General features: G+C 41.5%; 4 protein-coding genes across 6 annotated transcripts; all 4 read right to left on the bottom strand.

Moving 5' to 3' along the window:
- Nucleotides 1-10,570: 10,570 nt before the first annotated feature.
- LOC128853977 (uncharacterized) lies at nucleotides 10,571-35,959 on the bottom strand. Its single transcript, XM_054083354.1, has 4 exons — nucleotides 35,660-35,959; nucleotides 31,955-32,352; nucleotides 13,854-14,123; nucleotides 10,571-12,864 (listed from the first exon to the last, which is right to left on the bottom strand). The coding sequence occupies exons 2-4, from the start codon at nucleotides 32,057-32,059 to the stop codon at nucleotides 12,586-12,588; spliced, it is 654 nt and encodes a 217-aa protein (XP_053939329.1). The 5' UTR covers nucleotides 32,060-32,352; nucleotides 35,660-35,959; the 3' UTR covers nucleotides 10,571-12,585.
- A 706-nt stretch (nucleotides 35,960-36,665) lies between these two features.
- CHAMP1 (chromosome alignment maintaining phosphoprotein 1) lies at nucleotides 36,666-49,877 on the bottom strand. Of its 2 annotated transcripts, none has more exons than XM_054083339.1 (2): nucleotides 49,859-49,877; nucleotides 36,666-40,734 (listed from the first exon to the last, which is right to left on the bottom strand). In XM_054083339.1, the coding sequence occupies exon 2, from the start codon at nucleotides 40,671-40,673 to the stop codon at nucleotides 37,869-37,871; it is 2,805 nt and encodes a 934-aa protein (XP_053939314.1). In that variant the 5' UTR covers nucleotides 40,674-40,734; nucleotides 49,859-49,877; the 3' UTR covers nucleotides 36,666-37,868. The 2 variants fall into 2 exon arrangements, with proteins under 2 accessions (XP_053939314.1, XP_053939303.1); XM_054083328.1 differs by lacking the exon at nucleotides 49,859-49,877 and adding an exon at nucleotides 49,520-49,635 and having other exon boundaries at nucleotides 36,667-40,734.
- Nucleotides 49,878-56,546: 6,669 nt separating this feature from the next.
- UPF3A (UPF3A regulator of nonsense mediated mRNA decay) lies at nucleotides 56,547-85,855 on the bottom strand. Its single transcript, XM_054059307.1, has 11 exons — nucleotides 85,842-85,855; nucleotides 83,111-83,372; nucleotides 79,844-79,950; nucleotides 72,399-72,505; nucleotides 70,279-70,377; nucleotides 70,078-70,188; nucleotides 66,821-66,876; nucleotides 66,571-66,729; nucleotides 64,663-64,823; nucleotides 60,601-60,895; nucleotides 56,547-57,645 (listed from the first exon to the last, which is right to left on the bottom strand). The coding sequence occupies exons 1-11, from the start codon at nucleotides 85,853-85,855 to the stop codon at nucleotides 57,472-57,474; spliced, it is 1,545 nt and encodes a 514-aa protein (XP_053915282.1). The 3' UTR covers nucleotides 56,547-57,471.
- Nucleotides 85,856-86,431: 576 nt separating this feature from the next.
- CDC16 (cell division cycle 16) lies at nucleotides 86,432-120,141 on the bottom strand. Of its 2 annotated transcripts, none has more exons than XM_009557889.2 (18): nucleotides 120,047-120,141; nucleotides 116,145-116,199; nucleotides 107,492-107,589; nucleotides 106,944-106,982; nucleotides 105,996-106,133; nucleotides 103,942-104,101; nucleotides 103,222-103,316; nucleotides 102,427-102,560; nucleotides 100,704-100,783; nucleotides 99,128-99,177; nucleotides 98,340-98,413; nucleotides 95,805-95,930; nucleotides 94,900-95,052; nucleotides 94,237-94,300; nucleotides 92,542-92,603; nucleotides 90,316-90,451; nucleotides 89,377-89,467; nucleotides 86,432-88,299 (listed from the first exon to the last, which is right to left on the bottom strand). In XM_009557889.2, the coding sequence occupies exons 1-18, from the start codon at nucleotides 120,092-120,094 to the stop codon at nucleotides 88,034-88,036; spliced, it is 1,869 nt and encodes a 622-aa protein (XP_009556184.2). In that variant the 5' UTR covers nucleotides 120,095-120,141; the 3' UTR covers nucleotides 86,432-88,033. The 2 variants fall into 2 exon arrangements, with proteins under 2 accessions (XP_009556184.2, XP_053940852.1); XM_054084877.1 differs by having other exon boundaries at nucleotides 116,145-116,196; nucleotides 120,047-120,113.
- Nucleotides 120,142-123,768: the final 3,627 nt, after the last annotated feature.

Below are 123,768 nucleotides of genomic sequence, written 5' to 3'. Positions count from 1 at the left end.
TGTTTTATGCCAAAATACTTATTTCTTTTTTAATAAGAAATCCACAGATTATATAGCATATTTGGAAAGCAAGCAAACACCACATTGCAGTAATACGCCCTTCCAAATAATGACATACTGCCAAAATACTCTGATTGGAAAGTCTCCACTGAATTATGTATGAAGACAAGGCTTTATCCTTACTGGTTTGCTAACACCACACACACCTTATGGTCACACCTTCCCTCACATTAGTACAAAGGTGCCTCTGGAGATGGATTCTTCTTTCCAAAAATAAGTATTTCAACATCAAGATGGATAACCCATTATGAGGCAGTGTAGTTCATGTGCAGATAAGGTTTTAGAGCTCAGATAGACTATCCTTAAGAGTAAGACTCTCATATATTCTTGGCAGAAACGTTTTTTCCCTCCTCTGAATTCCGCTGTTTGATAATGGTTTTTCAAAGGCAGCAGATAAAACTTTCAGGAAGATTAAAAAGGATGGAGCACCTTCCCTACGAGGACAGGCTGAGACAGTTAGGCTTGTTCAGCCTGGAGAAGAGAAGGCTCAGAGGAGATCTCATAGCGACCTTCTAGTACCTGAAGGGGCTACAGGAAAGCTGGAGAGGGGCTATTCATAAAGCCTTGTGGGGATAGGACCAGGGGGAATGGGTATAAACTGGAGAGGGGCAGATTTAGACTGGGCATTAGGAAGAATTTCTTCACCGTGAGAGTGGTGAAACACTGGCAGAGGTTGCCCAGGGAAGTTGTGGATGCCCCATCCCTGGAGGTGTTCAAGACCAGGTTGGATGGGGCCTTGGGCAGCCTGAGCTAGTGGGAGGTGTCCCTGCCCATGGCAGAGGGGTTGGAACTAGATGATCTTTAAGGTCCCTTCCAATCCTAACTATACTATGATACTATGATGCTCTGATGCTATGATAAGCAAGCTGAAGCATGGATTAAAGATCAAACACAATGTGGTCTGAAAATTCGGGGTGAAATTGAACAGTGAGCATCAGAGATGCACCTGGGCCACAATAAAAAGGCAGTAATCATGCTTTCCTGCCAGAATCGCCCAGAGCATGGACTTGAGACCCTCAGTCCCTCTACTCTTAGTGGACAGGCTCTGGTTCTCCAAGGACTGATCCAAAGAGATAGGGGTTCCCGCTTCCCACCTTCTGGATTTTGCCCTGAATCAGGGCTGCTTCTCAGGTGCCACTCACAAACAGGGAGGTAGGATCACAAAAAAACAGTGCTCTAGTGAGTATTCTTTAAATCCATAGATAGAGGAAATCTAAATGGGTTACACTGATGTTAAGAATTTCTGCTTACTTTAATATCCATATGGAGGTCTCTGCTTCAACAGATTGAAGTTGCTTCAGAACAAGAGGTTTTGATTTTCTCCTGTTGGCTCAAGACACCTTTATCTGTGCACAGAACCCTCACCGAGGAGATGGACAGCAGGGCCTGCAATTATTGTCTCCTTACAGCTATTTGCATCCCCCTTCTGCTCTTTCTTCTTCCAATCTGGAAAGAAAAATGTGGAAATAATTTCTCAAAGAAGCTTCAGCAATGCTGCAGCATTAATTGTCTAGTTGGAAAAAAGTAAAATTCTTTTGGAAGAGAATCACTTGTTTCACTCCTGCTTTTTTACAGAATCAAATAAATTTCTTTTCAGCTTTCTGGTTTGGTATTTCCTTGAAATGTACGTTCTAGTAAGTTAAATACAAATGATGACGCTTAAAGCAGGAAGAATAAAGCATTTTAGGTCAAACCAAATATTTCATTTAACCTGAAGTTTCTCTTGAACTCTTTGATTTCACCAGCCATCTCTGAGAGGTTTTTGTTTCAATGCAATTAAATTTTTTTGCTTTTTTTTTTTTCCCCTGAACTATTTATGCTTTGAAATATCTATTATCTTCACTATCCTACTTCCAGGTAATTTGGATAGCCAGAATCTGCTTTCAGAGAAGGATTTTTTCATTACCAGTAATTTTATGCAGAGATTCTGAACTTTCTGATAAAAGAAACTGAAATATTTGAGATCCTTCAACTCAATAATGAGCTGAATGCCAGCAGGCAGAATATACTTGAGATGAGTTGTATAAAAACAATGGTTCCAGCATGTTGTCTAAAGCTGAGCCAGAAAGCAGGACATGAGAAGAGATGAAGCATCTTTAGAAATGCATTCATTTCAGAGCTGTCTTCAAAGCATTTTCACTATCAGTTAATGAGTACTGAGAGTTTTTGTCCAGAAATCCTCAGGAGACAAATTTTAGACAAACTTATGGCATTCCATGTGGATTTAGTGGTTTACTTATTTAAATTTTTCCATGAACTCAGTGCTTTTCACTGTACAAGTCTGACACTCCAGGGCAGACCCCTTTAGCTATTTAAAAACAAATCTGGTAATAGCGGATAGCATCGATATCTTCATCACATGGTTCCCTCTCTCAAAAAGTTCCTCCTTACAGACCCCACCTCAAGCACACTTCCCCAGGAGCCGGCTGTGTTCTCTGCTACTTTAAGTGGCTGTTATTTTGCGCAGAGGACCATGTGGAACATAAACTTTGGATGCCAGTGTGTATGCTGTAGGCATTGAGGCTCCTCACTTGAGAAATCTGGCACAGCATTCTTATTCTGGAATACAGAACATTTTAAAGAAAAAAAGTCATAAGAAATGCAATGGTTAAAAAAAATCATTTTGACAATACCCATTACACCTAAGTATCTAATGGGAAAGAAGGAAAAAAGAGCTTGTTATCTGAAAAAGTTTTACATCTGGAAGTGATTTTGAAAGCCCACACATATGCCACAGACTTAAGAAGAAGCTAAAAAAGAGTAGACAGATGGTCAGTCACCAAATTAGATGCAATCAGAATATGGAAAGATAATTTATCATATTCCTTCTTCCCAGCTTTTCATGTAAATACTGGACTTGACAAGCTGTTAGTCTGCTCTGATGAATGCTAAGAATAGAGGTAGGAGCTCTGAACACTGTCAGAACCAGCAGAACTTGTAGTTTTCTGCAGGGTTAGTTCTATCAGCCACTGTTCCTGAGGTGCTGAGTGCTTTGGCCTCAAGTGGTTGTTTGCATTCCCCTTCCTGCACTCATGATTTCGTTAGGACACCTAGGTCAAAACTGCTGCAGCCACACAATATAAAGTGCTGACTTAGGCTGAACTTTTGCTGCTGAGCCAAGTTTTCACAGCTAATTTGTTGTATTGGCAGGGCTGAGGGTTTTATATAGGAGGTCTGGTATCATCTGTTTGTGCCACTCGAGCTTTATGCTGACTCACCTGTAATCTCCTACAGCCAACCTAGAGGCAGCAGAAATCCTGTGCCACACTTTTCCTCACCTTAAGGGGCTGCAACTGTGTGCCCTTGCCTAAGCCACATCATCTTTGGCCTGGGGTGTTCAATGCCAGATCACATTTTCCCCTGCATCCTCAGGACTGAGTGCCTTTCAATAATAAATGTGCTGATTTGGATTTTCATTTCACTTCCCGGGAAGGTTTTGGAACAAACCATTTCATCCCAATGTCACTGAGGAGGGAATGCAGCCAGGGAAAACCCTTCCTCTCTGTTTCCCCTTGGCCTTATTTTCACATCTCTGCCATCCTCAATTGCCTCATAACTTCACCCAAGTCAGAAGCCCGGTGAAACCCCCTTGCAGTGGCTCCCACAGCCTGTCCTGTCTCAAGTGCCCTGCCTTGCTGAAGGATGGAGCTGGGGCCGACGTGTGCCGCACTGACAGAGTTTGGCAGTTGCACACAAGCCATGAGCAATATGGGTGCAGCTGGACAAGACAGTCTACCTGCTCCGACAGCTCTTTGTTTCCAAGGGAGAGAGACCTGCCTCTCTGTTTCCCATTAGCTGCCCTTCCCCACCGTACAATCCCTTCCCTGTTGGCTATCTGACCCTTCAGTGTACAGAGCCAGTCCCCAGCAGCAATTCATTTTTATTTTGTAAAGTTAGTTTTCTGCTGTTTTAATGAAGTACTTCTGCTCAGAGAAGGGTCAGAGAAGCACCAGTGTCCAGCCAAACAAGACAGTAGTAGTAGCAAATACTTGAATGACTGTGAAAGAAGGGAGCAGTGGGACTGGCACAGCAGCACCTTCCTCAACAGATTAAGCCTATGCTGTCTAACCACACTACCACCATATTCCACCAGCAATACTAACTCCTAAAATCACTCTCAGAAATACCAGGGACTCTCATGCTATGAGGTAAAGATTGAACCAAGAAACCTATGCCAGGATGTAACCCTGGCTCTGTGAAAGGTGAGAGAAACACATGTTTGAGATAATTTGTCTGTGCTTGTCTCTGTCCTGGGACCTGCGCCACTGGCAACTGAACCATGTTAATATATAACTAGTATGACTTTCCCAAGGGGCAGGAAAGAATTTTTCAATCCACTGTAACCACTCAAGAGGAGCCCATTATTGTCCCTGTCACTCTGTCTGACTCTGCTCCAAAGCTGTCCGTCTCACTGGAAGTCCAGGAAGGACAGATTTCTTCCTGCCATGTTGTGACACCTCACTACTTCGTTTCCTTTTCAGTGAGATTTAAGCTGTCAGAGATTTCTTAACTTCCATGGCAATGCAAGAGCCCATGCTGTAGATCTACAGCCACATGCTGGGAGACAGCTTTTTTGTCAGATTATTTCTGGCTCTTCAGTTTCCGCAAATGAGCTGGAGAATCTGGCAGCCACTTTGATACCCCAGCAAAAAAAGTGAAAATAACACAACTGCCTTCAAAATGACAGTAAGCACTTAGGGCATTGCCAAATTTTCCAAAGGTGCTTTAACAGAGTTTTATCCCTCTTTAAAAGCCTTCTCAGCTTGGTCTAAACACAGCGGCCAGTGCTGGAGAGGGGGCAGGCAAGTCCTCCAGGGTTGGATTGCCATGGGGCCCATGGGCTCCTTTGCCCACACCACCATCACCAAGGGCTGGATGCTGCAGGCTGACCCCTGCCGATCTGCAGGACTTGTTTTGAAGGAAAGTGGATCCTCTTTCCCCTTTCCCTTTCCTCTCTACAAGGAAGTTGGCTTGAGGTGGGGAGGTTGCCCTCCTTCCCAATCTTCACTCGAAATTGCACTTCAGGAAGTATCTATCCAAACTTTCCTCTGAGGGTTAGTCAATATTTTCCTCCCATTTCAGCAAAGTTTTGGCAGATCCCTGTCTTCTTTCCTGCAAAACTGCCCAGAATCATAGAATCACCAGGTTGGAAAGGACCCACTGGATCATCGAGTCCAACCATTCCTAACACTCCCTTAAACCATGTCCCTAAGCACTTCATCCACCCATTCCTTAAACACCTCCAGGGAAGGCGACTCAGCCACCTCCCTGGGTAGCCTGTTCCAGAGAGACCCAGGCGTTTCCAGTTACAGGTGTGACAATGTCCTACAGTGTCTTGTGCCCAGTGAATGTACACCTCACAGCCCTGAAATGACAAAACCAATTAGTGCTGATGTTAAAAAAAGACCAAAGCCCTCCTCATTGAACTTATTTCAGAATGTGCCTGCCCCAGTGCAGAGTTTTGCAGGAAGCATTCACTGAAGCATTCAGCCAGATAGGCCTTGGGGCTCCCTGTAGCTCCTTCCTTCTACAAGGACGATAGGATGGAGCCCCAGCCCAAAGGAATGGCACACCCCATTCCCCGTGCCAGCTACATACCGTTCTAGACAAATTCAGAAAACCTTGCTAATAGTTCGAGAGCCCAATGTCACATCCAGTTTTTCATTTTTACTGCAACATGAGTCTCAAAAGGCAACCATTCACCAAGCACATGGTGCTGCAAGACACACCCAGCAGGGTCTACCTGCTTCATCCAAGCTTCCTGCTGATGGGCCAGGGACCTTCACTAGCACACCTTCTCCTAGGTCCTGTAACAAGGAAGCTCCTAGATTGGCAAATTACTTTTGAAGCTGTCAAAAGAGAACAAGGAAAGCTTATTAAAACTGCTTCCTGCTTGTAATAAGGCACACAGTTCGATTTACTCAGGCATTATCCTCCCCAAGATACTGCACAATCTGTGAAACCTCCTCCAGATAAAAGTAGATTGAAAAGATAGGAAATGCTTGAAGTGGTCCTAGGCATCAGGATGAAAGCCAGGAGCAACAGATTATCCTCTGTCAACTATTAATGTAATTAAGGAGAAGTTTGACTCGGACCAGCTGGGGTTCCAGTTCCCCCCACCTGGCAAACTTTATAGCTAGTTCTCCTTTTCTCCAGGAAACTCATTGCAGAGCAGCTGAGACACTTTAGTTCTGTGCCAAGAATACAGATACTGCCATCAGCACTTCTGACGGGCCTAGCAAACACAAGTTTATGGATCTTAACACCGCTGCCTAATTAATTTGAGTAGCGGAGGCCTAAGATTTAGAGACAGGTTTGATACTTCTGCCACTTTTTCTTGTCCTGCTAGCAAGCTTTAGTGCCATGTGCTGGCCTCATCTCTAGTTTTTACCCCCTCCTATAATGAGATTGCAAAATTAAATTATAGAAGTCTGACCCTTTGTTGCTTTACGCAAGGACTTGACATCACCCTACTAGCCCAACCAGTCTCATTTTTTGTTAAAGCATGAGAACCAAAAGAAAGGAAAAAATAACAGCTGGAAACAGGTATCGAGCATCTCTGCTAAATACCCCCAGATTTGTACAAGATGATTATTGTATCCTGAGCAGCACAGAAAAGAGAGCTGCATGGGCATATACCAGTTCCTACAGGCCTGCTTTCCACTCTTTTACTCATCTGCTCCCAGCACTTTATATGGGCAAATTAGTGCACATGAAAGCAACTATCTTGGCCAATTCTGTGTTTGCAAAACATGTTGGCATCGTCACAAGAAGGGCACTTGGGAAGGGCTACGAACAGCTTTGCCAGCTTCCTGTCAACACAGGAGAGCCACAGAAAAGGCGGTGTTGCTTTTACTAGAAATCTTGCACAGACGTGTTCACACAGCAAACATGGTAAGAAAGACGGATCACTCCTTGAAAAAAATCCTCACAGCTGAAACATTGCAGCCGGTTAACAGAGCAGCATTAAGAGATTCTGCTAACCGAGCTTCATATTCACAGATGTTTTAACTTCTTTAAGTTAAGATGTCCTTTATGCAGAGCTAGGCTGAGATGGGGAAAACATTGCAGAAAGCCATGGATTTTTTAAATCAAAAAGCTTCAAGTCCTTTTCACAGGGGCATTTTTTTAAACACAGCCAACCAAGATGTAGCCAGAAAAAAATCTACCTCCTGTCAGTGCTTGTCCCGCAGAGGTGAGGCCTCCTGTTTTGATCCAACTTCAGCTGCCATCTGCCACTTTTCTTCCTCAACCCTCTTCTCCATCTGGAGCCATCTGAGCAGACAGCCCGTGGGCCAGCACAGCTGGGCAGGGGGGAGGATGTGCAAGGAGCCAAGTTCAGTAATCTAGACTTTGCTGCTGAAAGCTTTTCCACCCTCCCAATGGTGCTCTGAGCCACCATCTGCTCTAGGCTGAACAAAAAGGGAATTACAACTGAAAGAGCTACTTGAAGGAAATACCTAAATGTGACTGTGGTGCCTTTCGCCTACTTGGCTGCCTGGCTCCTTGCGACGGGTCTGTGGCACAAACCCAGACCTGACTCAGAGCTGCTCCAAGAAACACTGGGAGTTTGTTAGTCTGTGAAAAGGGAAGAGCAGTTTGACCTTAGGAGTTTTGCAAATGGATATCTGGCCTCTGAAACAGAGATGGGAACCACTCAACTTGCAGTTGAACAGGGCTGAGGAAAAGTGATTGCCTTTATCCCTCCCCACGCAGCAAACTGAAAAGTCATCTGACCACCTGCAGAAGTTTTTGTAAGACGATGTATGGTAAAAGTTTAAAAGCTTGCTGCTTTCTAATGAGAAGGCGTTCTCCTAGGGCTGCAATTGCCTGGCTCCAAGAAAAAGGTGTGTGGTTGGTATTGACACTGATTGTTTTGCTGTTTACTGCAGAGAAGAGGTGGTTGCCATCCCACAAATGGAAAGCTGAAATCTTAATGCTGTCAATAAGAAATTAGAGAAAGGAATTATTTTACCACACATGATGAGTGGTAAAATGAGAAGAAAGTTGCCACCTTCAGCTCTGAAGCTGAATCCTGGGTTTACTGTGAACACTAAGCAGACAGGCATGCAGGCGTTTCTGGCCAATGACTGAGTCACTTCAGAAGTCACAGATTTGCTGGTACATGCCCACAGCAAACATCCACAATCTGATAATGCCTACTGACCTGTGAATCAAACAGTAGGCGAAGACCTACTTTATCAAATTATGTCATCCTAAGGTTGCTAGCTAATTATAAATGGAAGCTTAACCCCATCTCTGCAGTGATAATGTCAGAAGAGGATATTGTTGGCATTAGATTGCTTCACTCTCAGCATCCCATCCTTTCCAGATGGGAATTATTTTTACTTGGAAATGTGCAAAGTCTTTAATTAGTGTGCTCACGAATACATAGATGAAAATATCTACACAAGGCAGAAATAGTAACAATTATTCCTATGGTGATCTTTCCCATTACTGTTTAAAAATATGTACAAGACACTACTTGTAGCTGTTTATTACTTCCCTTGTTTAACTCTTTATTATATTCATTCTTTGCAATTTTTTTCCACTTCTTTTTCTTTAGCTCCTTGATATCCTCATCATGAACTACACCCTGTTGGACTAAGCAATACACAGAGAAGCAAGAGATAGTCAGCGCCCCAGATCGTTACAGTTTGATTGCAGTAAAAGAGATGAGATACGGTGTTCAAGCACTGAGATAAAGCTTGTCAGTGCAATTTGCAACAGCATCATTGGCCCACTGCGCTTGCTGGTGGGTATCTTTGAGGCTGGGTGGTATGGCAAAGGACCTTAAGAAGGCGTTGTAAGGAGGTTCAAGAAGTCACTTTGATAATGCCTGCTGGGAATGACTTTCTAACTGAAAGGGGAAAAGTCTCAGTGCATCTCTTTAAGGTGCTTCATGAGCAGGGCTACAGCCACCCTGGCTTGTTTATCACATTCATTGCTGCTGCTGCAGAAGGTCACATTTGCGAGGCAGAAGAAACACAGTTGCCTTGTGAAACACCCTTTAGTTACCCTTCTAAAGAAAAAAATCATAGAAACTGAGAGGTGTTTTTTCCAATGTTCCTCAACATTTTCAGGCAAAGGGTCGCAGAATATTGTACAGCAGTGACACAGATATTTGTATTTATAACCATAAAAAGGGACAAAGTCTGCATGTTTGCCCCTTACTGCTACTTCTTTTTGCTGTTGTTCACTCCTATAGTTGAGTAGCTGAATGGATGATTGTTACAAATATTATTCTGCAGCCTTTTCCTGGATTACTTTCTCATATTTCATGGAGCCAGTCATAGGCTGGGGAATGTTGATTCTACCCATCCTTATTCCTGGAAGTGAGGTCAAATGAATTCTAAATACTGGCTTAGAGGCCACTCAGGTGTGAGCCTGAGCAGCTAACAGCCAGCCTGGGCTACTGCTGCCAGCGACAGAACAAGGAGATGGTGAAGAGTGGGAAAATGATGAGTTCTGACTACCTCTGCCAGATCAAACTACAGCCGATGGCTCAGCATCTCCACAGTAAATGTCACAGCAACAGGCTGAAACAGGAGTCTGCAGAAGAGACAGGCTTTTCACACAGAAAGGTATTCATGCAGTGATTGTTTGAACTGATTCCCACTCATGGTAGTTTACTGTTCCATGTACTTGTGCAGCAGGGAATTGCACCTCAGGTTGTTTATTACTTTGTATTAAAAACAATAGGATTATTACAGAAGTTAGGAGGTACTGCTTCAAAACAAGTCACTACCAGTGCAAATAGGAAATATAATGGAACATGCTAAAGATTTCATATGTTTTCTTAAAATATCAACACATTTTTGACCACATTTTCTATGTGAAGAAAATGGTGACATCACCACTTTTTTTGCTAGTTTTTACATTGCGTATGTCCTAAACTGAAAACTCTAATTCCTTCTGAGGAACATTATATTCTTTCCATAGTACCTCTTGTGAGTCAGATATAGAAAATCTGTTGCTAAGACCTGTTTCGTATGATACCCGCCAGCATATTGGAAATGAGTAACCCTCAGAAGTGAACAAATGTCCTTAAAGAGGAAAAAGGCCCCTCCTTTCCTAAGTATGGAAAGTTCAATAACAAACAAACATTATTTGGCAGACTTAGCTTATTCATAAAAAACCCAAAAAAAAACACAACCCAAAAAAATCCAACATCCCAAGAGAGATACAATTAATACCAAGGACATTGGCTTTGTGAAAGTCAGGCTGGCATGCCAGACTGCTTTGGCACTAGATAAATGCCTCGCTTGTGAAGCTGATGTAAGGTAAGGAACTCCCACAACATTTCAAAACTACACTACTCATATATTAATATCACTAACCAGAGAGAAAATATTTGTCTCCCTTTTTAAGATGTTTGTATTTTTCAGAGATTCCAGCCCTGACAAAGGAAAAAAATCCACCCCTTTCAGTCAAGGTGAAAACCTTTGGTGAGAAATAATAGATTGCTTCTCCTTTGCTGAAGAGCACAGCTGACAGTTGTCTTCCTAAGTGCGCATCTTCCTTGTAGGCACACACAGCTATGATGGCATTATCAAAGGTGTTTTAATCTGTAGCTTTTAATTGCTTTTAAATAATTCTGTTTGTGTTAGTCGAACACCATCCTCCCAATCAGCTGTTAGGCCAAGTGCCTGTTTTTTCTGCCTGTCTCCCCCTGAGTAGTCAACTCTGTGCCTTAAAGTCTCTCTTCCATGTCTCTTGTCAGCTTAGCGCCTCTTAGTTTCTCATCCTTGTCTGTGTCCCCAGCACAGACTAAATGAATGAAGTAAGTGCTGCAGGAAAATCATTACTGGTAGAATGCTCAGAATTCTTTCATTGTGACAAGAATTACAACCAAACTCACTTCCCCTACATTGTACACATGGTTAATATCAAAGGACTTAGAATTACATGTTCAAGTTTTTATTTGCTTATGTATAACACGTATCAGTCATCTTCAGGCGTCTTTGTGGAGCAGACGAGGCTGCAATGCTAATGCATGAGAGAAGACACCCTTTGGAGGGATAGGGAGCCTTTCAGCAAAGTGAATTAAGACAGACAAAGCAGCACTGAGAATTCAAACGCACAGCCGACCAGCCTGCTCAGTGGTAGTTAAGGAGGCTGAGGAGTAAGGAGCTTGGCAGGACCCTGAGCTAGCCAGTACAAAAGATGAAAGTGCAATATTTCCCTTGATGCAGGTCAGCATAACGCCTCGCCATCTGGCCTTGAACTACCGACAAAGAACAGCTGAGCCATGTTTTATTATGGACTTAACTGGCATGCTGCTACTAGGGCTAAACCATAAATTTATATTTCTTGCTGCAGTGAATGCTAAGCCTCACTGTCTGAGCAAACCAAACTGTTTTTCTTCCTGCGGGAAACTCACAACACTTTTCCACACACTGAGTCTAATCCTTAAGACTGGCATACCTCTTGGGAAAGAAGTTGTCAAGTACATGACACATTTGAATAGCTCTTTGCCTCTTCAGGCAATGTACTTGCAGAGAAACAGAAGTCCAGTGAAGGCAGTTTGAAGAGGCTATTCAAGTAAATAATGTATTGCAGTCGTAAGAAATGGTGTTGCAGATCTGTAATACAAAATAGGATGCATCCTACAAAAAGAAAAACGAGTCCCTGAAATAACTCTGAGCACTAAGCTGTACTGCCAGTAATTCATTCACCCATCACATTTGTTAACAGGCAGATGACAGATCCTGAAACTACACGCATGCACACAGTCTTTCATCAATCGTAATGCTATAAGCATGGACAGGTTACATGTGAGTGGCAGGGAGTGATACTGGGGCGATGGAATCGAATGAAAACGCAGAAATAGTTCATGATATAAACCTTCTTTCACGCCTTTAGAAAAACACAAGATTTATTTCTGAATATAGAGGGGTGGATGCAACTTGCTTAAGTACAGCTTTCTGAGAGCTTGATGATCTGATCCAAAAATGGTTGCTTAGGCTTTCTGTACGGAGGTGGGTGTCTGAAGCAAGACAGATGAAACGTCTTCTGGAGATGCCTACATGCAGCTGCTGTTCCCTGACCGCAGAAGGAGTCCAAGTCTTGGGCTGGCAGGATGCAGGTAGCATTCAGATGGCCATAGTCAGATGGAGGATCTCACAAAGAACAATTAACCACTGTGGCATGAACAGTGTTCAGAGCAGGGCACCGCACCCCAGCTTCTTTTCTTTTAGGCAAATACCCCTATGACTGCAAGAAATTCATCAAGAGCTCTCCTGCCTCCAGGAGCAGGATTCACTGGGAACTGGGTATTACTGCTCCAGAGAGGGATTGGCGTCCAGCTAGTCCCCCTGTGATGTGTCAGCTCCCAGATGCCTCCAAGTTCAAGAAACATACATTTCCACACAGTTTGAGAGGCTGACCCAACCACAAACATCTGCTCTGGGATGAGAATGGAGGGCAGGCTTCTTGGGGCAGCAGAGGGTAAACTTTCATCTGCGCAAACACAATGAGAGAGACACCACGTGAAAAAGGTTCATATGGTAAAGACGATCTCCTTCAGGTCCCTGCTGTCAGCCAGGGCTTCTCTGCTATCCCAGTGCCAGCGGAAGTGGAATGAATCACTACAGCAGCTTGATGAAGCAGCAAGCCATGAACACATTTCCTTGTGTTATCTAATGGTGATACACTGAGGATGTGGGTAATTAGGGAATCATCCTCACCCTGGCAGACTTTCTCGAATGGAAATGGAGTTTGAGGTTTGCTGACTGCTAGGGTGAAGCTGCTGAGTTGATAGCCACAGAAGCATTTAAATGTAAGTACTCCACTGCAGGTCACCTGTTACACAGCCATAGCCGCAAATATGTAAAAAATGTAAAAAATGCAGAAGATTAAAAACTCCAAGCCTTTTTTTTTTTTTTTTCTTTCCCTTTTTGAGGATTTGGATGTTCTGTGCTGTTAACTCCTCCGAGACTATAATGAAGCCACAGATACTCATGTCAAAGGGCTATGGATGGAAGGTGAAAGTAATTTGCTGGCAAAGGTGGCAAGAAACCCACGTGCCATCTGAGTGTAAGCCATATTTGTAAGCTTATGCAGCTGTAGCTTCTCTTCACTGTGAGTGGTACCCTTGTTTCTGGCTCTGGAAAAGTATTTTGTCCCTCTTCACCCTTGCAGGAAGGGGATTTTTGTGTTTGTTTGTTTTGCCTTTTCCAATGTATTTGGAACTCTAGATCACAGATGTATTAGTATGGGGAAAAACAGGAACATGGTTTAAAAGAAACATAACTAAACCTAATTATTTTAGATATGGTTGATAGCTCTGGCCAGAAAAATATCTTGGTTTCAATTCTTTATAACTTTGAACAGATGGTCTGAAATTTTCCATTCTCTAACTTCAGTTTGATTTAATCTGAGGCTTTGGGCAGGGGGGGAGGGTGTTTCCTCTCATGTCAGCTGTGGGAAATCAGGCACTACAGAATAAAACCAAAGGACAAAGTGTTGTTTTCCACACTAAAAATGTATGTAAAGGTTGCAATGTCACCATCCTTGGGAGGGAAGAATTGCAGTTTGGCATGAAATGTGCTTTTTGCTATTTCCAGGTTACAAAGGTCTGAAAATATATATGTTGCACATGCACAGCAAAGATGGGCTAGCAACTTTCACCTTTATTTTCTGGAAACATGGTCCATCTTAGAGCTAAGTAGGCCCTTATGCAGTTCATTCACTCTCTTGACCATCCCGGATACAGGCAGAGGAACTGAGACTAGGAAGGGTTTCTCTTCTGTGTTTTCAGTCCCAGAAAGAACCCTTCCCACCACGCTTACCTTGCGTTGCTGGCTTTGATTTGAGAAAGTGCCAAATAATACCAAATGCTGGATTTGTAACATCTCAAGTAGGACATCCAAAATAATTAATACACACAACACAGACAATTCTGACAAGGGTCTTGGTTCTTGCAGACATGATGCCACCCTCATGGCTTGCATAATCCATGATGTGATTGTTGATAAAAGCAACGTAGAAAGTCTTCTAAGAAAATACTTTTCTCCTCTGAACAAGACTTGAGGGATGCTCAACAAACAGGTCTTAAGATCCTGTAAAAGAAAAACCACAACAATTTATTGCATAGCTGGCAGTGAGTGTTTCCTATGCAGGGATCGACTGCTATCCACTTCCACTGAAAGGAAGTCAAGCAGAAAAAACTGTTATGTGTAAGACACATTTGTCATCCAGCTTTGATTGCATTTTCCTCCTTCACCAAACTACCATGGTCACAGACAGACAAGCTTGATCCCTGGCTTGCTACTCTGCACAGCCAGACTGGTATGTTTGCCACTCAGAAAGAAAAAAGGGAACTCAGACTTTGGCTTAATATCCAAAATATTTGGCTGGGAAGTCGAGATAAAAATTTTCAAAAGGCTGCAGTACTATTGGCTTTGGTAGTTTCAGGTTATGGCTTTAAAGAGTGTCAACTTCATTTACAAAACTGCTCTGGTGTGCGTCCTTATCTATTTCTGCCTTCTCTGCAGCAGGAGCTGGTGTGACTGTCCTAGCGGTGTCACCCATGGCAGAGAACTAGGCACCTTTCCTACATGGAACTCACTCTCTGACACACCCCTGTCTAACTACTGTGGTGAATTCCGTCTGATTCAAGTGCTTACCACTGCTGCAGGGAAGGAACCTAAATTTATGAGTGAAGAAATACAAGCACGTGTCCCAACAACAACAAATTTAAAGCAATGACACTTGCTATTTAGTAATAACTGTGCTGCCATGGCTGGAATGCATCATCAAGATCTATCTAAAATCATAGAATCATAGAATAATAGAATAGTTTGTGTTGAAAAGGACCTTAAAGATCATCTAGTTCCAATCTCCTACCAGGGAGTTACATTGTAAAAGAGAGTTGTCAACAGCCATGTGGTTGAAGTAAGAGTAAATACGTTGCCTCTTTTACCTCCATAATAAATGTCGCCCCACTGTATTCTGATGGCATATAATATGTTTTTGTGAAGTCATAGTTGTGCCTCTTTTTTTTAATATCCAGTCAATGAGAAATGTTCTATTAATGAATTTTAATTCCAGTCAGTTTGTTGTATGAGTAAACACACAAAGGGTACAAGATCCACAAAAATGTCTATCATTCACATGGCCAGAGGAGTACATGCCTCTCCCCTGGGTAAACTGGTATTTCATTCTACATGAATTTTCTTCCTCTGTGACCATTAGCTCACATAAGTGAGTGCCTGTCTGCTTGATGGGGAAACCATGGAGCCCTCTCAGGAATATGGGCTTGATCTGAAGCTCAGGAAAGAAACAAATCACTACTTTACCACCGTTTTCAACAGTGCCTGTGCAAAAGTATCAGAAAAAGTTCTCGTTCACTTCCCAGAACTGCAACTTAACTCCTCAAAAGCAGCAGCAATAGGTCGTTTGCCTCTCTTTGGCATACAGTTGCAAAGACCAAAGCATCTTCAACATGTCTTTGTTTTTTTGAAACTGCCCGTGGCGCTTCTGGCAATGGACTGGAACGACTGCAGAGATGTGCAGAGAAACCAGTTCCCTGGCCGAAAGCCAGCCAGCTTGTGTCCTCTCCAGTTACTGGATTGCGAGTGTCAGGGAAATGATGTAGTTCCTAAGAACTGCTGAGGTCAACAGCTGAAATGTGTTGTTTGATGGGTTTTTAAATATTTCCCTGCACACCACAGACAAACAATGTGTGCTTGCAATCCAGAAGGCCAACTGTATCCTGGGCTGCATCAAAAGAAGCGTGGCCAGCAGGTTGAGGGAGGTGATTCTGCCCATCTATTCTTCTCTTGAGAGACCCCACCTGGAGTATTGTGTCCAGTTCTGGAACCCTCAATGTAAGAAGGATATGGAGCTATTGGGACGGGTCCAGAGGAGGGCTACAAAGATGATCAGAGGGCTGGAGCACCTTCCATACAAGGACAGGCTGAGAGCGTTGGGCTTGTTCAGTCTGGAGAAGAGAAATCTCAGAGGAGATCTTATAGCGACCTTCCAGTACCTGAAAGGGGCTACAGGAAAGTTGGAGAGGGACTGTTCCTAAAGGCTTGTGGTGATAGGATGAGGGGGAACAGGTACAAACTGGAGATAGGCAGATTTAGGCTTGATATAAGGAAGAACTTCTTCACTATGAGAGTGGTGAGGCACTGGCACAGGTTGCCCAGGAAAGCTGTGGATGCCCCATCCCTGGAGGTCTTCAAGGCCAGGTTGGATGGGGCCTTGGGCAGCCTGATCTAATGGGAGGTGTCCCTGCCCTTGGCAGGGGGGTGGAACTGGATGATCTTTAAGGTCTCTTCCAACCAAACTATTCTATGATTCTATGATTCTATGAAAAGTTGCCAAGACAGATTGAAGGGCATTTTAAGAGAACAGCACATTGGGTATTAAAAGCCTAGCTCCACAGGTGAAAGTGGCAGCAAGAGGGAAGAGAAGGAAGGGAAGGAAACAGGTAGACTAGGTGCAGTCACTCCTGTCAGAGCACTAGGGGCAGGAGCAAAGGCTCTGTTACTGACGAAGCAGTCAACCCGCATCAAAGCCGAAGAAATAAGGGAGTGTTTTCCCATTTTTTTTTCTAAGCACAGCCAAAATCTCTCAGGAACTCCTTCAAGATCTCATCGCCCAGCCTATGAAATATGATCACTTATGATTTCATGAGATTTCCAGCAATGACAGGGAAAATTACACCAAAAAGTTTTTTGGGAAGTCTGTTATTAAATCAGGACTTAAACTCAAGGCAGAAAAATAATTCAAATGCAAACACTGTCTCCTTGGCTAATACTACTCAGCAACCTTTTCTTAGTATGAGATAAAAATGCATGTTAAATCCTCTTCTTTTTAGAGCAAAGCTGGTTTAGAAGTTGCTGTTGTATAGACTACATCCAAACAGCACTTAAAACATGGCAGAAGCCCCATTATGTATCCATTAGCTTAATTTAACATCAAAGTGAAAAGACACCAGAGAGCCATAGGGCAGCCAGTGTTGTTTCTAGTCACAGGAGGAAGATTTCACATCTGCAGAACCTGAAGTTCTCTCTTCTCTTACCTTAAGTGGGCAAACCAGGACCTGAAGAGTCACTGTTAAAAGCAGATGACAGTTTGGTTTCTATCCACACTGTGAGCCACATCAAACTTTGATGCCTGTCTTTTCTTGCCAAGAGCACTTCAGAGTAGTAGGATTAACTCATGTAGATTCATCAATCATCAGTCATGGAAAAAATTCTGTTATCCAAATTCCTACAAAACAAAAGCCTTAGGGGTTCCCTAAAAGAGTCTTGATTTGATTCAAGTTACTGCTTCAAACAAGCATTCATGCAGGGAGTCTTTTGGTTTAATGCTGTGTATGTTTGGAAAGAGGTGGGATTTTTAAACCATAACAGCTTGCTATGAGACAAAAAAAAACAGGTTGAAGGAAGACTTGCTTTTAAATATGTCAGTGGCAATTAAAGCATTCACATTTGTTCCAGTAAATTTAGCATCCAAAATGAAACTTTAATGCTACCTCTATTTTTTTCATGCTGAACTCACATGGTCTCTATTTTAAATGGAAAAAAAAAAAAGGAAAAGAAAACACTTTGAGCAACCAACTTTCAATGTTAATACGCCTCTCTCTTCTCCTATCCTTTCCTCTTCTCACCTCTCCTCTGCCTGGTATGTTTTACTCGTCAGAGTGGAATGTGAATGTCTTCTAACCATGCATTAAATGATGCCTCTAGGAGCTGTCATACCTGGTTTGCTGTTTTCCCTTATCATCTCCCCAGGGTAAGATGGGTATCTGCATTGTTTCAGTAGAGAGTTTTTTTAGATATACATGCTGCTCTGTGTTTTTATTAGATTAGACAGACTGAGGAAGTACATTTGATACTCATAGTGGATGACAATACATTTGTGTAATTCCAAATGTCATCTTAGTTGTTTGCTTTATTTCAACAATTGTTTTTCACATTTTTTGTAGCTTTAACCCTTCTTGCCCCTAATATAGACTGCTTCGTACTTCTTTTCCGGAGTCCTGTATGAACTACTATTGTAATGCTCTATTAAAGAATTGCTTTCCCTTGGCAGTGCATTCCTGTCCCAATCACAAGTTCCTGTCTTCCTTGCAATTGCAGGTGGGTTTTTGTTGTTAGGTTACTTTTTAACATCGTTTGTTCTCTGACCTGGCTTACGCTACCCGCATGCAAACAGTTGCATCAGCACAACCTAAAGGGACAGAGTGAGCAGCTGGGCTGGGGGAAGAAGTGGGAAATTCTTCAGCTGCTTCCATTGCCAAAGCAAACACATTCTGTACCTACACCATCAGCACATGGTGACCAGGCTTTTTAAAAAAAGAGAAAAAGGGAACAAACAAACCCCCCGCAACACAGGAGATGCGTCATATGCCGTAGTGCTTGTGGTAGAGGGCAACTACCCTACTAAGGTCCTATGATGAGGTTTCTGCATGATGAGCCCCTTGCACAAGCGTCCGTGTCAGAATACTGATACTGGTGTATGAGTCAAAGAACGTGTTTCCTGTACCTAATCGTCTGGTCTGAGATGACAGGAAAGGAGGATGTTCCCCGCGTTGTGGCTCAGAGTCCAAGCCTGTAATTCCTAGATCTGAAAGGAGGCAGAGGGAAAAATCCCACATTCTTAATGAACAGTATGATGTCCAATTTCTTATCCCACAAGGTCTTTCTAAAATCTCACACATGCATTGTCAGAAAAATTGCCCTCGGAACACTGTCACAGTGGTGGATTTTGTGAAACTCTTTCAGCCAGACCAGGACATTCATTCTGTGCACTCCAGTGCAGCTATTCTAGCGTTGGCTGCTTCTTACATCGGATTTATTTAGATGAGCTGTGCTGATAAGCACTTTAACAAGAGTGCTTTTTCACCCATGCTTGGGGGCTATGCTGCTTTGACTTCAACTTGTCTAATTGCACTAATGCAAAAACCATGTACAGGCAAGTCTTAAGATCCTCAAATCCCAGCGACTTGATTTTGACTCATGGCCATGCTGAGAAAAGGCAATACTGTACTTGTTTAGTCAGCAGATGAAAGTTGCCATATTAGAAACACCATCATGGCAAAATTAGCAGTGTGTGGAACTTGTAATAATTAGTTACTGTACCAGCACATAAATAAAAAGACAAATTGCTGACAAAAAACTTTTACATTACTTGTTGTAAATAAAAGTAAAGGTGATGGGTGTTTTCAAAACAAGGAGGAAGGATGACAGTTTTTGTTTGACCTATGACACATCCCTGGGGATGAACATTTTTTTTCTTGGGAGGATTATGACAAAATTCCCATGGTGGGTCACTCTGGCTGTTTTATTAGAATCTAGCCAAACATCTGCAGGATATCAAACTTCTATGTATACAGATTAAATCAGTTCTGGAAAAGAAATCAGTGCTCTCCTGCAAAGCGTTAAAAAGGAGGTGTTCTTTATGAGCTTGGCAAAAAAGAAAGAAGCATCGAACAGATTCTTGTAACTTAGGGAAGGGGCCTGGATGTTGATTTTGTCTAAAAATTGAAACAAAAATGAGTCTGAAGAACAACAAATGCTCTTGGTAATCAGTAGAAGTCCTAGCTCCTGCTCAGGGCCGCTATTCAGCAGCCGGTGGGGTTGGAGGGTACTTTGTTAAGCTCACGATGGTTTTGCCGCAGTGCTTTGAGTTTGACCTGCTCTGGGCTGGACAATCCTCTCCTTTGTGGCTTGCCCCAGAGCACAGCTCTGTGCACCAGTGCTGGCCAGCAGAGCATCTGCTCGTCTCTCCCACTGACAAACTTCATTTTAGCTTCCAGCCAAAGGACAGCAGAGGCTGCATTTTCACCTTTGTTGTTCCTACATAAATATTTCCTAAACTAGTATCTTGAAAAGTATTTCAGTCTCAACTGGTTGAATCTGCAGACATTCTGAGAGCTGTAGATACCTGAGGATGCAGTACAGGGGCAGGAGGTGGAATCAAAACACAGCTGGTAAGCAGTGTATACTCCCCCCCCCCCGCAATGAAAAAAGTATGGCACATAACAATGCTCCTACCAGGACAAGAAAATTGGATGGCAGATGGGAATCTCAGTATCATGATCACACACATATTACTCTTTCAGCTTACTACACTGCTTGTGAAAAGTGTCAGATGGGACAAGTTTGTGTCCAGTTTTGGAATCCTCAACGTAAGAAGGATATGGAACGGGTCCAAAGGAAGGCTACAACAGATGATCAGGGGGCTGGAGCACCTCCCATATGAGGACAGGCTGAGAGAGTTAGGCTTGTTCAGCCTGGAGAAGAGAAGGCTCAGAGGAGACCTTATAGTGATCTTCCAGTACCTGAAGGGGCTACAGGAAAGCTGAGGAGGGACTGTTCACAAAAGCTTGTAGTGATTGGATGAGGGGGAGTGGGTATACATTGGAGAGGGGCAGATTTAGGCTTGATATAAGGAAGAATTTCTTCACCATGAGAGTGGTGAGGCACTGGCATAGGTTGCCCAGAGAACTTGTGGATGCCTCATCCCTGGGGTGTTCAAGGCCAGGTTGGATGGGGCTTTGAGCAGCCTGAGCTAGTGGAATGTCCCTGCCCATGGCAGGGGGGCTGGAACTGGATGATCTTTTAAGGTTCCTTCCATCCCTAACTATTGCTATGATTTTATGATTCTATGATTGTGACCTGTGCCTGTGCCCAACACATTGACTGTGTGTGCAACGAGCCTGCTTTGCACAGGTAATCTGCAATAGCCTGACGATTGCAACCAGTGAGACGGGCTTTCTGCAAACTTGCATAAGAGTTTCCAAATGATACAGCCTAGAAAGGCTATCTGTCATTTCTCCACAAGATTTACAGATATTTTATACACAGCTATAGCCTTCAGAGGTAGAATTCCTGTATTCCCAAAGGCACATGGGGCTGTGCACAATCACGAGGACAAATTGTATGTTCATTTTTTTCCAGTTACTTTAAAAGGAAGTAGACTCCAGAATTCTCTTCAATGAAACTGTATGTTTGAAGAGTTTGAGCACCATGCAGCAAATGTGGCTGGTATGAATATTATGTCATAAAGATGCTGTAATTTTTATGACTTTGCCACTATCCAATCTAGCTGTAAGGAGTTAAATTAGAGGTGGGGTTTTGGAGGGAAAAAATGGGAAAGGCAGTGAGGGCAAGGCCAGGTGGAGTTACCACCACAAGCCCATTGCAAAACAGCAGGGTGTCTGAGCTGGGGAATGCCCTGGTGAATGCCTGGCATGTGAGAACCCACATCTGGAGATAGGACAAAGGAGAGAGAAGGCTGAAGCCTGAAAGATGCTCTGTGTCTGTGAGGGGAATTGTCAACACCACCTGGTGTTGACTGCCTGGAAGAATCACTCATAATAAAGCACGACTCTTTGAACTCAAGAATGAGAACAATCCAACCAAAAGTATCTTCTCAGAGCTCAATAGGAGAGGCTAAAGTTAGTGGGGAAATGTAAGTGTGAGCTTCACTCCATTTATCCCTTCTTCTGCACTCCTCATCCCTTTGGATGAATAGACAGTGCTTTATGACAATGAATCTATGTTTGGATCACTTGGGCTGGCAATCATCTCCCCTCCTTCCTTATACATTTGGGTCCGATCTTGGCTGGTTGCCTGCGTTCCCTTTGCAGCCAGGGAAGGGAAGGCAGAGATTCAGGGAGGAATCCAAGGGTGTCCAAGGCATCTCCTGGTGGTACCCACCACTCTCCACTGACTGTTAGAGGAACCTGGACAGCAGGCTCAGGCCAGACAGCCGAAGCTAAATGAGATGTCATCTGCTTTCAGCATCAGCCAGACTCCCTGAAGGCAGAGGCTACTGGGTCCCAAGAAGAGCTGGGCTTGTTTAACAGCCCTGGGAAAGTGTGTTAGCAGTAGAGGCAGGAAAATTTCCCCGAAGAGCAGTGGTATTCCCGCGTGCATCTTCTTCCTGGGCACTGGCTGCTTTTAGGAGAAAGAAGAGACCATTTGGAAATACACATTAAACCACTGGCCAGTAAACATGGGGGTTTTGTTCTACCAGAAGGTTTTTCCATGGTTTTGCAAACACAAATAAATGCTACCTGAACCCTGTTTAAGTTTGGTGTTGCCTGCAGCGAAGCGATTAAATTCATGCTCATCATCATTTTTAAATGTCAATGCCACCATAATCAAATACGTAAAATGAGTCAGGCTAACTTAGATTGGTGGATTAAGAAAGCACCATAGTTTCCAAGCACTGATTAGACAGGTAGATACATTTAAAATAAAAATATATTGTAACGTGAAGTAGAATAAATGTACAGTAGAATAATTAAACCCCTCAAAAATATAAAGTAATATAAAATAATATAAAGTAATGCAAGATTTATGATTTTTTAAAGATTCTCAAGATTCTTCCTTGACAAAATCAACATAATCAAATTGCTCACTGGTAATGTTTCCTTTTCTTGGGCGCAGCTCAGCTGCACCCAGAACAGGAACTGGATATGTGCGTACTGCATCATGACTGAACAGAAAAGATGTTTTGAACTTCTCCTCCACTGGAGATCTACATTCCTGAGAACCGGTTTGTCATGAGGACCCACCAATGTGCCAGTCTGACCTCTCCAGCCCACATCTCTCTCACAGACTCCATTCACGCCTCCGTATGCCATCAGTGACTCAGGGCAGGTGTCAGAGAGACAATACTGTCAACCTCAACTGCTAAAATCAGAAATCAAGTGCCACCAAAAATAACCTGAAAATACAAGAACATTACAAGTCCAGCTTGCTTGCAGGTTTTCAAACTCCTTATGCATCACATATGATGGCAAAAAGAATGAGTCTAACTGAATCGCTGAAGTACATCCACAGTGACATTTAACAACGACCAAACACATTAACAATTGCATTTGGAGACCAGTGATTTCCCTCTGTGCTCCACCCAAGAAACTGGAACAGTACTATTTGCAGTCATGATTATTCTTAGCCAGGTTGCCATGGAACAAAGCCTGGTTAATCCTAATGGACTGATTCAGGAACAATCTCTCTTTCTAATCTTACTGCCTAATTCTTTATCACTCCCATTAGGTTAGTATTTATCCAAGATGTAAGAGCAGCAAGATTTTCAAGGAGTCGTTATTCCAGTATGTTGGGCGGTAGCAGTACAGTCCTTTTACTAAGAACAATAAAGGATGCTTTTTGTTTCTCTCTGAAGTAGGCAGAAGGAAGAAATTTTCCGTCCAGAAACAGATTAAACCTCCACTGAATTTTCATTGAATTCATAGGATTCAGTAGACATGAATTCACATGTTCCGTTGAGCCCTGGAAATGATAAGCATTCAGTAAGTGATACCTTCTCATTTGCCAGCCAAACAAATGTTTCAGAGAATATGCATATAATAAGACAGATGGGTTGTTAAAATAAGTTTGTGTTCTTGTTGCCAGCTTCACAGCCACCTTGTTTCTATCACCAAGCACTAGTCTGACCTTTTCTATTGACCAATAGCAATACATAATGTTATCTTCAAATACAATCCTCCTGGAAACTAGGCAGGATTTGGTATCCCTCAGCATCCCTCAGTGAATGCAGGCAGTAGAGCACAAGCCTGTGATAGATGGCCCCGTGCTGCAAACGGTTTCATGGGGTAAAAGCTCATGCTACAGCCAGTCACTCAGTTCCTCCAGGCTGTTTTTTTTGAAGTGTAGCGCAAGACTCTCAAGACAGCTAACGCGTATATCGTGACATAGCTTTTAAGAGCAAGGTGTGTTTACGTACGTGTGTGTGTGTGTGTAATTACCATGGGAGAGGTGAGTTCTTCATGGGGCTTTTGAGAATTAATATTGCAGGAATTAAATCATGGTCAGGTAGTGGAAAGGAGATACTAGGGAAAAGAAGGCCATTCATGTTTGCAGTTTGCCTCATACAAAAGCGCATACACAAAGACCTCCTTGAATAAATCGCTGGAAAAAATCATGCAAGCTTCCTGTGCACAAAGCGAAGCTTGCGGTGATTAAAGCCACAGCAATATTTCCTTCAAAAGCAATAGCATCATAAGATCACTGCAGACACCACAATTCTGTTGTCCGCTCGAGATCACGGGGAACTACAGAATTTAATTTTAATGTACCTCCTCACTGGAATAAATTTGAGGAAGATATTAAAACCAGCCCTGACAATAGAGGTATTCAAAGCGAATGAGCATTTTGATGAAACAGATGGTAACGGTAATTAACTTTGGCATTTTCTCCCATAAAGCACATATTTTTAACTCGATTAACTGGCCTCTTTCTTTTTTAATTAAACAAACCCACTTGCATCTAATCAGTCACCACTTTACAACCAAACAATAAAATAGCCACTTTTAGGAAATCTGAACAGGATACGGCCCAGGCCAGCAGCCATCAAAGGCTCCAGCGCCCGCTTTCTCTTTGCTGGGCAGTTCCAGCGCAGGCAGCCCTGGCAGCAGCCTGGGAGAGGGGCGGGTGTGCAGCACCCAGCTGCCTTCGCATCCTGGGAGCCCTCCTTTATGCTGGGATCATATCTGTTTGTTTATATTAAGTGTAAAGAATGCATCCTGCAGCTGCTGCAAAAGCACGTAAACTACTCTGTGCAAGCCAGCAATAGTGGCTTAATTTTCTGTCTGTGTTATTTATCAGCAGAACTGGAATCTTCAGCTATTTGGACATAAACGTGCCGACATAAACAAGAGTAGATGATTCCAGTTCTGCTGTAAATGCATAGGCATTTGAACCCTTTCTTGCTGCTTCAAAAACACAACGAAGACTATGCCAGCGGTCCCGCCTAAGATCATTTATCACACTTACTTAGTCGGTTTGTCTTGCAAGAGGAGATCATTACTCAAAAGCAGCATCTGCTTCCAAGTGCGGTGACTGCATTTGGTGACCATTTTCAATGTCATTACATCTTTACCTGGGCTTCTAGTGGGAATTTAAATTTCAAAGGCTTTCCCACTGACAGGTTCAGAAACTCAAATTATGAAAGTCTTTTGACTTCTTTCTCCTGATGTTTTATGCAGCACCTTAGTATGGATGTGTACCAGAGAAGTCTGAAAGTGAGAGAATTAAAGATTTCTGATAGTTTTTTTACTGTAAGCAAAGCAGGAAAGTTTCAGATTCCCATGGTTAAGGCAGTATGCTTGTATTTCCCTCTAATTTCAACCATATTATAACCATGTCAAGGTCAAGCCAGTCATTTGGCTTATCCAGTTTCATCATAGCCTTGAGTAATAAGTGCAGCAAGAAAAAAAGCTGGAGCTGGCCCAGACCACAGCAAGTCAATATAAAATAAAGAAGGACAGAAGTTTCAGGGCTTGTTTGTATTTCATGTCTGTAAACAGCTTTTGCCTTGGTAAGTCAAGTAGTGCATGGCCTCATTTAGGCTAAATTCCTGGGGATTTCAAGGGCAAATTTGACTGAAAATGAGCAGCTTGCATCTAAAGGCCACACCTTGGAGTACAGTCATTGTCTTGCTGCCCATCAATAGCAAAGAAAGCACTGTCAATGCTGAAAACAACCTAAACCAGGCGATACCACTGTCTTGCACACAGATTTCCCACAGCAGTGGCAGTCACACCTGGATTCTGTTTTCAGGTTTCCTGCTCTGCTCAGACTTGGGGAAGCTTAACCTGGGTTGAAATTTGGTGTCTTATGTATCTTTTCACCTCACTGGTTCTCTCCTGTGCATTTCTGTGTGACCGTGTATCACTCACCACCCTCCCCTGTGTGCACTTTGGCCAAGAAGCTGCCCTGGGGTGTTTGGCAAGAGCAGCCAGGGCCAGCAGCAAATGCCATACGAGCAGGACCTGTGGCCCTGCTTTTCTCTCTCAGCTTCTGGCAGTCAACAGGTTTGAGATTCTAAGCCCTTTCGTCAGCCAGCGGCCGCACCTCTTTTGTGTCCAAAAGCCTCTGTGGACTGTGGTACAATCCTCTTTGCACTTAGAGCTGATCCTCAGCGCGGTTCCCCTGCACAGCAGGCTGGCATTAGGGGGTTTCAGCTACAGCCCAGCTCTCCAATGCCATGATGGGAAAGGCAGGCTTCCTCTGTAAATTACTCAATGTTTTTTCTTATCAAGATAAGAGAAGTAATGACCAAGAGAAGAAAAGAGTGATTATTTTTTGGAGATTACATAAATATTTTAAGCATCCTTGTAAATAGTGCACATGCCATGGGAATGGGATAACTGCACAGCAGGGAGGAGCGTCAAAGAAAAACGAGTGTTTTATAACAGAAGACTCTGGGTACTGTTAGGACTTCAGTCCTAGCAGGGCTAAAAGCAATTCATCATAATACGGAGAAAAGCCCAGAGCTATTTCTGAACCCATCGTTGATGTAATTTTACTTTATAATAGTGTATTTAACATGTTAAAAAGCTATGCCTTAAAGCCGATCCGCTGATAAATTGCTCTGGAGCTCCCTCTGATGGATAATTTTAGCAAAACTGGGTCAGGGCAGCAGCGAACAATAAAGAAATAAAATTGCCCTTGGTGTAACAGGAAATCGAGATCTTTGTGGCGGAATAGTTGTCATGTGTGCAAGACCACAACACTGTTATCGTTCCCCATCCATCTGATATTTTATTTTTGTCTCGGTAGACATTACAGCTCTTCCTAAAAGAGCTTAAATGAACAGCAGATTAAGTCAAGAGGCAAAGGGACCAACAGCCCCACTGGGGTTGAAGAAGCACAGGAAGCAAGTAGGATGTAGGCAGCGACATGGCAGCAGGTGCTCTGTGTCCTGCATCCAGCATCCCACATCCTTCATCTTGAGGGAGGACGTATTGCCCAGGCATGGGCTGCACACAGACGCACAGCCCCGTGTGGCGCACGCCGTCATTTACAGAGCCTAACCATGCTTTATAACCCTTATGTTAGGATAAGAGCAAAACATTAACTCCAGTAAGGTTTGCAGCCCAAGAGGTGGCTGGCACCTTCCCCACACGCTGCCAGTATTCCCTGCACAAAGTAACACAGCAGTGTTTCTGTGAGTGGGCTGATCAACTCAACTCCCAGACAAATTTCTTTGCAGTAATGACAGAGGTACTGTCTACCCAAGAAATGTGTTGCTGAAACTAGAGCAACTTAAAAGTATCTTATAACAAGGGGATTAAAAAATGAATAAGGTCTCCAGGGAGGTCTTATAACAGCCTTCCAGTACCTAAAGGGGACCTACAAGAAAGATGGGAAGGGGATCTTTATCAGGGAGTGCAGGGATAGGATGGGGGATAACGGATTTAAGCTGAAAAAGGGAACATTCAGATTAGATATTAGGAAGAAATCTTTCACTGTGAGGGTAGTGAGGCACTGGCACAGGTTGCCCAGAGAAGTCGCAGATGCCCCATCCCTGGAGGTGTTCAAGGCCAGGCTGGATGGGGCCTTGAGCAATGTGATCTGGTGGAAGGTGTCCCGGCCCATTGTTGAGGAGTTGGAACTGAATGATCTTTAAGGCCCCTTCCAGCCCAAACCATTCTATGACAAATGGTACAGTATAGTAATGCACAAAAAGCAATGTCAGAGTATGGGTCATTTTAAATGCAATTGCATCCACAGTGAGTTAAACAATTCATTATAAGAATCTGTATACCACAATTCAAAGAGGAGTCAGAATTCTTCATTGTACAGATTAAAATGTATACCAAAGCCTGCAGCACAAGAGTGTGGCCTTTCATGCTAATCTTTTCTAGCGCTTTGCGCTCCTACAGTTGCAGCTGACACCACGGAGACTAGCACAATCTAAATTGGGTAAAGTCTGTTCAGTTTCCAGTTCTGAAAATTGTTTTAGCTCTGAGATCCTCGGGAAGTCAGACATGAGAGAAAGCTGTAACAAAAAAATCTCTTACATCTGAGCAAGCAGTACTAATAAAAGCCACATTTAATTTGCACACGCCTAACGATTTCTCTCCAATGCATACTTATCTCACATGCACACCAGGAACATTTCATTTGTTTATGGGTTTATTTGTGTCAATCCAAACCTGCAGTTAGCTACATCATCTTTTCTTTTAGGAGAAGGTAATATTCCATATTGTCAATTATTTCTGATGTTCACTTTGAAACCAAAATGCTGGTTTAGAAGCTGAGGAGGAGTAATAATGAACAGTAGGTTGGGTACAGAGCAGAAGAGCATCTGAAAACAAAGAGGAAAACAGTATTTCACAGTTCTAATGTTGGGTTTAATTCCCATAGAAAGACTGAATTTATGCAGGAAAACATCTGAACCGTAAGGAATACCATTTAACGTTCTAATGCACATTGGCAGAGTCTTTGAAGGAACCCAAAGTGACATGTGGTGAAGGACTCATTCAGACAGGAATATTTTGGTCCACATAGGCTACACATGGAGGGGGGGTTGCATCCTGTTTCACTAAGAAAAATGTGATTACCACCTTCCATCCAACCATACCTGTCTTTTTTTTCTGTGCCTTCTGTTTGTTAGTACCCAGTCTACACCACGATGCTTTGTTTAACAATAGAACCAAACACTTGGACATTACTCTAGTTCATACAAAAACTAGTAAAGACTGTTTCACAGACTAGTTTCTGCTTTAGAAATCACACAGGTGAATAGTTCAACAAAAAGATGAAGGGAGATGGTTAGCTGAGAGCAATAACCCTTTAAGCCAAAGCAGAAAGGCCATTACATTATCTCTTTAGTGCACACAGTACCCATATGTGTGTTATGGACACGCTGAGACATTTCAGCTGCAGAGCTGATTTTTTCCAATCTCTTCGTTTGGTCATTATTGGCCTCCTCGTTCTGCAGAACAAAACAGCACAGGATGTTGCTGGGCCAACTCAGGTCTGTAGCAACTGCATCACTGAGCCTTGATAATGTCTCACATATTTGGAAACTCTCCTGAAAGAGGGAGAACTGAAGGAGCTCTAAGGCTCCTTCTTTGTACATCCCCCTGCATTTCTTTAATTTTCCAAAATAATCTGTCCTCAAAGTCAATATTAAGTTTATAGAACGTCAGTGACAACTGAAGTGTCCATCTTCAATATCTGTTTTTATCATTTTTATCAGAACTATAAAGATTAAGTCTTTGCTAGGACTAGGGAAAATCTGGGCTATCCTTCTAAACTTTCTATTTGATGAAAGTGACGGGGACTGTAGTGACTGAGGACTTCCCTCAATCTCCAAAATCTTTTAAGCATTATACAGAACAGTCTTGCAAGGACAACAGCCAGTTCTCACAACACGCTGGGACGCTGCTCATAGGATCTCATGGACTTGTTGAGTTCTTTCAAGTAACTCTTGGCTCAGCGCTCTCTGATGGTAGTTATTCTACTCCTTCAACCCTTTCACTAATCACAGAGGTCTGGGAGACCTTGTTGGTGAAGAACAAGACAAAGTTGGCACTGAGTACCCCAGTTTTCTGTGTGTCTTCCGTCACTAATCCATCCATCCCACTCAATAACAGTCCCCACATTATCCTTGTTCAGATTTTTTCTGCTAATGTGGCAGTAGCAACTCTCATCGTCTTGATGTCACTTGCAATGTTCCTAAATTCCTGCTTTGCAGCCTTCCCCTCCTCCCATCTCTCTTGTACTGCTTTTTTGCACTGGAGCTGTCATGGGTGCCATGTTTAGCCAAGCCAGTTTCCTGATAAATCTTCTTGGGCTAGTCCATTCTTGGCAAGTAATCCTTAACAACTTGCTAGCTTTCCTGAACTCCTTTACCCTTCAGAACTGTCTCTCATGTGATCCTACCTACCTGAATAATTCAGAGTCTGGTCTCTTGAAGTGTAAGGGCTGTACTCTCTCTGCTGCTTCCCCCCATTAGGATGTTCAACCCCACTATTTCATGGTCACTACAGCCAAGTCTGACACTGGTATCAAATCTCTGGCCAGTTCTTCCTTGTCTGTGAACAGCAGATCCAGCAGTGCACCACCTCAATTGCCCATCCAGTACTTTGTATCAGGAAGCTGTCCCTGATTCCCACCAGAAACATCCTAAGTTAACTGGATCCTGCCAGGCTCCCTTTCCATCAGATGTCAGGAGGTTCAAGTCCCTTATAAGAACTAGCATCCATGATACAGACTTTCTCAAAGTTGTTTAAAGAGAGCTTTACTGGCTTTTCCACTCTGGTCAGGACCTGTGCAACAAATTTTTATCACGATGTCACCCTGACATAGCTGATCCTGACCCACACGCTCTCATACCAGACTGTTATACATCCTACAGAAGTACCATGCATCCAAGCTGCTCCTTCACCTGTAGACCAACAGCATCTCCCCTTCGTCTTCCCCCCTTGTCTTTTCTGTAGAGCCTGGAGTTGTCCATCACAGCAATTTAGCCATGTGAGCTGTCCCACTGCATCTCAGTTTTTCCAACAGTGTTACTCTGTGACCACACACAGCTCTAGTTCCTCTGGGTTGTTGGCGAAGCTGGAAGCATTTGTCCATATACATACACTTGAGGTATAGGCCTTCTGTCGCTATTTTATTCTTCCTGAGGTGTCTCCTGATCCCATGATCCCCACATCCTTCATTTTCCACTCCTTTCCTGTGTTTCCTTCAGTTAATTGCAGGTTGCTGTCTCTCTCACACATCATTCTTTGTTTAAAACTCTCCTCATTGGGTTTACCAGCCCATCAGCAAAGATGCTGCTCTTTGCCTATGTTGTCAGGCAGATTGCATTCCTCCCCAACAGCCCTCAATTCTCACACAGGGTCCCCGAGTCATAAAAGCCAAATTCCTCCTCCATCACTCTCTGAAAGTCCTTGAGCCTCAAACAGGGTCCTACTGTCATAAAAGCCAAATCCTTGTCTACAACACCAGCTTCACAATTTGGTGTTGATCTACATGATCTGTATGTGCTTCTGCAAGTCATTGCCCTTCACTGGCAGGAAGAAGACCATGACCTGGGCCCCCCATTTCCATTATCCATTACATTTTGAAAACTACATGTTTTTTTTTCACTCTAGTTCCTAATCTTTATTGTTTAAACATCTGAAAAGGTACGTAGGGACTATGCTTAAGGAGTTATCCACACAGTGTCTGTGAACATTTGACCATTCCCAACTAGAATTATATAGCATGGATGCTGTAACTGATGAACTCTTAGGCTGCTACAAAATCAGGATAGCAGGTACCTATGAAAGGTATCTTTATTCTTAATACAAGTATTTTATATTTCTCCATTAGGTTTAAAGAATTTCTTTTTCTTTTTTCTTTCAAAAGGCAGGAGGCTTCACTTAGGTCTGAAAATTACTTAGGAGTTGCTTTTCCTCAGTATGCTTAGAATTCTACAGCTGTGCATGGAGGGAAAATAAGGAATTAAATTAAGTACTGAGTGTACAAAGAGAAAAGAATATTTTTTTTAAATTTTCTCTTGTGACAGTGGAGGAAGCCAGTGGGAATCTATGCCTGCTTCTCCACTGAGGTTTACTTAAACTCTGGTTTGAGGTTTTGGGTTTCAGAAGGTTGTGTGCTTTGAAGAGTAAATATTAGCGTAAGTATCTAAGACAGAGGATATAAAACCAAAAATATCTCTTTCTGATACCTATACAAACCTCCTTTGCAGTCAAGGATTGTCTAGGTACAATCATAGAATCATAGAACCATTAGGGTTGGAAAAGTCCCCCAAGATCAAGTCCAACCATCAACACAACACCAACACACCCACTAAAATGAGAGCTACCCTGCAGCTTCAACAGAATAGCAAATGTCAGCCACTATGCCAAGTTTCCAACCTCAGCTAAAGAATCACTACATGCACAGATGTAATTTATCCATTTGGTTGGGGGTTATCACCTGTGACTTTGGCACTCTTTCATGAGGCATAAGAAGAATCCTGCCTGGATTCAGTAAGACATAGACTAAAAGGGTAGAAGGCAGTGAAAGACCAATCCAGCAGATAACTGACAGACAAGAAGTAGACATGAGAAAATAATACAACTGAGTTGTCAGGATATCCCTGCTCAGCAACTTACCAGCGGGTCTGTGATCCAGAGCGCAGTTCCATAGTAACCATAAGCACATCTGAGCTCACTGTCCTTTCCTGGCCTTGGCCCTCTACCCTCAGAAGAAACGTCCATCTCAGACTCGTTTCCATTGCATCAGCACTTGCAGCTGCAAGGCAAGTCAGATCGACAGACAAACTCCACAGCACAAGAAAAAGACAGGAAGTTTCCAGTAGAATCCATAAGCTGATCTGCATCACCACAAGGCTGTATGACAGCAAAGTCTACGGAGGACAAATGGTGAGAATGCAGTGTGAAGGCAAGGGAGAGGCCAGGAGTATCCACAGAAAGGCTGCAGTTATATTGCCCTGATATGATCATGAAATGATGTGGTCAGTTCTTTGTGAAGTGGAGATGGCAGCGCTTCTCTGGTGGGGAAGAAAAAAAAAAGAAAAAATAGACTTATTATTTTTGATTGTACAGCTCAGAAGAAATAGCTGGTCAAGTATGTCAGACAATAATAAGCAAAAAAATACTTTGATTTGGCTTCTGCTAAATAAGCTAAAAACTAACCGTTCTTCTAAAGGCTCTTTCTAAGAATACAGGATTGTGAAGTACACATAATTCTTATTTTAAAACATTACTGTTGAATCCTAAATGGTCTTCAGGTTTTAATAAACACCATCCTTTTCCAAAATTAATTTGGTCATTAATATAAGAACAATCAATACCATTAACATTATATAAATATTCGGATTCTAGTTGTTGCATTTCACATGATTTTTTTGATCCAAATCTTTAGCAACATACCGATACACCTAGACAGATAATTAGGTAAGCTTACTTAGGTAAGCTGAAAGAAGATCAAATACTTATTACTGAAAGAAGTAATTCTTGCAAGAATCTCTCCTCAAATATATATATATATAAAAAAAGCCTTTGCTGAAAAACACCTCAGTTCTCTGCAGAAAACTACTTTTAATTTAATTGAATGCTAGTGAAAATGCACTTTTAAAACACGACTGGACATTCCATATAATTATTAACCCTCTTTTTTTGCAGTTAAAAGATGGAGATGTGTCTGTATAGCACACATGGCCACAGGTAATTTAGCTGAAAAACAACATCCTCTCTATTCTCACTTCCTTTGTTCTCACTTTCCACGTGCTTTCCATCAAGCATTCTCTATGAAAAGGACCCAAACCTGTGTCCTTCCAAGCATACACTGGATAGGTTCCTCTCCAAGGATGGGGACTGTACAAAAGGAACTGCTGTTTTCACTGATATCTTGCCTAAAAGTTCATATAAAAGCATTTTCCTAGTCATACATGTAATCTATTAAAGTAACATTATTTAAAAATTCAGAGCATCTTGAAGTTGATTAATTTTGTGAGTTATAGCCAAGTACATATCAAGGATACACTACAAAGTTATGGAATCATAGAATGGCTTGGATTGGAAGAGACCTTAAAGATCATCTTAATTCCAACTCTCCTGCCATGGGCAGGGACACCTCCTACGATCAGGCTGCCTAAGGCCCCATCCAACCTGGCCTTGAACACCTCCAGGGATGAGGCATCCACAGCTTCTCTGGGCAACCTGTGCCAGTGCCTCACCACTCTCATGGTGAAGAACTTCTTCCTAATGTCTAATCTAAATCCCTTCCAATTTAAAGCCATTCCCTCAGTCCTATCACTCCATGCCCTTGTAAACAGCCCCTCTCTGGCTTTCCTGTAGCCCTTTCAGGTACTGGAAGGTCGCTATAAGGTCTCCCTGGAGCCTTCTCTTCTCCAGGCTGAACAACCCCAACTCAGCCTGTCAGGAAATTATTTCACTATCCTGTCTTTCATTAATACGCATTACTTATCATTGCAAGAAAGGATGTTTTCTAATACATGTGAAGCAGAGAAAGCTAAACTTCACAGACTTCTGTGCTGCCATCAGTAAATAACTTCTATTGCCTTGTACTTCACTCTTTCTACACTGAACTGCAGCCACATGACACACAAAGTAATAAGGCAGAGAACGCATTCAAGTTACTCATATACACATGGCAGGCAGTTAATTCCCTCTCAAGTCTCTGAATCAGTTTTACAAGCTAACTGATCAACATCCATGTGGCAAACCTGGCTGAGTATGCTATAAGTTAAAAGCAACATTCACACTTCTCTTTTTGTCCAAGAAATTCCTTAGATTTCATTTGTGGGTTTGTTTTTGTTTGTTTTTTTATACCTGTTAAACTAAGTCATGCAAACATACCGGAAAGAAAATGCAAAGTATTATATATATACTGTGAAAGGTTCATATATATTCCATATTTTAAAAGTATATAATCATGCTTTTGAAGTCTATTACAAAGCATATACAGAAAGGTTAGAATTCAAGAAGAACCCTACAGCTTCATCTCTTTGCTTTTCAGCTTCATATTCACTTTCCTAAATTTTGCATTCTCAAAGTTTTTAAATTGTTTCATCTAGCTCGGGTACTTTCTTGAGCAACCTTTCTCATTCCACGTGGCAAGTAAACAAAAAAAATATTCTTATATGCTTATACTTCAGAAATGCAATTATTTGAGCAAAACTTAAGTTTCTTCAGAACAGATCATAACAGTGTTATGGTAGGAAACCGTACGACTCTCTTCTCCTTTTAAAAATACAGAAGTATGAGCATAGCAATGGTTGTGGTGGCCTCAGTGCACTCATGTAAGATATGACTGAGCTCTTGTACATCACTAAACAGTCACGACAAAAAATAACCTCCAAAATACAAAACTATTAATCCATGCACAAACCTTCAATATTTGTATTTTTTATAATATTTCCTGCTTCTAGAATTTCATAAGACTAAGCAAATATGTTACTACATAAAGAGAAGAAATTTTGAGCACATAAAATGTGCTGTATCCACTCCCGAAATTACTCTTAAAACATGATGGAAAAAAATAAGGATATTTATAAAAATAACAAGATAACTGTACTCATCTGTGTTATTTAAATTAGATTCCTTTCCTGCTCCACTCTAATCAGAACTGTACACTTCCTCTATACCTTAATATATTTGTTCCAAATTGACTTCTTTCTCTAAGACCAAGGTAATTACTTCCTAGCTGCATGTATCAGCTGTGAACCACTGTATAGAACCCTGTATAGAATGTAATACTGTATTCAGAACCTTTTTCCTACCACATTTCTCAGCATCCACAGCCTTTTTTGGGGCAGGAAATAAGATTTAGAGTTGTCTTCTTTACACTTAAGGCATGCAACTACATTTTCCTCAGGCAGGAGCAGCCCACAAGGTTCAGGGAGGGAAGTAACTGCAGTTATTTGAAATACCTGTATTGTAAGTAATCTTTTTTTGTTTGGCGCAGTCACTGTCTCCTGACCTGATCATGTCATTTCCAAAGCAAACCACCTCCAAAGAAAACCTGAAGGTAGACCCATACCGTATTAATACCAAACAGTCCCTGTGCTAAATAACAGGAATGAGAGACTGTAGCACACAACACTGAGGGCTTCGATAAAACACCACAGTGATTTCATATACAGTAGAGTTCCTGGAAAATGCAGACCTCTGTATTTGCTTCATATTGTAACACACGAAATAAAACGACTAACAACTTCAACCCAAGTTATTTCAGAGTATCCAAGGACTACATTATAACACTAGGCACATTTGAAGCAAGCGAACTCTTTCGCTGCTAAATCTTGAACTGCTTCATCTGCATTTCTTTCTTACATCAAAAAACAATGTTCACTGTCTGCACTCAAGAGTATTCATCCTTCTCCTCAGCATCACCAACAGGGTCATCTGAAAGGGAAACAAATCCACAATCTGTTGGCTACTGGTGTCCTACGAGAAATAAAGTTAAATCAGTTCAGATTGCAGCAGATCCTCCTACAGAACTTAAAGATCTCAAACTAGCGCTTTGTTCAGGAACAGTGGCAAAAAATATTTAGTTTGGACAAAAAAAATACACACCAGAAATAGCCTTCAACTTTCATAAGGGTTTAACAAAATTCTGTACTAAGAGAAACTAGAAAGTGCCCATCATACCTAGATTTATGGAGAATTAATGCCTTGACATCAAGAGGACTTGCAAAGTTCTTCCCCAAGAGTTATAAAGTACACTTCAACAGCTGTAAATCAAGATTAAGGAACCAAGAAGTCAGTTAGCAAATAAAAAATATATGGAGAAACAGCATCAAGCCTTGATGATGGCTTCGCAGGTGGTACAGAGCAGTAAGACAGTAGCGCAACATCAAACTGTAAAGGCGACTCCACTTTGAAATTCAAACAAGTCCTTCCTTGATTTCTTCCTTTTATTCAAATAGTGCAAGGCATCTTTCTAACCAAATGACTGTGCCAAAAGTGGTGAAATGATAGCAAAAGAGAAAAAGAGCTTTTTTTACAACATTAAGTACGCTAGCAGAGTCTTAATAGTCAAATGCTCTCTTTTAGATTTATCTATAGTCACTCCTGAAAAAAAAAAAGCAATTCTATAATTCTAGTCTGGACCCCATGAAAGGAAAAAAAGGGCACGGGACTTAACGGTATAGAGTGGCTTAGGTCCTGTGTGAGAGAATCCTGCAAGAAAGTCTGCTCTTAATAGGCAGCATTACCCAAGTGAAGAGCTTCAAATGCTTCTTCTCATCCTTCTAGAAGTCCTCTTGAAACACAAGAGATGAGGCACAGGCTTCAATCAAATCAATCTGAAGCTCTTTGACAGAAGCTTACACCCAGAGATTTTTTAATTATTATTCAACACTATCACCTTCATATTCTAAGCCAATATTTAGAACTCCTGCTGAGTTATAAAGTACTTACATTTTTTGAACAGTTGATATGCAAATAGTACAAAAAAAAAGTATGCTAAGTAACAGGGCACAAATTCCTGTTTTCCATGTTTACCTCATTCATACATGATGTGTTTTTCTGAAGCAGACAGGAAATTCAGACTAACTTCGCTTTCATAGCCCGATGACTAGAAAGCTTAAGTATTGAGTGCAGAACTCCAGGATAATTTTGCAACTCCTGTTGTCAAAGATACTTAAAAGACAAAATGTTGAACAGGAGAGGTTTTGCTCTTGATTTGGAAAAAAAAGAAAAATGGTCAATGCCAGGTTGGGTTTCTTTTTATTGTTAAAACATTAAAGCATAACACTTCATCAAATACAAGAAATTTAGGGGGCTTCTGACGTTACAAACATCTGAATCATCAAGAGAAAGAGTTGAGCTATACATAATCTGACGTTAATCCATCAATTTAATGTACATTAGTACATGCTTAAAACATGGCCAAAATACAGAATCACAAAATAAGTACCTTGATGCTTCTAAATCTGAGACAAGTCAGTCAGAGAACTGAGTGCAATAAGTTTCTGACAAACTACACACTCAATTACAACTTCAGGGCAGAATTAACTCCAGAAAAAAAAAAAAATCGGGAGTTTCTCATGCCTGGCTCATTCATATTCGCTATTTGGTGAGATTTCCATAATTGATCTCTCAAATTTTATAAATTTGAGAATTCTCAAAGAATTCCATAAAAACATTTTGAAAAATACGACATTTAACAAATGTGGAAAAAAGTTCAGTCTTCGCGGGAATATATGGATCGCTTGCCACTCCAGTCCTTAATTGCCTGCTGTGTTTTACAAATCTTTACAAAACTAATTTGTGTACATTTTGGTTTCAAAAACATAGTACATCTGAAAAATAAAATATGACTCTACTGACGGGTAGAATACAAAGACATGAACACGCATTTAAAATGACTTTAGAAAGTAAATCATTTCAGTAATACAGCTATAAGACAAGTTAAACATAGTACAATAAACCATGCATCTTCTGACTTGTCAGATCAGCTAAACTACTCGGTTAACATAAGCAACACTTTTCAACACTTCTGTAAATTCAGCTTTTCTAGGACAAGGGAAAAACCAGATTAAATTTGTTCTTCAAGTGGTTCAAGGTTGTCCAAATGTTTTTTAGGTGTATCATCACTATGACGGTTTTGGCAATGGGTTAAATGTTTCTTAAAGCCTCGGGGGAAATTAGATTCAAAATTACAACGTGGACACTTCAACAAACTTTGACCATGAGCAGCAACATGATTTTTAAGAAGAGACTCCAAAAGAAATGCTTTGCCACATATTTTACATTTGTATGGGCTTTGAACATTATGCTTGTTAACTAAATGGTGCAAGACAGCACCTTTTTTCATTGCACGACAGCAACAAATTTTGCAATAATACTTTCCCTTGCCACGCTTCATGTATTTTGCTATTTCTTCCTCAGAGATGAAAGCCTCTTTCTCTTCGGTAAACTGCAGCACACACTGTGGCTGCATGGGAGTAGCTGCATCTATTTTGCTCTCTTTGCCATAATCAGCTGATTCCATATCATACTGTTCTTGGTCACTATTAGATTCTTGTTCCTTTATCTCCATCGAGTCCATCTCTGTTTTTCCACACTCAGTGATATTTAGTTCAGAATCTGAGTTCTCCTGGTTTTCCTTCTTGGGCTTCTTTTTTGGGCATGAATATAACATGTCTTCTGGTGATTCTTTGGCTAATATTGATTGTTCATCCTGTGAGAATAAATCATCCAGTGGTTTCTGATCATCTAAACTGTGAGAAAGAAAGTCACTCTCACCAGACTCACTAGGTGTCTGGGGCTCAGAGGAAAAACCTGGAGCAGACTTGTGAGGCTCGGAAAATAGGATGTTCTTCTGCATTTCAGAAGGTACAGTAGTTTCAGCATGTCTCTGGACATCAGAGGATAAAGCAGCAGCAGGCTTCTGCATCTCAGAAAATAAAGCATGCTTTTGAATGTCAGGGGAAACAGCAGATTTCTGGGAGTCAGTAAAAACAGCCTGTTTGGGGGTCTCGGGAGACACAGAAGGAGTAGGTTTCTGGGACTCAGTAAAAAGGCCATGTTTCTGAACTTCAGGAGAAGTAGACTTCTGAGACTCTGGAAAGGAAGAAGGCTCCTGAACTTCGGAGGAAATGGGAGCAAGTTTCTGGGCTTCAGAAAATAGGCCATGCTTCTGCACTTCGGAAGAAACAAGAGCCGATTTCTGGGCTTCAGAACACAGGGTATGTTTTTGGCCTTCAGTAGAAAGAGCAGAAGTAGATATCTGACTCTGGGGCTCAGAGAAGACAGCACGTTTCTGGACATCAGTAGAAATAGTAGGATTAGACTTACGAGACTCTGGGAACAGAGCTCTTTTCCGAGGTTCAGGGAAATGAGCCCGTTTCTGAACCTCAGACGAAGCAGCACAGGTGGATTTCTGAGTTTCAGAAAAATACATAGATTTCCGGGACTCAGAGAGTTTCCAAGATTCGGGAGATACCGAAGCACCAGGCTTACGGACCTCAGTAAAGAAAGAGGGCTTCCAAGTGTCAGAGGAAACCGTGTGACTGGATTTTCGAAGCTCAGGAGAAACAGGGGGAGAATGCTTCCACGTGTCAGGGGACAGAACAGGTTTCCAGCCTTCAGGGTAAACAGATGAGATGGGTTTCCATGGCTCAGAAGAAACAAGAGTAGACTTCTGGGATTCAGAAAAGGACGTAGATTTCCATGAGTCAGAAACAAATCTCCTAGGTTCTGGCGACACAACGGGGCCAGGCCTTCGGGGCTCAGGGGCAGACCTCCGGGATTCTACAGACACCGACATGGCAGGCTTCGGAGCCCAAGGAGAAACTGTGGAAGACTTCTGCACTTCATGCGGTGTCGATCGCCAGGGCTCGGGAGAAACAGTAGGACCAGGTCTCCATGACTCTGGTGAAACTGCTGGAGCAGGCCTCTGGTTTTCAGGAGAAGAAGCAGAAGCGGGCCGACGCATTTGAGGATGCCTCCGGGGCTCAGGAGACCCAGCTGGGGCATACCTTCGCGGTTCAGGGGATACTGCTGGAGTAGGTTTCTTTGGCTCCGGTGACACAGCTGGGGAGTATCTGCGGGGCTCTGGAGACACAGCAGGAGAATGGCGACGCGGCTCTGGTGATACAGCAGGGGAATGCCGACGGGGCTCTGGAGACATCGCTGGGGAATGGCGACGGGGCTCTGGAGACACAGCCGGGGCTGGCTTCTGTGGGTCAGGGGACACAGCAGGAGATGGCTTCTGTGGGTCTGGGGATACAGCAGGGGACGGTTTCTGTGGGTCAGGGGACACAGAAGCAGACGTCTTTTCAGAGTCTGGGGACACCGCTGAGGCTAGCTTCTCTGGGTCTGGAGAAGCTGCTTGGGCCGACTTTCCTGGATCTGGGGACATGGCCTTGCCTGACTTCTCTGACTCTGAGGAAGTCGCCTGAGACTTCTGGGGCTCCGGGGATGCTGATGATTTCTGAAGCTTGGGAGAAGCAACAGGTTCAGATCTGGAGAGTTCAGGAGAAAGTGTAGGTTTCTGTGGTTCAGATGTGACACTTTTTTTGGAGGAATCTGAATCTCCTTCTACCTGTTCTTTCCGCTCCTCATTCCACTTCTCAGGCACTGCATGTTGTGCTGTGATGTGATAATACACATTGCAGTACATCTTGCTAGTAAAGAAACATTTGTGGCAGTGAAACAGTTTTGCACTTTTTTGATAAAATATAAGTTTACCCAAACCGGCAGCATCCATTTCATCACAATACTCTGGGTGTATGGTACCCATGTGAATTTGTATGTTTTCATAGTCCGTTCCTCTGAAGTTGCAGTGATCGCACTCTAAGCGCTCTGTGGTTTTACGTAGTATCTGCATCATGTCCATTTTTCTATGGTCAGTAACAGTTTTCACAGCACTGCACCTCTTAAAGAGCAAGCTTCAGTTCCTGCAATAAAGGAAAAAAAATCTGAATAGTTAACTGTCCATGTTAATCTCAATTCTTTACCATTTCTAAATAGCCACACCTGCTTCTTACTCCAATTTTAAAAAGCATTTCTTCTGCTTAGATACTAACTACTTCATAAAGAAATCCAAATATATGTTTCTCCAACTTCTACAAATTATATCAGTAGAACTTGAAAAACAAAGCATATATTTAATCACAGGCCTTCAAAAACCTGCAAGAAAACGATTTAAAAAAAGGAATCCAGGTGACGAAGAGCTAAGTTTCCGTTTCATTCAATAAATGTGACTTAGTTTCTCAGTTGCCTTTTATTCCCAGACTAGAAGTGTTTTTATTTACACTACGTATGTAAACCCAAACCAAAAAGTACTCTGAAGCACTGCCTCTGAAATAAAGCCATTTAAAAACTGCATCTTCATCATACAGTTTCAAAATGAATGAGCTGGTTTTGACAAAGACAAAAAACATTTCCAGAATAAAACAGCAGCCTAAAGCCTAGGTTGTTTTAGTCTGTTAAAACACTGTTTTTCTTTCCCTAATTATATGAAAAACAAAAGCTGCTGCTCATAAAGACATTATTCATTATAAAAAGATTTCTTCTGTTCCATTATTCCATGGAACAAAAATATTATTTAAATAAAAGCAGGGCTCTTTTTTCCAGTTGGTGTACTTGACAGCCCTCTGTACTCAAAGCATTGCTTAATGCAAAAAGACAGACGTACATTTCTCAAAATTACTGGTTTTGCAAGATCTTAACAAAAAAAATCAAAACAAAACCATAAACGCAGCATCTGAAATGCAAATAATTTTTAATGATTTGGCTAGATTCAACTATTTCCAACAGAATTTACCAGGATCAGCTACTACAGCAAGCAGAAAACAAAGCCTAACCATATCCTGTAAGTCATTTTCATGTCAATGTGGGAGGTATCTCTATGGTGAGAAGGAATATTTGCACACTAATGTGAAATGCATACTTTTTTTTTCTTGTAGGTTCAAATTAAACAGACATTAAACGATTACCATGCTAAGCTATCAACGTGAATTTGGTGGTCTTGTAAGACACTGTTGCAAAACACACAAAGGTTTTGTGTCATTTTAACATTAATTTTCCTGTCTAAACATATATTAGACTAATCTAAAAAATATGCATTCAAAACAAGTTTTCTTAATGTATTCCTAAAGCATTTTTACCGTGGTTTCTTATGGAAATGAGGCCTACACAAGCCCATTGCGCTACAGCCAATGCCAATCAAACTGGACAAAGCAATCCAGTCTTGTTTTAAATTTCTACAAGTTTAATGAAAACCAGGATCTGAGTAGAGAACAAAAGAAATGCCTGCACTGAGGCTAAGGCTGAATATCTCACTTAACAGTTACTGGCTCTGTTTAGCCTGTAATCAGTACAAGAGCGGTCAGTATGCAAATAGTCTTAAAACTTGCAGAACAAGCACTGTCTGAATCAGCTTGTAATGAGGTAAAAAGAGGAGTTAAAAATACGACAGTGAGCTGCCTTGGGTTTGAGGCAGGGATAGAATGAAAGTAAATTAGCAGTGCTGCTAAAGGGTGACATGGGTACATAAAAAAAACAACAACAACAAAAAAAAAACCAAGAAAGGGAGATTGGCAGACGAACACAGGGCACAAATGCCTAAGAAATAAAGGTTCACTAGCTCAGCTGCTCAAGGAACAACTTCTTTGCACGTACAATGCATAAGCATTTCATATTAAGTCACAGGAATAGATAGATTTCCAATCAGGAGGCATGGCAGGACCACAGATGCAATCTTTAGGAGGGATCCTGTTTTACATTTATGAGACAAATGAACAGCATCCAGATGCAGGGTAGCTACTCATGAGAAGAAATTGCATTGCTCTACAGATACAGAATGGAAGGAGCCTATGCTGTTGTTTCCCAGAAGATATCCCAAAACACAGTCCACACCACATTCAGTGTTAGCCACAAAACACTTACCAACATCTTATAACAAACCTTATATTCCTATAAAATATCAAAACAAAACAAAAATATAATTCTAGTGGTCTATATCTCTGTAACTCAGAGATAACAAACAACCTGACCATTGATAAACACCTAAGCCAGCCATGTTTTAAGACTCAAAGACCCAAAAGACTTTCTGAATTACGGTTTGGGTTTTTTTTTTACTAGGGGATTTGGGGCAATGGTAGGAAAGGAAGATTTCAATTTGAAAGCAAAAAATTCTGAATTGATCATACAAGCTAAAGAAAAATAATTTTTCTTTTTACCAAATCACAGCAGAACATAATTAAGACAGTAAGGACATAATGCACTCATCACATTTTCACAACTGAAAAAGAATCTGTCACTTTCAAAATTGGTGGCAATCCTGATGGACTATTTTTTTTCCTCTGGAAAAACAAAAAAGCTTTTCCAAACTGAATTTATCACAGCTTACAACAAAGTTTACCAGAGAATCTCTTAAACACTCCCTCCTTTAATTTCCCTCCTCTTTACACAACACCTAACTGTTGCCCTTTTTGGATTTTTCCGCTATCCACTTCTCTCAACTACACTTCACCCCACCTTCCAGCCCCTCCTTTTATTCAGTCCTATCTTACTTTAAACCGGAAATTTCCATTTTCTTTCCCAATGCAACAGTAAGAAAAGGTCTCTGGCTCCCTTCCACAAATCATCCAAGTTGCTGCTAGGCTTTTTTGACCAGGAGGTTATTCTGGAACTGTAAAGTTACAAACACTTCCTGATTTTCATCTCCAGACATTCAAAGGTTGACATCCAAGCCTTTGGCATAAGAAAAAACGTTAAAAAGTTCGGGGTACTCTCTCTCACACTGCCATCACTCATCATTTTTAAGTCTATAACTTGACTACAGTGTAGCTGGCAATGTACTGAAACTGCCACTTCCCTTGAAATCTCCACTGAGTTGATGCATACTCCTGAGCAAGACAACTCTGGTTTTGCAGCACCTTAGGCCATGACTCCATGAAATAAAAAAATCTAGTTTTAGAATAGTTACTGTAAGACCAGTAACAAACTTGAGGGGTGCTGAGCCACTCATGCTATCAATTTAAATTTGTCGAAACACTTCTGAAGGACTAAACTCCAAAATGTTGCTGGTTCATTTAGTACATATCCAAATAGGTAATCTCTAAGATTTTCCTTTCAATCCCTCCTGATCCTTTGAGCTCAAATGCCACTGTCTCTACACAGTTCTGATTGCTGCCCCCCTCTCTATTCTCAGTTTGTCACACAGATAACTGCCTGCTTCATATTTCTCATTGCCATCAACTCCAGAATCAGAACTTGTTGTGTGCTGTATCCTGCCTTGTCTAGTTGAGTGAAAGTTTGAGAAGCAGCACTGTTTCCTAAACCACCCCACACCAGCTAGAAACCATGTGCTCAATAAACAGGACATAGAATCATAGAACCCCTAGGTTAGAAAAGACATTTGAGATCATCAAGTCTAACTGTACCTGCCCAGTACTAAATCACATCCCTAAGCACTTCATCTACCTATCTTTTAAATACCCTTATGGATTTTGACTCAATCACCCCTCTAAGCAGCCTCTGCCAGTGCTTGATAACCCTTTCAGTGAAGAAATTTTTCCTAATGTCCAATACGAACCTCCCCTGGTGCAGCTTGAGGCCATTCCCTCTTGTCCTATCACCTATCACTTAGGTGAAGAGACCAACACCCACCTCTCCACAATTTCCTTTCAGGTAGTTGTAGACAGTGATAAGGTCTCCCCTCAGCCTCTTCTTCTCCAAGCTAAACAACCCCAGTTCCCTCAGCCGCTCCTCAATGCTTGTTCTCCAATCCCTTCACCAGCTTCGTTGCTCTTCTCTGGACACACTAGAGCACCTCAATGTCTTTCTTGTAGTGAGGGGCCCAAAACTGAATACAGGATTCGAAATGCAGCATCACCAGTTCCAAGTACAGGGGCACAATCGCTTCCCTAGTCCTGCTGGGCACACTGTTTCTGATACAGGCCAAGATGTTGTTGGCCTTCTTGGCCACTTGGGCACACTGCTGGCTCATGTTCAACTGGCTCTCAACCTACAATGCCAAGTCCTTCTCCACCAGGCAGATTTTCAGCCACTCTTCCCCCCTAGTCTGTATAGCTGCATGGGGTTGTAGTGTCCCAAGTGCAGGACATCCATGGCTTTGGACCTGTGCTCAGCAGCATCTTTTTGGCAACACTTAAAGTTGGACTACACTCCCTCTGTGTAAATGTCTTATTACAGACACCAAAGGGACCTTGATCTGCAATACTCCAACACAGACCCATAAAAAGGGTGCGCAAAATAACTGATGCTGTCAAAACTGGCAGGGTGCTCTGCACGCGTTGAAAGAACTTGAGAAAATACTAAATCCAAACATCATTCTAGTCGTCTGAAGCCCTTTGAGAGAAAGTACAAATTTCAGGATGAAAATCAAGTTGTCACAAGTGACAGGACTCCCAAGAAACACAGCAGAAGGGAGATGGCCACTAGAATATCTCTCAAGCTTGCTTCAAGACTCCTAGGAGAAATGAAGGGGCTGCCATATGGTCGAGTACAGACAGCTGCTGTGCAGGCCCCAGGCCGCTTTGTTTTGTTGAACACTAAGGCAGATCCTATCTCTTTTGTAAAAAGGACAGTCCACCATTGTCCCTACTCAAACTCACAGTTAAGGGATGTGCCATGCCACTGCGGCTACAGCCGAGTCTGTGCTGCATGCCACTTCAGGGCTACAAAGCACATTATGTTCTTTAATGGCTATTTCTGCGTCTCCTCCTATTGTTCTCATTTTTCATGACTGCAACACTGGGAAAACAAATACAGATACAGTCAAAAAGAAACAATCATCTATTCTGAGAACACATTACAATTGAAGCAGAAGCTTGAAGCACAGCATTTATGCTTGCTTGTGTACGTATCCGGTCTCCACTTCAAGACAAAGTACTAAGATTCAACTACAGTCCTGGAGTTTGCAATACTAAACTTTAGCTCAAGGAAGCCAAAACTCATTCAGACTCTTAGACAGACAAAGACTTCCACTGAAGTCCAACTGAACAGGTAAGTGCTTCTGTCTACAAGCTTACTATATCCACAGATATCCAGCACAGTAATGGTATAAGCACCAACTCGGCCCTTAGCTTGACTAAAGGTTTTTGCTGACCTGAAGTGACATACATCAATGTCCCTCACTCAGGTTAAAAGCTGCTTGAAGGGACCCAGAGATCTCAGCAGTGGGAACCAGACCCCACAGCTGCTCCATCATCCACCTTTCCTCCATCCCTGCTTTCTTTCACGACTATCTAGAACACACATACAAAGGTTCCAACCTCCATCCCTGCTTTCTTTCACGACTATCTAGAACACACATACAAAGGTTCCAAACACCAGTTATTTCTTCTCTCCACAGAGATGCTGAAGATCCTTACACCAATTCCTGTCCTCTACACTGCAGTTCTGGCCATAATCTCCTCTACCACAGGAAGAACAAAAAAAAAGGCAAGGTAGAAGGATCAGTACGAGGACTCCTAAGTACCTGAGAAAAAGAACAACCATCACTACTTTCCTTGCCTAGTTCTCTGCATCTGAGCAGCCAGTCATGACTTGGCAGAAAGAAAAAGTGCAGTGAGATAGCTGCAAATTCTGAAAGTGGCTACGTATATTGCAGGGCAACCACAGAATGTGGTCAAATAGCATCAGGAATCTCTGTTCAGCTCACTTTAGACTCAACAGCAGGAGTGGTCTAAGTTAATGCACAGCACAGGTAGACCCTCCTGGTATCTTTCCAGTCAGTACATAGGGCTACTTCAGAGCCAGTTCCTGGATTTGGCATCCCATCCTCCATGAGGACCCCACTAAAAATTAAGTTATACTTCCTACTTTCAACAGTGGTAGAAAAGAAACGTGCAGAAAATACTGTGTATAAGTAAGAATCTCTCATTTCCGGTTACTTTTAATAAACACATTTTACATTAACTGTTGCAACATTTAATACATCCCTGCACTGTCCCTCAACAGCGGATAAGCTGTGACTGTCATGAGGTAGTGCCAGAGGGAAGCAGTGAAGGGCTTGACTGCCTGTGAGCACAGAAAATTACAGGTTACTTTTAATATGACACACAGAATTTCAGAACACAGCAATAAATAGTCTGTCATATTCTTCAGGCTGTTCTGGTTCTCACTGGCAGAAAGATCTATATATCTTTTCCTCATGATAAAGAACCAAGCCTTATCTTCTGCTTGTGAAACACAAGCAGAGAATGAAGACATGCAACACACATCAATGATGCCAGCACAGCTAGTAAAGCCCTCAAGAAGAAAGTCTTCAGTTTTCTGTGTTCCCCTACATCCACACTGGATTCTCTACATCTGCTGTGAGCTAAGACCTAAAATGAGCGCTGCCTTCCACACAACCTTCAAGTCACAGGCAACACCTCAGCAGGAAACAGGTGACCAACAACCTCTTAACTTCAAGACACCATTCTGTCTATTGTTATGTCCATCAAGCAAACTCAGTCGGCCTGTACACCTGTGAATGCTCACCTTACTATGATAATCCTCCAACCTTTATGGAGCACCACGCATCACAACTCTACTCTGATCAGCACAGTCACTGCACAGGAAGGACAGCTGTTCATTCTCATCAGTTTTGGAAGGTTCTTGCAGGCAAACAGCTCAGCTATTTCCTTCATCAGTGAAGAGGGCTGATGGTAAAGTTTGACCCCGGCACCAGAAAGCCACATACAGCTGCATCACTGCCGCTACTAGCAGGAGCAGATCCAGACTATTGCTGTGTTTAAGCAAAAGGAAAAATGACATGTTCTTGCAGTGCCCAAAAGTAAGTGGCAGGCTGGTAGCAACATGACACTTCAACTGAAGCTATATCCTTGTGTTGTGACTGACAAAGGAAACAGAAGTTTAGCTTCCAGCAAAAGATGCACAAAAACATCCCCACAGCACAGCAGACCAGGCACTTCACAACACTAACGGCAGGTAAGAGGGTCAGATCCAAGATACCATGAACAGGACGGGCAGCACTATGCTCCTGATAATCTAGCAGCATCCACAGGAAGCAGATGCCATCCACACAACCAAACTCCCAGCTATGAGCCCATCTATTTGGTCCAAGTTCCATCAGCAATTATTGCTAAACCACATCTTTAAAATTATACCCCTAAAAAAGGCACAAACACCCTGACCCGACCAGCCACTGAAATGGTGAGATATGCTCTAAGGACACATGTGACACCAGATCCCGGCAGCAAACAGCTGTATTATGTGGCCCCATGCTTCCAGGCAGCCTTCAGTCAGTGGACAGTTACAAAGTGACAATACTTGATGCACACGCAGATTACTTAAAAAACATGAAAGGGACTGAACTGCAGCTGTCTTGCAAAATTTCCACCTTTGCTAAGAGAATGACATTTAAATGTCCACACAACATTAGTTCTTAGTGCAAGATCTAACAAGAGTATAAACTGCAAAGTAATATCTAGATACCCATGACAGATTCAGGGTAGGAAAAACTAAGGCCATGCACTTCTGAGAGGGCTTCCTAACTCAAATTGCATAGCTAGGTTCCAAGAACAGCTCCAGAAACCTTATTCCTGCAGTGCTAAACCTGAGCTAATGAAGTGGCACCAGACCCACTAGAGCCCACAACCTGCAGTCAGGAACTGTGAATTAAGACTGTGAAGCTCGGTGACACCAGGCTAAGAATCCCATTTACATTATCCTGACAGAAAACGAGGTTCAAGGGGAGCTTACAGCAGAGCTAAATGAAACACAAGATCTCTGTATTCCTCACTTATAAAACAACTCAGTACAAGTCAAGCTCCCAATTACCTTTCGAAGCATCTCATAGAGTTTCCCTACCAGAACCCCCGAACTCGCGGTGTGTTCCACCTGCTCCTCCCTCTGCCGGCCTTTGCTTTAACTTTCCTTTGGGGAGGGGGTGCCCAGTGGACGCGGCTTTCCCAGGGCAGCCGCTCCTCCCGGGGCAAGCGGGGGCACGCTCATCCCGGGAGAACGGGGGTCATTTTTCCTAGGGCACAGAGGCCGCTCATCCCGGGGCAGAGAAGGGCTGATATACCGGGAGAAGGGGCACTTATCCCGGGGAAAGGGGTTCGCTCCTCCCGGCGGAAACGGGAGCTGGAAAGCTGCTCATCCCGGGAAAACTGGTTCGTTTCTCCGGGGCAAAGGTGGGGTCGCCCACTCAGAGGGAAACGGGGGGTTCTTTCATCCTGGGGCAATCAGGGGGACGCTGACCCCGGGAGAAAGGGGGTCATTTCTGCCGGGGCAAAGAGGCCGCTCGCGCTGGGGGAAAGGAGGGTTCGCTTCTTCCGGGGGAAACGGGGGGATCGAGCCTCCAGGTGGAAACGGGCCACGCACCCTGGGGCAAAGGGGAATTCGCTCCTCCCGGGGAAAGGAGGGTGCTTATCCCGGGGCAAAGGAGGGCTGAAGAGCTGCTCATCCCGAGGAAACGGGTTCGTTTCTCCCGGGCCAAAGAGGGGGCCGCTCATCCCGGAGAAACAGGGGCTCGTTCCTCCCGGGGCAGGATCGCCGCTTATCCCGGGGGCTCGGGGCGCCGCTCCCGCCAGGCAAAGCCCCTGCCCATCCGCCCATTCATTCCCACACCACCACCGCCAGTTCGGTCCCTTTCCCCGCCCCCCCCCGGACAAGGGGAGGCCCAGGCCCCGTGCCCAGCTGCCGCTCGGTGCGCGGCGGGGCTGTGACGGGCTGGGGCGGGAGGGAAGCGCCCGCACTCACCGCGGCTCCGGGCGGTGGCAGCAGGCCGGCAGCGCTGTTGGGCGCGGGAGGAGGAAGAAGAGGAGGAGGAGGGGGAGGAGGGGAAGGGGAGAGGGGAGCGGGGCGGGGGGCTGCGGGAGGAGGCGCGGCTGAATAGCGCCGCTCTCGCCGCTCCCCCGGGCCCCGCGCGACGCCCAACCGGAAGCGCCGCCGGCGACCGCGGACCCGCCCCCACCTCCCCCCCTTTTCCTCCTCCCGCTCTGGGAGCGCGCGCTGGGCGGGGGTGTGCAGCGAGCGGGACGGGTCACGTGCCGGCTCTGCGCGCGCGCACACACATCGTCCCCGTCCCCGTCCCCGAACTTGGTCCGTCACGCGGCGTCATCCGCCGAGCCGGCAGGGGGCGCTGCGGCTGCGGGAGGGGGGAGAGGGGAGGGAGCGGGAAGGGGGGAAAAAGGAGGAGGGGGAGGAGAATGAAGGAGGGAGGAGGGAGGGGAAAGGAGAGGAGGAGTGGAGAGGAGGGAGAAGGAAGGAGAGAGAAGGAGGTGGGAGAGGGAGAGAAGGGATGGAGAAGGAGAGGGAGAAGGAGGGAGAGAGGGGAGGAGAAGGAGAGAGGAGAGGAGGGAGGGAGGGAGGGAGAAAGGAGGAGGAGGAGAAGAAGGAGGGAGAGGAGAGGGAGGAGGTGAAGAGGAAGGAGGGAGGTGGAGAAGGAAAGAGGGAGGAAGGAGGAGGTGGAAGGAGAAGGGAAGGGAGAGGAGAAAGGAGGGGAAGGGATAAGAAAGAAGGAGGAGGGAGGAGAAGGGGAGGGAGAAGAGGGGAGGAAGGAGGGGGAGGGAGAAGGACGAAGGAGGGGGAGGGAGAAGGGAGGAGGAAGGAGAAGGAGAAAGGAGGAGGAATGAAGGAATAAAGGAGATCCAACCAGCCTTTTCTGGCTGTTCTTCTCAGCTCAGACCCATAGGATCCCAGCAGTAGATTCACAGGCCCTTCTTTATTGTTGACTGTTAGAAACTGAATTGATGGAATGATGATCTCTTTCCCAAGAGTATGCTCTGGGCAGAAATCTCTACCTGAGAAGCAGGCATAAGCTAGGCCCTGCAAACTAGTGGGTTGGTGTGAGCAGACATTGGTATATTAAATTCACTGGGCTGGGGAATTGAGACTTTGGTCACCCATGCAAAGGTCAGATCATAGGATGTCTTGAGTTGGAAGGGACCCACAAAGATCATAAAGCCCAACTCCTAGCCCTGCACAGGACAACCCCAAAATTTGCACCACATGTCTGAGGGCATTGTCCAAATCCTTCTTGAACATTGTTGGACTTGGTGCTATTACTGCTTCCCTGGGGAACCTAATCCAGTGCTCCACCACCCTCTCAGTGAAGAAGCTTTTTCTAATATCCAACCTAAACGTCTCCTAGCACATCTTTATGCCATTCCCTCAGGTCTTGTGATGGATGCTCTTGTATTGAGGCAGCTCTGTTCTTCCTTTGTCTCCCATCCCTCACCTTCAATATCTTTGTATCCCTCTTGAGGATTTAGTCTCTGCTGACCTTGACAGCTACAGAAATTTGACAGAAGCACAAGCCAGCCGTACTCTGTAAAATAAAGGACTTGGTGGAAATACTTTCTCTTCAGCGGAGCGTTTTGAGCAGTCTTTGCTGCAGTAATGCGGGTGGTAACCAGCAGCCTGGCAGGGGTGGTCATTGAGCTTCATTGGCCTGGCAACCACTGAAGCGTAACTGCAAAGCTGGCTGGGAGATATTGGTGCTATGTGGAGGTCACAGCTGTGGTTCTAGCCATAGGCTTTCCGAAAGCATTGTGCATCTGCAAAAGGTGTTGGCAGTTAGCCTTTCCTCTTGAGGGGGCTGGCACAGATATGTGGACACTGTTGCTGTGACAAGACTAGGGAGCATGCGGAATGGAAGCACCAAGTCCATAGAAGCAGTCTCGGCAGATAGGGGTGAATTTAGCCATTTACAGGTTCGGAGGGGCAAGCACCATGGTGTCCCTTCTGCATGAGACCCTCCTGTCCAGTCTCCTTTCCCTAGCAAAGACTTCCACTGCTTCACCATCACCAGTGCAGAAGTAAGGAGCCAGGATGAGTCTGGACCCAAGTGTCTTCCTGAGCATTCACCCATGCCCATACCAGCAAGGTGGAAAAAGTTTATTGCACTGTTATGCTTCTGGAAAGGAAAATCTCTGTTGGTGCTGAAACTGCACACCCTGGAAAGCTGTCAAACGATCCTCCTAGTAATGCCAAAAGATGTTTTGGAAAGGGACATAATTTAAATCCTTTAATTTATATTGAATGTTTTCCTGCCTGCTGAGAAAGATTCCTACAGTAACCTTTTCTGGACAAAGGTTCTGGACAAAGAACACTGCATTCACAGCTGCACGCTGACACTTCCCGTGCTTTTGTTTATTTGTATCAAAATACTATAATATTTATGTAAGTAAAAGTAATGGCCCTCTGATAGTATTTACACAGTTGTAGATAAGATATGGAAATGAGACATGTTCAGTGAGATCAGGATGTGGCCTAATGAAGTGTAAACCACAAAATATATCTGGAAAATATTTAATTATGTAGCAGTGAGGAGGTTTGAGAGAGAGCTAAACTGTTAAGGGAGAAAGAGATGACACCAAGCTGAGTGGTGCAGTTGCCACACTGGAAGGACAGGATGTCATCCAGAGGGACCTGGAGAGGCTGGAGAAGTGGGCCTCTGAGAACCTCATGAGGTTCAACAAGTGCAGGGTCCTGCACCTGGGTCGGGGCAATCCCCAATTTCAGTACACAATGGGGGATGGCATGATTGAAAGCAGCCCTGCAGAGAAGGACTTGGGGGTGCTGGTTGATGAGAAGCTCAACATGAGCCAGCAATGTGCTCTCGCAGCCCAGAAGGCCAACTGTGTCCTGAGCTGCATCAAAAGAAGCGTGGTCAGCAGATCAAGGGAAGTGATTCTGCCCTTCTGCTTTGCTCTTGTGAGACCTCATCTGGAGTATTGTGTCCAGTTTTGGAATCCTCAACATAAGAAGGATATGGAGCTGTTGGAACGGGTCCAGAGGAGAGCTACAAGGATGATCAGAGGGCTGGAGCTCCTCCCATATGAGGACAGGCTGAGAGGGTTGGGGTTGTTCAGCCTGGAGAAGAAAGGGCTCCAAGAAGGTCTTATAGCGACCTTCCAACATCTGAAGAGGCTACAGGAAAGCTGGGGAGGGACTGTCACAAAGGCTTGTAATGATAGGACTGGGGGCAGTGGGTATAAACTGGGGAGGGACATATTAAGACTAGACATAAGGAAGAATTTCTTCACCATGAGAGTGGTGAGACACTGGCAAACATTGCCCAGGGAAGTTGTGGATGCCCCATCCCTGAAGGTGTTCAAGGCCAGGTTGGGGCCTTGGGCAGCCTGGTGTAGTGGGAGGTGTCCCTGCCCATGGAAGGTGATTGGAACTAGATGATCTTTAACGTCCCTTCTAACCCAAACTATTCTATGATTCTATGAAACCAGGTCTTGGTAAGAAGATGACATTTTCGGTATTCAAGAAGCAGACAAGCTTCAGCAAAAAGCTAAAGTGAATCCAGAAAAGACAGAGCACATCCTTTTAAGTCACTTGGAAATTATCAGATAAGGCTCCATAAGTTTCATATTTGTTTCACATATTTTTTGTTTGAAAGGAAACAGTCATAAATAAATAATAATCATTTGAGAGTTTTAAATTTCTCCTTTCATCATTTAAGACTCAAACAGCACCACCAACTTGTAAGTCACACTTCCTGCTCGTTTTTAACATTCTGTATTACATCAGGTTGGGGAGGGAATTACTAGATTAGTTAATAGTTCTTTCCTTTTTAAGTGTGTTTTATTTTGATGTTCAATATAACATTGTGCTTGGTCAGTGGATTTCGTCCTGTTAACATTTCACGCCTTTGTTTGGGCTGCTCAGGACTAATGCTGCAAATAGAGGCCAGTGGAGAATCTGCCTGCGGCACGAAGAGTGCTGTTGGCTAAGCACTGCTGGGAAGATGTGGGAGCCATCAGCCTCCGCGGACTCTCTGAAAACTGCTTATGGACGTTTGATTTGAAATTTAAAAAGCAGCAGAGCGTGTTTAAAAATTGAAGGCGAGGTTGTCAGTATGATGTTCTGGAGTGGATAAGCTTCTCTTTAAAACTGTGACAGACATAAGCAGAGATTTTTTACTGATTACATTCCACAGCAGTTTCCCATAGTGCAGTACTTCATGACAGAATTCCAGTTTGATGGACAGGGTGATTTCCATATTGCAAAAAGGCGATGGCCTCACGACTCAATAAGAAACAGGGCAACAGACATTCAGGGAAGGCATCAAGCTGGTGACTTTTTTTAATTAGATTTATTTTTATAGCAAGAAAGCAAATGGCACCAAAGTCAGCTGTGATGGATCCAGACACCATTCCCATTGCTTAGGGTTGCTGTATCTACTTTCAGCAAAACTGAATTTGCAAAACAAAGTTACTATTGTGGCAATAAGACTCTCACGCCACGCTGAGTTTGCACAAAGACATGCCGCAAGCCTGCATTCATTTGGAGTCATTTGGAGAAGGGTGGAAGAATGAGCAAGTGCGGAGCAGGTGGCAGCTTCTCCCGCCTGGCTGCCCCAGGGAGGGAGCAGCCTCGGGCCCTGCTGCATCCTTCTGCAGGAGAGAGTGGAGCACAGATTTGGAAATGAACCAGCGGGTCAAGGGAGGTGATTCTGCCTCTCTGCTTTGCTCTTGTGAGACCTCACTGGGAGCACTGTGCTCAGTTCTGGAGTCCTCAGCACGGGAAGGACAGGGATCTCTTAGAGCAAGTCCAGAGGAGGGCCTCGAAGTTGATCAGAGGGCTGGAGAACCTCCCATACAAGGACAGGCTGAGAGAGTTGGGCTTGTTCAGCATCGAGAAGAGAAGGCTCTGAGGAGACTTTATGGCAGCCTTCCAGTACTTGAAGTGGACTACAGGAAAGATGGGGAGGGAGTGTTGTGACAGGATCGAGGGGGAATGGTTTTAAGCTGGAAGAGATATTTAGATATATAGATATTTAGATATTTATCAGATTTTTTTTCCTGTGAGAGCTGTGAGGCACTGGCACAGGTTGCCCAGGGAAGCTGTGGCTGTCCCATCCCTGGAGGTGTTCAAGGCCAGGTTGGATGGGGCCTTGGGCAGCCTGGTCTAGTGGGAGGTGTCCCTGCCCATGGCAGGGGGGTTGGACCTAGATGATCTTTAAGGTCCCTTCCAACCCAAACCGTTCTATGATTCTATGATTTTTTGGCTATCGTTCTTTGCAATGTTACCATGAAGTACACACTTCCTTCCAGCATACAGTGCCCTGAGCTCCGGTCAGGAGTTGGGTGCAGTCCTCCCTACAGACACAGCTGCAGAAGCTCCCATTCCAAACCCAGTCCCTGCTCCCACAAGCACTGGCTGTCCTGCTGACACTGCCTGATATGGCCATCAGCACAGAGAGAGGAAGCTCAGCAGGGGTGTTTGCTCTGCTGGCAGGAGGCATTTCTCATCTCCTTGGGAGTCATGCTTTAGTGGAGAGCCTGTGGGCAGCTCTCCCACGCTTTCCAGGCTCCTGCTGCCCCCGTCTCCCCTGAGCTTGTCATGGCAGGTTTTGCACGGCTACAGAAATGCTAGAATCCTGCTGGTGGTGACCCCATCTGATGCTGGTACCTGCTGAATAACAGAGGTTGTTTGAAGAGTTCCTCAAGTGGTGCAGCCAAGCCAGAAAACAGTGGGGGCTGCTCAGGATGCAGCCATGGTGCAGACACTGTTGAGCACTCTCTCTTTGTCCAAATCTGTGTGTCCTGCATATTCCTTCCACGTGAACATGGAAGTCAAATGCCAGGCTCTCTGCCCTTCTGTGCAGGAGGCTGCATTCACAAGAAAGCAAAACTCAGTGGCTGCAGGCATTCCAGTCAGTGAGGGCATTGCAGGGTGACTTGATGGACACAGGTGTTTATACCCAGACAGCTTTTACTGTGTCAAGGTTTGATGTCCAGTCTCCAGTAAATAAAAGACATGGAAAATAAGAGATCTCTAAACAGAAAGTTACTGCAAACTAAACTATGTTTAATTCATTACCTGTAATGCTGTCAGGAACTATTCATAACCTAGGCACTCAGGGGAAGGTAGGGGAGTAACCGGAAAGCCACCATTGGCCAAAAGATATCAAGCTTCAGCTTGTGAACGTATGCTTTTCTGGGTCCTGCCTGTCTCTTCATAGAGGTGAGCCCAGGCATCCAAACAGGTGGGCAGCACTTGCTTTTGAGCAGACCCTCTTCTGGTGAAGATGTCAGCCCTGTCCAGCTTTACTGTAGGAGGACTTTGCTGGCAAGTATCCTCCTTGGACTGAGCCAAGCTCTTTCAGGGAGGGGAAAGCCTGCCCCATGCTAGTGCTACCTGACTTAGCCAGAACACCAAGACAAAATCCTTTCTCTGCAGCCAGGATAAACTTTGCAAACGAGATAAATTTAAGATGGAACTAAACCCAAATGATTTTCTAACAGCAGTTTCACTTAAGCTTTAAGTAATTTCAGCTGGCAGCTCACTTACGTAGCTTGATACTAAAATTCTTCTCAACTGTGTTTTTATCTGCTTCTGAAGAACACCAAGTAGCACAGCATCTTACTTGATTTTTGTAGAGTAATAGATGAAAAAACTGCAGAAGATCACATCTCACAATCATCGTCAAAATCTTTTTGCATTTATTCTGTTTAATGCTTAGTATCTGAGAAAATACAATAAATAACTTTTCAGTCTAGAACAATCAGATGTTATGCTTAATAACAAAAAAGAGGATGTAAAAATAAATTAATATTTTACTGTTCAATGACAAAGCAGATCTCAGGCTCAGATAACTTAAGAAATTTTCAACCATGAAAGATAAATGAAATGTTCTGCCCTTCTGTAAATGCGCAGCTATCACTGAAACCAATGGAAGCTATAAATATATACACACACACACATATATATGTGCCTGTAAGAGAAGGCAGAATTTGGCCTAGGTCATACAGAACGGTAGTTTGCAGCTTACATTCATGTGTGTGCATTGTTTTTAACAAACAGAACTGCAGAATATTCATGTATCATACACTTCCCCGATCCTGCAACAGCAACTTGTATGAAACATAGGTGTAGAAAAAGTCATCAGTGTACAACCACTTCTTAAAAGTCAGTGTCAAAAACATAATAAAACAGCTAATTTATTAAACCCAGATACATTGTTTTAAGTGCTGAGGTTTGCGTTAGCTTTTTTCTGTTTTAAGCACAAGAATCTTACAACAAAAAAGGCAAAAGTGGCTCAGAAAACGACAAACTCTCTAATAACATACTTGCAGCTTTACTAACACTTACCTGACACTAGAGTTAATTGAAAAACAATGTAAACACAATGAGTTACAGATACCAACAGACATTTCTTACAACTGTGGGCCTCCTCCTGCAAACACTACCAGCTTCTGAGCTGGGTTGATCCCACTGAGCCTGACTGCAACTCCCAGTGGCAGTCCCTGCTGTGGACCTGTAACCCTCATGTCATGCACCAAACACAGTTCAAGTGCCTCAGACTTCAAAATGATTCAAATCTATCTTTCATTTCTTTAGACTTGAAAAGATGAAAGAGCTTCTGAAAAGCCTTATATAAATGCTCCTTTGAAACTATTAAAGGTTTTCTGTTTCAAGGTAAATCTAATAAAATATCAAACTGCTTTTAAATTAGGCAAATAGTGTTTGCCCTGCTTTTTGTAGAAAAGCAACTCTATTCCTTTGCTGTAAGACACTTCATATGTCTCCATTCCCTCTTCCCTTTATTTTACAGAAAGTAAGAGGCAGAGCTGTTATCATTTTGTTGGTGCGACTGCCTGTGGAGTTCTGAACCAGTCCTATGGATTCTTCTTGTGATGACACCAAATCTTAAATTCATCGCTTTTCACAAGTCTTTCCTCCAGTTTGTTTTATTCCACTTCTTCGCTCTTCTCAGAACCGCCGCCAGCTGAGTTATCTGCCTCATACTTCTTATCAAGAGCATCTTCAAAGGATTTCCCACTGCAGTCATAGGTTTTACTCGTAGATCCCGTATGTGTCCGAATGCGAGCTCCTGGCTGGTACAACTGCATGGCTGGGCGATCCTAGGAGGAAGGAGATGTGTTTAAGGCTCTGAGAAACCCATGTGGGATACATGTATGGGATTTTAAAGTGATGAATATTTGTCCAGGAGGTAGATTTTGTGTTAGATCACTGATACATTTTGTAAGACCCAGGAAAAAAATAGAGAGTAATGAAAATTGACTGAGTATTCAACACATGTCTTGTTTATAACACTATTCTTGGGAGCCAAGCATTCTGAATAAATAAAGCAAGCTGTAAAAATTAAAGATCCTATGAGACATTTGATGTAAAACAATAGAAATACTGCAGACAATTATCCAACACAGTATTATGGGTAAAGCTCTGAAAAATGTTGCTAATGTTGCTGCTTTCACTAACATCAACTGGGAAGAACAACAGCCTGTGCATTTGCAACACTGCAGATGAATTACAAATATTAGATATAAGCATAAAAAAATAAGACGAACCAGAGAACAACTTAGCAGGTAATTGAGAAATTATCCTCAACTGAACTTTATGAACTGGTATGTGTGCTACTTCAAATCATCAATCACTGCCCACAATTTAAACATGGAATGTAAATTTTAATTACATATATCAAAATGAAATTGCAGTTATTGCTCCACTTCATCAGGCCTTCCATACTGAGCATGAGAGCAGACGAATTCACCCACAGATAACAAACAATCTGAACATGTGCAGGATTTGTGAGTGACCCAATCATGCATACGCTGATTTAATCACTGGAAAACGGAAAAAGGAGCCAGTTTATAAGGAAAAGACGCCTCAAATTTGCAAACGTTCATGTTCCATAGCTTTTGAGAGCAGTTTTTATTCTTGAAATTTCAATAATAAAACATACTGATTAGAAACTCTGATTAAGACGACCTTCCTTAAGAGTATTTCACTCTCACAAACATCAGTTTTTAATGTTATGAAGCAACACATTCATCAAAACCAGAGCTTTTTGATTGAAGTCTTGTGTTAAGTCTAGAAAAAAAAAAATAAATGGCCTATTTTAATACTGTGGCAGAACACTGAAATTGTCCTACATTAAACTACTCATTTCTACCTCTCTAGAATTTGAAGTCACTTTAGTCTTTTACACTCTATTTTTTCTTGTTCCCAACATCCAATTTCCCTTTTTCTTTTTTCTTGCTTCACTTTTGTTTGTCTTTTTTGCCTCACTTTAATCTCCATCTCCAAATCAGATATCAAGATTCACTACTAATTCACTAATTAGTGCTTTGCAGCGTGGCAGCAAATGCCTAACAGACATCTTTCTGCATCACAGCCAGCCACATAAACTCAGATCCTCTGACAAGCAATTGGAAAGTTTATGATAAAGGGTCCAAATGATTTTTTGTATCATAGGCTCTGTATCTCGTAGCTTAACAGCTAGTCGAAAGCATAAAAGCTAGTAAAACTGTTACTTACACTGGAAATGCCCCATTTTCTAATTAGTTCTTAAAAATTTCATAAAGAAGTTGAATCTCTGCCTAAAAACTTGTGCTGGCATTGTTAATTCTATGGGTAAAAAACTCATAAACTAAAAAACTCATCCCCTCTTACCTATGTGATAAATAATCTAAGAAAAAAGATGCCACACTGCAAAAAACTTTACTGATATTGCTTATTTTTTTAGGGAGCAAACCTAGAACTTGAACTGCAGCCTAATCCAGAGACTCAGTGAGCTACCAGAAGTGCAAGGGAAAGAAATAAAAATGAGGTGGCTTCCTAAGGCTTGACAAAAGGCCCACAAGACCCACCATCCAGTTCCAAGCTGGCAGATTATTTCGCCACATTTCAAGTGCAGCATGGCAAGCGTAAGGAAAATTACTTTTCCCATCTTCCTGTTTCTGAACTAGCCATTTTTCTGACTGGCCTACAGCTTGAGCCACTGGTGGATGTGAAAAGCGGCTAATGTGTATGTGCAGATAAATGTTACCCATACTGCCCAGGTGGCCTTGGCATAAACAAAAAGTAGGACACACCAGGCTTTTTGCATTTGCATAAGGTCACTTACATGACAGGCAGAGCGAGTCCACCTGGACTTGCTCTATGCACATTCCATACAGACTTGCTCTGCATGTGACCAGTTTACTCCTTGGCAGCCTTAGCCCATATGACAGAGCAGCTGCTTGGTTTGAAAGAAAAGTTACACTTTCGCAGAGTAAATTTCTGTAGAAAACAGCGTTTTGGTCATGTTTTGTGGAAAATCTATGATCAGAAGGGAGAGAGAATGAGGCTGACAAGGACAGCCACGTCCTGAAAAGACCCTGGCACATCCATGAAATCAGAGAGTGAGAAAAATGACATCCATGTCTCTGGGAGACAATACAGGACAGCTCTTCTACACACACTGCCACGGGCTCCACTTGCGCTGGTTTTGCACCTGCTCTTTCCTTGACAATGACCACGAGGATAATTTATCCTAAGGAAATGACAGCCTTTCTATACCAGCAGGTATACAATACTGGAGAATTTGCACACTCATACTCTCTAAATTCAGCATTTTCTTAATTAGCTATTTATTTCAGTTGTTCTAGTTCCCCATTGAGCAATGCTTGGCAAATCTATCATGTTTTATGTGCTAGGTAATGGAAGCACATTTTTGAAAGACTTACATGCCATAGTTTTTAAATTTCATTACAGAACACAAGTGTAACAACTTTTAACACACCCATAAAATACAAGGCTTCCAAGAATGGCGTTCTAAAAATGCTAGGGTTGAAAGGAAGACAGAAAGTCTTCTAGGTATTGTAAATACGAATGAGCAGAGACCTGTAACCTTAACTTATTTTAACCGCTTTTCTCCCCTCATAACAACAGAAAGAAGTCTGGGTTTTACTGAAAATGAAATAAAGAACCACTTTTTTTAAAAAGCATCTTTATGCTGAGTTTGCAAAAGTAAAACCTGTGATCTTGAAGCATATTAAAACTAATGAGAGATTATCCTAAATGAATAAAAGAACCTTATTTCTTATGCGCTCCTTTTTGGATGCCATGTCATCACACTTGTCCTCTTTACCCAGTTTGTCTACTGCCTCCACAGTGAAGCTGTAGTTGTAGTTCCCTTTCTTTCCTCTGTCTTGGTTGTATCCTTTCCCCCATTTCAGCTCTTCTTCATTCCTTCTCACAAACTTGTCAACCTCATAGTGAGCTCTATGCTTTCTGCCATCATCCAATCGATACCTTTGTCTTTCAGGTTCTTTTTCTCGAAATCTTCTCTCCAAATCTCTTTGCTCTTTGTCACTATCATTTTGTGACCTACAAATATGTATACAAAGAAAGAAAATCCAAGCAATTAACAGTAAAAACAGCTACAATACAAAGCCTTCCTTTGACTTCAACAGTATTTATACCAATTGTATGGCAAGGCTGTTTTTTTCTCATTAAAAAGGGGTTACATTCAATTTTGCTGAATGTCTCACCCATGTATGTGCCCTTGCTCATATGCATTCAGTTCAAAATAGCAGACAAAGCTTTGTAAGCAAAATCAGACTTTTATACAACTGTTGTGGAAGGACAATTCTTTCATTGTTATCCCTCTTTGCAATCTCATAAATAGTTCCCCAATACTCTTCACATAAACTCATAAATAGTTCCCCAATACTCCTCACACAAACACAAGCTGCACGATTAGCTCTTGTGGCCTGTTCTCAAGGTGACTCATGTATACCAACACTTTCTTGAACGGGAACATTCAGGGCCCATAGGAATTGTGCAAGTATCATGTATCAATTTGCAAAGCTTTATGACTCTATTTAACCAAAAATATTCACTGACATTGCAATTGCAGAAGGCATTTGTGAAAATGCATACCTATGTCCCAGGCTTTTGTTATGTCTCCAAGCAATTCAGCCTAGCTTTGCATATTTTATTTAGGCAAAAGACTATTACCTTATCACAACATAACACCTAATTTCTGCTATGCTGCAATGGGTTTATATTATAAAATATAAATATAATATAAACCCATATATAAAAAAGTATTAGCTGCAACATTTTGTTGCCTGTCTGATACAATTCTCAGCTCTCTTTTTCACTTCCTTCCTAGTTCCTGTTCAGCAAGTGGGTGCTTCTCTCATACAGCCAAACTCCAAATAGTGAAGAAAGGTTACAGAATAGATTGACATTTAAAGGAACAAATACAGGCAGTACCTTTTATTATATTCCATTTGTATAAATACTTAAATTTGAAACAAGGAAGCTGTTTTTCAAAGTCTGCTCATACCTTGGAAATCAGCCGACAGAATCAGAGAGGATGGAGATTTTCTAATGCTGTAGTGATCAAATGCTTCTCATTTAGAATGGATTAATACCAATAAAAGCGTGTCTTTCTAGGACATTTCTATTTTTTAATTAACAGAATTGCAAAAATCGTCAGCCTCTGCCACAAACTTGGGCACTGGTGGGGCTGCCAAGACAGGGGCTCCATCTCAGGTAGAGCTGGAGGTCAGCAACAAAACCCAAATGACAGGTAAGTTATTCAGCATTTCACTAGACTATGTTTGTGTCAGCATAACGCATTCACCAGGTGGAAGCCATGTCCCAGCTGTCACAGGCACCTGAATCAATCACAGTTACAGAGATACTTTACCTGTAGCATAGATACGCATATCTAAAATACTACGTTAGCTCTCAAGATGTATGTGGCTGTAAGTTGCTTTGTTTCACATTTAACACGCAATTCCAGACACTAATTTCAAGTCCTACCATGGCTCAGAGCATGACCTTCCAAAAAGCAAGAAAGACATGGATCTTTTAAGAGTGAGACTGGAGGAAGGCCACAAAGATGATCAGAGGCCTGAAGCACCTCCCCCATGAGGACAGGCTAAGAGAGTTGGGCTTGTTCAGCTTAGAGAAGAAGCTCTGGGGAGACCTTATAGCAGACTTCCAGTACTAAAAGGGGACCCGCAGGAAAGCTGGGGAGGGGCTCTTTATCAGGGAGTGCAGGGATAGGACAAGGGGTTTTAAGCTGAAAGAGGGGATGTTTAGATTAGCTATCAGGAAGAAATTTTTTCACTGTGAGGGTAGTGAGGCACAGGAACAGGTTGCCCAGAGAAGTCATGGATGCCTCATTCCTGGAGGTGTTCAAGGCCAGGCCGGATGAGGCTTTGAGCAGCCTGGTCTCATGGAAGGTGTCCCTGCCCATGGCAGGGGGATTGGAATGGGATGATCTTTAAGGTCTCTTCCAACCCAAACCATTCTATGATTTGTTGCTATAGCACTGCCTGGTACCTGTCTCTTCCCTCGCCTGTTACTATGAGTGAAGAAGGAACACATGTGCCCGGAGGCAGGCAGGCAACAGGGACACAAACTCCAGTTCAAGAGTGGTTGAAGTATTTTTCTAAAATTCATCCACAGTTAACAGGAAGGCAAGAGTGGAAATAGCAGGATAAACGATTGCAGAGTATAGGTAGAAGAGAAAGTTACATGGCCAGAGAAGGACAAGGCAGAAATTAATGGGAATAGGGGAATGGAAGCATACTTCCGTATAGTTTCAAATCCCTATGTGACCATGGACACTCACGCACTTACTGGGTATTTAATTTGTGGTACAAAGCTATTACTTCTGAGCCATTAAATATGGTTTCAAACAGGCAATTCAGTCTACTGTGTGCAGGGCTGGAAGTTACAGTTTATTGCTGGTTTCTGAGTCAGCAACAAAGTAGTTGGAAGTTTTAATTCTCGATCCAACTAAAATAGCTTATAGCTTGCTATCTAATCACACCCACTAATAATCATGATGAGCACTTGGAAAGACAAAGTAACGCTTACTGTACTTGAGCAGCCAAAAGGATTCTGGTTTACACCTGGAAAATCTACATTAATGCCTTACTAAACTTACAGTATCAACAGTAAAAATGTTACAGGGAACTACCAAAAGCTTAATACGTAAAAGCCTTACTAGCAGACAACCGACTGACCCTGGGAAGTGTTTTTGCTGGCCCTGTTCTTTCCTTTGTTGAAGAACATCAATGAAAAGTGTTGATGAATATTTTCAATTTTCATTAGAGAATAGGAAATGGAAGCTGTCAGCATCTTTCAGGACACAACATACTGAAACATTGAGCCCGTGTCTCCTTAGTCAGAGACAAAAAAAGATGAATAACGCATGTAGTATATTATTGGCAAACCATTTCTTCAGCTAGCAAATTCAGTAGCTTTATTTTCCAGCATTGAAAGTTTCTTTATTTTCCTGTCTGCCATTAGGAGCACATTTGAAGCTCCTGCAGACTTTTCTTAAAAATCACAAACCTAAGTGGTTAAAGGTAAAATTTAAACTACTCAGAATAGACAGGTAGCCTGCAAGGCTCCTAGAGCACAATCCCAAGCTTTCTCTGATACTTTGAATGTAATACCTTACGTAAACTATTTAAATGCTCAAGTTTGTCCATGTGTACAAGTTGCACATCTACATGACATCGCAGATTCAGCTCTTTCACTTCGCGAAATACTTTTGAGAGCTTGGCTGAAAAATTCTACTGAAGAACAAAGTTTTATTTATCTCAGCAGCATATTATTCTCAGGTAAGTATCTTATACATCTTATGGGTGAATCCTCCTTGCAATGGGATATGGATGCCAAGGGAAGAGCAAGAGAACCAGCTGCTGAAACCATGTGTAAGACATTTCTACGCTACAGTAGTTACAGAACTGGGCTGTATCTCTTGTTCCTGCTATTACTTTGCAACACAAAAGGCAGCAGGAGACAGAGACAGCCTTCTGCACTTATCTATCATAAGGCTGTCATTCACAGTTTAACTATTCTGCCGTGGTCCCGTTTATCAAACATATTTATCTGTTAACGGCAGCAAAAATGAAGAAATTGTACTGGGAGAGCAAAGCACTTGAGGCAATTTAGTCTTCAACGTCAGTAATGGAAGGAGGGCCCTACCTGAGCTCTTTATGGGGAGCAGGTGAAATAATGAAACTCTGAATGACTTTTCATGCAGAAATGGCTTAAGCCTTCAAAAGAAAACATTTAGGACAGATCCTAGATTTGGAGCCTAAAAGATAAATATTACTTACTTTTCCTTAACTTCTTTTAGTGAACCCTCCAATGATTTGGATTTTAAACTCCCAGATCCAGGTGATTTATCCCACTTGTTTTCTTCAATGTCAGCTTCTTCACCTTTCTCTTTGTTCTTTTCACTGGTCAGCTCATCTCCTTTCTCAGGCTTCTTAAGAAGCTAAGAAATATTTGTTTATATTATGAGGTAAAATTATCCTCCTCTGTTGTAACAGACATTTTAAACAATGTATTAAATACATTAAAAACCTTTCATGATTGAAGATACTTAAATGCTAGGAATATATTTTATGAAGTATAAAATTTAAAAATTCATTTTAAAAGAGCAGTTTTCTTTTGCTAAGGAGTGACAGTCATTAGCAGGCATTCAAGTGTACACTGCTAAATATACTGAGAATACTGAAGAAAGCACTTACCTAACTCTTCTCTCCTAAGTTTTTTATATGAAGAATTGTTATGGTCTACGATTTCTTAGAAATCATATAGCAGAGCTCAATCTTATTGCCAATAAAATAAAAAGCAGAACCTCTAAGACAAAAGGAGCCAGATTAATACTTCATGAAATATTATATATAAACTGTGTTACATGTGAGCTACTTGGAACAGGCCAACACAGAAAAGAAGGTACTTAGTATAAATACACACCGAGAGAAAAACTACAACGTTAGCGTAAAAGATCACACTGCATTTTCACCTTGGAGATTAAGATTTCCAGTAGCTCTGTTCCTTTCACAACAAATAACTCACACAGGGCTCGAGCAGCGTGGCATTACAAGAATAATCTTTATAGATGGATCAGCTGTCTCAAACAATTTTTCTAACATTTCAAGAACAAGTAGAACATCTCAGAATTCTCGTGATTCCAACAGTTTTGCTGAAACGAGCATGGGTTATTTTTCTCCAATATTTAAGATTTCTACAATGTTTCTCTCAGGTAATATTTTCCTTTTTCTTAGCAGACAGAAGTAGCTGTCAAGGTCACATTGCCACAAATATGTCATAAATACTGGGGTCTTTGGGGCAAATAGGTCTGGGTAATAAATTCTAAATAACAATTCCCTTTTCTTCTGAAGTTATAGTATGTTTTTCTTTATGCCTAAATATGAAAAATCTGTAACTCCTCTTCAGAACTTCCTATTTTTCACATCCAGGCGAAGGCAACTGTCCAGGAAGAAAAGGAAAAAGAAAGAAGTACACAGTTCTGCGGCTTCTCCCCACCACAAGACCTGGAGCGAGTCTGTGTGCTTGCATCAAGCTACAGATTTTTATACCAATTTCCCTCTTTAAAACAGTCCATAAAAACTTTTCAGTATAACACAATTTAGTTCAGATGAACAGATTTATCTATGTCATCTCATACAAATGAAGTTTTAAATACCCAGACATAGCGCAAAACCCACTCACCTAAGTGAAGGCATTAAAAGCACATCTATTCAGATTGTTTTAAGACAACACAGCCTGGAATTAGCAAGGCACTGTTGTAACTTGGTTAAAGCATATTCTTAAACTAGTCCTGAGCACAAACACAAAAAAACTCTCAGCACATATGGCTAGATGAAGACTTACATGACAGAAAGTGTTAAAGCCAAATTTGTAATAATCTTCCACCATGTTGGCACAGAACAATTTGGTTCTGTCAGGATATGTTGGCATGTGGCAGTGTTGTATAAAGATACCTGAGTTACCTGCCACAACTGCGCCAGCACGTCATTGTACCTAAGATAATTAGTCACACTTTTCAACAGCATTACTTAGTCAAAGCCCTACATTACTGCCCCTTCCAGTCTAAACTGGTTTGGTATCTCCACACTGCACTGCAGTACACTGCATAAAAAGAGTGAGATATTAAAGGAACTTCTGGATAACTCTTCAACAGAAATATCAGTTTGTTTTTTTAATTAAGGTACCTTGATCCTTATTTCTTTTTCAGAAATCTTCTTTTGCTTCTCTACTTCTTTTCTTTTACGTCTTTCTTCTTCTCTGCGCTTCCTCTTCTCTTCCTCCCGCAGGCGCTTCTTCTCCAATTCTCTCCGCCTTCGTTCTTCTCTTTTTTCTTCTCGTATTCTCTGAAGAGTTCAAAATGACTAGTTGTAAATTGTCCAACAGAAAACCATGTGAAACATAAATGTTGAACTTCAGGCAAAAGTCTGAACGTACCTGCTTTTCTAATTTTCTATTTTTAATATATTCCAAAAGAGGTGTTGTTCTTCTAGCTAAAACACAAAAAATTTGTGATACAGTGTTCAACTCCTAAAATACGTACTCATTTCTTTACTTCAGTACTAACTCTTTTTTTTCTAGCTTTAGCTGCAAGGGAGCAAAATAATTAATAACTCTATTTGTTTTAGATATTTTTTTAAGGCATGCCCATCATTCTGGTTTAGAAACACTTGGTTGCTTTTTTTGCTCTTAAGGTTAGAAACAACAGGGGTATGTTGCATGACTATTTTATGTTTAATTAAAATCCTGTCTCTTCAGTTCAGAGAATGTTTTTTTTTCTCTTACTCATCAAATCGCTATTCACCAAAAAGGAAACTTGTTCAGAATCTACTCTTACACCTTAATTTTATACATCAAAACCTAGCTATATTGCTGTTTATATACAGACCACATTACTGCAATCTCACACAGCATTTCGCAATCCCAGCTTTCAAAGTACGTGATGAAGGAAACTTTTTCATTCTCATACAACATTTCCCTTTAACTACCATTTAGCATTCACTTCTCCATGGGAAAACGGGATGAATAAGAGATAACCGACTTGTCCCAGGTTACACAGCAAAGCATCAGGAGGTTCAATAAAACTCTGGCATCCCAACAAACAAATAAAATGCCTCATCTACAAGATCACACAGCCTTCTCATGTTGCAGAGCTGTCTGCACTCTGAAATCTAGCCTAAGCCACCTGCCTGAACCATCTCCAGATTCTACAATAACTTGGGAGGCCATAATTGAATTCAGTCTTATGCATAGCATTCTTGACTATCAGTTCTGAATTCAAGCTTGAACTCATACCTGTGAGTAGTTACAACAAATTCTGTCAGTCTTAGATGTCCCAGGAGAGAGTTACAGAAAATATTTACTACTAGAAAGAATTTACAATTATTTAGAGGACTCTTCACCAAACCAGAAGAAAACTTCACTACTGGAACACATGGCAGGATTTTGAAGAAACAATACATTGAAAATAAAAATAATTAAATTTAAAATGTCATAGCTGAAATCTAGACACAATTTATATCCCAAAAATATCTGAATGGTTTTGTTTTCAACGTCTATAAATATCTTGCTAGCAAACCATTTGTTAATGACAAAACCTCATTACACAGTTATGAATAGGAAGGCTTGATAGGATTCAATTTTTGTTTTTAGCAAATATCACTGGTCAAAAGCAACAACCAAAAAAGACTATTGATTTGTCACCTTCCTCCCTCTATCTCTAGACTTCCCATGCTGTCATCTTTCTCCTCTACTTTTTATCACATTTTAGGTACCCAGAACCCTCCCTACCATCTCTCCTCTTCCCTAAGTTCCTCTGTCTGAGCAATGTCTGCCTCTGGGCACTTTCACATGCTGAAAAAGTCCATAAATGCTAACTGGAGGGTCTGAGGAGAGGAAAACCCGCACTGGGAGTCCAGAACTCGACACTAGTCATGACTAAGCCTGTGGTGTAAGAGGCTTAATCAGAAATTATAACCGGAAGTTCAAGGAAGAGAGGCAAAACGATCAAAAGAGGAGGGCAAAAAAGAATGTTTGTCAAACTTGAATCTTACCCCTCTTATTTCTGAGCCTTGCTGCAAATAAAAATCTAAGAGGTTCTTCTTAAAACATTTAATACATTTTAATAGAAAATAAATCGCAAAATGAAGCCCGTAACTTTTATGTTTTATCTTGCTCTTTCCAAACAAGCCAGAAGAATGAGCTTACCTTCACCTTGTTACAGAGCAAATCTGTTTTATATTTCTGTCACACTGAAACTGAAGAGCTAACATATCTGACGTGATGCATAAAACATCCTGGTTTGCGGTAACACTACCTGGAGAAATGCTACGAATGTGAAGCCCAATTTTCCCAACAAAGTCCTGGCAGTGTCTTTCATTGACTTCAGTAGGAGAAACACCTTTGAAACCGTATAGAAACTAAACCCTTACATAATTTTGCCATCGTGCTGTCCACTGAGGTGATCATTTCTATATTGATAGTCATTGTTTTGATTAGCAGAAAAAAATAGAGCAACTAATTTGATTTCCTGTGATGTAACAGAACTAAAAAATCAAAACTCTTGATATAAAGCTGTCTTCAGCCAACACTGTTTACTCTGAAATCTGCAACTCTCAAGGCTAATAATTTTCATTGATAGTTAGAATATTTTAAAATTAATAAATCTTTCTTGAAATTGTAAACTGCCTTAGAATTTTTTTGACTGCTTTTACTCTGCTGTCAAATATTAGGAAAGATTTGGGGTAGATAAAAATTTTTGGGAAACCTCCCTACCTAGAAAAGCAACAAACAAGTTTTTCTGGTAACAGAATCATCCAAATGCCCATCCTTACAACATTTTTCTTTCCTCTAAATTGTTTAAGTTCCAAATCATAGAATCACAGAATCATAGAATAATTTGGGTTGGAAGGGACCTTAAAGATCATCTAGTTTCAACCCCCCCCTTGCCACTTAACAATTTATGCATATGAATGATAATTAATGCCACTGTATAGAAACACTTGTCACAGGCAAAGATAAACAGACAAACAGCATTAAACAAACAAAGTGGCTGCTTTTACACTGCAAAGAAATAAAAGCAAAGGCAATTTTCATTTTTCTACTGGACTGTCACACCTAAGGAAAGAGTAAGTGTTCTGCATGTTATGAAATATACCACATCAATATTCCATGTCATCCTGAAAGCTGAATACTGGCACTGAAGTTTTCAGTGTTGGTCTTACTATGGATTTGCCCAGAGACTGTGAAAGTCATGCTGCATGCACGCAAAAATCAAAAGCATTTCCTTACTTTCAAAGCTTTTGCAGATCCTGACAGTGAAAACAAAGAGAGATCATTTCATGTTTCTCAATAAAAGCAGCTAATATCAGGTACCAATTGTTAAGTATTCAACTATTTTATCTTTTAAAAAGAAATCTTCTGTCTTTTAACACATCTGTAAGTATTCCGAAGTATTAAGGACTTTTTTGTAAGCCACTGTGCATGCAAAACTTCCAGTGAAGTCAAAAAATTCCATGGATTTTAAAAGAACAGATGAGGTGTTTCCTGTCATTACTTGGCTGGGTAACAAAAATTTAAAGGCAATAATCGCAATCTCTGTCAGACCGAACAGGTCAGCTCTTGCAGGTAACATCACAAAGATATAAAAATGAGATACTTAAGCCTCAATAATAAGAAAAAACAGGAAAACAGACCAATGAGTTCCCTTGTTTTGGCCTCAATCTCTCCCAAAAGAATCTCAGGATTGGCACAGATTTTCTCTTCATCAGCACAATAACTCTCTAAAAATTTCCTATATTCTGGATCTGTGAAGAAAAATTTTTGAATTAATACTCTGCAATGTGTGACAGAAATGGAATCTATTTTCCACTGCAACTTCAAGAAAATATGTTTACCATCTTCAATGCTCCCAGCTTTGGCATCTTTCTTCTTCAGCTTCTTCTTTGAAATCTTCTGGAATGGAGCAAATTCAACCACCGCAGGATACTCCAGACCTTAAAAGAGATCAATGCTTAATTTTTGGAGTGGGGGAGTAACATTCCTTATATCCAAGTAAGATCAAGTCTTGAAACTTGTGTTGGGCAGTCTTACTTGAACGCAAAGGTGGATGTTTCTGCAACCCCATCCTAGACTTCTAATGAAAAATTAACGTAGCAGTATTTTAGATTCAAAACAAAACACATTTATATTTTAATTATATGTGTAAACATTAAATATTTTTTGGACATGCTAACAAAGACTGTCAAAATGAAGATGACTATGTTGCACAATAAAACACTTGCATTGTCATTTATAATTCCCTTTTAATTGTTCACAGATATTCATCAATTAGAATTACCTAAAATCTCAGCCTTACAAGTGAATAAGTACCACTACAAAACTGATCTGAAACAATTCAGTTGCCTCTGTAAAGTTTTGTCGCCAAAAAGCTTTAAAAAATATAAATGCTGGGTTACACACAATCAGAAAACATACCACCTTCTTTTAGAATCAAAATTGTAAAACTCAACATGTAGAGTTGTGAGACTTCTTTTTTTACAATGAACTACAGAACTTCTTGCCTGCGTTTACTGGCATAGATCCTTTGTTTTGAATTCTGCCTTAAATACTGGATTCTTCTTTGGAATGGAAACAGAACTGTGAGTAGCTTTTGAATTTTGCCTGGTTTCCACTCATAGCAGGTTCAAGATTACACATTGCTTAAGTCCACTGAAAACTTGGCTTAAATCTGCTGGAATATTTATTCACTTTATTGAACTCAGTAATCTTTGTTTTAATTTTACCCTCGTAAATGCAATGGCCATAGGGCACTTCTCAGCAAAATTTATAATCTATCTTTGAACAATCATGCCAAACTGGCCAGCTGCGTCCAAGCTCAGTTTTGTAATGCACAGAATAGTCTGGCTTCAGTTCAGCATAACACCAAAGAAGATGCTTAATTTAGACAAAGTGAAGTCTTGGCAGAATTATAAATACGATATTTCTAGTTTATAATCTAAAACAACCCAGATTTTTCTGAGAAAATTGAAAGAAAATATTGCAGATTAGAAAATCCTGGCATCTATTGGGTAGGAGCTACCCTGCCTCCTACGTTACAACAGTATTTGAAATCTAGGAATGAGACACTGTGAGGAATGTATTGTTCTTGATCTCTACGAAAATCCATCCAAATCTGACTAAGTTAGAAGCCTATAAAATATCTCAAGTAGATATTACTTTGGCAGACAGCTTTTATAGAGATCAACTCTCCACTACAAGTGGGCAGGACTACTTGTCACAGCATACCCACAACACTGAGTGTACAGAACGGGCAATGTTCAAAGAAACCCACAAATTTAAGTCTGTTTTATACAATCTGTGCATTTTTTTACAGAAGGTATGAGACAAGCAACTGCTAAAGGGAAAGCACCATTTCTTGGCTATGACAGTTTCGTGCTACTGTAGGAGACCTGGATTAATCCACATCTACACCACAGTTCTTGAAACCTGAGCAAACTTTTGTAGACTAACATTTTAAAGACGGCTACTAATTTTGTTGCTCTTTTTCTTGGAACTCAACTCATCAGCAAATGCTCTATCCAGCCAAACCATACATGTCTCAAATTGGGCAACCAAAATGATGAGGAATAGGTTTCATCTTGCTTATTCAAAATGGGAGTCAGCAGCATAACTTTATCTCACAGAAGCACACCGAAGATGTAACAATTCATGCTTGCAATGTGTTCAGTTACTGTTGTGATGAATTATGAAGCTTTCAGGAGACAACTAATAGGATCTTGATAGTGTGTAGCTCGAGGTACAAGAATGCAGTTAAAGCATGCACACCACACAGAGAAGCAATACTGCATGGACAAATATAATTGGTATTTCATTATTTTCTAAGTGCTAGATTTTAATATATATTTATTTAACTAACTGTATACTGAGGAAAAAAAATTAGGAAAAATGAAACGAATTCATGTTCTAAAATGGTATATGTATATACACACATTTAATATTTTACGAATAGTCCAACCTTTATTATCAATGAAGACATAGCCATCAAAGCGATCTCTAAAAAGAAGGATGTCCTCAGGGTTTCTAAAGTTAATGTATGCTCTTGAGTAGAGATGAGGATAAAGGCTGCAACAAGAAACAATTTCATTTTCTGTTATTTACTATTCTGTTCAGGACTAGAAAGAAGCAAAACTAGAAGGACCACGCTGCAACTCTCATCTTTTTTTGGGAAATGGCTACCTCAAACACACATATGAAAGACTTTACATATGCATATCTAATTATATATACAACAAAAACTGAACAACTGAATTTCTGCATGTAAAAATGAAATCTACTTCAAAGTGAGACAAATATTTCTAGTTTGTTTTGCCTCCCTAAATTGCAGCACATACACTTCCATTTTGCAGCATCAAAGCTTTAAGTCCAATATTTCATGATCTACGATATGACTAATAGCAGTGCTTTTTGGGAACTTCTTGGGCATGCTGAGAAAGTCTTCTGTTGCTGAAAAAGCAGAAGGGGAGCAAAAGCCTCCCAGTGAATCCCCCATTGCCATGCTGTCATTGGAATTACAGAGATTTCCACCTTTAAGAAAGATTAAACAACTCAATACTTGGCAACATGATACTCTGAATTATGTACAAATGAATAAATGCTATTTGACAGGTATGTGCATCAATATATATGCAATGTCTAGCTGTGAAGAACAATAAATGTGAAAATACAAAGCACTTCTAGCAAAACAAGGAACAGATACTTACATAAATAATTTTTCAAGAATTTATTTGCACAGACCCCACTCCAGGAGTAAATGTTTAATGTGCCTGACAAAAAATGTCAGGGATGGCACCCAAAAGCAATGAAGCTGAGGTAATTTAATGAATTACCACCCACCAGGTAAGTTATTTTGAGTCATGGCAGGTACATGCTTTAAACCCCTGCAACTGTGATATGAAACAGTTTAGCTTAAACTGCATTCAACAATGGTTGTGTATTACACCAGGTTTCAGAACAAGTCTGAACACAAGCCTGTAGCTTAAAAATACCTACGTTCATAACATTATTGCCACACACGGCCTGCCTTCAGAGTCAGATTTCACGATGAGTGAGAAAGAGCAAAAGTGTGGGTTGGCTTACAGGATCCACACACATGGCAGGTCAGAGCAACACAGTTACTACAAAACAAGTAATTTTTTGTTTTTCAAATGTGCATCCATACGGATTCCACCTTGGGTGTTAGAAGGTGAGCAGTGCTCAGTAAATAACCAATGATTTTGTAAACTCGGCAAACCTGTGTTTGATATTGTAGCCAGGAGAAATGTTTAATGAAGAAACAAAAGGGCTTTTCTTCATGCAGATAGTTTTGCATGTTTCTTCAGCACACGGAGAATAAATGTCTAGGTCTAAAGAAGAGCTACTTCATCCATATATTCTCACTATAGTTTTATATTCTAGGATGGAAATAGCATTGAATGAACTGTAAGCAGGTCATCACAACGATTCCTGCTATGGCACAGCTAGGGCTATGCTGCTGACACAAAGCAGTGCTGAAAGATGCTACAGGCATGGCATGCTCTGTCACAGCCTACATCGATGCCACACAGGTACAGATTGCTCCAGACAGTCTGACCAAGCGAGCAATGGTGACACATGGCTGTGTTGTCTCATGGGCTTCTACAAACCCTGCAAAGTCCTCTGTGATCTCCTCTTGCAAACCTCCAGTCTGAAGACGCAACAAAAGGTTATCTTGAGGGTGGCTGTGGAGCCACCACCAAGACACAAAGCAGATGAAACAAACTAGCTTCCTTCTCACAGGTTTCAAAGCAAGAAAGATGAAATGCAACACTTACCATAATTAAATATAGTTAAAAAAAATCTTTAAAAAAGGCCTACATGTATATGTAAAGGAGGAAACTTCATAGTGGCACTCCATAACTGTGCTGGAAGAAACACCTCTGTGCTGCCTAATGGCTTGAACAGTGAGGAAGTCTCTTTTGACAGCTGGTGGTCCCCAGGAAGCAGCACAGTTCCTTCCATGTTAACAGGACTACTCTTATGTTTCATGTTCTTTGATGTTTAAACTAAATGAGACCAGATATTAGAGACTGATATGATTATACGCTTGAAGTGCTGAAGCTTCACAAGACAAAAACAAGTGTATTGAGAAAGCATTAGTTTTCAGCCCAGTTATTATCTGAGATTGAGAAACTGAGTTTAAGTTCCTAGTCTAAACAACTACCTTCCATGTTTTAACCATCTTCAGCTTTTGTATAATATTTAAACTTCCAATAGCTCAAAGACTAGGATTCAGACAAGTGTCCCAGCCATTACATTATTGTGACATTTCTTCTTTGTCTCAGTGCACAGCAAAGAGCTTCATTGTAGAGCTGGTTTTTTTTTAATGCCATAACTTAGAAGATCATGGTGGGGCATATAATCACCATGAATCAGAACTGAAAACACATTTATTCCTTTCTTCTTTCTTTTTACTTGTACATCAATGTCGTGTTTCATCTGCTTTGGCAACAAAAACCTTTCCTGGTGCATAACAGTATTTTTCTAACATTTTCAGCTTAGACTTATCAGAGTATCTTTTGAAATAGAGAAACATTCGATGATTACTAAGCATTTATTAGAAAGAAAAAAATGAATCTGAAATGTATAAACAGGACTCTGGAAAGCAGCTATTTAAAATTTACCTTGCAAATAAAGGACCCAATGTTGTTGCTGAATTTTATTAACATTTTCAAGAACTTCATTCACATCAGCAGAAACATGAAAATATAAAAGCATGCGTGTGCACAGTAGGATATTGTTGTGCACAGCGGCACAATAAAATAGGATTGTCTGCCCATCATTGTTGCTATATATCAGGGTAGAAGGTTGTAGAAACACAAATAATACAACGCTTAGCAATTACATGTTCCTTCCCTAATGGATCCACTTCTACAAATAAAGAGTTGTTTCTCATACAAGAAACATAAGAGCAAATTAGATGTCAGAGTGCATAGTGTATAACTGCCTGATGATCAAGTGATTCAGACCCTGGTCTTAGCTTTCTGGCCAACTAAGTGAGCAAGTGTACCAAAAAAATAAAATGCATAAAATTCACTTTCTAAACGGCAAGCTAACTGAATGTAGCAAATAGGAAACACTTCGCACTGACTTGCATAAGAAATAGTGTCTCTTACTCTGAGTTTCAGACACCTGACTTCCAGCTGCAGCTCCCATACCTTCACCCACCCCAGATTCTCTTTTCACCTGTCCCCTGAAAACCCACCAGTCTGACAGCACAGCAATGAACGCTCAGGACTTCACAGGGACTCTGTAGCCAATAACCTCTTCCTAGGAAAAACCAGTCCTGCTCTACTTTCATACTTTATATTCAGCAGTTATTGGATGAAATACAGCTTTTGCTTTTTAGGATTTTGCCTTCCAGCTGAGTCCTCCAGAAGCATCACCAGACTCTGTGCGCCTCCTTCTTTTTTAGAGTATCTACAGCATAGATTTCATTTGGGGTTTGAAACTCAGTTTTGAGGTTGCATGGTTAGTTTTATAATCAGACAGCTGGTTCTATTTTGCCATATGTTTGCTGTCTGGAATGCTGCTTTCCATCATATCATGTTTTGGACAGATGCACTGCACATGATGTTGCCACCCCTGGGATATCATTTCGAGTAACCTCTGTGGAAATAACCCAGATGAGTCTGACTATATACTTCAGTTTCTTTGTTTTCTGCTGTGAATTCAAGAGTATCAAAACTTTTAGGTTATGTGTATGTCTACAATACTTAGTCTATCATCTCTTTAAACCCTTAGTTAGATAGTAATTTTAATAACGAACACATTCAAATAGTTTACTTCTGCAAAGTAGCTTTTAACACAGTAGTGTAAAAACTGTTACACAGGAACGCAATTTTAAATACTTATCTACAATATAACAATATAAACAGCAACATGTAAAATACATACATCTCTAACTCTAAACTCCTCCATGTACTCATGTATCTCATAATTTCTGACCAAACGGATAACTCATCATTGACATTGTCATGCCAAGGTAAAATCCACTGGTCTTCACCCTCTTGTCTCTCAGCTTCAGTGGTCACTGACATAGTGGATGGAACCAGCATAATTAAATTAACTTCGCCTTTCCTTTTTACAGATAGAAAAGAGCACAATTTGCCCAGCAGTGGAGAAGCAGAAAGACTATGCAGTTGTAATGACAGACTTGTCACCCACTCTACCCAGAATACAGTAGCTAGCAGTGGTTTTGCTGAAGTTGTAAAGATGTTGTCCCATTAGAGCTGCAATTCCTCAGTGCACACAGCCATTAACTGCATACAGTCAATGCTAGTTGCCTACAATAATCTTGAGCAGAAGGTTGGCAAGAAGTTATGAAGGGCAGTGGAGCAGTGTTGTTTGCAACAAGTTTAATCACCCACCATGATATGTAGCATGGCATCGACTATTTCATTGGCTTTCACATAAGCAAAGCTCTCATTCAGAAGTCTCTGCTTTTGTAACCTCACATTCCTATTGAGGAGTCCTAGCAGCCACGGAGGGGTACCTACATTTCTGCATGGCTTGAGCTCAATCACCTGACTCAAGTTTTAGAAGACTCAGAAACAAGTTTCACACAGACAAAAAAACAGTAACTGGAAAAAACAGTCAATACATGGAGTCTGAAAACAAGACAGACTGTCAGGAAGGCAGCCTTTATTACCAGCAAACATCCCTAAAGTCACAGAAACACTGTTTTGTTTGTGTGTTGATGTTAATGTACAAGAGAGAATAAATGTAATGTAGTGAATCAGATGAATCTGAAAAAAACCCAAATGAAACACAATTCAACAGTCACTTTCTGAAATAATTTTACTGAAATGCATGTAACTGAAAAAGCGTTATACATTAATGACATTGCTTAATCAAATGAAATTTTAAAGTTTTATAGCTTGCCTATGATAACAACCCAGCGTAAACATAAAAAGAAACTTTAAGCTGCAAAAACGGTGAAATTGGAGGCAGTAATGCATATCTGCAAAAGCACAGAGCAGGACTGCAACTGTTTGTTTTGTCCTTTAGGGTGAGATGAGCTCAGAAATAAGATGTACAAACAGCTACAGACATAACTCTTCAGTCCTCTCTCCGACAGCAACTGGTAGAGGGTGCTTAGGGAAAATTTATTAAAAAGGAGAAAACTATACACCGACACCTTCCTCAGTATGTAAGTTCAGCTACTTGCAGTCTAGGGACAGCATAATACACAACTTGTATCCTTGTATTTAATAGGTAACTATTTGTCTAAATAAGTACTTGTCTAACCACTCCTGAACCATTTTCTACCTCCACTACTTCTGGCATCAATTTCTGACAAGGAGTTTTATGGTTTAAAAGGGTTGCATTAAAAAAGAAGTTTGTACTCTGCAGCTGAAGAAGTCTGAATGAGCTCTTAGTTATCTAGAATTACACAGGATGGGGTTAAACTGAGACATTGCAGCTCTTAAGGCAAATTTGTTTCCTTCTGCATCAAGACATACTGCTCTGTATGCAGTATGCCCTTCTCTCTTTCCAACAGATCCTCCTCACCAAGTAGCTTCTCCAAAGTGTTCGGTAACATGTTAGGTAATGTGAAATTTGCTTTTTATACTCCTAAGCTTTTCTTATCACTGAATTCTCTGGATTATTGCCACTATACATGCGGTACAAGACCCAGAAAAAAAGCTCATCAGGGAAAGACAGAGGGCACTGTAGGCAGAACACAACCCCTTTGTCCTGTAGTTCTTGTCAGCTGGAATGGCGTGGAGACATAGCCGAAGAGTTTTCCAAAATACTGTGAACTGCGCATAATGTGACAGATTACTGCAAACAAATTTTCCAAACATGTCTTCATCTTTGTATGAGATCGAACTACTGTGTCATATATACAATCTAACAAACTTTTTTGCATATACATATGTTCTGCCCCAGCTATGCGAAAGTACATGAGAAATAGCACAGCAGGAGAGAAAACCCACAGTATATTTAATTGGGATACTGACATAGATGCAATTAAGTGAATGGACAGCAAGAATTTTGAGTACTTCAAATTTCATCACATAAAAGTAGAGGGAAAATGAAATCATATGTACAACTGTTGTCAGTGCCTTCTCTTTTCTAAGATGGCTGACTCTCTAAACTCTTATGCCAACAATTGTTCTGGAAAATTAGTACTGCAATTTTTTAACAGGTATTTGTGCAGCTCAACACACTGAAGACAGAGACAGTATTCCTGAATATTTGGGTTGTCGTTGATATTTTCCCCTTATCGAACCAAGAGCTGGGATAGAAGCATTTGAGACCCATTTGGAAATATGCTGATGAAGTTCACAAAATAAACATAAGTAACTACAAAGACGTTCAATCAGACTAAATATTCCTTTTTCCAAACTCCACATCCTCTGTGGTTCTACCAGAAAAGCTGAAGCACCTACTATTTTGTTGCTGCATGTATGTGTAACTACCTAGTCAGGTCACTGCCATCAAGTTTCTTTCTGACTGTGGAAGTGACTCTGAGAGAATCTATACAATCAGAGTTAACCATCTAATAACACAGTGGTGGCAAGAAGTGGCAGCATCCTTTCAAATAAAACCAGCCCAGGAACCAGACTGTTCCAAGTGCAATTTGTCACTACCAATTCCCTACAAAAGAAAGGCCATCTGCTCTGGGTGGGATACTCTAACTTTAAAAGCTGATCAGCAGTACACAGCCAGAGTCTCTCTGCAGCCAATGGAAATAATCTGGTGCCTGTGTAGGGTGATTCATCGCACACTAAGATAGGCAAAGATGGGCACGATGGATCTTTACTTTAGTTTTTCAGATCACATGCAGTACACATGGTATTTTGTTTATTTTAGTGGTCAACTTCCTTCTCTTCTGGAAATTGTTTTGTTCAAACGGAATCATATTTTACCACTGTGATACCGAGTAAATTGTATAAATATACTTGTAAATCTGAATTAATTAGATTAACAGCTATTTTTTTCAGTTTTGCATGAGACATAAATTAATATGACTGGATTATTTGAAAAACTGTGTGAAATAAATACAAAAACATGTAAACAAACAAAGAAAGCTAAACTTAAACAGCACTCATTAAGAAAATTCTATGATGTGTGCTCTAGGTTGAATCTTACTCATGACCAATAAAAGTCTGTTGCATTTTACCAGTGAAGCTTAAAAGAAACATCAAGGTTTCAAATCAAATTATGCCCTATTCATACACAAAAGTCTTCCAGTTTAAAACCACCAACGTAAAAGAAAAAAAAGCACACGATTGCATTGTCTCTGCATATGTATCCAGCTATTCACAAATGCTTTAAATAATTAACAAAATGGGGAAAAAAATGTGATTTGCTATGTCCAAAATACCTACTTAGGTTTGAAGCACCCGAAATCCTGCACAAACAGCTCATCCTCACCTGGGATCAGCAGTGCAAAACTCAAAATAATCATAGGCAGGTAGAGGATGTAGCTGTTCCTCCAGTTGCTCCTTAGTTAGGCAAGGAGGAAGCCGTCGAATAACCACCTGTATACGTAAAAGAAAACGGAGATTTATCTTTTATCTAAACACTGTAGAAAGAGACGAAATAAATCATGCTACTCATCTTCAAAAGCGCTTCCTCCAACTGAGAAATTCACTTGGAGCATGGGCCTCCTAGTGATTTACCTTCTTGGACTTGCTGACAGATGGAACCATTTCTCTATCTCAGCTTCTGCTAATACTGTAAAACTGTAGGGTAACTGAAATATTCTGATGAAGAGCTTGAAAACCACTGCAGTTCAGCCAACGAAAAGAGATGTTAAAAACCGATCAAAAAAATAGATACTGGCTACACAACATTTTCACAGTATCGCTTTTTAAAATGATATTAAAAAAAAATTGTGAGAATCAGCCCTGTGGACATAAAGGCAAACGAAGGAGGAGAAGAGATGTCCCAGGTGCCGGAGCAGAGATACCCCTGGTGAAGGCCACGGGGCACTAGACTGTCCCATAGAGGACCATCTTGGAGAAAATATCCTCCTGCAGCCCATGGGGGACCCCATGTTAGAGTAGGTGGAGTGAAGGTGACCTGAAAGGAACTGCAGCCTGTGGAAAGCCCATGCTGGAGCAGGTCTTCTGGCAGGACCTGCAGCCTGGGGAGAGGAGCCCAAGCCGGGGCAAGTTTATCCTGAAGGACTGCAGCCCATGCAGAAGACACCTGCTGCAGCAGTTCATGAACAACTGCAGCATTTGGAAGGGACCCTGTGCTGGGGCAGGGGAAGAGCTGTGAGGCGGAAGGAGCAGTGGAGAGGAGCTGTTGTGTCCTATCTGCAAACTCCAATTTCCATCCCGCTGTGTGCTTGGGGGCAGGGAAGGGAGGAGGGTGGGAATGTGTTTTAATCTTTGTTTCTCATCATTCTACTCTTATATCTTTCAATAACAATCAAGTAAATTAATTTTCTCCAAGTTGCATCTGTTTTGTCAGCCTACAACTTATTTCATCTCATTTTCTCCCTGTCCTGCTGAGGAAAGGAATCGGAGAGCAGCTGGGTGGGGGTCTGGCAGCCACCCAATGTCAACCCACCACACTCTAGTTCCATTTCTTCCCCACATCTGAATTTAACTTAAAGATACAATGATTTTCAGAGGGGACCTTATCAGTGCTTATAAGTATCTAAAGAGCAAGTGTCAAGAGGATGAGGCCAGACTCTTCCCAATGGTGCCAGCAACAGGACAAGGGGCAATGGGCACAAACTGGAATACAGGAAGTTCCACCTGAAAAACATCTTTACTGTGAGGGTGACAAGCACCGGAACAGGCTGCCCAGGGAGGCTGGGGGGTCTTCCTTCTCTGGGGATATTCAAAACCTGCCTGGATGCATTTCTCTGTAACCTGCTCTAGGAGAATCTGCTTTAGCAGGGAGGTTGGACTGGATGATCTCCAGAGGTTCCTTCCAACTCCAAGCATTCTGTGATTCAGTTTTCCAATTTAGAAAATGAGAATAAATCAGATCTCACAGCATTCTATATAAAGTATTCTTCAAAAAGTGCTTAAATAGGGTCAGGGAGAGAGAAGTGCTTTGCCACAGCAATAGCCACTCCAGGTCTCTGAAACATGAAAGGTGGAATTCCATGCAAATTTGCAGGGCTGCTGCTGGGGAATCCCAAAATACCCAAGTGAATAAACACCCACGTTCTGCAGATGAAGAAACATCCATCTGAACACCTGAGAGTCCTGGAATTACTCTCAGTCTCTCACACAAGGCCTACCCTCACCATGCTCCTCACTGCAATCTTCTTCAGATCACAGAATCCTAGCACGCCGGGTTGGAAGGGACCTCAGGGATCATCTGGTCTGACTTTTTTAGGCGATACACAGGTTCAATGAGATGGCCCAGCATCCTACCGAGCCAAGCTTTCCAAGTGACCAATGCAGAGAAATCCACCGCTTCCCTGGGGAGATTATTCCAATGTTTAACTGCTCTCATGGTGAAAAAATTCCTTTTGGAATCCAACTGGAACCTCTCCAGGAGCAACTTATATCCATTAACCCTTGCCTTTCCCACTCAACCTCTTGTTAAAAAGGGGTTCTCCACCCTCTTGGCAGATGCCCTTTATGTAGCGGTACAGAGTAACAAGGTCTCCCTTGAGCCTTCTCCCTCTCACGCCTGAACTAAACCCATCACTCTCAGTCTTACATCACAGGGAAGCTTTCCTAGACCTCCCAGACACAAGTGCTCCTCACCTCCCACCCAACTCTCAAGTGATAGGGGACAGGAGAAGGGGGAATGGCCTCAAGCGGCACCAGCGCAGGTTCAGACTGGATATCAGATAGAAATTTTTCACAGAAAGGGTCATGGGGCACTGGCAGAGGCTCCCGGGGCCGGAGGGGGTGAGGTTGAGTCACCATCCCTGGAGGTATTTAAAAGACAGGTAGACAAGGTGCTCAGCGACATGGTTTAGTGGCAGATAGAATCATAGAATCACCAGGTTGGAAAGGACGCACTAGATCATCTAGTCCAACCATTCCTAACACTCCCATAACCCATGTCCCTAAGCACTTCATCCACCCGTTCCTTAAACGCCTCCAGGGAAGGTGACTCGAACACCTCCCTGGGCAGCCTCTGCCAGTGCCCGATGACTCCGTGAAATTTTTTTTTCTGATATCCAGCCCGAACCTCCCCTGGTGGAGCTTCAGGCCATTCCCCCTTGTCCTGTCCCCTGTCACTTGGGAGAAGAGCCCAGCTCCCTCCCCTCTACAATATCCTTTCAGGTAGTTGTAGAGAGTAATAAGGTCTCCCCTCAGCCTCCTCTTCTCCAGGCTAAACAACCCCAGCTCTCTCAGCCGCTCCTCATAAGACTTGTTCTCCAGCCCCTCACCAGCTTCGTTGCTCTTCTCTGGACACACTCCAGAGCCTCAACATCCTTCTTGTGGTGAGGGGTCCAGAACTGAACACACTACTCAAAGTGGAATGGTTAGATTCCACTCCAGGTGGAATGGAAGATAGGAACGGTTGGACTTGATGATCCAAAAGGTCTTTTCCAACCTCGTGATTCTATGGATTCTATGATGTCCTCATGGGAGCCCCTCCCCAATCCTTCCCTGCGCTCGCGCCCCCTCTCCTCCCCGCTCCCCCCGCCCTTCCCTCGCCCCCCGTCCCCTCCCCGCTCCGCTGCCGCCGCTCGCGCCCCCCTTCGCCCCTCACTTTGCTCAGCACCGCCTTTTTCTCCTCCCGCGGTCTCGGCGGCGGCGCCGCGGGCGGGTTGGCCGGAGCATCCGTGTCGCGGTGCGGCGACTCCCGCCGCAGCGGGATATCCATCAGCCACTTCTCGCGGCCGCCACCTCCTCCCCGCATCAGCCCCAGCCCGGCCTCCCGCTCCCACCGCAGGCGGGCCCGGCCCCGCGGGGTCTCGCGAGAACTCGGGGGCGGCCCCACGTGCTCCGCGGCAGCGAGACCCGGTGTGAGGCTGAGAGAGGGAAGCCATCCACTTCGCTAGAGGGCCATTGCCATCGGTCCTGTGCGGCTGGACCAGAGCTGCGGCAGGGAGGATTTCCCGCTGACATGCACAGGGATAAATTCTCCCAGAAATCTATTACTTTGCAAGGACAAATTTTAATCATAGAATAGTTTGGGTTGGAAGGGACCTTAAAGATGATCCCATTCCAACCCCCCTGGTATGGGCAGGGAAACCTCCCACCAGACCAGGCTGCCCAAAGCAGAGGTGATTCTGCCCCTCTATTCCTCTTATTCCAGTGGTGTCCCCTGGGGCTCAGTGCTGACCTGTTCCTTTATCAATGACCTGGATGAGGGGATGGAGTGCACCCTAAGTAAGTTTGTGGATGACACTAAGCTGGGTGGAAGCGTGGATCTGATGGAGGGTAGGGAGGCTCTGCAAAGGGATCTGAACAGGCTGGACCACTGGGCAGAGGCCAATGGGATGAGGTTTAACAGGACCAAATGCCGGGTCCTGCACTTGGGGCACAACAACCCTATGCAGCGCTACAGACTGGGGGAAGAGTGGCTGGAGAGCTGCACGGAAGAGAAGGACCTGGGGGTGCTGGTTGACAGCCGACTGAACATGAGCCAGCAGTGTGCCCAGGTGGCCAAGAAGGCCAATGGCATCTTGGCTTGTATCAGAAACAGCGTTCCCAGCAGGTCCAGGGAGGTTATTCTGGTCCTGTACTCGGCACTGGTGAGACCGCACCTTGAATACTGTCTTCAGTTCTGGGCCCCTCACCACAAGAAGGATGTTGAGGCTCTGGAGTGTGTCCAGAGAAGAGCAACGAAGCTGGTGAAGGGGCTGGAGAACAAGTCTTATGAGGAGCGGCTGAGGGAAGTGGGGTGTTTAGCCTTGAGAAGAGGAGGCTGAGGGGAGACCTTATTGCTCTCTACAACTACCTGAAAGGAGGTTGTAGAGAGGAGGGAGCTGGTCTCTTCTCCCAAGTGACAGAGGACAGGACAAGGGGGAATGGCCTGAAGCTCCACCAGGGGAGGTTCAGCTTGGACATCAGAAAAAAATTGCCACAGAAAGGGTCATTGGGTAGTGGCAGAGGCTGCCCAGGGAGGTGTTTGAGTCTCCACCCCTGGAGGTATTTAAAAGACCGGTAGATGAGGTGCTCAGGGACATGGTTTAGTGGTCGATAGGAATTGTTAGACTTGATGATCCAAGAGATCTTTTCCAAAGTAGTGATTCTATGATTCTCTTTGGAGACCTCACCTGGAGTACTGTGTCCAGTTCTGGAATCCTCAACATGAGAAGGATGTAGAGCTGTTGGAACAGGTCTAGAGGAGGGCTACAAGAATGATCAAAGGGCTGGAGCAACTCCCATACGACAATAGGCTGAGAGATTTGGCGTTGTTCAGCCTGGAGAAGGCTCCAAGGAGATCTTATAGTGACCTTCCAGTACCTGAAGGGGCTACAGGAAAGCTGGGGAGGGACTGTTCACAAAGGCTTGTAGTGATAGGATGAGGGACAATGGGTATAAACTGGAGAGAGGCAGATTTAGACTAGACATAAGGAAGAATTTCTTCACACTGAGAGTGGTGAGGCACTGGCACAGGTTGCCCAGGGAAGCTGTGTATGCCCCATCCCTGGAGGTGTTCAAGGCCAGGTTGGATGGAACCTAGGGCAGCCTGGTCTAGTGGGAGGTGTCCCTGCCCATGGCAGGGAGGTTAGAACTGGATGATCTTTAAGGTCCCTTCCAACCCAAACCATTCTATGACTCTATGTAGATAAATTGAGGTGATTACAAAAAGTAATTTTGTGCTATTTGAGGTTAGAAGTAGAAAAGACAATACTATTTGTATTTGGAAAGGGAAGAATTATGTAAGATAATTGAAGAATGCTATTGGGAGACATGAAAAAGCCAACTGCTTCACTTCCCACCCTTTTCCATCTCTCCCAAACCATTCCATGATTCTATAAATAGAGCAGCCCTCAGGAGAAGGACTGGGAGATGCTGGTGAATTGGAAGCTCAGCATGAGCCAGCAATGTGCACTCAGCCCAGAAAGCCAACTCTATCCTGGGCTTCATCAATAGAACCGCCTTGGATTTTAAAGTGCAGGTGCATCTAGAACTTGAATTCATACACAGACATTGGAAAACAGCCAATATTCAAGATTCAGACAATGTATGTGGCCTACATTGATGCACAGATGTCTTTCCCTGATGCAAATAGGGACTCATGAGCACACTCTTAGGAGAAAAGGCAAAAATGAAGATATAATAAGTCAGAGCAAACAAGTTTGTTGGAGGAGCACAACAAGCAAACAAAGTAGCAAAACAGTGGAAGAAGGAAAATTAGCATTTTGACTCACTAGCAGATATCTTAGATTGGCTAATAAAAGTCCTTGAGTAAATGAGTTGCATCAGAAGGAGTGGGACCAGCAGGTCAAGGGAGGTGATTTTCCCCCTCTCCTCTCCTGAGACCTCACCTGGAGTACTGCATTCCGTCCTAGAGTCATCAGAACAGAAAGTACACGGATCTGTTAGACTGAATCCAGAGGAGGCCACAAAGATGATCAGAGGGCTGGAGGACTTCCCTTACCAGGACAGGCTGAGAAAGTTGGGCTTGTTTAGCCTAGAGGAGACCTAGTGAATGCAGTGATAGGATGAGGGGTAACAGTTTTAGTTGAAAAGAGGTGAGATTTAGATGACGTATTAGGAAGAATTTTTTCCTGTGAGGGTGGTGAGGCACTGGAGCAGGCTGCCCAGAGAAGTCGTGGAAACAACATCCCTAGAGGTGTTGAAGGCCAGGTTGGATGAGGCTGTGAGCAACCTGATCCAGTAGGAGGTGTCCCTGCCCACAGCAGGGGGGCTGGAACTGGATGATACTTTAAGGCCCCTTACAACCCAACCCATTCCATGATTCCTTAGGATCCAGAACATAGCCCCTGAGAACTCAATTAGCTGTGAGACTGACATAGTGGAGTGAGAAATAATAATTTGTATTATCCAGTGTATGCAAAACTACACAAAATTTAAAAAAAAAAAGTCAGTCAAGTTCACAGTATCAGCCCATTCTTTGACATCCATTCATCAGCAAAATTAAAAGGAAACAAGGATCATTTTAAATTTAAAAGGACCATTAATCAAGAAAGATGGACTACTGCAAACAAAAATGATAGCAGGGTTTCAATACAAGAACTTTGATTCATCCCTTGTCTCTTCTTATTTACATTAAGTACTGAAAAAGGGTATAGGATATATTTCATAAATCACATTAATATGTCAGATTTTTCTATATCTTGCCCCAATAAATTGGATGAAAATCATACCACAATAACCAAACATACATTTTATGCTAAAAGTGTACTTGAAAATACATGTTTAAATATTAACACAAATGTATCTGAGATACAGTGTAGAAATTAGATTTTTAAACAAATTATTTTATTTTGCTGATGAAAACAAAAATATTTTTTGTATTCCATGAAAAGTCTTTGTCTACAGAAAACCTGCTTGTTCTTCAGTTCTGAAGTACTTCATAGTAAAGTCTGCACTGGTAAAATTAAGGAAATCTATTCTAAACATTAAAAGCCAAAACTTGGGTGTAAGTCAAAGAAGAAAAATTACAACAGCTTGTAGCATTAGCTTTTTAATTTTAAGCCCCACACAGTGACAGATGTGGAACAGGCAAGAGGGGAAGGGGGAAAAATTTACGCAAAATACGTTCAACGTGCATGCTAGGGAGGCAGTTAGGTCTGTCCTGCTTAATGGATGGACAAATCGCTGCTGCTGTTTCAGAGGCATAGGCTTGCTTTCCAATTTTCAGTGAAACCAGTGACATTTAAAAATACCACACTGTATAGACTTGTAAAAACTGTGTATGTGCATTATTCAGTTAATCCTGACGAAACAATTGTGTGTAAAGAGAATGACTCCAGTCATTCTCCAGTAGTAGTCTGTGGCTTACAACTAATTATAACACTAATTGCAGATAAGACCAATCTATCTTAATGTTTGTGCCATTCGTGTTTGTTGTCGAGTCAGCTTACCAAAACCAGTTCTTAAATGATCTTTCAGTAATGCAAAATAGAACAATAAAAAACTGAAATTAGTAACTAGGAGAAAGTATAACAAAGGAACACACTTTGTCATCAACTTAACTTTTGCCAAATAGAGTCAAAGGATGTAAAACCATTGAAATTGCTCTTTAAAGGAATACATATTTATAAAGTAGTAAGTATAAAACAACATGAATTTTTTTTGTCTATTTATTAAGAAAGCATTCCTCACAGACAAGATGAAAACTCAGAAGCCACGATAACACTATATTAGACTGACTATTCAATTTAACAACTTTGTAAACAGTTCCATGTCAAGTACTATTTTAAACCTTCACAGTCTTACTGATGGCAGACACATGGATCAGTAAACAGCTTTTTAAAAAAAAAGTGAATTTATTTTTTACTTCATCATGTATGATTAACTTTGTAGAAATAGTCTGTCATGTATACTTTTTAACCAACCTTAAGGCAAGCATTATTTCTCTGGTGTTAAGTACAGAGTAGCAGTTTGAATTCATATAAAAATAGCAAATTCTTGGAAGTATAACACCATAACAAATATGGTAAAAGAAACGTATTACACTTAGACAAAATGAGCTCTCTACCAGCATTTATGGTCACGTACTATGGTCCGACATTGAAGTTTCTAACATCATATCACTTTCATTCATTTCGATCTCAAATGTTTCTTCCAGTGGACGACTGGTATCTGCACTTTTTGTTTCCTGTGGCGTCTCTAATGTTACTATGCCACTTTCATCCACAGTTTGTCTTTCTATGTTGAATGCTATGAAGTCCCAGGGAGGTGACATTATATTCTTTAATATCTTCATTGTGTGGACATCAAAGTCATAACATCTTAATTTGTCTTTGATGTCTGTTCCTAGGAAAACAATCAAACTGTTAGTTTATTCCAAATAAACACTCCCCCCTCAGGGCATCTCAAAGAGACTAACATCCAGAAATGATTATAATTCTCTTGCTTACACACTGTCAGGGAGCTGTCAAGGCTTAATGACTCAATTTGAATAGAGTTGTTCTGAAAAAATCCAGCAGCCTTTCTGAAAGAGGCACAATACCCGAAGTACAACTCGTATTCAAAAGTCTGTTCTGAGAGGTAATTGCCAATTCCCTCCCCAACTCTTAAGAGGCTTTTGTTGTTAAGTTATGCACAGCATGGTTTCAATTAATGCATCTCTCACAGCTGCATGGTTCTTCCAGATGTGTTAAGTGACTATATATGGAGCAAGACAATATTGAGGAGAAACATCTGCTTCAATTGTGTGAAATATCTACAGAAAAAGCCACAGAGCACACAGATGGCTTTTACTGGCTTCAACCTCATTAACATGTTTGACAGGACATCAACTGTGCTCATTACAGATAAATCAGTAAGTTCAAAGAAGCAGAAATACGTTGCTATAAAGTTTTTTAGTGGGGCAGAAAGCTTTCATAAAATATTTGAAACTATAGCAATATAATGTTTTACTGCTATGAAGCACTTTTTTTTAACCATCTGTAAAGCTGCATTTTTGAAGGCAGAAGAATTTATCCTGTCTCCACAGAGCAGAGTTTTGACATGGTGAAAATGCCTTGCTCATCTCTCTCTACAGAAGTATTAGTGCTCTGATTTTCTAATTCCATATTTCTATTTATATTTTTCTCCCATGCCTTTTGGTTTCTAAGCTGCCACAGATCAATGTTTTCTACAAAAGAAACCATCACCACCTCCAGCAGCAAAGTGTTTCTTCATACTGGTAAGAATTTATTGTCGTGATGCTTACAAAAACTACTGGTCATCTGCAATTGCTGATTAGTGTTTCAAAAAAACCCACCGAGAACCGAAAAAACCCCATACTCTGTAAGTTCTCTAGGTCATAGCAGACAGTCTTTCTTGATGTAAGATTAAGACTCTTCTCAAAAGACTTGATGACTTTAAGAGTCACAGCGAAAGACTTACCAATGTAGGCGTCAGAATCACCGATATACATCTCTATGCAATGTCCAAGCATTGTGACTGAAAATGTGTCATCCCTCCTAAGACCAAGGGCCTATTGAAAAACACACAGTAAAAAGTATTCAGTAGCAAATGAAGTAAGTTATATCTTAAGTCCCCAACAGTTCCAAGTTTGTTGTTTTGTTGCTTGACAATGCTATCGGAGCACAGTCCTCATGGTAAAAGCGAAACGCTGCACAACCAAGATAATATCATCATGTGAACTGACTGAAGTAGTAAACAAGCAAAGCACAAAACCAAAACCAGACAAGGACAGGTACACAATCAATGACAAATCATAAAGTGTAACATATGTTGCATTTCATAGAACCATAGAATGGTTTGGATTGGAAGGGACCATGAAGGCCATCTAGTCCAACCCCCTGCAGTGAGCAGGGACATCTTCAACTCCATCAGGAGCTCAGAGCTCCATCCAACCTGACCTTGAATGTTTCCAGGGATGGGGCATCTACGACCCTCTCTGGGCAACCTGTTCCAGCATCCTCAGTGAAAAAAAACCTTACCCCTTATTCTATTACTACAGGCCCTGCTAAAAAGTTTTCCCCATCTTTCTTATAAGCCCCCTTTAAGTATTAAAAGGATGAAAAAGGTCTCCTTGGAGTCTTCTCCAAGCTCCAATAAAATCATTTTATGTACATAAAAGGTATATGCCAATTATGATATTCAATAACAAAGAAGAATCCAAGTACTAAGTTTCTCCAAGTGGCCATTTTTTCATAATCAATAGAAAACTTAGGTTGATTTATCAAAAAAATATAAGATTTTAAAACAAACACTCATTTGGAGGTTGGATAAAATGCTGGTTCTCTGTTCCAAAACCAAAATAGAATGAAACAGTAACAGAATTTGTGATCAGCCCTTTAACTTAAGCCAGTTACGTACCGTATGGAAATAGTCGATTGCGCTTTCAAAATTGCCCATTAGACTGTGTATGTACCCAATGGCAGAGTAGGTGGAAGCATTTTGAGGAATTAATACTAAAGCCTGGCGATGGTATTCCAGTGCTTCGTCATATTTCCTGTTAGGGTTAAATACAGAAGACCTATTAGGCAGCTTCAGTGTGAAAGGTGTTTTAATTGTATTTTAATGATATTTTCCTTAGCTCAGCGGCACACAGTCCTGCAAAAACCTAAAAATTATTGCTTCATACTTGGAACATAATAGAATGCACAAAAGACTGATAGTTATTGACAATTTTCTTCCTCAATGTAATTGAGAAATCATTGTTCCCCTTATGCAGCACAACAGCTGCCTGCAGCTAGGCTCCATTTGGTGATGATCTTAGCAATTTGGTATGGCAAATTAGTGTACATGTTTAATGCTGCTCACTGAAACAGTAGCTTTCTTTCTGTAGCTTTCATTTTCCTACTCAGGAAAGTGAAGGGATAGGAGACTAAATCACTTATTGTTCAAAGTGAGAAAAGCTCTCTGGGCAGAAATTTCACAGCCTTTAAGTCCTACCTACGCTGGTACTTTAGTCCCTTCTATTTTGATCCCTTCTCTACCAGAAAAGAAGGTTTACACAATATCCATAATTTCTTTCAAATGCCAGCCATCCTTTCTTTGAAAATTATCCATTAATTAGATGCTTATTGCATTAATTATTTTATAAAACAAGGATTAAATGTACATTATGGCATTACTGTGAGAAATTAAATTGTCACATTTGACATCCTAGTACCAAGTCATTAAAAATAAAGATAGCCATTGTCTATTCAGAAGACATCTTACTGTCTATAACCATTATGAAATGAAGCAAACAGCAACACAAGCTGAAGTTTTTAGTGGGCATTAAGTAAAAACTGAGGCAGAAAAATTACGCGATTGTTCGCTTGTTGCACAAAAGTTGAATTTTATTTTCGCTTCTAGTATTTATCTGTCCAATTAACCAGCACTGTATTTTAATATGCTGCTTTCACATTTCAACCATATAATGCTAGTGAGCAGACATATATCTGGTAAGTTTTTTCATAATACATGGTATTATGAACACTGTTAAAGTAGTTATTAGAGAGTTTTTTCCGTGGTCCAAGCATCAGTACAGCTGCCTAAATTCTCAACTTGATTTTCTTGAAAGATGGTTTACAAGGATGCAGAAATACACTAGGTTGGCTTTCTGAACCTGAAGAAATAACACAATGTGAGTTGTCCTAAGTGTGATGTAAGCAGTTACTAACTTATTAAAGAGATTAAAAAAGAGACAAAAGGAATTATAACCGAACCAAGTACTTGGAAAAAACCTACAATTATACTCGTGAACAGGTTCCAGAAGCAGTGCCTTTTGTTTGATCTTGGCAGAAGGGGTAACTATTATACATCCGTATTTCATAATGAAAATAAAGACTAATCAGCAATTCAAGCGCAAAGGAATTACTACCAAAGTCAAAGCAGAAGTACAACTTATCTCTACCATAATCACATTCCCATTAGCAGTATACCCCAATTGGACAATTAAAACAATGACACCAAAAAACAATTATGGTACTGATTAAACAAAAGAAAACACTGGTTAAAATCAGATTAAGGTAATTGATGAGAAAACATTTCTCTGTTAAAACTGTTAAAGCTTGCATATGTACTTCACACTTTCTTTTTCTCTTTCTACAACTGAAATATGAAATGAAATATGAAATATTTCTGTGCTCAAAAACCATAAAAGTAATATTTTATTGCTGTGTTAATGTCACTGAATATTTCACTTCAATAAAAAGGAGCATAAGCATTGATCCAAGCAATTAATTGGCACCTTTATGTTAATTAAATCAGTGGACATATTCAAGTAAGTCAGGACTGGTACAGCAGCCAGTTAGAATTCAGACCCACACGAAGTTCTGAAAGCCTACAACCAAATTTCTATCTAATAAGAATCAATAGTTAAGGAAAGGCGTTCACATTTTAGTATTCTAACTTGTAAGCAGTAAACTGGATATGAAGGGTGATTAATGAATTTACGTTCACAAGCTGATTTAGGGAATTTTGTTCTTTTGAGGTGCTTCTACACTGCTCTTGTGTGGCACATAATCTTAATATAAATGAGAAGTAGGCCTAGAAAACATGCATTTTTGTAGCATTCCAGACATAGATATAGTTCCAGTACTCTATGCTTACTTGAGTTTTCTGCAGACGTGCCCTAAGTTGTTCAGTAAAGGTTCCCACTTATCAACTGTTACCTGCAAAATAATGCAACAATTAAATAACTGCAGCTTCCCCAAATTGTAACTGATTTTGTCTACTTTAGTAAAAACAAACATACAAATGAACATGACAGTTAATTTATGACCAAAAAACCACAAGCATTTTCAGTTCTTTTCAAAACACATATTTAAGATCAAAACACTTATTCAATAACTCATTTTTCTAATTTTTCCCATTATCAAAACTCAAATAAATTTCTTTAATTGGTCAGTGATAGTACAACTTGGATGCAAACCAAACAAAATTTGTTTTCTACTTCATTAAAAATCACATCAAGTCTCTCAGCCTAGGAGCACTGAAGACTCCTCAAACTAGGTGTTTGTAAAATAATCATAAATACTAAAGGTCTTTTGACTGTCTTCTTCATGGAACAGATCCTCCTAGAAGCTATGCTAAAGCACATGGAGGGCAGGGAGGTGATTAATGGCAGCCAGCATGGCTTCACGAGGGGCAAGTCCTGTCTGACCAACTTGGTGGCTTTCTATGAACTGCAGCAGTGGACATGGGTAAACTGATGGATGTGATCTATATAGACTTCTGTAACTTTGACACTGTTCCCCACAACATCCTTCTCTCTATACTGGAGAGAGAAGGATTTGATGGGTGGACAGTAAGGTGGATAAGAAACTGGTTGGATGGTCGTATTCAAAGAATAGTGGTCAATGGCTCGAAGTCCAGCTGGAGATCTGTGACAAGTGGTGTCCCTCAGGGGTTCGCACTGGGACCAGTGGTGTTCAATATCTTTATCAGTGATATTGACAGCAAGATGGAGTGCATCCTCAGCAAGTTTGCAGATGACACCAAGCTGAGTGGTGCAGTTGCCATGCTGGAAGGATGGGATGACATCCAGAAGGACCTGGACAGACTGGAGAAGTGGGCCTCTGAGAACCATGTCTTATCCACATGAAGATTATAGTTTGTTCAGTGCTTTCAACTTTCTATAAGATTTATTTTGTTCTAGAAGCAATTTCATTATCTTGACAGGAGATGCCATGTTAACAATTATAAGAGCATGAGGTGGTGTCCTCATTATCTAAATTAAACTGAAAATTGAGATAACATATTTTAACTTTCACAAGAAGCCTGTCACAAGGTGGTACTACTTTCTACTTTACTAGACATCTTAAATTACCCTAGTATAATGTGGCTCTTTAGACAAGATAATGACACACAAAAAATAAATGGTACTACCAGTAGGTACAAACTCATTTGTGTGTCCCAGTATATCCAGGAAGCAAGGCTGTGATGGTTGCCTTCTGATTCACAAAAGCATCAGAACTACAAGTGTGTTTCCTGACAAACATTTTGCCAGTGCTTATTTCAGTTAATTTCAGCAAGTTAGCTAAGCAACCCCAGGCCCATTCCCACACAGTGGCTCTATCTGTTAGAAAGACAACAAATCCACATCTACAGGATTATGTCCAAACAGAAGTGGAAATCATTTAAGAAATGGCTAACTCTTAAGGTGGCTAAAAACATCTTCAGAGATGTACCCAATCGGATTGCTTCTCTCTTAAAATAAGCGCAGCATGTTTTATCACAAGATATTCGAGAATCTATCCTAGAGTTTTACAAATTTATAATTGTGCATGTTATTAGGAAAAATACCTCATTTCCAATAGCTTTGATTTTTTCCAGTGCATCAAGAAACCACTTCTCCGCGGTTTTCCAGCTAAGAATTGAGGGAGGGAAGGAAAGTAAATTAGTGAAGTTTTCATTAGCAGTATGAGAACAGAGTATTACAAGGAACAGTTCTTTGAAATTATTTTGTCATATGATTGAAATCAGATGTAAAAACACTAATTTACTTTTGGTTATGTTTTGCATGTGCTCTGAAGAGCAAACAAGACAATGTTAAAAAATCAGAAGCAAATCCAAAGTATTCACTGAGTAGTTCTTACATGTGCTATTTTTTTTTTTTCAGGATATACTTGGAACTTCTTGAGCTGACAAAACGTTCTGCTATACAAAATTTTATAGCACTTCTGTGTGCAGAGAGATGCCTTTACAAGGCACGCAACTACTCGATGACAGGCACACACAAGATAATAATCAATCGCTGCATGTTCCTCAAGCATTAAATGCTTTCCTTGCTCAATCTTAAACAACGAAAAACAATGCAGAAAGCAAGGGTTCAGGGTAAACATCATCCAAACTATAACCAAAAGAAACTATAGTTCAATGTAAGTACTTCAAGTAGATATATTGGCACATTACACTTCAGAATAATCCCCGTTTAAGATTGTATTTAATCCTGTTTTGGAAGCTTACTCTCCATTTTGAAATGCAACCACTCCAACTTCATGCATAACAAAAGGATCTTCAGGTGCGATGCTTAAAGCTTGACTGAAAAACCTTTCAGCTAGCTTTGAGTTGTTGGTCAAACCGTACTCCAGTCCAATATAGAGCATCGGCAAATGACACCTGAAAAGGAAAAAGCCATAAAAAACCAGAAATGGTCATGTCAGGAATGGTGTCCAATTACAAAGATGCACCAACTGCGTTTGCGTATGTTTACATACACCCTAGTAAAAGCTGATTTGAATGAACTATTAACCTAAGAGTCAAATTAAAAGAATTTATATCTTTGTTAGTTATCAACAAAAACTTTGAACTCCAATACACAACTGAAACCTGCTCTGGAAAAGACACGTATTTTCTCAGTGCTTAAGTTAGTTCTGAGAGGTCTTTTTTTTCCTAGTTTCCTTCATATATTTCATTTACAAATGGGATACGGAAGAAGTAATAATTAAAGGGATCACATTTGCCAATAAACTGCAATCAAATACAATAGTTCTATATGCAGTATGACATGATTAGTCAACTACTCATTTTACGACCTCCACAGCATGAAACAGCTGTTGAGAATATTGCTCTGCAGCAGTTTATGACTTGGTATGATAAACAGGGTTCACAAATTTCAGAGGACTTTCAGGTAGAACACAGATTACCTAAACATAAATCCTGACTTTAGAACTTATAAAATCACAACAGTAATTGCAAATAATGCAGTTAAATGCAGTTTACAAAATTACTTGGATCTTTTTTTTAATCCTTTGTTCTCTACCAGATAATTATTGCAAATATATCCCCCCTGCTTAAAGGGATATGGGTCAGTAGTCCACATGTTTTATGGATTAATTTTATTTTTTCTGAATGTGACAGTTTTGACATACCCTTTCATGAGCTGTGCAGCGGTGAAATACGCAGCCATTGCTTGGTCATGCTCACTCTCAACTGCAAATGAATGTCCATATGCTATCCACGCAGGTCCGTAGGTTCTCTCCAGTGTAGTAGCTTTGCTAAAAAGAAAAGCAAGCCACAAGCAAACACATCTGGATTTGAATTTCATCCTCTTTAGATGGCTACTAATATAGCAATGCTATAACACATAGGCATCGATTAAAATAACGTTCAGCAATGACCAGTGGCAAACAAAACTAAATTTAAAAGTTTAAACTATTTAGTACTTAAAAGTATCATGCATTTTCAAGAATTCATTGTATTATTTCTGTTGCTGTTCACAGAGAGCAGGTATTATATGGTATCACTGAACATAAAAAATGATATAATTAAGTGAAATGAGTAAAATATAGAAAAACTAGTAGTGACTCATAATGTATTACAAACTTCTAGCTATACCTTTCAATATAAATACATTTTAGCAAATGCAAGTTTCAAAAGCAGGATGTAAAAATACCAAATGAACACTTAGACAGAACTGTCTGTTGAAATTCTGCCATATAACTGTACCAGCCTTAACGAAGACAAGAGTATTTGTCTCATCGCAGATAGCTGCTGTGCACCAGAAAAAAATACAGAATGTCTCCCAAGACTTCAGCCTGAGGATCAAGACTGCAACCTGGAGTCATTACAAAAAGATGGACTTGACAGGAACATTGGAAAGCTCTATAGGTTATTTTCTCCATCAATGCAAGCGCATTCATAACTGAACAGCTCATGACAGATGTGCCCAGTCTTTTCTTAAAAGCTTCTGACATGGAATCATAGAATCGTTTGGGCTGGAAGGGACCTTAAAGATAATCCAGTTCCAACTCCCCTGTGATGGGCAGGGACATCCCACTAGATCAGGCTGCCCAAGGCCCCATCCAACCTGGCCTTGGAGAGGAGATCCTACATGTTCCACAAGTAATCTATAGTATTGCTTAACTACCTTTAAATACTTCATTTTTTTGCTAACACTTAATCTAAATCTTGTTTGTCACAGTTCAAGTCATTACTTCTCATCACAGATCCTAGAGTTTATTCTCCATCTCCCTGGACAAAACTTAGCATATCCAAATATTTGCATTTTCCCACCCTACATCCTAGACAGCTTCAATTCATTCAAAAACTTTGTTTATTGACCACCTTCTTCAGAATGCTTGTTTAATGGCTTCTGTTGAATTAAATTCAAACATCTCACATCCATCTTGAGTCCTCTATACATGTTGACTTGCCAACAGCAACACCTTGTTAGTGTTATAAAAGACAGATTATATTCCATCACAAATGCTGTTTTCCTAACTGGCACCAAGGTAAGGTAGTCCTTTTGCAAGATCTGAAGGACGCAGGCAGCTCCTTCTGAAGCAGCCAGAACAATCTTTCCTTTACAGGTCACTGCCCAGCTGTGCCTTCTACCCTGTTCAGCATGCTCCAGTGTGATGGCCTGTCCTCCAAAACAATTATATGGGAGCTTGTGTTTTTATCCACGGTATCTCCAGATCCTTTTCTAGAAACTGCTGCCTAGCCCACAGTCGTCCCTAGCTTTGCAGCTGTACACTATTATTCTTCTCAAAATAATTTAGGCATCTTGTTACCACTTCACCTTTACCAGACGTTTTTCCTGTTTGCAAGAACTACCCAGAATTCTGATGTTTTGGTTTGTTTTTTTTCTCCTCCTAACATGTCTATAGACCCTTCCCGCCTAGGGATGCTTGCAGATTTAATAAAGATATTCTTTTTTTTCACCTCCATAACTGCCTACGTCACTCAGGACAGCTTCTTGGAAGAATTTCACACTGGTACTGTCCAGGAATTTAGTTCACTCATAATAATCCGGAATTTTAAGCAGTTGAAATCACTAACCTATCTTAACATATACTGCCTATAAAGGCCTCAAAAAGAAAAATGAAAGCCTTACATCTCAATTTAAGCTTTCTCAGTTTGAACTTACAGTGCCAAAACAAATGCCCTATTTCATAGCAAAGTCCTGCTCCCAGTGCTGATCATCCCTACACATAGAGAAGACCTACAGGAAAGAGCAATGTGCTGACTGAGCATCCTAAAAAGTCCAAGGCTTCCTGTGCAAAGAAATAACAAGACATCCAAATGTCAGAATTTATCTACCTCTTTCCTTGAAAATATGAAACCTGAACCTGGGAGAATGTCTGAGTGTCCTTAAGCTAAGAGCAGAGGTTTAATTACTTAGCAGTGGTTAGTCTGGCAACATGAGCAAATGCAGGGACAACATCTGCCTGTAAAAGGAAGGCGACTGCCAAAAGGGATTCTGCATAAGTCTGGATGTAATTTTTAAAGTATCAAGATGTCTAAATTGCTATACCAAAAAAAAAGGTGTCAACAAAAGCAATATTTTAGTAGTAACCTGTTTATTGAGGCTACATTATGAGCTTAGAAACAATCACAAACATTAAATATTTAGCAAGTGAGCCACAGCTTCCCTTAGGAAAACCAGAAAAAATAAAATTTACCTGAGATATCTTCTAGCATGTTCATTTTTGTGTCCAACCATGAGATAGTAGCATCCTACTGCAAACCATGACACCTACACAGTAAAATCAAAATAGAATACTATTAGATATATCACACTGATTTTAGGGAAACATGACTAGAGGTGATGCAAAACAGAGGAACGGACTATAATTAGAGAAGTTAAGAACATTTTCACAGAAATCACAGTCAGCTTTTCAAATTATTTGATATGACAGAGCAGCTAGAACCGATGGCATGTACTTCTCAAACTGGGTTTGTTCAGTCTCCTGGAGAGAGAACCAAGTGGAAAGCTTATTGCTGACTTCAGATATGTAAGGGCAAGGAACACAGAAGACAGAGATGCAGTGAGAGGATAGGAGGCAATGGGTACAAGGTGCAACATGGGAAATTCAGATTGGTAAAAGGAAAACTATTTTCACCATGAAGATGACTAAACATTGGAAAAGGTTGCTTAGAGAGGCATATACATTTATTACTGTAGCATTTGTTTGAAATCATTTTTCAAAGTGAAAACCTTACACTGAATATATTTTACAGGTACTTTGTTTTCAAAAATAAAAAAACGCATCCCCCGCCCTTTCCCCTCCAAAAACCCCAAACCTCAGTATAAGAAATGCATAGAAAATAAAAGGAGTGAACCATTTTTACCAGCTCCATCCAGAAACACATCTTGAATTCTCTTGCTCAAACTGACTATAACATTACAAATTTCATACGCTTTCACGTAGCAAAAACTACCTGGTAATGAAGGCTTAGAACAACTTACAGGATTATTTGGGTACAAGTCCACCAGTTTGTGAGAAAGATAGAAAAGCTCTACATAGCGGGAAGAAACAAGAAAAGCAAATTAAAAAGTGCTAAAACATTCAGGTGTTTCAATCCCCTTATTGTTCTATACAAAATATTGAGAACATCTGACGTTATCAACACACAAGTGAACAAAAATGTTTTCTGTTTGTAGTAATGCTTCAGACTGCCTCAAAATAGATTCAGTTTTGCAATTAACTGAGAAAAAACCCCACCACAATCCATAAGTCTGCACAGCATATACGGAAGCAGCTACACATCCCGCCCCTTAGGAATCCTGCAATAACTTAGGACATTAACATACATTAAAACAAATACCTGTAGTATTACACTTAAATGTATCTTTGCAAGGTAAAACACTATTGAACTTCCTACATCTAAAAGGTATAATGTACTGGCTAGGATCAATTTCAAAGTAGAGTCCTGTGCATTAACATGCTGAAAATAGGACAAAAGCAAATAAATGCTGATGCAATTTCAAAAAAAATAGCATTATGGTACATAAAATTTCTGTTTCTTCAGAGTACAGTGCTCTTAAGTTGACAAGTTTGCCCTGGAGCACTTTGCATCAAATCCTTGGCTTCAGAAAAATCAAATACGAAAACCGGCTTACAGAATACCAACTTATTTATGAAACGCGTCTCAAATCAGGATTATAAAAAAACTCAGAGTACTGGCAGGATTAGAAGAAAACTCAAGAGTACTGCCACATTTTCAGCTGTGGTTAAACTGTAAAGTGAAAAGTACATTTACTAAACATTGAGAAGTACTAGTACTCCTAAGAACCTATTTGTGTACATACAATACATCATCCTTTGTGAGACGCAAATCATATGAGCTCCTTATTGTGTTTTCAAACTGCTGTGAGAGACGTTCAAGCTCCTCACTTGATTTGCATGTTTATATGCAGTCTGAAATGAGAAAAAGCCATCCCAGCTGAAAGCAAGCTGTTCTTGTAATTCCAATAAAGGTGATGCACGATTATTAACTTGTTTGAATCAAAAAGAGGACTTCACAACAGCAATGGAAAGGGGAGCCTAGAAGTTTTTGCAATATGGAAAAAGCACGTCCACCTAAGCATACACACTGCTGAGGAGTTCTTTTTAGTATAATATATTTTAGTTTGTTCTTGAGCAGAAAATGTACACCTGTATACTCTAGGAAGACCACCTCAAAACGGCTATCAAACCACAGAAATGAAGCAGTGTAGCTCATTAACTTTTTGATTATACAGTCCAGTGGTTAAAAGACAGTGACACTCATGATCATGAATAAATAAAGACTTGCTGCCCGAGTACTTCCCTCCACCCCAGCATCAGCTCTGAAACTCCTTTTTTTGCCTGTTACCACCATTTTCTTAAAACTGCAATTGGGAGGAAAAATATATATTATTTTTTTAAATGGTATAATAAGATGGGTTCTTGGCATCCTCAATTCTTTTTTAAAAGGTTTGCAATTTTCTTTTTATTCATATTAAAAGTTATTAATGTTATTAAAACTTATATAAAAATGTTATGTTAGTGAAAGTTTCTTACCATTCGCTTTATTAAGCTCCACAAGTGTCCCTATATGCACAGGTAAACAATTTGCATGGAAGGGATCTTTTTCCATCACTCTAAAAAATAAAGAGAACAATAAAAAAACTGCAGTGCATTTCAAAAACTATAATGTGTTATAAGAGAGTTGCTTTTACAGCATGCAACGTTCCAGTTAATACCACTTCAGGCATTGGACAACTATTTGCAACTACAAGGTAACTATTAACAGCATAATAAAGGCTATATAAAGACTAGAAAAATAACTATTAATTTAGCTTAACAGAAGAGGATAACAGAAAATTCTGTTGAGCTGAACACACAACTGGAAAACCAGAATACAATACACATTTGTTTGCAGGTCACTTAAAATTTAACCAGCAAACAACATTTATGTTCCTTTTCCACACACTTATAACAACTTTCAAGCAATAGTCCTTAACTTTCTGAGCTTAACACTAAGCAGCATGCCTCAGGGAACACATTTAGCTCAGTTTTAAAGTTTTGTTTCCGTCAGTGTTTAGAAATGGAAGACAGTCTCACAGACAACAGACTGCACACAGGACATGGCTTGTAGGCATGCGCCCATTTTGTAAGCATTGGCATTGGGTAAACTAAGCAGAGAAAAAAACCCCTCAAAGATCATCTTGAAATCTATTCACAGAATCTCTTAAATCAGAAGTTCAACATTATGAGTTCATCCTCTCAGAAGTACAGCTTGAAATAGCTTTAAGTTTAGTTTACATTGTTAAATAGTTCTGACATTGTTAGTTTAAAGTATTTTAAATGAAAAGTATAGAACAAGCAAACTCTTATTTCCAAGCTCTAGCATCTGTGATCGTCCTCTCCTTACGAGACATTTATTCTCCCACTTTCTGCTAGACAAGCTGATGCAATTAAGTTTCAGAAACAAAGATGCAATATTATAATTCTATTCAACTAATTGTTGAATAATTTATGTCAACAGTATCATGATTTTACTCATATGTTTAAAACCACTGTCAGCATTCTCTACAGCATTTCCCAAAATCTTGTCTGTACTGGGTTCCAAGGGATATTCTACAAAGTGATGGCTTGCTCTACCTAAGAAAATGATGTACTACAAAAAACCAGACAAAATCCTTTCTGTTTTATATTACGAATATTCTGAGTCTACGCAGTACATATACAGAAGAACAGTTTTTTCTTAAAAAGGTAGCTGCTGGGCCAGCTCCACAATCACATGTTCACATTTCCAGCACCTGAGAAGCAATCCATGTTGTTGTTCTGACCCATCTGACAACCGAGCAGCAGCGGATGCCCGGGATATGTAACAACTGGGATGCAATACTTGGCATATCAAAATTACCATTCCTTCTGATATGCCAGAGAAATCATACTTCCTAACTAACCCACTGATCCAAACCTGTTTATTCTGAAGGCCAAACAAGAAGTAAGTAGAGGACACAAACCACTGAAAGCACCAGAGTAAGGAAGAGGATGGATGAAGGGAAGTGCAGTACAGTGCTGATTAACTCAAGTTTTGCTTTGGGTAAGTCTGTTACAGGTCATAAAAACTATGTGTCTTGCCAGACACAAACTAGACATTTCAAATGCCTGAAACTCTGCATCACATTGTTGTGTGTATCAGTGCATTGAACTGTGATATTTGCTGGAAGTCCAGGCACCGTTATTACACTTCATCATATGAAAAAAAACCCTCTAAGCTGCTTTGCATACTTACACAGAAGTAAGCTTGTAGCACATTTTGAAATCGCAGTTATAATAATGTCTTTCAGCTAAGGATACTACCACATCCAGGTTTTCCTGAAGACCATCTACTGATTCAGGAATCAATGTTTCACTGGGTTTATTATACTGAAAGACAAAAGAAACAACATGCGAAACACCAACCAATCTAAAATCAGATAGTACAGGTATCAATATTTTTAGCTCCAAAAGAATACTGAAGAAGCATTAAGCTTCTTAAAATTCTTAGCTTTAAATGGAAAGTCCATAAAACATGCATCTGGTAAAATGGTTCTTCGTAATGCACTTAAAAGATCATTTAGAACATGAAAGATGCTTGCTAGCATCAATATCTTTAGTGTAGACTGTAGAAACAAATACCGAGCAATATATAGTAGGTGCTGACACATTATCTGTGCTCTCACATTATCTTTGGAAAAACTAGTCTGGAATAAAGCTGCTATAATCTAGTATTTTCAGGTAGCTGACACTTTGCCTACATTATTAATGTTCTTTTTTCCAACTTAGAAGTCTGTCAAGGAATAAAGCTAAAAAAAATAAATAAATATCAGAATTTCAAGTTGTCAGCACACCAGAAATCAAGTTTACTTTAACCCGTTACACTACTCCCATAAAGTGATATCTACTGCATTATAAATTTTAAAATAACCAAACCTACAAACCCCTTATTTATTCCAATGTTAAGAATAAATTGGATCCAAGAAGATTTATATCTGAAGTCAATACTTTCGATCGGCTGTCCAGCTTTTTAGTTAGTGTTGGCGTTTACCTTTTTCAATTTATTCTCAAATAAAAAGTGAAGCAATTCTCGTTCTTCTTCTGTGCACTGTCTGCTAAGAGGTAGAGAGTCAAGAAGTTCTTTTTCTATGTGAATTAAAAAAAAAAAGAAGTGGTCATATTACTGAAGAAATAGCAAGATCCAAGATTTTAAGAACTTAAAGAGATGCAAAGAATTTTATGATGCTTACTCTGAAACTAGAAGGAAGATAACAGTGCAACAGATAAGAACACTAATTGAGGAAATTAATGATTGAATTCTTAGTTTTCCTTCTACACTTTAAAATAAAATTTAGTAAAGATGACACCGCACACCACTATCTTTCTTTACTCTACATGTCCTATTTTATCACTTGGAATGCTTCATCAAGCAGTGCCTACTATAAGCAAGCAAACAGCAGTAAGGTTTGGCAGACCTGTGAAGTTGAGAACACAAGAAAAACAGTTTAGGCAGGGCAAAAAGCATGAGAGTCTCCAGAAGACCACGACTGGGTTACTTTGTTTCTTTTAATGCCTAGCACTGCATGGCTGAAAAATAAAGTTCAAATGTAACTTTGAGCAGATTATACTTGGTCATTCATTTAATACATTTACTACTATTAACCTTTTAAAGTCTGTTACTTGTAGTATTGCTTTAGTTTTATAGAGGAAAAAGGCATATTAAGAAAGCAGCTAAGTTTTACTTGTATTTGAGATATACTGCTATCCTGACCTTCTTGTGCTGTCAGCATGTGATGCGATGTTAAAAGATCAAATGCTTCAAAGCAGTAAACATCAAGCTTCAAGGCCTCTTTGTAGCTGTACGTTGCCAGGGTTCTATTATCCAAAGCATCATAGATCTTCCCTCGCAAAAGGCATATAGAGCTCTTGATCTGGTGGAAAAGCAGAGCTAGAGGTCAAAGACTGAATAAATGTTTGCAATTTGATTTTTGAGCATAAATCAAACGGGCTCTCTGAAAAGTATAAAGCATTTAATGTACGATGGAACCTGGTTTTCTAGTGCTGTCTTTATAAAATATACTGCCTCTATTATCTTAAAAAAAAAATCAAATGAATGCTCTGTCAGGTTATCTACCACCAAACTAACACGTGCTTGAAGTACAGGGAGAACAGAGTTTACCTTTCTGCTTCCAGCATCCAGTGCTCTGACATTGAGTTTTAAGCTATTTATGCTACATTGCCTCTGTATTCAACATGGAGAAATCATCACTTCAAAAGGCAATTTACTTCTTGCTTCACTATTAAACCATATATTTCAGGAAAGGGAAGAATGACCACAGCATAGACGAAAAAGGCCAAATCAATGGATTCAACTACTTCAAGTAGAAAAACATAGCCCTCCCTTCAACCCAAAACACAGATGGTAGTGAAAAAACATTATTACCAGAGTTAAAGTCACGCTAAGATGTCTAATATATAACACGTTCTTTCAAAATGCCCTAAATTGGTGTTGAATGCAGTCAGAAGGCCACAGAAACATCAGCAAGTTACTTGGAGAAAGTTAACATGTTCTGCATCTATGCCATCTGACTGACTAGACAAACTCTTTCAGGAGCCCACACACTAGAAACAGCAGGGCTCCTAACAACTAATAAACCCCCAGGGGCTGCTAAAATAATACTGTCACCAGCTCATAGATCAGCCATTCTTACTGTGGAATTAGTGCAAACTAATGAAACAAAAGAAAAGGAGTTTGATTTGAAATTTCTTGCAGCACTATCCACTTCAGCGGTTCCCTCTTCTGGTAAGCTGACTCCATCCTTGCATTAGTTAACTAGGTTATCACAAGCATTTGTAAAGGTATGGACTAAGAGAAGTCAAGGTTTTTGGCTGGATTATTTTTCAGTCAAAATAGTTTCCCAATTCCCAACAACCAACCACTCAAACACCAGGGCCAGGGTACCATGAAACAGGGAGCAGGAATGAACAGCCAAAGCTGAGGACTTCTTCCTTTGCTCTTAGTGGTAGCTTAAATGTCCCCATTATGGTGCACCACAGCAATTCAGTGCAATCCACACTTCTCTCAAGCCCATTTAATACCAGCATCCCAAGTCAGTTCACATCAATGATTTAACCTATTTTGCTACTTCAGTCTTACAGGAAAAATGCAGTCAACTATCTTGACTGTAGTTTCAGGTAGTAAACTGGAATTCATACATCAAAAAATAAATAAAAAATAAAGACTCTTCAGACTCTTCAGCCTACATGTGGCAGCAATCCTTTTCAATTGAAAAAAATCTGTATAGGCACACATTGAACTTCAAAAACATCACCTTCATGTCACAGTTTCCAAGTGTGATCAAAAAAATGTCCCACTGATAACAACGGCTGAGCGATTAAGGAAATATTTAATTAAAAATATGTGGAGGAGAAGAAAACTTGCTTTATTATCCCACAATCTAGACCCTTCACTAAACAGGCTGTCCAGGGAGGTGGCTGAGTCACCTTCTCTGGAGGTATTTAAAAGACGAGGTGCTCAGGGATATGGTTTAGTAGTGGACAAGTACAGTTGGACTTGATGATCAAAGGTCTTTTGCAACCAAACAATTCTATGATTCTAAGAACCTGGAGATGAATTGAAAGAAGAGTTAGTGTACATTATGAAGACTGAAATTGCAGCACAGAGCTAAAGGACTCTAAAACCTATGCCAGATCATGAACATCCTGCAAAGCATCTGCAAATAATTTATGAGAAATTGTTGAAAAGTACTCTTCATTTTTGTAAACAAAGTTATTTTCATACAGGCAAGCTAACACATGACTTACAGAGGATTGTGACATCTCCCAGTCTGAGGAATCTTTCAACCCAGTTTCATCCTTCAAGTACTTTTCAAAAAGTCTTTTGTTGATTGGTTCTTCCATATCAAGAATATCCAGGGCCTGTTGATGCTCCTTCGCAGCATACTAGCCAAACATGTGCATGTGAAAAAAACAAGGTTGAGATTTGAAACATCTGTGCATAAAGCACCAATAAACACAGTATCACATTTGAAAGGGACACATTCAAACAACCAGTTTTAATCAGCAGCTTTTTCATGAATGCATATTCTTAGTCTAGTGTCTAGTGACATTTCACTATTGCAATCAACTATTTTAAGTCATCTACAACATGCAAAAAACTATAAAATCAACACCTACAGAAACCCCCAGTATTCAGCATTATGCAATCTCAGGAGATAAGCCTCTACAAATGGTTACTACAAGTTTCAATAAAATACAACAATCTTATTCTACAAGCAGCATATTATTCAATTTCAGATTTCTATATTTAATCTACCAATTGATACAGTTTTACTGTGAAAGCATTGCGTTTTACTGTTTGTGTATCTCACTCTATAAAGAAGCATAAAAAGCTGCTAACTATATTTATTTACAACCATAAATCACATCTCTCCAGTCAGACTACAACCAACAAATTAAAAATGTATAAACATGAAGACGTGAGACAAAGATGGTTCACATTCTTTGCCCACAAAATATTAAAGAAGTATCTTCTTTCCTGGAAAAAAAGGTCAGCTGGACTTCTTCAGAACAGTACCATGATGGGTACTCCAGTAACCATACTGAAAGTTAATAAACAAAAGCAACTGTCACAAAATTTAAACCTATTATTCCAATGAACATCTACACTGTCTGTCAGGTACCTAATCTTCTCAAGACACATCTTTTATTTAATTTAATTTGTTTTCAACAGAGAACAAAAGGTGTACTCACATGACATCTAGCTGCAAGGTAACGACAAGCTTCATATAACTGAAAGAGAAAAGTTTCATGCATGTTTATCATAAAGAGAGAGCACATTTACTTGTACTGCTAGAGGCTATTCTGCTCTCTGTTTTTTCAGTTGTACGTCTTCTTCATCCCTTTCACCCCCAAAAATCTTGCCTGACCAAAATGATGGAGTCTGTAACACTTTCTTTACTATTAAACTCTCAAAGAACACTTGCTTGGCTCTTGCCTTTAGCAGAGTGGTAAGACAATTCAAACAACTACAACCGAAGCAACACACCACCTTCCCATACCTGTTGCAGTTACATCCTTGGATCCCTTCTCTTTTCTGTGACTCTCCTTTGGGGACAACAATTTCCATCTGGCCAACTGAACACAGGGCTATTCTTTGTTCAGATAAAACTACATCATGCAGGTCTGCTAATTACTTTTCCCATAAACCTTATACTCCCATGGTGAAAAAGTCACTATGGTTAGCAGGAGAGGTTTAAAAGTGGGGAAACACTATAAAGTCTTTGACTAAAATGACTTACCTTATCCAGCTTACGTGATCGAAGAGCATGTGCTGCCCTATGATACTGAGCTGTTAGGTAAAGACATTGGGCCAACCAGTAAATATCTTGTGGTTCCTCTAAAAAAAAACAAACCCCAAACATATTATAAAACATTAATCTATAACATATCTTTGAACACTTTCATACAGAATATTCACTTTTCCTTCACTAGAAAGTATTGTTCCCTTATTCTAGCATCCTATTGAGTTACAAAGTTGGGTTCTTCTAATATATGTGTGTGTGTATAAACAACTTATAATATCTATCAGCGAGGGATAGAAGTGAAAAAAAAATCAGATTTTAACTTCAGAGATATCAGATAGCGCACTGGACAGTGAATACTAGCACAGGCTAGGGGCTGATAGGCTGGAAAGCAGCTCTGCAGAGAAGGACGTGGGAGTCGTGGTGGACAACAAACTAACCATAAGCCAGCAATGTGTCCTTGTGGCCAAGAAGGTCAGTGGTAGCCTGGGGTGCATCAAGAGGAGTGTGGCCAGCAGATTGAGGAAGGTTATCCTCACCCTCTACTAGTGAGGCCACACCTGGAGTCCTGTGTCCTGTTCTGGGTTCTCCAGTTCAAGACAGACAAAGACTCCAACAGAGAGCCACAAAGATGATTAGAGGACTGGTACATCTTATGAGCAGAGGCTGAGAGACCTGGGTCTGTTTAGCCTGGAAAGGAGAAGATCAAGTACAGACCTCATCAATGCTTATAAATATATAAGACTCTTTCCAGAGGGGCCCAGTGTAAGGTTTGGTCAGAGGATCGATTTCTGTCTTAATATTTCTCATCAGATATTGAGCCGCAGAGCCTGACTGTATTAATCGCAGATGTTCGCCTTACAGCCTTACAAAAGAAGGTGCGGGGTGCTCATTCTGTACCAACTTTGGAATGCTTTGTATCAGCCGAGGCTGGTGCATAGTGAATATTTAGTACTGGTCTCCAAGCCTCCCTGCTCCCTGTACCTACCTCCCTACTGTCCACCATTGTGAAGCAAGACAGGAGAATTCATGACATACCATAGACCCATGCTCCAATACAGCGTGCGGAAGGACTAGTTCATCCAAAGTTTAAGTGATGATGACTACTAGTCTTCATCAGGGACGCCAAGTTGACCACCACCATTAGGAGGAGCGCATGTGCAAGGGGACGAGACCTGCCTCCAAAACCAACCAAGCCTCAGACACTCCTCTCTTGGCATGCGTGGCCTGCCAGGTGGAGTTTGGCAAATCTCCACAGGACTGAGGTGGAGCAAAGGTGGGTCACAAGGAGGAACCAGGTGTAGGGACTAGCATAAAAGACAGCTTTGGAGAGGTTGAACTTTGAAGATCTTCCCCACCGCGAGAAGAGGGAATGGCCTGAAACTCCGCCAGGGGAGGTTCAGGTTGGATATCAGAAAAAAATTCTTCACAGTAAGAGTCATTGTGCACTGGAACAGGCTGCCCAGGGAGGTGGTCGAGTCGCCTTCCCTGGAGGTGTTTAAGGAATGGGTGGATGAAGTGCTGAGGGACATGGTTTAGGAAGTGTTAGGAATGGTTGGACTCGATGATCCAGTGGGTCCTTTCCAACCTGGTGATTCTGTGATTCTGTGTGATTCTGTGAAGACAGAAGCAGAGGAATGCCTTCTGGACTGGGACCCCAGAGATGTCTGTGGACCCACGGTGGTAGCTATAATTCCCCTTTTCCTTCCCTTTCCTCCCTATCCTTTTCCTTTTTCCCTCTCTCTCTTTCTATCACAAGCCGCTTTACAGGCAAAATTAATAAAGCTCCAAAAGTTATTGAAATTTAACTCCCTTGACCTGTTGAATTATTGCTTTCCTTTCTTTTTGCACTGCGAGATCATAGCTGAAAAGAACCATCACGCGTCCGCTTATGAGTGGACCGTGACATAAATTGGCATCATGTTCAGGATCCTGATAGAGTCGGAGGGGTAAAAAGCCCTCCAAACTCAATTTTTAGAGGACTCTGTTCAGGTTAGGGCTATCAGAACTTAGAGTGCAAAAAATTTTTATTTTAGTGACACTTGAGAAAGGGTAAGATTGGCCTTCGGCAAGTATCTAACTTTCTCAAGTGGATTTGAGTTGTTTTTGCTGTTGTTGCTGAGATTGTTTTTGTTTCTGAGTCAGGATAGGAAAAATAATGACTGAAAAACAGGAGGATAGAGATTCTCAGTTGAGTGACGATAGAGATTTGTTTTTTGCATTCTTGGCTAAATATGGTGCTCAACCCTCTCCTATTGGGGAAGACTGGGCTCAAGGGAATTGGAAAGATTTGCAGAGTATAATGGACTGAATTTCGTTACTGCAGAATGAGGCTAAGGTTAAGTTTTTACTACCAGCCAAAAGCAGGGCAATAGTCTGCTCTGTCTTGGGTGCCAGCTTGGTCACAGCCATTAGAGGACGTTTTAGGCAGCACAGTGATGAAGAACAAATCATAGAATCCTTAGAAACCCTGGTGCATTGTCACAAGTAACAATTTCCAATTTGGAAAAGGAATTAAGAGCGCAAGGAAGAAGAAATCCATTCATTATGGCTTGCTCTTGAAGTAAATCGTGTTATCAGTACCACTAATTCACAGAACACTAGTTCACAGGATATAGTATCATTGGGATCTGAGGAAAAGGTTATCCGTCAAATTAACCCGATGTATCCACAAAAGGAATTGGAAGAGATGAGAAAACTTGATAAAAATCCCCCTCACTTAAGACCCTTAATCAAAACTGAATATTCTTATCTTAATGATGAAGGTACAGACCCCCACATAACCACCAAGGAAACACCCTATTCTGCCACTGAACTGGCAAAGTTGAAAAAGGAATACAGGCGTCATATCAAAGATTCTGAAACAGAATATGTGTCTTTAATTGGGGGTGACCAAATTCAACTGAGCAAAAAGGAGGCTGAGGGTCATTGGGGCTACGGAGTTTTTCTTAACAACAGGCGATCACTGGGCCCCATGGTCCTTAACTCAGCGTGCTGCTTACTGGGCTGGAGGGTTAAACCCTCTGGATAGGGGAGACCCCTCAGCAATGACAGGCATAGCCGACCAATTACTAGAAAGTGTACACAAAGCTGCTTGCCTACTAATGATATATGAGAGAAAATTAATTCCCGGATGTAAATCACCAATGATGTTGCCTGTTAACCCTCAAATTATGACTCCCTTCATAAGGGGGCTCCCCGAGTCACTTAAAGCCACGAGGATAAGTCTCCAGAGAACCATAGTGTCAATGGGTCCTGTGGAGAGGTTGGAGGGTTTTATGCACAGAGGTGATAATAGCAGAAATACAGGCAGTACCATTACAGACTCTTACGGAAATTCCTCCAACTTTTCAACACCAGCCCTGCTAGGTAACAGACCTTACCCTAGACCTAAAGTCTGGACATAGGCAGAGGTAGCACCAGAATTAATTGATTACAGTAGAAAATACTGTCTTGTGAAGCCTTTGGAAGAAAGATCAAGGGGCATCCGACATGTAGGAGTTAAAAAAGTACTCCTCGATCCCAGCAAAACTGCAGATGTTGCCAAAGAACAGTCACAACCTAAATTTGTTTCGGTCTGACTTCATTGGTGGCGTTTAGGGCTTAAAAAGGGAATTCCTAAGGATTTAATGGATGGTTTACCTTCACATAAATTGAGCAAACTGGTAACCCAGTGGCCTGTGCTAAAACCACATTCCTTTGCTTCTATGAAAGAAGGTGCACCCGCCACAGCTTCAGCCCTCCCTTTTGTTGACAGCACAGACAAGACATCAAAGCAAAGTTTTTCCCCAGAGCAGGGAAACTAGAATCTCCATTTCTAGTGGTGGGCGGGGAAATGGAGAATGGATTTATATTCGGCAGCTCTCTAAAACAGAAAAAAAGGAGATGTGTTAATCACAGCTATTTTGGGACCTAAGCGTGCACCAGTGACCTTTTTAATTGATACAGGTGCACAGATTTCTGCCCTGACTGAGGAGAATGCTAAGAGGTGTGGAGTTTCTCCCTTAAGACGAAATCTATCCGTGCTAAATGCTTTGGGATCAACAGAGATCATGAATGTTGCTCCGGTAAAATTAACCCTGCTGGGGGAAGAGAGCTCAATTACTATTGTAACGGTGATTGGTAATATTCCTTTTAACTTGTTAGGGATAGATGTCCTTAAGGGAAAACAGTAGAAGGATACAGAAGGACTACTCTGTTTTTTCAGGATACCCCAACTGCACATCAGATTTTTGCAAGAAGCTCCACCACTACCGTTTAGCAAGATCACTAATGTCAAGCAGTACCCCCTTCCTCTGGGAGCTAAGGATGGTATCAAACCCGTTATGCAGGAGATGAAAGAACAGGGAGTTGTGATAAATACTCATTCTCCTTTCAACTCCCCTGTATGGCCAGTGAAAAAGTCTAACAGAAAGTGGCAGCTTATAGTTGATTTTCAAAGGCTAAATGCCAATACCGACCCTTTGATTCCCACAGTCTCGAATTTAGCAGAACCGATAACATCTATTCAAGAAAAGGCTCATCCGATTATGGCAACAACAGACATCAAAGACATGTCTTTTATCATCTTATTTCTCAGGACAACAAGTTCTGGTGGAACTCCCTACTGTGGGAAGTGTAAATATGCATGGATACCCACCAATGCCCTGGGAAAGGAACATATGATTAATACCTGCTGGATTGTTCCATCATTTTAATTCCTTTTTGCCTGAAAAGGGCAAGTTTTTTATTTTTTGTTTTGCAGGAGAACCCCGTGGGACTTTAAGAATTTCTATAGAAGAAACATGAATAAAAATTGAAGACTTAAATCTGAAAACGGCCTACAAAATTTTGATTAGGTTGTTCATACTTTGCTGCATTATACCTCCTACCTGTAACATGAAAAAATTCAGGTGGGATGCAGAAAAGTGGAACCTGTTTTTAAATACGAAAAAGCCTCTTCTATTACAGTTTTTGGCAATATTTTAGATTTCAAAATGACATCCAAAATTCACCCCGGCATTTCGGAAGAAATATGTTCTACTGAGGACTGGAAATGTATTAGACAAGATACTTTTATCTTGTGTTGCCGACAGAAATTTACTGGCAACAATACTTCCGGGAACCACAGTGATATTAATGTAGAGGTTACCAAATCCTGTAAGAAAGTAAAAGGTGATTGCTGGTTCAATTTTACTATGGTTAATTCTTTCTCTGCAATGTGCAACTGGAAACCCGACCCAAAAACTCGACCAACATTATTAGGTTTAAATCAGAAATTCAAAATTAACGCCGTAACTAAACAAAACCTCGTTGCAATACTCACATACCAAGGCAGAGATATTTCCCTTGTTCTAAACAATAAAGAAACAGTTTCTCTTTTTGTCGTTACTCAAGGTGATCACATTTATATAAGATGCCAATTAATGACTGAATCCCTCGTTGAGCCAGCAAACAGCTATGGTATTGGACCGCATGGCCTTATTCTACCGTGAAGAACCCAAAATTTGGACTGTTGGTTAAATTTCACCGCAGTAAAATTTTCTGATAAGGTCATGTGTGGAAAAAATAACAACAGATATTGGGATGAATTAATAATAGAAGTTTTAATACCTACGATTCCTCTCAAGTTAACACTTCAACCAAGGATTTATGAGGTTGGACCATTTGTAATTGGAAACACCAGCCAACAATAAATGTTATTTAAATCAGAATGGTCTCTCAAAACGGTTAAATTGCTGATGCAAAATAATGTCTCGAAAATTTAACCTGCCTGTTCTCCCTTTTTATGCACCTCTTATGAGGGATGGACCACCTGGTTATGTAGATCTTCCCAGAGACAAATATCGAGAGACCTGACTGGTGTTTTGGGAACTGGATTGGGGGTTCTCAATAGCATTGATTCAGAGGTACTACTGAACAAATTGGCTGCTAAAACTTTGGATTTGGCAAAAATGCAATAGCCTTTACAATCTTCCCTTCTGGCTTTGGGAACGCATCAGTGGCTGCTGTCTAGACACACTCGGTGTGGCCCAAAGTATTATCTCTTTGGCTCTCAGTTGCACCCAGGCTCAATTGTGGGTGCAATCAGTAGCCGCGTCAATCATCACAGAAGGAGAAGAAGGCATTTTTCCTACACAAATCTGGCAAATAATTTGGGATAGGGCTAACAATTTTGAAAAGAACCTCTAATCTTGGTGGAAGTTGGTAAATTTTACCTACGATCTTGTTAATAGCACTATCACGGCTTATGTGTTAACCATTCGCAATGCTTCAGTATCTTTGATTTATCCTGTTTTTGCATTAGGCTTGAACCACAATGCGACTATACTCTATCCTTTTGATCATAGAGCATGAGCCCAAAAGGTGAATGATAAATGGCAAACGGTAGACCTGGAATCCTACATTGTGCGGGAACAACTAGGAGTTATCTGCGAAAGTAACACCATCACAACACAAGATTTTTGCTTACACACTGACCAAAAGGTTTGCCATTTTGAAGTTTGTCCTGAGGTTAACCCTGAAACTGTGATAATCTATATTGGCAAAGGTTGTGTATGCTTGAGAATTGTTTGTAATAATATCACAGTAGGAAATGTAATAGCTTATACCAAAAATCACACTAATTTTTGTGTTTGTAATTTTACTAAAATCACAGGATGTGACTTTTCTTACTTAGCTCCTTCCCACCAAATTTTGAAATCTAACCTCACATTGATTCATTAGTTAATGCCTGTATCTATTGGAATGAACATAACTCATACGAAGGAATTAGTATATCGTCAAGACTATATTCAAATATTAGAGGAGATCAAGAAAAATGGATAAAAAAACTCTGATAACAATTCACCATAGTGTGGACAAATTACAACAAATCATGAAAAGAGTGAAAAGGGATGGAGAACATAATTGGTGGGATACACTTTTTGTGTGGTTGCCTACAGGCAATCTACAGGCTTCCTGAACAAGCTGTGTCACCCTACTGTCGTTCTCCTGATCCTTTCCCTGACGAGTCTGCAATATTGTACCTTTTCAACTGGCGAATGATAAAGCAAACGAGACTTCTGTCATCTGTATTCAATACACACAAGTCCTTGAATGTCATATCCAGCACTGACATCCCAAAATCTGTCAATATTGAGTGGGTTGTATGGAAAATGTAAAAGGTCTTTCCTTCCTTTTTCCCTCCCTTCTCGTCTCTCTCCTCTCTCTCTCTGAGTGGTACCTCCATGTGGTCCTGAAGACAACTTATCATGACGACAGCTGACCCTGAAGATGACCCTGAAGACAAATGTTGAGCCACCGGGTGGTGTAAGGGTCGGTCAAGGACTAGTTCATCCAAAGTTCAAGTGATGATGACTACTAGCCTTCATCAGGGACTCCAAGTTGACCACTGCTGCCAGGAGGAGCGCATGTGCAAGGGGACGAGACCTGCCTCCAAAACCAACCACACCTCAGACACTCCTCTCTTGGCACGTGTGGCCTGCCAGGTGGAGATTGGCAAATCTCCACAGGACTGAGGTGGAGCAAAGGTGGGTTGCAAGGAGGAACCAGGTGTAGGGACTAGCATAAAAGACTTTGGAGCAGTTCCCTCTCTCTCTTTCTATCGCAAGCCACTTTACGGGCACAATTAATAAAGTTCCAAAAGTTATTGAAATTTAACTCCCTTGACCTGTTGAATTATTGCCTTGCTTTCTTTTTGCACTCCGAGATCATAGCTAAAAAGAACCATCACGTGTCTGCTTATGAGTGGACTGTGACACCCAGCGACAGGATACAGGGCAATGGGCACAGAAAGTTCCACATGAACATGAGTAAAAATTTTACTGTGAGGGTGACAAGCACTGGAATGGGCTGCCAAGGGACTCTGTGGAGTCTCCTTCTCTGGAGATATTCAAAACCCACCTGGGTGGGTTCCTGTGCAACCTGCTCTAGAAGGACTTGCTTAATCAGAGGGATTGGGCTAGATGATCTCCAGAGGTCCCTTCCAACCCCAACCATTCTGTGATTCTGCAGTACAAAGAATCTCATACTAGGTGTGTCATGAAGAGAAGACAACAATGACGCAGATCTGAAAAAAAGTAGCAGTTGCAGGTTACCCTGCCCTTGGACACAGGGCAGAAAAAAACCCTCTAGAATTATCTCTCTCAGAAAAGATCAGGGGGAATCTAATAATGAAAGTGAAAGCACTAGACTTCTGCAGCTTGGACTGCAGAAGCACAGCTCAGTACTATCTTACTTGATTGGTAACCAAAGCTTTTGTGAGACCAAGACCCTAGAATCATTTTAAGAAGTGTAAACGGACCACAGCTGTAGGCAGACTTAGGCTACAAGCACCAACTCACTCTGTAAACCTGCATTCTATTTGTCACCCAGAGCAACAATGAATCCTGTAGGAAACCCTCATCTCCCTCATAGCTCACTCTTTTTTTTTTGTCTCTTAAGGTAGACAAACCTCGAGGTCTGGCCAAATATTAATTTCAACGCAAAGTTCAAAAGGGAAGAAAGATTGGCCCCACGCTGTTTAGAAAAATGGCATTCCAAGTATCACAGAAAAGTACTTACACAAACTCAAAACATTTAGTCAAACAGCTTAAAAAAATAACAAAAGCAAACCAGAACACTATCAGAAAGAAGTTAACTAAGAACAATAGGAAAAGCAACTACTTACCATGCGACAGTGAAGCTACTTTATCTGCCCAAAACAGGGCACTTTGATACTGCTGCTGTAAAAGCATAACAGAAATAATTAGTATTTATTAGGGGTTAGTGTTTCTGGGTTATTTGGAGATATACTGTACATCATTCACATATAATATCTTATGCATATAGTCTCTAATGAACGGTGACTGACATTTGAGATCATTGTAAGTTCAAAAAATAGTTTAAAAGGGCCAGTACTATCACTTCTAATGGATATAAGAAAGTAATTTGAAGTGGGGTTGTTCATTTATTTTCAATAAGGTATGCACTACATGACAAGAGGTCATTAGTTGATTTGCTATCACTGAAAAAGCAGCAGCTACATTTTAAAAGAAAGAGAATACTAAATATAAAAAAGGATATATAAATCACATCAGGAAACTTTAGCAACATCATCTTGAATTAAGAAATTTTCGTTCTCCAGTCAACCGCACACAAACCATAATCCCTGTGTGAATTTCCCCCTATTCTTGGATACACAGTTCCACTGTTAAGTCTGCAGTTCAGGAAAAGTGGGTGAAATAGAGAAGAGGGGTGGCAATTAGAGATCCAATGGAAGCAGAGTTTGCAGGGATATCCTACTACCTAGGATAAGACTGACATCAGATTTGGGGTTCTCATAGAACTGACTGAGATTATTCAAAACTTCATAGAATTGGATGGGATTATTCTCCAAGAAGATCAGCAGGGGTTAGCGTGGCTCCTTTTTACCCTTCTCCATGCTCTAGGGCATAACATGCTTCCCAGGATCTGCTGGACATTTAATAGATATTCTGCCGTTGCAAGGACTTGCAGCACTGGAAAAGCCTTGATTGCTTCTGCTCTTCCCCGCAACACTGGAGTGGTGGAGTTAGTTTACAATCTTAGAGACTGTTTTACCCACTCAGGGTAGAGGTTTGGCAGATTTTTCCAGAACACGCACTGATGGTATTCTAGTCATCACAAAGCACTACACTTCAAGTCCTGGTCTCTTCTTTTGGGGGTTGGAACTAGATGATCTTTAAGGTCCCTTCCAACCCAAACTATTCTTCTATAACCAAGACTGCCCAGCAAATTCACCAAAAGAATAGTTTGGTTTTAATCTCAACACTCAGGAAGAAAAAATATAAAATAAAACAAGAAAAAAACCACCCCAAACAAACCAAAACCCCACATACGTAACGCTGCCTACAAGAAGTGAGGTTTATATAACTCTCTCAACAGAACAAAAAAAGGCATCATCCAGGCCTACAGGGCACTACTATATGACTTTTGTTGAGCAGTTCTACAGTACTATGAGCAGATTACATCACACAAAGAACACTCCCACACTCCTCCTGATGCCCCTTCTTCAGAACCGTGTCTAAACAGCTGTGTGGCAAAGCAGCCTGGTGAACCAGCTTAATTCAAATGAATACAGTCAAACAAACAAAAAAATCCACCAAATTAATTTATGTCCCCAATCAATCTTTGAGTCAGACTTGCTGGACGCACACACAAAAGTTTACGCTAAACAAAGGGATGGGTTTTTCTCAGTAGGGATGCCAGTACCAAGTCTTTGAAGCAGAAATAGAGCATTTTCATGCCATACTTAACCTAATTTATTAAAGCACTTTTCCTGTTGTGTTAGTGGTTTTTTGCTTGCCCTACAGCAACATAATTGCTCAACCCATCAACAAATGAAAACAAGCCCGCCCTTCTAACCTGCAGCGTTGCAGGTTAGCATGATGGGCTTCTATAACCACTAGGTAAGCATGGCCCAACTAGCATAGCCCATGAGGGAGGGATGCTGCTAGGACACCTCTGCTAGACAGCAGCCCTACTGCTCCCACAGTGGGCTTTTCTCCTCCAGTCAAGTCGCACAGGGAAGTGCGGGGCAGACTGGTTATAAGGAAAAAATTCTTTACATGAAGAATCATAGAATGGTTTGGGTTGGAAGGGACCTTAAAGATCAAGCAGTTTCACCCACTTTTGCCATGGGCAGGGACACCTTCCACTGCATCAGGCTGCTCAAAGCTTCATCAAACCTGGCCTTGAACACCTCCAGTGACTGGGCTTCCATGACTTCTCTGGGCAACCTGTTCCGGTCCCTCACCACCCTCACAGGAAAAAATTTCCTACTAATATCAAATTTGCATCTACCCTGTTTCAGCTTAAAAACATTACCCCTCACTCTATCCCTGCAATCCCTGATAAAGGGTCCCTACCCAGCTTTCCTGCAGGCCCCCTTTAAGAACTAGATGGCTGCTGCAAGGCGTCCCCAGAGCCTTCTCTTCTCCAGGCTTAATGAGTCCAACTCTCTCAGCCTGTCCTCATACTGGAGGTGCTCCAGCTCTCTGATCATCTTTGCGGCCCTCCTCTGGACTCACTCCAACAGATTCACACCCTTCCTGTCCTGAGGAGTCCAGAACTGAATGCAGCACCCCAGGTGAGGTCTCAGAAAAGCAGAGTAGACCCTTCCCAGAGTACTGTGTTCAGAAAGAGTGCTGAAGCATTGAAACAGGTTGCCCAGGGAAAAGGTGGAGTCACCATACCTGGAGGGTTTAAAAAAGCATGTAGATATGGTGCTTCAGGACATGGTTTAGTAGGCACAGTGGTGTTGTGTTGATGGTCAGACTGGATGATCTCAGAGATCTTTTCCAGCCTTAACGATTCTATGATTCTGTGAAACCACAAACCACCCCACCAAGCTATGAGGCAGCTACCCGACTCCCAGTGCAGACCGTGCTCCCGCCTGGCAAGGGGAAATGGAGCATTACTTGGTCGAGTCACTAGCCCTGGAGGTATTTAAAAGACAGGCAGATGAGGTGATCAGAGATCACAGAATTGTTTGGATTGAAAGGCACCTTAAAATCACCCATTTCTATGCCCACTGCCGTGTGTGGGGGCATCTCCCACCAGACCAGATTGTTCAAGGCTCCATCCAACCTGGTATTGAACACCTCCAGTGATGGGGCTTCTACAACCTCGCTGGGCAACCTGTGCCAGTGCTTCACCATCTGTATCACAAAGAATTTCTTCCTAATGTCTAGTAGAAATGTTCCTCTCTCCAATTTATAGCCATTCCCCCTCATCTTGTCACTCCATGCCCTTGTAAAAAGACCTTCCCCAGCTTTACCGCAGCCCCTTCAGGTACTGGAAGATCACTATAAGGTCTCCCAGAATCTTCTCTTCTCTAGGCTAAACAACTGCAACTCTCTCAACCTGTCTTCATAGCAGAGGTGCTTCAGCCTTGTGATATGGTTTCATAGCAGAAAGGTATGGTTGGACTTGATGACCTCAAAGGTCTTTTCCAACCAAATGATTCTATGATTTCAAAACTATACCCCCACTCTGTGTTCAGTTTTGGGCCACTCACTATAAGAAAAATATTGAGATGCTGGAGCGTGTCCAGAGAAAGGCAACCAAGCTGGTAAAGGGGCTGGAGAACAAGTGTTACGAGAAGCAGCAGAGGGAACTGGGGTTGTTTAGCCGAGAGAAGAGGAGGCTGAGGGGAGACCTTATCACTGCCTACAACTACCTGAAAGGAGTCTGTAGAGAAGTGGGTGTTGGTCTCGTCTCTCAAGTGACAGATGACAGGATTACAGGGAATGGCCTCAAGCTGCAGCAGGAAAGGTTTAGGTTGGATATCAGTAATTTTCTTCACTGAAAGGGTTCTCAGGCACTGGCAGAGGCTGCCTAGGGAGGTGGTTGAGTCCCCATGCCCGGGAGGGATTTAACAGCTGGGCAGATGAGGTCCCCAGGGATGCGGTTCAGTAGTGGCCACGCACGCTTGGACTCGATGATCTCAAAGGTCTTTTCCGACCAAATAATCCTACGATTCCTTCCCCGGCCTCCCTCCCCACAGCATCGTACTCCCGAGGACCGCCCCGGTGCTCCCGGCCGCCCCACCTGGTCGATGTAGTGCCGCACCCGCCGCCGCAGCCCTTCCAGGTTCATCCCGGCCTCGTTCGGCCCGGCCGCCCCCGCCCTCCTGCCCGCCTCCCGGCACGCCCTTCCTTCCCGTCCCCGCGGAAACCGCGCCCCCAGCGCAGCGTTCCGGGGGTGCTGAAGCCGGGGGGAGGAATGAGAGAGCACACCACCTTGGCAAATCATAGAACTATAGAATCACCAGGTTGGAAAAGAGCTCTTGGATCATCGAGTCCAAACATTTCTATCTGCCGCTAAACCATGTCCCTGAGCACCTCACCCACCCGTCTTTTAAACACGTCCGGGGATGATGACTCAACCACCTCCCCGGGCAGCCTCTGCCAGCGCCCCATGGCTCTTTCTGTGAAAAATTTCTTCCTGAACCTCCCCTGGCACAGCTTGCAGACATTCCCCCTTGTCCTGTCCCCTGTCACTTGGGAGAAGAGGCCAGCTCCCTCCTCTCTACAACCTCCTTTCAGGTAGTTGTGGAGAGCAATAAGGTCTCCCCTCAGCCTCCTCTTCTCCAGGCTAAACAACCCCAGCTCTCTCAGCCGCTCCTCATAAGACTTGTTCTCCAGCCCCCTCACCAGCTTCGTTGCTCTTCTCTGGACACCCTCCAGAGCCTCAAAATCCTTCCTGTGGTGAGGGGCCCAGAACTGAACACAGTACTCAAGGTGCAGTCTCACCAGTGCCGAGTACAGAGGGAAAATAACCTCCCTGGACCTGCTGGTCACGCTGTTTCTGATACAAGCCAAGATGCCATTGGCCTTCTTGGCCAACTGGGCACACTGTTGGCTCATGTTCAGCTGTTAATCAACACCCCCAGGTCCTTCTCCTCCAGGCAGCTTTCAAGCTACTCTTCCCCCAGTCTATAGCACTGCATAGGGTTGTTGTGCCCCAACTCTCTAAGACCTGTTTTGGAGCTTTAGGAAGAGAGCATCTTTCATCAGGGCTGGGCAACATGAGGGAGTGATCCCCATTGATCCTGTGCAGCGAGGTAAGAGCTGGTGACAGGGTAATAGTGGAGCCCACAACTTGCTCCTAAGTGGCTTGTTTCCCGATTAAACGAGCTATAATAGGAACACCACTAATGCTGAGTGGCTTCTATTCAGTGTGAGATATCAGGGCAGAAATGGCAGGAACTCAGAGAGAATAAGATTGATTTAAAAATATTTGAATGGTTTGGGTTGAAGGAGACCTCCAAAGATCATGTATTTCAATCCCCTTGCAATGAGCAGCAACATCTTCAACTTCATCAGGTATTTCCAAGCCCCATCGAACCTGGGCTTGAATGTTTCCAGGGATGAGGTGTCTACCACCCTTTCCAGGCAACCTGTTCTGGTGTTTTGCCACCCTCATCTTAAAAAAATGCCTTCCTTCTATCTAGTCTGAATCTACTCCCTTTTAGTTTAAATATCTCAGTAGAGGATCAAGTCTGAATCATTATGAAATGCAGAACAAAAAAAAATGAAATAAAATAGAAATAATTAGAAGTTGGTGCTAAACTTCAAGATAAAAGTCTTGGCTGGGGAAGAAAAAAAAGATGCACAGGAAGTGTGGGGGTTGGAAGAGAAGAAAATGCTCTTGTTGGGGATGGGTAACAGTTAAGAGCAGCCATAGTCACAGGGAGCTGAAGTGAAGCACAGAGAGGACTTGTGACCTGCAGGATCTTGGAGAGGCCCAGGGAGCACCCTATGAAGGTGAGAAAACAGGCACGGAAGTGCACATAGAGTACCTTACTACTTTGTTAGAATCTGTTTAGGTCTTACATTGTCGAGGCAGAGTACATTATCTCAGGTTGCTCTGTAACATCTGTGTATTATGTGCTGCTTTCTTGTCTTCTCCTGAAAAGCTAGGTCACCTGAGCGAGCTATTTCTAGGGCTAGAGCTCTGAGAAATTGTTCCTTGAGCTATGCTGGGAGTCTATGCCACTGCTACTCCAGTGGCTATGCTCAGGTGGGCTCCAGTCCCTTTTCTGCAATGGGAAGCTGCTCTGATACCACCGCTCAGGAAGTAGCCGATTGTTTAAAGACAGCATCCTTATAGATAGATTCCAAAGTTTTGCTCTTTCACAGGGAGTGATGTAGGCACGTGAGCAGAGAGGTAGGGCTGATACAAGGTGGTGTGAACAGCAAGATCTTTGTGAACTGGCAGTTGAGGCTTAAAAGTTATTTTAAATAGTTTCAAATAATACATAAATTTCTCTTTCAAATTCAAAGCTAGTAATGAGCAAAACTACTCTAATGCTTAAGTGATGTTGGTATGCCTACTGTTTTGCTAATAATACTTGTAAGAGTTGTGGGGGTATGGAGAGCCAGTTAAAACAAACCACTTTACAAGTTTGCACTCTAGTATCTTAAATCTTGAGAGGAAGGGGGAGGCTGAACAGTCATATTAAAACTTTCTCACACTGTGTGGAAGTTTCTATTTTTTTATCTGCATTGAGAACCTTCTTTCTTTTGTTCTAAAAATACCAATGTGCATCGAAGCACATAGCTTCCTGCTACTGCTTTTAAATCTCTGTTCCTGAGTCAGTTTGATGCTTGTGCATGTAAACCTGATCCAGTTAAAGAGGGTATATTCACTTTAAGTTTGTACTTAATGGAACATTCTTTTGAAACTGGATAAGAATCCTTGTTTTTAGCTTGAGTATTGTAACTGAAGTAAGGCCTCCAAAATAGAGGTGTGTGTTGAAGTGGGAGAGGTTCCCCGAAATGCCCTGGAAACAGATGTTGATCTTTCGAGGAAGGTTGCAGAGACAGTCCCTAACTCAGCTGTTTTGTCCAGATAAGTAGAAAATGAGAGTGCCGCCCGCCCCCACCCTTTCCCAGCCTGGAGTATAACTACCACAGACCTGCTAGGGTGCAATCCTTCGCAATCCTCACATCACAAATGGCAGAATATCTGAGTTGCTCTCATGCTGGGACTCCTCTCTCCTTTCGACAACATGGCTAAGCTTTGGGGTAGGGAGATGGAAAAGGGTCTTATTTTGATTTTAAATGGGTCTAAATGAAGTGAATCCAGAAATGGACTGTTTGGGTACACCTCTGACATGGACAGAGTTGGAGAAGGATGGGAAGTGAAGCAGTTGGATTTTTCATGTCTCCCAACAGCATTCTTCAATTATCTTGCAGAATGCTGTCCTTTTCTAGAAATAGTGTCATCTTTTCTACTTCTAGGCTCAGTAGTATGAAATTACTTTCTCTAATCACCTCAATTAATTTCTCCACAAAGAATCATAGAATTGTTTGGGTTGGAAGGGACCTTAAAGATCATCCAGTTCCAAACTCCCTGCCACGGGCAAGGACACCTTGCACTAGAACAGGCTGCCCAGAGCCCCATCCAATCTGGCCTTGAACACCTTCAGGGATGGGGCATTCATGACTTCTCTGGGCAACCTGTTCCAGTGCCTTAACACCCTCACAATAAAATAAATCGCTCTAGTATCTAATCTAAACCTCCCCTCTTTCAGCTTAAAACCGTTACCCCTCATCCTATCCCTCCACTCTCTGATCTTCACTGCAGGCCTCCTTTAAGAACTGGAAGGCTGATGATATAAGGTCTCCCTGGAGCTTTCTCTTCTCTGGGCTGAACAAGCCCAACTCTCTTAGCCTGTCCTCATGTGGGACTTGCTCCAGCCCTCTGATCATCTTTGTGGCCCTCCTCTGGTCTCACTCAAACAGATCCATGCCCTTCCTGTACCC

The sequence above is a fragment of the Cuculus canorus genome, chromosome 1, assembly GCF_017976375.1.
Source record: "Cuculus canorus isolate bCucCan1 chromosome 1, bCucCan1.pri, whole genome shotgun sequence".
NCBI lineage: Eukaryota > Metazoa > Chordata > Aves > Cuculiformes > Cuculidae > Cuculus > Cuculus canorus.
This window is presented reverse-complemented; position numbering and strand designations above follow the sequence as displayed.

Excerpts from the sequence above, each read along its gene's own strand:
- CDC16 (XM_009557889.2), bottom strand. The coding sequence starts at position 120,094 with ATGAACCTGGAAGGGCTGCGGCGGCGGGTGCGGCACTACATCGACCAG. Across the intron at positions 104,102-105,995 it reads GGGAGATGTCACAATCCTCT|ATCAAGAGCTCTATATGCCT; the intron begins GTAAGTCATGTG and ends CTTTTCCACCAG. Across the intron at positions 88,300-89,376 it reads TGATTCTGACGCCTACATTG|GAACAGACATCAAAGACAAA; the intron begins GTAAGTCTTTCG and ends TTGTTTTCCTAG.
- CHAMP1 (XM_054083339.1), bottom strand. The coding sequence starts at position 40,673 with ATGGACATGATGCAGATACTACGTAAAACCACAGAGCGCTTAGAGTGC.
- LOC128853977 (XM_054083354.1), bottom strand. The coding sequence starts at position 32,059 with ATGGACGTTTCTTCTGAGGGTAGAGGGCCAAGGCCAGGAAAGGACAGT. Across the intron at positions 14,124-31,954 it reads TCTGGATCACAGACCCGCTG|GATCTTAAGACCTGTTTGTT; the intron begins GTAAGTTGCTGA and ends TTTCTTTTACAG. Across the intron at positions 12,865-13,853 it reads ATCAAAGCCAGCAACGCAAG|GTGACCTGCAGTGGAGTACT; the intron begins GTAAGCGTGGTG and ends GCTGTGTAACAG.
- UPF3A (XM_054059307.1), bottom strand. Across the intron at positions 70,378-72,398 it reads TGTCTTCATTGATAATAAAG|GTCTGGAGTATCCTGCGGTG; the intron begins GTTGGACTATTC and ends ATCTCTTTTAAG. Across the intron at positions 66,877-70,077 it reads CAAAACAAGGGAACTCATTG|CTAGAAGAACAACACCTCTT; the intron begins GTCTGTTTTCCT and ends TTTGTGTTTTAG.